Genomic DNA, 121,434 nt, shown 5'->3' on the forward strand with positions numbered 1-121,434 from the left:
ACGTCGCCATCGCTTCAAACAATCCAAACAAATAACAGATCTTGGCTAAAACTTGCGTGTCCAATCTGGTATAAAAGCTGATCTGAAATGACTGGTTCTTGACCTGCAGCTGTACGCCGGCCAAACACAGTAATTGCATCATGAAATTGTTCCTTGTTCTGACTTACAGCAGTTGTCAGTATTGACAAAGCGAGTCGATTTCTCCTAACACTCAAAGTTTGTGTAGAAGTGGTGAAGAAGTAAGATAACCAAGATTTGATCCTTCTTTCCCATAATAAAACCGCTTCAGGACAAATTTCCTGAGTGGTCTCTACGGCAATTCCAAAGAGTCCAACCTTTGTAGCCACATAGAAAGTATAAAGGTCCAACTTGCTGAGAATCGTATAAAACACTCTGCTGAGCAAAAATCAAGACTCTGGATGCATCTTTTACCTTTGTATGTCATTAGCTGATGGGGCGAAAAGGGTCAGTTCCGGGAGTCAACAGTTCAACGTCCTCTGACGACATTCCGCCAATTATCGAAATTCTTAGGAATCCACGTTCAGACGTCGACTTGGTCAATATGTTCTACAACTCCTTTGGCAAGTTCTCGCTCTTTCATTGGTCGCAGAAAGAGTTTCCGATAATGGTCATACTGTCTCCTGCTGACAAACAAGTTACACGCCAGGATCTGTTCTTGGTCTTGGATAACAATGTGGGGAACAAAACAACATCCATGTTGCATGTACTATGTGCGAACTCGACATTGGTTCCTCGCCGTCAGTGTTTCTCATGAGACACGCACCTTCGTATTTTCCGTATACAAAGTTTTTGGTCAGCGTGGAGAAGGCAAAGTTTTAAGTCAGTGTTTCTTTTCCTTCCCGAAATGCGACTTCAGGCATCACTAAGGCATTCTGCTCACCATAGTTTTTAATGAACAGTACAGCCTTTTTTCTGCTTTGTTCTAATGTGAGACATGTTGATTGACTGGTTTTATCTGCCCTACCAGTGTTTCTTGGCATTTATTCCAGAAACTAACATATGCCCTCGACGTTTTAAGACGCTTAATACTCGACCAAAAACAAACATGAAAAATTCTCGACAAACTGTGACACCTCTGAACATGTACAAGTTGTTCTGGTCTCCTTCTGGCTGAGGGGCTTGAGCCTTTCTTCACGGTATGAGGCTGGTTCTGTACAAAGGTATTCAATGTCTGAGCATTAAAGATATGATGATGATTAACGTGGGATTATCAGCTAATAAAAATCAAATTCAAGACAATCCAGTCTTGACTCCTGAATCATATCAAGTGGAAACTTCTTTGTGCACCTATGCACAACACCCACTTTCAATAAAGGATTGCACCTCCAGTTCACAATCAAGAATGGGATATGGGTATGCTAGATAGAGTTGGAAGAGTGACTTCAACAACATCTCCGAGTCAGCATCTAATTAGGACATTATTAATCCCTCTCCGTATTCTGGTGGTGTACAGAGGCTGTGGAAACCAAGCATGTTTCACAGCAAAGTCTTCCAATACATAATTTATTGCTTGCATTATTATCCATCAGTACAAACATAACAGTACAGAAATAACATCCAGTGCTCCTGGTACATCGGCAATGCCTTTGGCTAAAATCTAACAACTGTTCCTCAGCCATATTTGATCAGTTACTTATACACCAACCACAATTTTGAAATCCATCAGGAATTGATGTCATGGACGGTTGCCACTATCTGACAGATTGCCAACACAGAATAAAATGGAACTGTCTGTGGCATGATGCGCAGTATAGCCAGAGTGTTCCATCTGCGGCCAGTAAAACAGTGTTATCACTACAAACTAGTTCTGTTTCAAGCCTTTGAGGGTCAATAGCTGATAGCTGACACTCGTAGCAGACCCACCTTCTGCCTCGACAGAACTGTCACTTGCTGGACTGTTTGGGGAGCAGACATTCTGAAAAGCAAGATATACCTTCCAGTCAGAATAACAGTTACAAGTGTTCAGTATTTTAACAGTTCATTTTGGAATATTGTATAATCGAAAAGTAAAACAATCAACTGAAAACATTATAAAAATCCACAAAACTCCTGATTCTATAACATTCTGGTTAACCGCTTATGGCCCTTCTATTTATACATTTAACATACCTCTTATTGATGATTTCAATCTCAGCCTGACCAGAACTACTGCTTGCTAGATTCTTCAACAAATCTAGTCTTATTTGAATAGGTTGGACAAACTGTTCAATTGATGACGGGATAGGGATATTGATTGCTCTATCCTCTACACTTTGATAATCGGAGGTGTCACTTTTTCCCATTATTCCATATGCTGATAAGGATGATTATCAAATGATTCGCCAAGTATTCCTTGGCAAAATTGTGGGATGATAATTCTTTTCTGGAATAATATTAATCATTGGTATGGTGAATGAACGAAACTGTGGATCGACAAAGTTATAAAGGGAAAAAGACCGAGATATATGCCTCAAAAAACGGGGAATGGCGGAGTAAATATGGCCCTGTGTAACAACGGTGGCCTCAAGTCTGGTCTCCTGACTGCATACGCCTCTAATGTATAAGGAGGTAGTGAGGAGTTGTGCAAAGGCTCAGTGCACAAATCAAAATGATCCAGTGGAGACCATATTGGTAGGTTTTCCATCCATCTCTTGTACCTCCATTTCTTGGTACAAAAGTTATTTAAGAATCCATGCAATTAATTGAATTCTGAGCCATTTTGTGCTTTCAAGCCAATAAAAATATTGGCTCTTTACGGGTTTTGTATAGTCTCGTCCATAGTGAATGTTACGTACTACCGTCAGGATCTTTGAAACCTGGAAAGGAAAAATTAATCTACTAAATTTCACTTACAACCTTTTTCTAATATTTCATTCAGTTCATAATAGTTGTTTTACTGAAGAGGATCTGTTCTAGGAGATTAAATTCAATCCCTTTCATTGCAATAATGATTCAAAAATAACCAAAAATATCTTTATAAATAAGGGACCAGTTGGTCGTAATAAGCACGTTGATTTTAGCCACAAACAATATGTCTACGGAAAAAATATAATTAAGACAATTTTTGACAATAATTGAGAAGATCACACCTTCTTTTTATAATTACCAATGTAAAATACAACTCTGGTAAACCATGTAGCTATGAATCATATTGTATTATCAATGTTCAAATGCGGATCGTGTGTAAACTTACCTCCACCGGAAACAGGGTCAGGTCAAATGCCAGTCAAATTAGTTGCGATCAAGAACTCGGTTACGCTGTGAGGTTTTAATGAAAGGTGTCCAAAGAAGCGCATGTAAAATATTGCCTATGAAGCCTCTTCAGTCTCCTGTTTGAAGTTTCTTTATACTGCTTAGCCAGTTGCGCTGACCATGTGGTACCTTTATGGAACCTCTTAATATTTTTAAGTTTTGAGGCTTTTATTGTAAACAATCTGTAATTCCAACAGTCAACACGTAATAAATAGGGGTTTTAAACCATTAAAACACAAAACAAAGATCGTGAAATTTAGGAGTTCTATTCATCGGTTCTACGTTTCTGTCAGTATCTCTGAATCTGTGATCGACCCATGTGGTCCCTTTACCGGTAGCCTCCCCATATAGCTTTCGGTAACCTTTACTGGCTTGCTACGCGCCTGTGCATGTGTATATACCTTGAGTCAAAAGAAACTTCACAAAATGAAAAATATTTGAAAATATTGAATAATGCTTCTCTGATGATATATCTATGTATCCGAAATGGGATCCTATCTTCTTCGACTCGAGAAAAACGCTAGCAAAACCAGGAACTCAAACCAACTCAATCTCACGCAAATGACGTTAGTGCTTAAATCAGGTTTTGTACGTGCAGTCGACTCACGTGATCTTCGCATCGAAGTTTTCTTCATATGCAAGTGTTTGTAATTACTGGCCTCAAGAATTGAAAAAACACTTTTTAAAACATAGTCTCTAACGGTAATTTTGAAATGCCACGATTGTCAAAATGTAACGGAACGTGCCGCTGGTGGCATGTTGCAAGCGGGAAGATCAGTTATTGACGTCGCAAGAGCAATGGGATGCAGCCGTCGTACTTGTGTATAACTTGCGAGGTCTCGTCTACAACAAACTGGCACCTTCTTCTGGATCGCCCATGGTCGGTCGTCCACGTGTGACGTCACCAGCAGAAGACCGTCAAATCGTCCTACGTCACCTACGTGACAGATTTCTGCCGGCTACATGAACCAGGGCTGAGATGTTTAGAGGTCGACTGTCCCTACAGACCATTCGGAAATCGGTTGCGGGCTGCTAATCTCCATTCTCGACGTCCATATCACGAGATTGACGCCGTTTCATCAACGTCAACGTCTGCTGTGGGCCCAACGTCACCTCCAATGGACCCAGAGAGACTGGAATCGAGTCGTCTTTAGCGATGAATCCAGGCTTCACCCTCAGATTCGCGGACTGCAGGCATAGAGTCTGGAGATGACGTTGTGAAACGTATGCCCAATGTTGTGTACAAGAGGAAGTCGACAGATTCTGTAAAGCAGTTGCATGGTGTGGTGTTTTGGGAAACAACCGTTCCTGACTTCTGGTCATCTGTAGTGTATCGAGTACATCACACAGATCTCAGCAATGAAATAATACCAATTTAACCATCTTACCATCTCTTGTTCTTTTATAGTGCCCTGAAGAAAGAATGTGAAGTTTCTTTTTTGACTCAGTATACCTGCTCCCTGCCCCTTAGCATTCACTCACCTGATAGGTATATACTCCCAAACGTTTTGTTACTCATAACAAAGAAGCTTTGACATCTACAATTCTCTTTCATTGTACAAATATTCAGCTTTTGATATTACTATTCGTAACAGCGCATGGATGTCTTCGCCGCGTTGAAATACAATTTGTATGTACAAACAGATGTTTGAAGCATGTTCGTGTGATGGAGAAAGGGTCACATGACACAATAAACATTGTATGAAACTGAACGTTATCGATTATTTGAGAACAAGTCCTGAGCCGTGACTGAAAGTTTTTTATCGACGCAGTCATAAACAGGTCAGCAATGTGTGAGTGGGTGAGTATATCTTTACGCCGCTTTTAGCAATATTCCAGAAACATCATGGCAGAGACACTCAGAAATGGGCTTCGCTCATTGTACGCATGGGAAATCGGAACCGGGTCTTCGTCGTGACCAGCGAACGCTTTAACCACTTGGATACCCTACCGCCCCAGCAATGTGTGGAAGTAATACATATTCAACACACACTAGGACACAAGGCTGCATCCAGCAATATTCCATCCAGTGGTTTTTTCAGGGGGTACGAATCCTCTGAAACACCCCACCACCCCTGTTCAAAATTCCTGGATCCGCCCATGTAGTAGCATGCTTAACTGTATTTGTCCCAGAGAGGAATTTTAGGTAAATATTGTACATTTGGACTTATGTCAGTGTGTCATCTTTAGAACTTCTACTGTAAAAATAGCCACGCCCTCCACGATAGCCGCTGAAACATTATACAATTATAGACTCTTGTAGAGCTCGATATCGGTTTTTTATTGACCTGAGAAAAGCTCGCAAGCTCGGTCGATATTGTTTTATTTCGCAAGCTCGGTCGATATTGTTTTACTCAGGTCAGTAAACACCGATATCGACCTCTACAAGAGTCTATAATTGTTTTATTATATAATGAAAGAGAAACGGGTTTTAACATAAACTTTTAATACACATACTGTGCCATCTATCCGAGTGGATCTGATTGGCTGAAAAGCGTGGGGAAGCCCCTTCGTACGGGATTCCTTGTCTATTTTTGTGGTAAACCTGCTAAAATCAAAATTTATCAGAAAACTCAAGTCAATATCGTGTTTCGTAGTCAATCATGTGACGGTCTTTTGACCAATCGTGGTACAGGAAAAAATACTACCTATATAATAATATACAATTATAGACTCTTGTAGAGGTCGATATCGGTTTTATTGACCTGAGTAAAACAATATCGACCGAGCTTGACTTGAGTCGACAGAGCTTGCGAGGTCGATGTTGTTTTTTCTCAGGTCAATAAAACCGATATCGACCTCTACAAGAGTCTATAATTGTTTTATTATATAATGAAAGAGAAACGGGTTTTAACATAAACTTTTAATGCACACACTGTGCCATCTATCCGAGTGATCTGATTGTATCATGTATGTTTCTGAGATAACATGTTAACACCACAACAATAGAACTAATCCTGTGCTTATGTCTCTCCAATGTACTGACGTATTCGTAAAGCAAATTGCACCTTGAATAATTTAAAGTCTGTGCGTTTTTATAGAAACTGCAATGACATAGACATAATGTCTTGTTTGAAATGCAATAGTATTACTACATTAGGACACCCAGGAGACAAGAACAGAACAATTCTGTACTTACTCTGACATTCATATATGCATCTGAAACAACACCAGCTACTACGGTTCGGTTGTGTCACTAGTCTTGGGTTTGCTTTTCCACGTCAGCAGTGTCAATCAGCTTCAGCTTGAACTGTAAACTCACTCTTCAGAAAGTATGGTGGCTCATTCGGCCATCGCTTTATCGCCCTGAAGAAATCAAGGCGATATCGCGACAAAGCGATAGTACGACACGATATTGCGATATGGCGACACGATACAGCGATATTGCGATACAGCCAAAACGAAACAGCGAAATCACGACACGACATGGCGATAACAAGACACAATATGGCGATAACACGACACGAAATGGCAATAAAAAGCTAGATCACAATGTTATAGATAAAGGTTCTCTTCAAGCCATTTGTTTATTGTGAGTGAGTTGGGTTTTACGCCTCACTCAGCAATATTCAAGATATATGGCGGCGGTCACTCGAGTCTTGACCAGACAATCCAGTGATCAACATGAGCATCGTCCTACGCAATTTGGATACGATTACATTTGGCAACCAAGTCAGTGAGCCTGACCACCCGATCCCGTTAGTCGCCGCTTACAACAAGCATGGGTTAATGTAGATCAATTCTAACCCGGATCGGGTGAAATAATAAAGACATGGGCATTACGTCACCACATTTACACAACCGCGGTCAGTCCACGCACACGCAAACTGTAGCACAAGTAGGGTTGCGCAACAAAGAGAAAATGAGCACTCTTCCTATATGCGTGTGAAGCGAGCAAAGGTTGGCAACGTACTTCACTCGTTTCGCTTCGAAAAATATTTCATTGACTGGTTTTTTGCCGATGCACACTTTGTGTGAGTTTATAGATGTTGGGTTTTGTAAATACATGCTCATTTTTGGTGTTTAACATTTTGCCATCAACAGACACCATAACATGTCATGTGTACAAGTATCACACCTGCCTGTCTGTGTAATTGCATAATGTGACAGAGACAGAACTCGGGTGCACGAGCCATGAATCAATGCGTTTTGTTTATGGTGTATAGCCTGATAGGTGTTAAAGAACAAATAACCTTTTGTTTTTTTTAACTCTTTTAACCATAACATATGAGTGAGTGAGTGAGTATGGTTTTACGCCGCTTTTAGCAAAATTCCAGCAACATCACGGCGGGGAACACAAGAAATGGACTTCACACATTGTACCCATGTGGGGAATCGAACCCGGGCCTTCAGCGTGACGAGCGAACGCTTTAACCACTGGGCCACCCCATCGCCCCACCATTACATATGAAAGACGTGTGGTTAGTCTCAGGCTGAACACCAAATTAGTACTTAAAAAACTTGTGGTTAAGTAATACCGAGCGATTAAAAGTTGCCAAAAAGTCGCCTGCTTCACTCTCGCCTGTCAATGATACCGAAGAGCACACTCCGGCACAGCGATGACTTAACATAACATCACTGCCACAGGCTAATTTGCATATCACGTGATCGGTCTTTTCTCCTGTTTGTAAACAAACGCGCATATTCATAATAAGAAACTGGACACACGAAAGCTTTTCGGCGCTCTCTTCATAATGTTTTACATTGTTACATATATATTCTTCCACAACTGCGACAGTAAGGTCTATGACAGTACGTAATTAGATATCAAACTGGCTGCATCGTTTGCTCTCCATCACCTTCGATGACAGCACTTGGAGCCGTATAACCTATGTAAACAACGGATCGCTACGCAAATCAAAATAGTGTTACATGTTTTTGGATATTTTCTCAGTGAAACTAAACCATTCTATTAAAGATGTTTAGTTTAGATGTAGACTCGTCAAAAATAAAAGAGTAAAAAAGAAATCTGTACATTATATTGAATGGACATTGCAAGATGTGACGAATCGTCACATTTTTGTGGCCTGTGGCAGAGGTACTATGCTGGCTTGCCGCATGGAACTCTGGGTAGGAGAGTGACCAAAGAGAGGTTACGTAACTCTGTCGCCAGAGCACTGCAGCGAACCGGAAGTAACGTTATGTGAGGAAGGATATTCAGTTAGTTGTATATAAAGTGTGTAACAAGCTCTTCATTTTGTTTGATTTCTTGACGTCAACGAAGACATGCCGAATCGTTGCGTTGCCGCCAATTGCTCCTAGGAGTCGGGATTTTGTGTATTACATATTGTCATTAGCAGACAGACAAATGTTCACTGCACATGCGCCATAAGCGCAGTGCAGCGCAGCACAGCAAAGGGTTTGCCTTTGAGATCTTAACAAAACAGAAAAAGCAATGTAAAGGTGAAGGGGCACATAGATGCGAAAAGAACGGAGGTCAAACCGTTTGAACGCTCACGCTATAGGGAAGGGTTTTGATATATTATTCTGTTGGTGACGGTTTTTCAGTATTTCTACAGCATTCCTTCCAGTCTGCTTCGTAAAGAGTGGGCATGATTTACAAGAGAGAACTGAGGTTAATCGTCAAATTGATAGTGAAGGAAGAAGATGTTTATCAAATAATGTAAATTGATAGCTGTTTGGTTTACAGGTCATAGCAATCGTAATTTTGAATGGTTAATGGAGTTACTCATTCCATTCGCTTGTACAAAAGTTCATCAAAAAAGGAGAATGAAGTATTTATCGGCAGCCATGCCATATACAACCAACACAGTGCTCGTAAACACTGTTTGTCTTCGCCTAGTCCACACAAGTTGTTTGTCTCGGTGAACATCACATGGTACATGAGACAGTCCCTTTAATGAAAACCAACAATAAGGACTGCCATTGTGTAATCATTAAAAGGACTGAAAGGACACAAATAAGAGAAAGAATAAACGAACACTACCTTAATGACCCCAACGGATAATGTTGAAAGGATACATTTAAAAGGGTTATTTAAATTGTTTTAAAATGTTTATATTGTTCCCAGGGTCACCTCATTAAAACACCAATTCACGTTTTTTAGAGTTTGCTATAGAGTCTATTTTCATTGTTAAGTTGGGAATATAGATCTCATTTTTGTGTCATGACTTTGGAGGTTATTATTTTTAATTGCAATGAACTTTTCCACATTGAAAATTTCTCTCAAAACAAACAGGAACTTTTGAGTTTTGTAGTGGGTTGGTTAATCCCACATAAATGGATATATATTTTTTTGGCAGTTGGGATAATATGGTGCAATAATCAATCTGTGTATAATGTTCCAAACCAAACAAGATATTTTGTTATTTTAGTTGTGTTCTCAATATGATTATTCATCCAAACTTCAAGTTCATTCCAGAATGTTTGTGTTTCTCTACATTCCCAATAAACATGACAAATATTCTCATTCAGCTCATTACAACAACAGCAAACAGTATTGTCAACAAGTTTCATGTTAAATAGTTCATTTTAGTATAGATAACACGTTGTACAAGTTTGTATTGGAAATCAAGTAGTTTGACATCTTTTAAACCATTTCTATAAGTCGTAAAAATCTGATTCCAATCAAAAGTAACATTAGCAAAAGATTCTTGCCATTTAAGACACATTTTAGGTACATCTTCATCGGAAATCATGGCGTCATAAAAAAATTCTAGAGCCTTTGCATCATTTCAATAAAGTCAAATGACACTCAGTTATGAGTAAATCAACAACTGGCATGTTTCGAGAGTGTCTAATAGTATATTTCCAAGAATCAGGTAGTATATTCAAAACATGCAAAAAGTCCAGGTATGTGCCTTTCATGCCATACATTTCCTTTTACTTGTCAAAGGATAAAAAAACAGTTTTGTCACACAGGTCCTTAATTGTAAGAATGCCTTTACTTTCCTAGTTTTTTTTGTAATGTGTTGGGATTTTGTAATTATGGTTAAACCATAGTGGTTAGGCTAGGATTTCATAAATATTACCAGAATTCACATGACTTTTTTTGCAATATTTGTTCCAAGCTTTCAAAACATCCTTCCAATAAGGGTTATCGATGTAAGTTACTTGATCAACATTTGCACCAGACCTTAAAATGACATCAACAGGAATATTTCAGGGATTTTCAACTGTTGTTTTTCTAAAATAAGATCTCAGGTTAGCTAGTTTCAAAGCTTCACAAAATGTTACTGTGTCAACCATCCTTAAACCACCATTTTTGTATAATCTTTTCAAATTGTTCCTTTTGATTTCATCTGGTTTGTCATTCCATATGAGTTTGAAAAAGCTATTCTCCAATGAAGTAACGAAGTCTTTAGGAGGATTAGGCAGAGTATTGAATATATGAACAAGTTTTGACAAAGCCAAAGTTTTTATGAGAGTTATTTTACCAATCAGTGTCAAGTGTCTTTTCCTCCATTGTGAAAAGGGGCGGTGGGGTAGCCTAGTGGTTAAAGCGTTGGCTCGTCACGCCGAAGACCCGGGTTCGATTCCCAACATGGGCACAATGTGTTAAGCCCATTTCTGGTGTCCCCCGCCGTGATATTGCTGGAATATTGCTAAAAGCGGCGTAAAACTAAACTCAGTCAGTCCATTGTGAAAACAATCTGTTTATCTCATCTAGTCTTTTTCTTGTATTGAATACCCATAAGCTGTTAAGATCTATGTGGAATTTAATTCTGCACCAGATTTTAAAATGACATCAAAAAGAAATATTACAGGGATTTTCAACTGCTGTTCTTCTACAATCAGATCTCAGGTTAGCTAGTTTCAAAGCTTCACAAAATGTTACTGTGTCAACCAATGAAGTAATGAAGTCTTTAGGAGGATTAGGCAGAATATTGAATATATGAACAAGTTTTGACAAAGCCAAAGTTTTTATAACAGTTTTTTCTACCAATCAGTGTCAAGTGTCTTTTCCTCCATTGTGAAAACAATCTGTTTATCTCATCAAGTCTTTTTCTTGTATTGATTACCCATAAGCTGATCTGTGTGAAATGTAATTCCCAAGACTTCAAACACACCCTTTTGCCATTCTATCTGCCATACTATTTCTCTTTGAGCCAATCCACCATATTGCCTTTGTCTTATCAATATTTATATTAAGTCCTGACATTTTATTAAATGTATTAATTTCATTAATAGCTGCCTTGAAGCTTTGTTCATTTCCATCAAGAAATAGTTCCGTATCATCTGCATATTGGTTTAGTTTAAACTCATTATTGTCAATAACAATACCTTTTATGTTCTCATTACTTCTAATCATACAACCAAGTATTTCAGCGACAAATATAAAGAGGTACGGTGACAGAGGGTCCCCTTGCCTGCATCCGCGTTTATTTACGAAAAAATCAGAGAGTTTACTATGTTGGATGGTACATGATGTTCTTTCATATGTGAGTGATTTCAGGCCCAAAACCAAATTTAGCTAAAACAATATTCAAGAACTCTTTTGTACACTGTATCGAAAGCCTTCTCAAAATCTATTAGGAGAATTAGTCCTGGCATATTTCCTTTATTAGTTTCAAACATTATATCATATAGTAATCTTGTGTTTTCACTAAGAGTTCCACCTGGAATAAAGCCTGTTTGGTTAGCATGTACTAGGGAATCTAGGGTTTTCTTTAAACGGTTAGTGATACAAGTGCTTATAATTTTATAGAGTGCATTCAATAAAGTAATAGGTCTCCAATTTTTCAAAAGTGTTTTATCTCTGTTAGCTTTAGGTATGCAAGTTATTACTCCTCTTTTCAAAGTTATAGACATTTGATTTTTTTTCTGAAATAGTTTTGACAAATCTTAACATCCATATTTTGAGTTCCTTCCAAATGAATTTTAAAAAATCAATTGGGAATCCATCAATTCCCGGGCTTTTGTTGTTTTTCATATTCTTAACTGCATAGGAAATTTCATTCATATCAATCTCTTTTTCCAAATTGTTTCTTAATTCATCATTGAGGGTTGGGGTTACAATGTGATCTAGGGTGGTCAAGTATTTTTCGTCTTGTTTATCAGCAGAATAAAACAATTTAAAGAAGGGCTTTTCTTCATTCAGTATAGAATCACTATCTGTTAACTCCTCATTGTTGCTTGACTGAAGTTTATTAATAGAATTATTAACATAGATTCTATTTTCCAAGTGACAAAAATATTTTGTTGGTCTTTCACCTTCCTCATACCAGAGCAGAATATTTCTCATTGATATTCCTCTCATTTCTTCTTCTCTTATTAGTTCAAGTTATGTTTTTTATGTTTTTTCACTCATTACTTACGTATTAAATGTGAATATTAGCAGAACATAACTCCAGATTCAAAGACAGGTGAACAGTTAGTATTTTGTCAAGTCAACATGGGCAGCAATGCAGGCTTCAATGCGGCGGGGCATACTACTGATCAAAGAAGTTAGAAAGTCGTGGTCCATGCTGTCCCAATATCGGACCAACTGTTCTTTCATTTCAGCAATATTTGTCAGATTTTTCTTCTTGACACTTTCCTTCATAAGTCCCCTAACATTTTCTATTGGACTTAGGTCAGGGCTCTAACTTGGCCATTCTAATAATGTCATATTTTGGGTCCAAAACCAGGCCTGTGAATGCTTTGAACGATGTTTTGGGTCGTTGTCCTGCTGGAAAATCCAACAATTTCCATAGAACACGTGAGCAGATGGAAGTAAATGTCCCTCGAGAATATCTGTGTGCCGCTCACTGTTCATATTCCCTTCAAATACACAAAGGGGCGTTGCCCCTAACACACATATGCCCCCACACACGTTAAATTTCGGACTGATACAAAGGTTTTCAGTTTGTTTTGTCCAGAGTTTCAGTGTTTGGGGAAACAGCCACACAGAACTTTCATCTGAGAAAATCACATTATGACAGTTAACATTTCTATGCTGTAAGCACCAGTTCAACCTTCGCTCCTTTTGTTCAGGTTTCATGATCAGTGATGGAATTCCTCGACTTTTCTGCCAACCCATTGCATGCAGCTCAGTTCTAATTGTCTCCTTACAGACAGCCACAGTTCCTCTATCAATCATATCAAGCCTTAAGTTTTCCAAGCCGCCTCCTGTCACCGACAGTCAATTTTCTGGGCCTACCTGCACCTCCCTGGTGCTCAATGCCATTTACAATATTTTTCAAAACACGATAAACAGTGGACAAAGAGGATGCCTGTTCCACTCGAAATCACTTTAGCTGATCTGACGTCCTTGTTATGATACTCTAAAATCAACTTCCTCTTCTCTAAATCATCGATACTTAGGATCACTGAAATTGTCGTCTGCTAGCAAGTAAACAAAGGGGGATAACTCTTCACAAACTAATGAAAAGGATTAACGGAGTTGCCTCTCTTGACTGAAACCAAGCACTTGATAGCTGGTCAAGGTTGTTTATACTAAAAATCCAATTAAACATATTCCTAAAATTCTCAATAATTTCTGGTTATACTCTACTGGGCGGCAGTCGTTCCTTTTCACTGATGCGCGGTGTCAGGTCCATACTTAGCGTTCTGTAAGGGTATGGCATTGCGTCGTTATACATTGACACGAAAGGATCCGAGTTTGGGAGACAAATGTGCCTGGCAAACTTCACCTGTTGTGTTTGATGGGAATATAGCGGTGGTTGTTAGGGAGGTTAAGGGTATGTGTACTGTTACAATATTGTTTCTTGACTTAATCATGAGTGTATGTGAACCGTGACGCTGGTGAACCAATCATCACGATTACCTTTACACTTGACAAACTTGTTCAGTTACTGATATCATTCTTTAGGAGTACATCAAAGGGATCAGGATATGTACTTGACACACGGTTTAACACGTGAACCTACAACAAGGCTTCAACATGTCCTTCAAAGAGGTAAATTGGTTTCTTATTGATCGCTAGCCGCAAATACAGCTATCGTCAATTACGCATGAATGTTTAACTGGTTTAGAGCTTCAATCTGGATCATCGCGCAAGTGAAACAACTACAAGGGAGTGTCAACGCTGTAAACTATATAAGATATTTTTTTAAGTAAGCGGAGCAGCACTACGAAAGTACTCGAATATCATGAAACGAATTATACACAGTTTGTATGCACTGTTTTTTTCTAACTCTTGTAAGAAGTATTGACTTCCGTTTTCAAGAATTTACCGATAATTCCGCTTGTGGAGGCAAGATTCTTCAGAGCAAGTACAGGTACGGCATGGCTAACGGAGTCAGCCAAGTAAAGTGTGCCCTCCTGTGTGCTGAAAGTGATTTGTGCAAGTCTTTTCAACATCACAAACTCAATCGGAGTTGTCAGCTTAATGATGACCTCGATATTGGCGATTGCTCTAAGATGACTGATGCTGTCGATTTCAGCTATTATGAAAAGGTGAGTTAATGTTTTACAAATGCTAATTCAGGAAATGCATTCATAATGCCGTTTAGAATTAAGGAAATGAATTCACGATGGCTTTTAGAATTCAGGAAATGAATTCACGATGGCTTTTAGAATTCAGGAAATGCATTGATAATGCTTTGTAGAATTCAGGGCAAGAATTCACAATGCCGATTAGAATTCAGGAAATGAATTCATAATGCCGTTTAGAATTCAGGAAATGCATTTATAATGCTTTTTAGAATCAGGCCAAGAATTCACAATGCCGATTAGAATTCAGGGCAAGAATTTACAATGCCGATTAGAATTCAGGAAATGCATTCACAATGCCATTTAGAATTCAGGGCACGAATCCACGATGCCTTTTAGAGTTCAGAAAATGCATTTACAATGCTTTTTAGAATTCAGGCCAAGAATTCACAATGCCGATTAGAATTCAGGGCAAGAATTTACAATGCCGATTAGAATTCAGGAAATGCATTCACAATGCCATTTAGAATTCAGGGCACGAATCCACGATGCCTTTTAGAGTTCAGAAAATGCATTTACAATGCTTTTTAGAATTCAGGGCAAGAATTCACAATGACGATTAGAATTCAGGAAATGCATTCACAATGCCGTTTAGAATTCAGGAAATGAATTCAAGATGACTTTAAGAAGTCAGGAAATGAATTAACAATGCCTTTTAGAAGTCAGGAAATGAATTCACGATGGCTTTTAGAATTCAGGGAACGTGTTATGGCATGTCAACATGAACCAAATTTTTCTGCTGTTTCTCCTACAAATAGATGTTTTGTCCAGTGGTCAATGGCGCTCAAATTCCGTCCATATAAATGCGTCCTTTAGCGGCGTCAGGATGATACAAGCGAAATACTGTTCGAAAACATTCACTGACAAATATATATCTCATGAAAAGTATGATGACATGTTATAGTTAGAAACCGTGTTTAAACATATTACACTTAACCCAGGGTATGTGTAGGTATGCATAGCGATACAGCTAATCTGACTCAAATAGTGAGTGAGTATGGTTTTACGCGCTTTTAGCAATATTCCAGCAACATTACGGCGGGGGACACCAGAAATGGGCTTCACACATTGTACCCATGTTGGGAATCGAACCCGGGCCTTCGGCGTGACGAACGAACGCTTTTACCACTGGGCTATCCCACCGCCCCTGACTCAAATAGAGAGTACCAGGTCACAGCCCGAATATGGCAAGTTCACTCCTTCCCCTTTACGATATGCCTCGTGTCTGAGTGCGTACATGTTGTTCAAGACTGTATTCAGCAAATTCAGCGCCTGTATTCACACAATTGTTCCCAAGACCAACACATTTTAGGTAAAAAGTTACATGACCTATCCCACCGGGTATCCATTCACTGCTGGGCGAACAGAGGCAATTTATGAACAAACTCACTTGCCTAGGGTGAGACCACATGTATCACATGTGCTTCGTTGTGGGACAGGAGTGAAGTCCTAGAAACTCTCTGGGGTCAAGCTGCCAGATACGGTCACACATCCAAAGACTCTCCGCGACCAAGGTTGCCTAACTTCTACTGATTTGTGTCCTCTCCGTCAACACAAATATACCCATGCAAACAAATAATTTTATGCGTGGTTATATAGCAAGGAAAATGGCTGAATTCAGTATTCAGACTCGGTTAATGCATTTGAAAAAAATTGGGGTAATGTGTGAAGTGGTTAAATGTAGTGTAAACAAAAAAGGTCGCGTTGATAAAATGTCTCCACGTGCTGTTCCTTTCAGTATATTTCAAGCTCCTTTATTGCTCTGTATCATTAAGCCTCTAAAAGTATCAGGTTTGGTTAACATGACCTTTGCGGAACACCTCCATCTATATTTCATTGTAGATGTATCATCGGGTGGCTCTGTTACGACGTAAATTCGTAAATTGTAATAAAAACGCAAATTGTAATACTTGAATCAAATTGTAATAAACTTGACGTAAATTGTAATAAAAACGTAAATTGTAATAAAAATTGACGTAAATTGTAATACGCAAATTGTAATAAAAATTGACGTAAATTGTAATAACTTTAGTTGCGGTAAAATGTAATAAATATTTACGTAAATTGTAATAACAGTTTTAATCACTCGTAAATACGCGGGTGTTTGTTTTGCGTTGCATTTCATACATCAAATAAGCTTGTTAGGGCGATAACTCAAGAAAGAAATCATGGATTTTGTTCAAATTTGGTACCAAGGTATATTGGCAAGATTCACCGACACCACTTGAATTAAGTGACCTTGAGGTCATTTTAAAGGTCACAGCGAAGGTGTAACAGTTTTGCACATGCCAAGCTTGGTAGCCGCGAACTTAGGAAAGAATTAATAGATTTTGATCCAATTTTATATCAAGTTGTATTGGCGGGAATCCCCCTACACCAATTGAAACAAAATATGCAAAAAACATGTTGTATGTTGGTAAAAGTCAAACATAGATATTAAACTGCACAAAAAAGCAATTTTAAACTATAATCGCTTGTTCAAGTGACTCCCCCTTCATGTTACTGAAAGGGCTTGTTTTGGAGACAGTACCCACCCCCTTTCAGTTGACGTCATCATAAGGATATAACTCATCCTAAAGTTTTCACTTATTCATACATGGTGTCAAGGGTTCAAACTAAATACTGAATGGTCACACAAGTGTCAACTCTCAATATGTTGTATATCTGGACACAATGTTTTTGAAAATTTAAAATGAGGGTGTCCTAAAAACAACAGTCCCCGTCTAAATGTAAATCAAGCAATCCAAATCTTTGAATGTTGATGATGACGGGAAGTCATCCAATACTATGCTGAACATGTTTTATATGATACTATCTGAGGGTATACCATTATCCAAGAGATAGCGCAATAGTGCAGTTGTAAGGCGTCTGCCTATCATGCTGAAGGCCCTGTTTCGAGGAGGCACCGAGGTTCGGTTCCCGAGATCGGCACATTTGCGTAGTATCCTTGGACATGATACTTAGATCTACACTGTCTCAGTTCACCCAGCTGTAAAATGGGTAACCGTGGGTATGTGCTGGCAATGTGAGTGTTTAGTTCATTGCGCCTAACATGCAGCATGGCTGTACAGTCCCCAGGGAGTTGAAAAAGTATCGGAAACTACGATAGTGTCCTATAATCGGGGACAGTAATGTACGTAGCGCCGTGAGCAGGCAATGTGCCTGGATGTGAGCGCCATATAAGCGGACTATTACTATTACTAGATACCAAATGGGAGATCGTTTTCCATTTTCTGAAAATTTGCAAGAAACATAATACCCCAATGTTGTGATGACTAATATCTCGTTAACCACATTACCCACATGAAATTTTGGATATGACTTTGCTAATGATTCCTTCAAAATAAAATGGAAGCTTCTTTTCAAACATTGGGCAACGAGAATATAGTTAGTTTGACTACTTTTTCAACGCCCCTCGTAACATACTTAAAAGAAATGAGAACGTCTAAGGAAAAAAGCATTTCGATCTCTGAATACTTCTGAGCTATTTAAATACAAAAAGCAAAGGAAGAAAGTAAATTATCTGAAAAGAATAGCCAAGGGAAACTTTTATTCTAATTTTGATAACTATTTATCACCTCAGTCTACTCAATCAGGTGGTTAGTACTTCATCGGGGCCCACTCCCCTTCTTGTCACTGATGATTCTGGGATACCTTCAGTTTTTACAGATTTGGATAAAGCTCAACATTAAATGAATATTTTGTATCTGTTTCAAATGTTACTGATGGCGGCAAGACTTTGCCACCTCTTAGCCATGCTGTGTTAACAGTATAACAAATGTCATTAACACGTCACAATTTAATTCTGGACTCTCCGCACTGTGGGTACTTTTTGACAAGTGATTTGACCAAATTAAACGTGCAGTTGTTATGAATATATATGCCAAGGATGAAAAAATGAAAACATTTTTTTGCGAAAACTTTAGATTTAAACTCGCTCGCCCATGAGTTTGCTCAGAATTCATGTTTTGGAGATTGTAAATGAATGAGTGTATGTTTATAAGCATCATGACACAAATTTAAGCTCATTTTGACTTAATTCGACTAAGTTAGAACGATATTAAAACCTCTCGCCCATCAAATTATATATTCTGTGAGACATGAAATGAAAAATAGTGAAAAAAAAGATTTTTCGTAATGTTGCATTGCTGTACCTTTACCCGTCGGAGAAGTCCTTCTCAAAAGATATATATTCCGTTGTTTGGAGCAGGCCTATATGACTGTTACGCCCCAGTGCTGCTAAACAACTCGTAGACCTTTAGTCTGACATAGACGCAGACCTTGCATGTTCAAGTTCACATCTGATAGGGGCCGAAACAATTGAATCCGACATGAATGCAATATCTCATTGGGTTATTGTTTTCCTAAGTAAGTGGAGTGTCTTCTACAACATTGGAGACAAGTGTATCGCTGTCCTTCTGATATTCCCCCGAACGGAAGCTCTACCCATTTTAGGTACAATGTGCATGTTACAGAATAGTAGGGAATAGTCTTAAGACGTTTCAACTTTGACCAGGATTCTCCGAACTTGTAACAGTCGTTTGAGAGATCAAAAGAGAAAGGGGTAGTGCGCGATGTATCTGACGCACGTATGTGGAGAACGTTTGAAGAATGTTACTGTATAATAATACATAATTGAAATACCAGTTATGTTTAAAAAGTACCCTCAATCTGATAGCCAGAGAGATTATTGTGAAAGATCGCAGTATTTATCTTCATAAACGGGCCGGGGCGGTGGGGTAGCCTATTGGTTAAAGCGTTGGCTCGTCACGCCGAAGACCCGGGTTCGATTCCCCACATGGGCACAATATGTTAAGCCCATTTCTGGTGTCCCCCGCCGTGATATTGCTGGAATATTGCTAAAAGCGGCGTAAAACCAAACTCAGTCAGTCAGTCAGTCATAAACGGGCCAAGATAAAAGTACATGCCATTCTTCCCCATATTATAGCCCTTCTATAGACATGGGACATCGTTGTTACAGGTAGGGCAAACACTTTCTTCTATAGGTATCTGCCGGTTTCACGCTACATACATGTATTCAGATTATTGGGAAAACTAGCGACGCAAGATCTCCTCCATCACACATATAATTGTATACATACCCAGTGATTAGTGATAGCGTTGAAGCAACTTATTAAAATTGACGACAGACACTATCAGCTGCAGTAGTACTGCCATACCTAGCATCGTATGTATTCCTCTCTTACATAAGGTAAAATATCACAGGGTTGTCATGGTAACAATAATTTGGCATACTATTTATTGTCTTACTCTTTAATCAGCGATTAGAATTTAAATCAGTTTTGAGGTCAGCATGTTAAGAGAAAAGAAGATGTAAAACGAAAAGTATTGTGATCGAATCTATTGGCCTTTGTAAAAGCAAGTTTCAAGCCACTTACATAAAAACCTGTTTTCATGATAAATATCTGCTAATCCTTGGCATGATTCCGACCATATCATGAGCATGTGTTTGTGAATCATAATCAAATAGTGATGTTACAAGGCGTCCATGCCGCGTCAACAACACATGCAAACGCACGAGAATTGCAATACGAGCCCCTACACAAATGATTCTCAGTGACCTGGAGACACTTGTGATTGAGCGTATGTATATTTTCCAGTTTCAACCAAATGTACATTCGAGGATATCGAAATCTAGGTTAAGCTATTTGAATCATATTTACAATTAAAATACCCAAACAATGGTCTGTTGTCCAAATTGTTGGTTTTCCATACCTTGTCCCAGTCTGTATCACAGTCACAGACCGATATTATTTGCCCTTCTGTCCAGCCCTTACTGTAATATGCATACTGCAATACTGTACATGTTGCACATATACTACACAACGTATTATGCATGTAGTCAATGCTATGCTCAGCAACGTCCACTCGTATTCAAGATTATACCTGGTTAGTGATGCAAACAAATGTGTATTCGTATGTGCATTTTAATGAAATGAGGAACCAAGCAAGCAAAATCATAGTATGCATAAACATCAAGTTGGTACAATGGGACTCGTTATCATCGGAGGAAGCTCACAGTTTACTTGTATGGACGATCTATTATAAGTACGTGTTGTCTGTCTGTAGTAGACAGAACCGTTACATAGCATGTAGAGCACGGATACACTGCTCGTGCATCCCACACACTCACGTGCACATGCTTCACAACATTCGCAGCGCGTACATCGTTAACATCTGGCGGTGCGTGTCACTGACTGAAGACGTGAAGGGAGGCATTGACAACTTCATGAGCACATATTATCATATTTATCTAAATCATATAAATTGTTCATTTACATCACATGTGAATCTCTGCAAAAGCGCAATGTTACTGTAAACAACACAGTTTTATGCTCAGTTATACTGATGTTAACATATGTAAAGCATGGAGTCATGATGACTATCGACAGTAACTGTTCATGAGATCGTTCAAGGGCATTATGGGTATTTCAAACAAGTTATCTCGTGACTGTAATAGTATTCATTTGTCTTGACTCAGACTAATCACAACCTTGAGTTTAGTAGACTTGCACACTTCATCGAAGTGCTGTTGGCCACCCGTCCCCCATCTTAATGAGGATGCATGACCCCGCTGGTCACCCATGACGCCTCAACTCTCTTATACAAGACCAGTTGGCGGGCCCTTCGACCTTGCGCTGCTCGGGTCCGGTAAGATCTTCATTGATGATAAATCGTGTCAACTGACACGTTATGCGTTCTCCTAAGGTCCCCATATAGCTTCCCGTCTCGATTACGATTTGTGAATCTTAAATCTGAATCTTATATGTGTTATTCAGAATGGTTGCATTGCATTCTCTCTTCATAAACAGTTTTAAAAAGGAAGTAATAAAACTATGCTTTTCAATGGCTATGCTAGAAAATAAAATGTTATATATACACATACTTCACTTTCCGAATGAAAGCATATATGAAATTATCTGCTGTGTCCATATATGAAAACAACCATAGGAATGTGCTTGATGTTTAACAAATTATGTTCTGGTCACGTGTCCTCGTTGATCATGGAGGGTCGGTTTGCTTGGCTAGTGGTTAAAGCGTTCGCTCGTGGATCCAGGTTCAATTTCCCATATTTGCATAATGTACCATGTGTGAGGCCACCCCCGAGATATTGCTGGAATATTACAAAAAGCGGGGCAAACCACACTCACTTGCTCACTCGTTCATTACAGAGTAACAGCATGCTACGAGATTCCTTCTTAAAGTTTATTTGCATATCTCCTTAAAGGCATTGTAACTCTTTAATCTTGCATGAAAACGCATTTAGATGATATTAGCTTTTACTGACATTATTGTAACATGCAATTTGTATGTGTCTCTGTATGGTTCATACACGGACATGGGCGACGACAAAATAGTCGGGGCTGCATGAAATACATGGACAGTGTGGGTTATAATGAAGTGAGTGGGTGAGTTTAGTTTAACCCGCTTTTAGCAATATTCCGGCAATATCACGGCGGGGGACACCTAAAATGGGCTTCACACATAGTAACCATTTGGGGAATCGAACCCGGGTCTTCGGCGTGACGAGTGAACGCTTTAGCCACTTGGCTACCCCACAGCCGAAATAATGGCTGAACGTTTGTCAAGTTATATTTATCAATAATACCATTTGCAAGGCATTACATGTACTTCACTTCATACTCATAGGCATATATGGAGAGATTATTCATGTTGGTCAACCCATTTCGATCGTTATTAAAAAGACATTACTGCAAAATTTACACTAGTCTTTCATGTTAAATACCTGTCTTTGAAACACAGCTTCTATTCCGAGCTGATTTGCTTTTCAGTCACTTCACGCCCAGTGATGACATTGGCATTATGTGATTTACACCAGCCATTAATGTTAAATAGCTGTCTTTGAAACACAGAAAGTATTCCGAGCTGATTTGCTTTTCAGTCACTTCCCGTCCCCCGCCCAGCGATGACATTGGCATTATGTGATCTGACAATGAAAAACAAATGGAAGTTCTTGTGCTTATGTACTCTTTGAAGTGAAGCGTTTCTACAACTTAACACATAATAAATTATACATAATAGTGGATAAAAAGAAACCTTTCTTTTTTAATTTGGTTTGTAAATTACTGACTGTTTTTTGCCATTGAACACTCACTGAGTCCCTGTTGTGACAACAACCATCTGTCGTCGTATATCTCATGAAGCGAGAGCGTGTAGCGAACGCCTTTGTTTGTTCGTGCTGGTCTTTCCTTTGGGAACATGAATCTAATCAATGCCCTGTATGGTGTTTATGCATAAATCCATGTTGAGTCACTCACTCAACAACGCTGGGAGTTTTAAAAACTCTTGTTACCTTTGATCGCGCAGTGAATATCGAAGATATTCAGTCGCAGATGATATTGTGAAGCTAATTCATAACGCCATTCGTGTTGAACATGTAACGGATATTATTTCATACGTTTACACGCGCACCACCTCCTGTACAAACTTGACAGAGAACGGTTCTCTATGAACGGTTCTATGTTCATGATAACTGTTTCTTACAGTAATATGTAGAGTTTCAAGTTAGGGTTTAGTACTACGGAAGCGTAGTAGGGCCACGGTGAAAAAATGTTTGGTCTCACTATCTCCTACGTAAGGCATATTTTCTCCTACGTAGGACAAATTATCCCCTACGTAGTACTTAATATATCGTATTTACGTAGGAGATGAGCGATATATTAATAGACATTAATCTGATATGGTCGACTTAGATCCGCAGACATATATATATATATATATATATATATATATACATACACAAAATGTCCAAAGTAGTACAGGTGTTCAGTCATAAATATTGCATAGATAAATAAAAACAGAATGCCTTTTTCTCCAACATGTTTCGTTCTTTACTCTTCAGGGAGATTGTAGCGGTTACAGTATGACGTCATTACATATATATTGTGACGTCATAATAGGGACAACATTCTAGAGCGACAAGGTCACAGCTTGCAATGGTTTAACATTGGTTTGTTCTTGTCTATGAAGTAGTGTTCTTTTAAAATTCGTTTTACTTTGTCCGAATTTTGAACTTGATAAAAGGAAATATTGTAAATTTAACATCGTTTCCTTTCGCACAGACATCTAGATGTTCACTCAGTGGGATACATCGGGTTTCAGGACACTTTATTTGTTGTTTGTGGACACGAACCCGGGCTCTTAAATTTTCTGATTGACCAATATACTGTTCATTACAGCCTGTGCATGTTATGACATATATTATGTTTTTGCAAGAGCAGTCAAAATTCTGTTTTACATAGAATTCTCCGTGTCTCGTGAAAGTTACAGAGTGTCCTTCAACAATATGTCGACACGTTCCACAGTTACCTCTGTTGCATCTAGACACAGTAGGATTTGATAAATTCTGTTTCTTTGAAATAAATTTGGCTTTTGTTAGTATCTTTTTAAGATTCTGATTTTGTCTTTTGCTATTTATTATTTTTCTAGATTTCAGCATAGATTTCAGTTTTTCATCTTGTTCTAAGATGCACATATTTGTATTTATGTTCTGGAACACATTTGGGTTCAATGATACCATAATATATGTATATAAATAACTATGCACAGGCTGTAAATGAACAGTATATTGGTCAATCAAAAGAAAATTTAAGAGCCGGGTTCGTGTCCACAAACAACAAATAAAGTGTCCTGAAACCCGATGTATCCCACTGAGTGAACATCTAGATGTCTGTGCGAAAGGAAACGATGTTAAATTTACAATATTTCCTTTTTATCAAGTTCAAAATTCGGACAAAGTAAAACGAATTTTAAAAGAACACTACTTCATAGACAAGTACAAACCAATGTTAAACCATTGCAAGCTGTGACCTTGTCGCTCTAGAATGTTGTCCCTATTATGACGTCACAATATATATGTAATGACGTCATACTGTAACCGCTACAATCTCCCTGAAGAGTAAAGAACGAAACATGTTGGAGAAAAAGGCATTCTGTTTTTATTTATCTATGCAATATATATACATATATACACATATATACATATATATATAGTTATATGATTTATATATATATTTAGTTATATAGTTATAGGATTTTTCTCCTGGAGTATATCATCCGAGTATTCAATGTGCTGCACGTCCACGTGAACTCATTATTCTTACCACCAAAAGAAAGCAGTATTACGCAAGCTAACACGCCTTATTAAGATGCACTGGCTCTTGCTACCAGTATCAGTTACGTCTTGTCTGCGGTGTTGGCAGTTCTTGTGAGGTGCTTCTTTCGAGGGATTAAAAGGTTCAGTGGTGAACAAAGGGCGATGAGGTGCCTCTTTGTCCTCTCAAGTGTCCCTAGCTGTCCCAATAGAATAGCACTTTATCTCTCTTACATCCTCGATAATCTCCAGGGTATACGTCACTCTCCACTATACCCTGGATGCATCCACGGCTTAGGGCGATGATTTTATTACCTCAATTGGCTGGCTTTTTACCCAATCAGGTGCCTACGCTGGGAAGTTGAGCGTACCAATCACAACTCACTTTCGCTTCTTAAATTATCTTACCGTTAAAACTTGGCAACTCAATTGATGCAGAGGTACTCTGAAAGAAGTAGAAGGAGTTCTGTCACATATTTTTTAAAGTTTCAGATCTGTCAATTTGTCTTTAGTATTTCCCAAAAAATCTGAGTTGCACTGCGAACAAACCTTCGCGACTGCGACCGCTATCCTTGTTGACACTGGCAAGCTCGGTTGTAACGGCGGCTTAGCTGATTGGCTACTGTGAGAATGCGGAGCCAGCCAAGGGAGGTAATAAAATCATCGCCCTAAGCCGTGAATGCATCCAGGGTATAGTGGAGAGTTATCGTAACGTATACCCTGGCGATTATCGAGGATGTCTCTCTTAGAGCACAGCCAAATATGCCACAGGTACCAACTCGTAAGTCTATTCAGCTCACTACTGTAAAATATTTTTTGGCAGTGAGTGAGTGGAATATTATTGCGCTGCATGTGACCTTTCTTAATAGTCTCACACTGCCGGAACCATATGTTATTTCTCCTTCCGCTCAGCCTTTGCTGTAATAACGCCATACATCAGCTTTACGTGGTCCACATTTGTTTCAATTACGCAAAAGTATGCGACAACAAAAAAGGAGGTTTCTGATAAGACCTTACAAGCAAACAAATCTAGTGGACCTGATGGCATTAACATGAGAGGGGTAAAACGAATTCGTACATCTATAGCTGAACCTCTTTGTTTGTTGTATAATATATCACTGCGTGACTGTATTTCCTACATTGTGGAAAACGGGTAATGTTACTCCTATTATGAAAGAAGGAAATGCATCCCTCCCAACTAATAACAGACCTATTAGTTTAATACCTATCCTTTGGAAAATCCTTGAAAGAATAATGGTAAAGCATGTGCACGACCATTTCCATGAACGTAACATTTTAAGTAAATTCCAGTTAGGTTTTACTGCTAGTCATTCTACTACATCTCAACATAGACATTTATCATAATATATGCTCAGTCCTAGATAATCACCGCCTTTACTGTATGCTGTTTAGTGATATTTCAAAAGCTTTTTACAGGGCAGGGCATAAAGGTTAATTGCACAAATTAGAAAATGATGGTGTTCGTGGAAACGTACTTAGTTGGTTAACTAACTAGACGACAGTGTGTCTCTGTTAATGGAACATTATGAAAAACTAAATGTTACTGCAGGGGTTCCTCAAGGATCTGCCCTTTGTGTTCCTTGTATATATCAATGATTTACCTGGAAATTTACAAAATATCACAATAATGTTGGCCGATGACACATCAATCGGTGTTGCGGGAAAATATGTAAAATCGATAGAAGCAACTCTCAACTATGATTTAGCCCAATTGAATAAATGGGCAGAAAAGTGGTGTGGTGTGTTCTAACGGTTATTTCTAGCATACTTTAAGACATAGAGGGGGGGTGGGGGTGGTTCTAACGGTTATATCTCAAATACATGTAGAGGCGGGAGGCCTAAAGGGTATGAACAACAATAAAAACTTTCATTTATAACCCACATTTTCGAACCTTTTATCAGTCTCTAAAAGGGAACTGGCAATAGATTTTAATGAGCTTCGTCCTTCAAGCCTGAACACCTTTTAATATGGTTAATTAATCCTTTGTAATTTATCAAAAAAAAAGTAGTGAGGTTGTGCTTTATTGTTATAGATTTCTAAAATATATGGACACTACTGGGACGTTGGTAACTGTCTTGGTATTTTCGGAACGAGAGAAGGGATATGCCGATATTTAGGTCGTTAGCCTAGCATATTATGGTCACGAATATAATTTTCTATTTATTACCGAAGTCTTTAATTGCAGAAATTACGCGATAATCTACTTTCCAACAAAGGCAGGCTCCCCGTCATCGTTGTATTTAGAAGGCGGCTTCTGAGAAGCAACGTGACGTCATAACATTGTTCATGATTTCATGTCACCATGACAAAGTGATATTTCACCCGGTGCATATCGCATGAAAACAAATTATCCCCGATATGTTTGCCCTCGTATGTTATAAGCATTGTTATGATCATTCTTTGAGGTTAATGCCACCCGTTGAATTCTTTGTTGTATTTTGAGCGGTGAAACTAAATAAATGATGGTCTACCCATAACAATTAAGGTGTCAACTTCCACTGTATACCTTACAGAAAGAAGTTTTGACTTTACTTTGATAACGAGCACATCTGATCGATTCCTTGGAGCAAATGATGCAATTCAATATCATTTCTACATTTTATTTTATATGCATCAATCAAATACAACAAATGAGTAGACAGATTGACTGCTATGTGGCAAGGAATAACCAGGCGCCAGCGATTTATGATATCCCTAGCAAATGTAACTTAAAATTCCCTCTCATAAAAATACAATAATATGTAGTAATATGATGAAGAAAATAATACGAACCAGGTTAAACTATGACAACGCAATATATGAATGTATGATCGAAACATAAATCATAATAAATCTCATATGATTAAAACATTAAATTAACTTCAAATATGTCATTGCGTCAACATTGAAAATAATTCGAAAATGAAGAACAAGAAACGTACATTTCAAAGCGTAAACAAACAATATCCTGTTATTTTGGGATATGCTATGAAGAACTTCAAAATGTAATAGAAATAACATTAAATTATTGAAAGCTATTGCTCGTAAAATATGTCCTTGCGTCAACATCGAAAATAACTCCATACTGAAAAACAATTAATTTTAAACATACACAAATAATCTCTGGCTTTCTTAAGACGTGTCACGAATAATTTCACAGCTGGTAGAATTAATATGAAATTATAGAAACCATATGCTAACAAAAATTTGAAAATTAGTAATGACAAAGCGTTTGTCACAAACATAGCTATTACCCCGCCATATGTCGATATCTGAATGTCGCAATTATCCCCTGTCTGACCCTGCAAATTATGTAAACGTTACCGAACTGTCATCTGATGCCTTGATACAAAATGCGAACAAATTCCACCCATTAGGTTTGGAGATATCGCAAGAATACTCGCTGTGACTTTGAAAATAATCCGAAGGTCACTGAATTGGACTGGCGTTAGACGATACTCCCAACGCATCTTGGTACTACCTTTAAGCAAAACATATTAATTATGTCTTGTATTTTCGCACTAAAAAGTTAGACATGTGCAAACACTTTTCACTGTGAACTTAAAATGAGCACAAGTTTCCCAATCAATACACCTTGATATAAAATTGGATCAAAATCTGTTAATACTTTTCTGAGTTCGCGGCTACCAAGCTTGGCATGTGCAAAACTGTTACACCTTCGCTGTGATCTTTAAAATGACCTCAAGGTCACTAAATTCAAGTGTTGTCGATAAATCTCCAATCTCCAGTCAATAAACCTTGGTACCAAATTTAAACAAAATCCATCATTTCTTTCTCGAGTTCTTTCAGTAAACAGAATGGGGAGTCATTTGACCAAGCGATTGTAGTTTTGAAATTGCGTTTTTGTGAAGTTTAATATCTATGTTTGATTCTAGCCGACTTCTACCAATCTCAAACATAGCATATTTTGTTTCCTGAAGTTTGTGATGCATTTTATTGCAGATTTTACGTTTTTTGGAAGTACCAAGCCAAGATACCAGGCTGACAGATAATATGTAGAAACATAAAACATAAAAACAGCTGCATTTGTATCATATTCTAGGTGAGGCTGACTACTATTTGAACGTCCCTCGTAGTTATACCCGAAGACCCACCCACCTCTCCGACTCTACATGCATGCAAGTGTGTTAGATATACCCGTTAGAAACCCACCCCTACCCTACTTCATATGTATACATATCAAAACCTCAAAAGATATTTGCGAAAAGACATGATACAGAGGACAGTTTATATCGATTATATATCAGGACGAATATCATTTTCGTCATTTAGCTAAGATTTGTCAATTTTTTCCTGGGTTATCGCGCTAACAATCTTTATATTGGCAAAACCCTCAGATTTTTGCTGTGACCTTGACAATTATCTCAAGGTCACTCCATTTCACTTGTGTCGGTGAATCTCGCCAATATACCTTGGTACCAAATTTGAACAAAATCCATGATCTTTCTTAAGTTATCGCCCTAACCAGCTTATTTGATGTATGAAATGCAACGAAAAGCAAACACCCGCGTATTTACGAGTGATTAAAACTGTTATTACAATTTACGTAAACATTTATTACATTTTACCGCAACGAAAGTTATTACAATTTACGTCAATTTTTATTACACTTTGCGTATTACAATTTACATCATTTTTTTATTACAATTTACGTTTTTTATTACAATTTACGTCAAGTTTATTACAATTTGCTGCAAGTATTACAATTTGCGTTTTTATTACAATTTACGTCGTAACAGGCTCTAATGAAACACACAATACGATTAGCACAATATACACAAAATAATCACAGGCGAATCGGCATGTAAATTTTTAGCAGTCTTTTCGACATTATCATTGTTAGTTGGATTCAACAAAGAAAATACATGTTTGACTTGTCCGAAGGCCACGGTATGAAGTGTCTGTAGAGGGGAGCTGCGTCCATCATGCACTCCAAGTCTACATCCAGAGGTGAGCGAGAATCTGAACAGCGCTGCACATTGACCAGGTTACGATCACTGGCAGGGAACTTGGTTACTGTGAGAGTGGAGTCTTTGTGATTTTTGCGACAGAAACTTTATGATTTGTGACAGAGCATTTGTGATTTTAGCAACTGCAAGGCGAGGGTAAGGTGCAATAAATGGCCTGTAGACATCCGAAATCAACTTAAGAAGGAATTAATTTCACGTTTACCTCAATGCTAAGTTCCTTCAGGAACGAATGTAGTTATATTACTCTGAAAACCCTTGATAATCATGTAAAGTCATAAATTGTTTTTTTTTAATTAATGAATTGATGTAATTTATAAATTGTTTGAATAAATTATTGTAGCATAAAAAGTCAGCATTCTGATTGGGTTTATCTCCCACTATAAAGAAGCTTGTGCTGTTTTATCAGCGAAAAGAAGACACATATTTAAAACACTGAATTGGTATAATTTATGATTATGAAGTTGATGTTACGGAAAATTCATTCATGGTCACAAATAATTCACAATCACAAAAATGGAATTGACAGGACACAATTTGCAAAATCTTGTCCATGAATGGGAATAGGACGCTTCTATTAATATATCTATGGTGTCGAAAGATCGTCTGAATGTTTGAAGCTATAATTCGATGTGATTTAAACTGAACATAACATTGTCGTCTCTCGACTGTTCCATGTCAGGACAATGTTGACTACAACATCATAAGTGGTCAAGTATAATGTGGTGATATTTGTCCATGCTTTTAATTCCATCATGAAGGGTATGAATTTTGCTTGAATTTCTTATAATAGAATTGTGCAGAATCGGTTCACTTTTGTTGAAAATCTCCTGGCATAAATATTGCTGTAAGGGGTACCTGTCATATCTTCCTGTTTCGCATAGTTTTCTCTATCCTTAGATTTACTTCAATATTCTTGAAATATATAGTTCAGTAAAAACAAACCTAATGAATCCACTTATGGGATTAAAGGAGCCATGAATCATTAGTGGTGGTCCGATTAATTGAAATAATCGAAGATTGGTTGCAGTGACTAAACGACCAAGCAGCTGATCATGTTTCCTCATAATCGAACACAAACAATTTTGGAACACTTGCTTGCAGTAACAATATTTTTCACAAGGTTGGTTTTGTCTGTCATTAAGTCTACATTTCATAAGCACGACAAGTTTGGTCCAGGTCATGATTGAATTTATCTTGAAAACTCCAGAAAATAAATGTTCCTAACATACTAGTCATCCTTTAAAAATGGGGCGGTGGGGTAGCCAAGTGGTTAAAGTGTTCGCTAGTCAAGCTTAAGAATGTGCGAAGCCCATTTCTGGTGTCCTCCGCAGTGATATTGCTGGAATATTGCTAAAGCGACATATGCTCGAAAACGGTATAAGAATCTATACCGAAACGTCGCTATTGTTAAAATAAAGAAGCTGATCATCCATAAAGTTGTGTCATCTCTATTCACCTAGTGTGTTACATGAGACAACAATTTACGTTTTGAAGTCTATTTATGATTGACAGATACTCATCATTATCTACAACAATGTGTAGATCACAATCATCATCTCCAACCTTACCTGAACAAAGACATTCCTTCCCAAACTCGGAGATGGTACGGTGTTCTCCATGTTTTTCATGCAACTCATGCTGCACGTGTTGTTCACAAGGACCAGCCCTATAAAATCCACTCACAAACCTGGCTGAAACATTCACATTACAACGTCAGCAAGATGCCGCGACTCATGACAGCTCAGGGGAACCAGGCGCTAGGAAGACTTGAAGCTGGCCACACTGCACAAGCCGTTGCCAGTCACTTGCATGTCAACGTTTGGACCATCTACCGGCTGCAGCAACGTTTCCGGGCCACCAACACCACAAATGATTGCCCCAATACTGACAGACCAAGAGTGACCACAAGACGACAAGACCAACATGACTTCTTAACAGCGAGAACCTTCATTGCCGTAGACCTTACCGTGGACCTATCCTCTCCCCTCGTCATCGGCGTGAACGTTTACAGTTCGCCCTACAGCACCAAAACTGGCGATACAGGCAATGGAGAACTGTTCTGTTCACAGATGAGAGTCGGTACTGCGTATCAACTGCAGACATCATACCACATTTCGCACGTCACCGGAACAACATTTCCCAGCATGATAACGCCCGGGCCCATACTGCCAAAGCTACACGGGACTTGCTACAGCAGAACGGTGTTAACATTATGCAGTGGCCTGCCCATAGTCCTGATTTAAACCCTACTGAACATCTTTGGAATGAAATTCAGAGGAGACTGAATAATGTCATACCAAGGCCAAATACAGCCGATTTATTGCGCCAAGCCATTCTCAGAGTGAGCTTCCAGGTGCCAATGGCCTTCATTAATCGATTGGTGCACTCCATGCAAAGAAGCTGTGCTGCAGTTATTGCCGCTCATGGTGGTCACATTAGGTACTGAAGTCAACAGTCTGAATGGACTGCAAACATTCACGTAATGTCTTGAAATTGTGCTGAGTTATTCATTGATGTGTCAAAATATTGTAAACATATAATGGTTTTCATCCGCTTATTATGTCCATTTCTGTAATGATGTGATTACAGTGTCTGTCTTATTTTGAATTCGTACTGACGTTTGTTTTGCTGCTGAGTATATATTGAACAAACAATGAGCAAGCTACAATGAATCACAACACAGATTTCTAGTACAATGCAACTGAGTCACAATATATAAAATATTAACTCACCAGAGTCTTGACATTTACAGTGTGAGCAGATATACTAATTGAAGGTTGTTTACAATGACATATGTTGAATATAGACGAGCAGGGTCAGTCTAGAAATGTACGACGTCAGACGATGACGATGGCAGACAGATGTACTCAAATCCAGTAATAATCCATGTAATAAAGTCCATGTGATTCCCCGCCGCACAACGCAACAACCAGCCTTTGTATAGCTCTTACACAGTTCTCGAGCATTCTAGTAAAGTTCGCGAGCATCACTATCCACTCAGAACATTAGGCGATTTTCTTGAACATACGACCGGGAGTCAAAACAAAATAAGCCAATGAGGCAACTCTGGAGCGCTATCAAAAAGGCGCACCGCTAGAAATAATATTGCCATTGAACATATATGATGCAAAATGTGAGCCACAACCCACACTCAAAACTTTAAACATTGTGACCCAAAATAACTATCTCTTAATCAATGATTTTACAAATTACAAAAAATATACTCTCATAACAATTATCAAAATAACTTTCATTGCAAATTATGATAAAATGATACCTATACTATTGTTAGATTTATTAAAGTAAATTATAAAGTTGCAAGATGATATCATGTGCTGATAAGGAAAATTATAGTCTATAGTATACCACAAACGAAAACTATAATTATCATTTTATCTTATTTTAACAGTATCATTGCAAAGACTCTGTCACAAATCAAAATCAAAGTTTCTGTCGCAAAAATTCACTCTCATTGAAACCAAGTTCCCTACCAGTGGTTATTTTCATTGCAGATTAGATCATCAGTAAGAAAGGTAGGGTCACCATACTAAGGTCCATATGAACTTACGGTACCTTTATTAATGGTTTGTCATCAGGATTTACACCTTTCCTTAGTTACCGGAAATCATTGCAAATTTAGCTTGAGATTACAAGTAAACACATAGTATGCGGTTCAAACACAGCTACATATAAATATGCTTTGAATGAGTTGAATGTACCCTTTTTGAGGAAATTTATATACATCACTTTGTACATCGAAATTCATTATTGAGATCCATTTCTTTTAAAAATTATAATGTTATCAAAGAATGAACTTTACTAAAAATTCTTTTATTGCTTGACTTTGAAATATTTATCAATTTGAGAACAGTGTACGCCTTATTTTTAATCCTATTATGTTAAAACTTATAAGCTATATAAGTCAGCGATATTATTTATATTCACGTGAACATAAGCTCAAAACAGTTTTGTTACGATTATTATAGAGAAGGGCTTTTTAATCCATTGAGTAAATTTCGACTATATATGGATCTGGGGGTTTTCTTTGTCATTACCATAACCGTTCATCAATATCTATTGACACAATAAGGTTAAAAGAAAACAAAATTAGACGCTAAGATAAGTAGTCCAAAATATACACAAAATACACGTCTGAAACTGAATGGTGAAAATACGAACAATGAAACAAGACAATTTGTATTATTAAATTGATTTCTTCATCAATTTGTATTTCTGGAATATTTTGTTTTGCTATAAGCCATGACATACGTTTGATGCGCATGGATTTATTGATCGTTATCATTGTTGTTTCAGGCATGTCTCAATGGCGGTTTCCTGAAGCCAGATGGTAGATGCGCGTGTGTGGATGGTCACGTTGGTCCTCGGTGTGAGCGACCAATGACAGGTGGGTGTTTAGTTGGTATTGAATTCTTGAGTGTAAGAATATGTGTATCCCATCAATGTTTCTGTAAATGTTATGGCAACAACACAGAGAGTGTGTATCTATTTGAGGAATTGCAGATGCAAATTTCAGTTTAAGAAGGTGTCGCTTATAAAGATTACCTACACAGTGGTCAGTGATCACTTAGTGGAACAAGGCACTTAATACTAGAATGATAGAAACATCTATAATAAGTACCTAAGTTCATTTAAACATCGGATTTAAATTTATTCTCACCAGAGTGTTTGAAATTCTTTGACATGCTTCTTGAGGTTAACCCTAAGCTGGGCCCCCGTCTCCTCCATCGCGATATCGAACCAATAGGGCAACTTGACGCGCGCAAAGGGAGCCGTGAACCTGCTTAGGGTTAACCCTCAACAGTGATTTCCTGGTGACATTACTGGTGAATACTTGCATGAAATTACAACGCTTCAGAACTCATTTCAGTCGTGCTGATATAAAAAAAAAATGGATCGGCGTGGTAGCAAAGTACTGAGGTTAAAGTTTGGACTTGTGGCGCCTAGAGGCCGGAGTTCGATTCTCTAAAATGGGTACAAATGTGCTAAACGAATTTTCGTTGATGACCCGTCACGGTTTGGCGTCACTAATGCTGTTCCCAAGCAAGACCTAGACCTTGGAATTAAGTAATGATCATGACTTCATCATGCTTTTGTGAAGCTCTTTTTTCTTCTGTGTTACAATATCATGATGCATTTACATATCACCGATCGTTAAAAGACGAGGTTCTAAAAATATAATGGACACTTATTCAACAAGAAGAAAATATTCCCTTCACGACCTGAAAAAGGACCCAAAACAGATTTTATAGCAGACTGGCGATACCACTAACAATTTACAATTCCCACAGTTTTTAAACAAAGGCATATTGGCAAAAGTTTCTTGATAATCGGAATTATATTGTCTCGATATACATTCTGATTGGCTGACTCAGGATGGTAATGCGTGAGTATGGTTTTACGCCGCGTTTAGCAATATTGAGGAAATATCATGGCGGGGGCACCAGAAATGGGCTTCACACCTTATCTGGGGAATCGAACCAGGGACTTCAGCGTGACGAGAAGACGCTTTAACCATTAAGTTAACCATTAGGCTACCTCACCCCTATGTCGAACAGGACGATCCTTGTGGTAGGAAGTTATGGAAAGATAGGAATGATAACAAATACATGTCGCGCTGACACCGTTGTGTAAAGGTGACCATATATGCAATGTATGACAATTCTCTTGCAACAGATTGTTCTGAGGGTTTCAACTCCGTCCATGGCTACACCGACGGTGTGTACAATATTAAACCATTAGCCTCGCAAACGTCATTTCCGGTCCACTGCACCATGAAATTCGGCGGGAGAACAAGAATTGCATATCGGTCTCTGTCTTCAGTGGATTTCTACCAAAACTGGGACGGCTACAAAAACGGTTTTGGTGATGTGACAGGTGACCATTGGCTTGGACTTGAGAAGATTCATCTCATAACAAAACCTGGTTCATATGAATTGCGAGCGGGGGCTGTGCTGAAGAATAAAAGTCGCTATCATCAATATTATGAAGATACGCGAGTGGCTGATGAAACGAACGGCTATATGATTACATTTTCGGCCGTGAGGACGCCGAATATACAACCTCTTGGTGATTGTCTAAGCCCTCTGAATGGGTCCTCATTCAGTACATTTGACCGCGACAACGACAACTTGCCATCCGGAAGCTGCGCAGTCGATTATCAGAGTGGATGGTGGTTTAACGCATGTGCAGACTGCAATCCTACAGGCCGTCTGTTGATGACTGCTGATGGTTTACGGACAAACGTCCAGCATGAGGTTTACTGGACAAATAATTTAGGTAATGCTGTTCCCTACATATTGAAATTGTGGCTTGTAAAGATGTAATATGTACATTCCAGAAATTGGCTCCGGAAACACATTTGAACGATGCAGATGTAACGTTGAGTGAATTCACTTGGTGTATAATAGGCCGTAGGGCCGGATGGTCTACATTTTTTTTATTTTGAATTTTATGTGATTTTAATATGTCAATTGTATACCACGTGACACGTTAATAAACTATTTTCTTCTTCTTCTTCTTCATAATACTAATTGGAGTCTCCCCTAGTACCCGATCAGAGAACATTACAATGGCATAAAATAAGGGATTTAATTAAACATGTAATGGTAAGAATATGCAATTACTACGTTAATTACCTTATGGCCAGAAACTTCAACTTAGTAAGGTACATGTATATATATGTAAACATTGAATATTTCTAAGTAACCTCTGCACATGAGATAAAGCTTTTGGAAACAGATCTATTTGGAAGATAACATACCTCATAAAAGGAGAACTTTACCCAAGACTGGTCATTCACAAACTGAACATTCTCCAGCTGATCTCACTTATACTGCAATAGAGAGTATAGGGATCCACACGAAGCACACCACTTTAGTGATAACAGCTTCTTGTTTATTGCAATGAGTGACGTTTCGACGTTCATCATTAAGGATAAACAAGCTGATTGGCTGGTGATTGAATAGTTGATTGAGTTTATCACTTGGACGATGGAGTGGATTTCGACTTAGTGAAGTTGATTTACAGATATAATCTATCAATCAGCTGTTTAATTAGCATCAAATCAGACTGTTTACAATTTTAAAAAAACTTTCTTTATATTGGTTTCAAGATATGTGCTATTTGTTGATCTTACGTCTTTCCTCATCAAACAGTATGCAACTTACTCTCAATTACCTGTTGTTACATGCCATGCATATATACTTCTCATGACCTGGTTGTAATAATCTTTATCTTGATAATGATGTAAGAATAAACATGGGAACGCCCCTCTGTGCATCAATAAGAAATTGGTATCTGTAAAGTCGTACTTCAAGAATGCCGATCAAACAAGCACTGGGTTACCATTGCCATCATGTTCCAAATGCTTGTTTTAACAATTTCTAACCATATATAATTTACTTTATCTCGGGTGTGACTACAGTGACAGACGTATTTTATATTGATACATAGCAAGATGAATGTGCCGACGTCGTTTCAAGCCTTATAATGTCCCCAGATTTAAACATTCTTCTCAGACTATTGTGATATAAGTGGTAATAAGTCCTGGGCATTAGAGACTTGCTTGTAAGGAATTTAATACTTTTCCTAGAAATCTTTCAAATTTATTTACTTTTCTCTGGAATCATCGGTGATGTGAGCTTGTGTGTCGGTTTCTCAAGAAACGATTTAACGTGATCTAAAATGAATGAAGTATTTACATATGATGTCACCTAATTCTTGTTAATGATCAAATGAATGTAGTTACACTATGATGTATTAAATAGAGAATTCATTCATGTATTTGCCCGTGTTTGACAACATATCCAATGATCTATTAACAAGTTCGTGAGATACACAAGTTGCATAACACCGTCCATGAGCACAAACTCAAATGGCCTGTCCCTTGTGACAGGTGTTAATTAGAGAATTAATTAATTATTCTACCATTAATTAATTATTACGCCGTGGCAAGGGTTCACTTTTATGACAGGTAATAAATCTTCTTCTTCTGTTATCAATTTTTGGTCAGTAAGTGCAACGGTCTGAAATATTTCATTCCACTGTTCCGCCTTATGGGTGTATACCAATTCTGCCTACATTTCCAAACCTACAGGTTAAAACAACACGATACGGTCCAGTGATCAGAAAATTTAGTTAATGGGAATACACTGATCTGACCTGTTCTACCCCTGCTAAAATGAACTTGACCAGTTAGTTGGTTAATGAACTGACCTGTTCTATGGTGTCTTCCCCCACTCTGCCTACAAAATTTTCAAAAATGACAAGAGTTGGTTGGTCAGACATCTTTATTCATTCTCAGAATTCTCAGTCTTTACATGGAGACATGGATATATCATGAAAAATTGATAAGTTTTACAGTCTTTTACTGGTTTTACAGTCTTTTACTGGTTTCACAATTACACACAACTGACAAGGATGTCCATTTCGTTGCCATGGACTCCGATATGTGGCGGGACCCAGATAAAATGTATGTTATTATTTTTATCTTGGTGGTATAGCATTCTTCTGTATTTATTACATCTGGTCTTTTTGTTGTAGAGTAAATTTTGAGAGCCGGTATTGAGCTAAAGGAATCCGTAAAAATGCAGATGGTAGTGTTTGTTTAGTCAGATGTTGTTTGCAAGGCCTGAACTATGGCTGCGATTTCTGCTGTGAAGATACTGGAGTTTGCCGGGAGATTATAGGATTGTTTAAGGCTTTTTGGGGGTATAGATACCAAAACCAGTAGCTCTCTTCTGATTTCAAGCACATTCTAACAAATCCCAAATTAATTAATGCACTCACTAAATATCTCATTCATACAAAATTATGCCAAACAACTAGCAGTAAAAACAATAATACCACATTTTACCATTTTAAAATTTGTTATAAATATGTATATATACTGAGTCAAAAAAGAAACTTCACAAAATGTAATTTGAAAAATAATGAATAATTTTTCTCTGATGATACATCTATGTATATAAAATGGGATCTCTATCTTTCGACTCTTAAAAAACGTTAGCAAAACCCACTCAAACCCATCCATTCGTCGTGCAAATGACGTTAGTGCCAAATCAGGTTTTGCACGTGCAGTCGATGACGTGATCTTCGCATCGAAGTTTTCTTCGTATGCACGTGTTTGCATTGGCCTCAGGAATTGAAAAAAACACTTTTAAACCACAGTTCTAACAGTACTTGAAATGCCACGATTGTCAAATGTGCAACGTGAACGTGCCGTTGGCATGTTGCAAGCGGGAAGATCAGTTATTGACGTCGCAAGAGCAATGGGATGCAGCCGTCGTATTGTGTATGACTTGCGAGGTCGTCAACAACAAACTGGCACCACTTCTGATCGCCCAAGGTCGGGTCGTCCACGTGTGACGTCAAGAGCAGAAGACCGTCAAATCTTCCTACGTCACCTACGTGACAGATTTCTACAGGCTACACGAACCAGGGCTGAGATGTTTAGAGGTCGACTGTCCTCACAGACCATTCGAAATCGGTTGCGGGCTGCCAGTCTCCATTCTCGACGTCCATATCTTGGGCCAATATTGCACCGTTTCATCAAAGTCCCTACGTCACTTCCGATGGACCACGAGAGACTGGAATCGAGTCGTCTTTAGCGATGAATCCAGGTTTACCCTCAGTTTCGCGGACTGCAGGCATAGAGTCTGGAGACGACGTCATGTACGGTATGCCAAATGTTGTGTACAGGAAGTCGACAGATTCGGGGGCGGAAGTTGCATGGTGTGGGGTGCTTACTGTGGGAACAACCGTTCCCGACGTCTGGTCATCCGTGGAAACCTCACAGCTGCTGCTTACCGCGACCAGGTGCTCACCCCTGAACTCATTCCTTTCATGGCGGCTCATGGTACTACACAACACTTTTGGACATGTTCAAAATGTTAACTAATATTCTGCCCAAACCAAATAGCCTTGCAGACCCATGCACAGAAGGTGGTGGCTCATGGGCCAATCTGGTGATGCTGACCTCCGATTTCTGTACGTCTCCAATTATTTGTCATGGACGGAACTATCCTGACCTTTAATCTGGTAGACAGCTACAGCATTTCATGTCAAATTCGCTGGAGTATAACACCCCCTTATCCTCGGTCTTTGCAGCTTGGAGATCCGCTGCAGTATAAGATCGTCCTTGTTGACACTCCATGGTGGGTGGGGAGATGGGATGCCGAACCACATTCCTTACAACATGGCATCCAAACACCCTGGTTCAAAACGAAGACATATGGATCCTGACAATTCCTCGTCTGACGAGAGTACGCCCCTTCGACCTGATTACTGGCCACGTTTCTTAATCATTGAAGCTTATGACAAGCAACCACTGCCCATTTGCAGTCTCCAAGGATATCGCTGGTATCTGCAGAGAGGTTGCCAATGTAACAAAGCTTCGGTCCGGTTCTCTCCTTGTAGAATGTGCTCGGAGACAGCAATCCTTGAATCTACTGAAATTACAAGAGTTTTGTCAATGTAAAGGTTGCTGTCTCAGCGCACAAAACACTGAACACGTGTAGAGGCATTGTTCAGGACAGAGCTCGATGCCTGTATGACATGACTGAGGAACAAATTGTCCAGGAACTTTCCCAGCAGTCTGTCACAGCTGTGAAGAAATTCACCATCAAGAAGGACGGTGTTGTTCAACCAACAAACACCTATCTGTTTACGTTCGCCCGATCGAAGATTCCTGAATCGATTAGAGCTGGTTATTGTAGCATTGGTGTGGAGGTCTATGTCCCCAATCCACTCTGGTACTACAACTGCCAAAGTTTGGACATGGATCCAAATCTGTCATTCCTCTACTGTTTGTTACCGCTGTGGTGACAACCATGAGGGCAATGACTGTACTATGGAAGTGAAGTGTGCAAACTGCGGTGGCAACCATATGGCCTCTTCCAAATCTTGTCCCATGTGGCAACGCGAATCAGAGATCATAAAGATCAAGCCCAAACAAAATGTCTCATTTCATGAAGCTAAGAAGAGGGTTGCAAGTTTAACTGTATCCCTTCCACCAAAACTTACTCTTCTGCCGTCTCTCGCCCTTCTACCACTACTGCAACAATCAAACTGATGTGACATGGGTCAAATCTTCTCAACATCTCCAAAATCAAAAGTCAAAACTTCTGAATCACAAACACCAGAACCAATGCCAAAGCCAGAAACGTAAACTGTGCGCCAAAAAAGAAAAGAAAAGAAACTACGGAGACTAAAGCAGCTTGAGCAACTGCCAAACCAAAATCCAAAGGCCACGTCTCCTACAGAGGTCCCCATCGAGGTCCATAACTCCTTTGGTCCTCTGGATATGGAGGTCCAACCTGACACCAATAGAAGTACTTCAAACGCTTCTTCACGTTCACGTGACATGTCACCAGTCGAAGCACAATGAATCCACAAAACATGATTCAATGGAATTGCAGAGGACTTAAGAATAATTTTAATGAACTACAGTTATTGACTCAAGACCCCCGCGTTTTGTCTCCGCGTTTTGTCTCCAAGAAACCTACCAAAAAAGAACTGATAAATTTGAAATCCGTCGGTACAGTTCCTAACACTCCTTTTCTCCTCCCGGTGTTAAAAGCTAAAGGAGGCACTTCTATCCTGGTGAGACAGGGCATCCTCCATAGCCCTCTTCCACTTAACACCACCCTACAAACTGTCCACATGACTCTGAACATAGGGTTTACACTATGTTCACTCTATCTTCCTCTCTCCTCAACTGTCTGCCTATCAGATCTTCAATTGTATGATCAACTCCCAAAGCCCTGCATAACCATGGGCGACTTGAACGGCCATAAACCTCTATGGGGGAGTACTGATACAAGTAATAAGGGAAAGGTCCTTGAAGATTTTCTCTCAAATGATGATCTATGCATCTTCAATGATGGATCAAACACTTATCTCCATCCTGCCACTGGAACATACTCTGCACTTGATCTATCACTTACGGATTCTAATCTCTTAAACGAGTTTGAATGGTCGGTCCACGATGACTGTTCTTACTCCTATCAATCCCGCGGATGAACCACCTTCAACAAGGTGGAATTTTACCAAGGCCAATTGGCCATTATTCCAAACTCTCTGCTCTGAAAAACTTATACCTGACAACTTCGGGAATGTTCCTGATCCCATGGAACTACTTTCTGATATCTTAAATACTATTGGAGACGAAACCATTCCTAAGTCCTGTACATAACCTGATTGCAGTTCAAATGACACATGCTAGGGAAAGACGTACCTACACAAACTGCACGTCGGTCATGGAGGAAATATGCGTCCAAAATCAACTCCCGCACACCCATGTCCAAGGTGTGGAATATTATTCAAAAGATTAAGGGCAAAGGATCAAAATCTGGTGTTCGCTATCTCAAAGATGGTGACTCTCTTTTAACAAATAAATTTGAAATTGCAAATAGACTTGGCAAAACTTTGGCAAACCATTCCTCCTCGTCAACTTATAACCCTCAGTTCCAGAAATACAAAACCCAACAAGAAAAGAAATCAATCAATTTTAACTCTAATAATGGAGAGGATTACAATGAAACTTTTTCTCTCCATGAACTACGTACTGCCCTGGGGCAGGCTCACGACACTGCTGCAGGAGCTGATGATATTCATTATCGGCTTCTGAAACACTTCCCTGATTCAAGTTTGGAAACACTACTCAATACATTTGATGATATTTGGACAACCGAAAACTTTCCTCCTTCGTGGCACAATGCCATTATCATCCCTATACCAAAGCCTGGCCGGGATCATACTGATCCCTCCAATTACCGTCCTATATCACTAACTAGCTTTGTTTGTAAAACCATGGAGCGCATGGTCAACAATCGATTAATCTGGTACTTGGAGACCAATAACCTCCTTAGTGACCTCCAATGTGGTTTCCGAAAGAACCAAAGTACCATTGACCATTTGGTGCGTCTGGAATTATGGTATCCTAAAAGATCTACATGAATTTGGATTGAGGGGTAGATTACCTCATTTTTTAAGCAACACACAATTTCAAGTACGGGTGGGTTTCACATTGTCTGATTATTTCCACCAAGATCAGGGCGTCCATCAAGGCAGCATTCTATCTGTCACCCTTTTTAGCATCAAAACCAATAGTCTCACTAACGTCTTTAACAGTTGTGTTGATGGGTCCCTTTTCGTGGATAATTTCAATATGTCATGCCGTTGTAAGAACATGCACGCAATAGAAAGGCAGCTACAGCTCTGCCTAAACAAAATCCAAAAGTGGGCCAATGAAAATGGCTTTTAGTTTTCAAAATCCAAAACAAATTGTATTCCCTTTTGTCCTTATTACAAACCACACAAGGATCCAGACCTATCTTTAGATAGTATTCTCATTAAGGTACTAGAAGAGGCCAAATTCCTTGGACTCTTATTCGACCGTCACTTAACATTCTTACCACACATAAAACCAAATGCTTGAAGGATCTGGACTTACTAAAAGTCGTTTCAAACACAGAGTGGGGAGGGGATCAGACAACACTCCTTCACTTGTACAGATCTTTGGTTCGCTCTAAACTAGACTACGGCTCCATTGTTTATGGTGGAGCCTGCAAAAGCAATTTAGAAAAATTGGATTCTATCCACCACCAAGGCCTGAGGCTCTGCCTGGGAGCTTTTAGGACCTCTCAAGTAGACAGTCTGTATGTAGAGGCTAACGAACCATCCCTTGCACAACGCTGCATTAAACTTTCACTGCAGTATATGACTAAATTACGTTCAAATGAGCCCAATCCAGCATACAATTGTGTTTTCAACCTGCTCTACGAAAATCTGTTTCCTAATTTGCCAAGCCTTGTTCCACCACTCGGAATCAGAATTCAACCACACATATCTGCAGCTAAAATTGATCTCGACATCATAGCACCTTACAGACTTCTGTCTTCGCCACCCTAGCAGATGGTGAAACCACAGGTCGACCTTACCCTCACCAAACTTAAAAAGTCTGAAACAAATCCTTTGGTGTTCCAACAGGAATACAACCAGTTACGTTCCAAATATAACACCCATAGATCCATTTTCACAGACGGATCCAAGGATGACGGCCAAGTTGCCAGTGCTACAGTCATTGGATCCAAGACTGTCTCCTCCAGAATTCCCGACAATAGTTCCATTTTCACTGCTGAGGCCAAAGCTATCTTCACAGCTTTGACCTATATTGAACAACAGAACCATTCCAAAAACTTCATCGTTTTTACAGACTCATTATCTTGCCTACAAGCACTTCAAAATGTTACTTCAAGTCACCCTATCATCCTAGACATTTTAGAACTTTACAACGATCTTCCTACTGGCCAATGTGACATCATCCTCTGCTGGTTGCCGGGTCACGTCGGCATAGGAGGTAACACAAAAGCCGATGCTAAATCAGCTCTTGACAAGCCCTTATCTCCACTGCTAATCCGGTACAGTGATTTCAAACCCACAATCAAAAGTTATACTCGGGACCTTATGCAAAAAAGGTGGGACACCCAAGTAGGAAGAAATAAACTTCATGAATTGAAGCCAACAATTGGTTATACCTACGTGGGTTGTCAGTCAAGACGAGATGAGGTAATTTTACGACGATGTCGTATTGGCCACAGTCGGTTTACTCATGACTATCTGCTGAAAATGGATTGGGATGGAGCTCCTATGTGTGTCTCTTGCGATGAAGTGTTCACCATCAAGCATATTCTGCTTGACTGTGTGGACTTTTCGACTGCAAGGGATGCACATTATGATGCGAGAAATCTGAAAGATCTGTTTTCCCGCGTGAGCGTGCATCTGATTGTAAACTACCTTAGGGAAGTTGACCTGTATCATAAATTGTAATTTTGTAAAGAGAATAACGAATTGCTTGCTATTGAATTTGGTGCTATGACATTCTGTTTTGAAATAGAAATGTAATGAATATATATGTTTTTAAGATATAACTCTTTTGGACCTGGACTTAAAATGGTAATGAATGGAAACTTGATCTCGTCACTATATGGCTGGAAAAATGCCGATGTGACGTAAATCCCAACTCAACTCAACTCAACTCAACTCAACTCAACTCAACAATGTTATCAAACAAACACATTGCAAAAGTTAGTTGTCTGGCAAGACAGTGTACCCGGACTCGGCATCCATACTTCCATGAACTGCAGATCCGGTTCCGAAACATACGATAAGATAAATATATAAACACTGGTTGTTCACACCTCTCTCATCTAGATGTAAAACACACTCTCATCTGTATAATATAATATTATAAACTTAAATCATGTGTTTGTTTTGTTTGTTAGTTGTTTAACGCCTCACTCAGCAACAGTCCAGCTATGTCTGTAAATACTCGACCAGACAATCCAGTGATCAAGATAATGAGCATCGATCTACGCAATTGATATACGATGACAAATGAGTGAGCCTGACCACCAGATCCCGTTAGTCGCCTCTTACGTCAAACGTAGGTTGCTAAAGACCAAATAATTAACACCATTGAAGAACCATAAAAACAAAGTTTTACCCAACTTCCTTTTACGCATTTAAATCAAAACATGTTAATATCTGAACAAACTAAAATCATGTTCAAGTAATTTCAAAATGGGTCGTTTTCTATATTTGTATGGTCCTTCATAGTGACATAGAGGTGGTTGTTAGATTATAGGGAGGTTAAGGGTATGTATACTGTTAGAATATAGTTTCGTGACTTAATCATGAGTGTATGCGAACCTCGCTGCTGGTGATCCAATCATCATGATTACCTTTATAGTTGACTATCATTTACCCTTACTAATATCATTCTTTAGGGGTACATCATAGGTATCAGGATATGCACGTGACACACGCGTAAAACACGTGAACTTACAACGTTGTCTACTGTCCTTATTGTCTGCCAAAGATTAAATTGATTTTCTAAACAACGGCAAGCCGCAAATCCAGCAATCGTTACTACCCGTGAATGATTTGGCTCAGAGCTTCAGTCTGGTTCCACTGCACAAAACAAACGCTCGAAAGGAAACAACTACAAGGCAGTGACAGTTCAGTTGAAAGTGTCATCGCTGTAAACGATGCAAGATATTTTGGTGAGGTAAGCGGAGCATCACTACGAACGTACTCGAATATCATGAAACGAAATATACACATTTTGTATGCACTGTTTTTCCTAACTCTTGCAAGAAGCCTTGACTTTCGTTTTCAAGAATTTACCGATAATTCCGCTTGTGGAGGCAAGATTCTTCAGAGCCAGTACAGGTACGGCATGGCTAACGGAGTCAGTCAAGTCAAGTGTGCCCTCCTGTGTGCTGAAAGTGATTTGTGCAAGTCTTTTCAACATCACAAACTCAATCGGAGTTGTCAGCTTAATGATGACCTCGATATTGGCGATTGCTCTAAGATGACTGATGCTGTCGATTTCAGTTATCATGAAAAGGTGAGTTCATATTTTACACATTCTAATTCCGGGATTCACAATGCCTTTTAGAATTCAGGGAATGGATTCATAATGCCGTTTAGATTTCAGGGAATGAATTCACAATGCCTTTTAGAATTCAGGGAATGGATTCATAATGCCTTTTAGAATGAAGGGAATGAATTCACAATGCTGTTTAAAATTCAGGAAATGAATTCACGATGCCTTTTAGAATTCAGGGAAAGAATTCACAATGCTGTTTAAAATTCAGGAAATGAATTCACGATGCCTATTAGAATTCAGGGAAAGAATTCACAATGCTGTTTAAAATTCAGGGAATGAATTCACGATGCCTTTTAGAATTCAGGGAAAAAATTCACAATGCTGTTTAAAATTCAGGGACTGAATTCACGATGCCTTTTAGAATTCAGGGGAAAAAATCACAATGCTGTTTAAAATTCAGGGAATGAACTCACGATGCCTTTCAGAATTCAGGGAAAGAATTCACAATGCTGTTTAAAATTCAGGGAATGAATTCACGATGCCTTTTAGAATTCAGGGAAAAAATTCACAATGCTGTTTAAAATTCAGAGACTGAATTCACAATGCCTTTTAGAATTCAGGGAAAAAAATCACAATGCTGTTTAAAATTCAGGGAATGAATTCACGATGCCTTTCAGAATTCAGGGAAAGAATTCACAATGCTGTTTAAAATTCAGGGAATGAATTCACGATGCCTTTCAGAATTCACAATGCTGTTTAAAATTCAGGGAATGAATTCACGATACCTTTTAGAATTCAGGGAAAGAATTCACAATTCTGTTTCAAATTCAGGGAATGAATTCACAGGAGCCTCTGCACTTTCTGTTTTAATGTTGATATTTTGACAAATAAATAATGTTATTTAAAAATGCTCTTGGTTTGCCTTTGAAAAAAGGTGGTTTATTTAACACAGAATGCCTACTACTACAATGTACTTCATAAGCGGAACAGGTTCCATGGAATACAGAGACATTGTTTGTAGACTCTGCAAGGAATATTTATAATTTTTCACAGTCAGTGTGATTGTGAGGTATGTAAGCTGAAATTCATTGTAGACACCTCCAAAAATAGTTATGGTTCAATTATATCAGTATTAAGGGCATTTTCTCTTAGAATCTGCACTTGGAACACTTTGGTTTTAACAAAAGACCACTTTCATCGCCATACAAAAAATGCCAAATAGTCAATTATGCCTATGCAATCTGGTCAAATTAAGGTTAAGAATGCTTACGATCACTGTTTTCCTCCTTTTGTGTAAATTTGATTGGACAATATTAAATAAATAATGAGAATATGCGATTTGAATGTTTGGAGCCCATTATTTCCAAATTAGGTTTAAGTGACTCAGAACACTCTGGTTTACAAGCGACGCAATGCAATCTAAATTTGGTATCATTACTTGAAACGCTGTGCAACTTTCGTCTTTTCCCCTTGTGCAAAGCTGTCAACAACTTCATCAAACTCAATATCAAAATTAGCATTGTTGACCTCAGACAGGTTTTCACACGTTATATGGCGGCGGTCTGTAACTAATCGAGTCTGGACCAGACAATCCAATGATCAACAGCATGAACATCGATCTGCGCAATTGGGAACCGATGACATGTGTCAACCAAGTCAGCGAGCCTGACCGTCCGATCCCCTTAGTCGCCTTTTACGACAAGCATGGGTTCCTGGAGCCAGTAATTAGCATTATGTTAACTTTTAATGTTTCTCAAAGTACTGGAACTTGTCTGATGCAGTGACGTTCATGTATGTGCGTAATCGAACGGTGTCCACATTAATGATGGCTATTATATAGCGCCTGTTTCCACACACTTGTGCATCTCCAAGGCGCTAACACGTTATTAGGTTAACAGTCACATGACTTATCCCACCGGGTACCCATTCACTGATTGGTGAACAGAGGCACTTTATGAACAAACCCACTTGCCTAGGGTTAGACCACATGTGTCATGTTTGCTTCGTTGAAACTCTCAGGAGTCAAGCTGCTAGACACGGTCACCCATCCAAAGAATTTCGTTGCTAACCTTCAACTGATTCGTGACCTGGGCTACCTAGCTAACATTTCCTCTCCGTCAACACACATATATTCATGGAAACAAATAAAAGTGTGTATGGTTTTATAGCAAGGAAAATGCCAATGGCTGAATTCAATATTCAGACTCTTTTAATGCATGTGAACAAAATGAGGTAACGTGTGAAGTGTTAACATGCAGTGAAACAGAAAAAGTCGTGTTGATAACATGCCTCCACGTGTTGTTCCTTTATTTAGTGTAGTCAGTGTATTTCAAGCTCCCTACTGCTCTGTATCATTAAGCCGACACCCCTAAAAGTATCAGTTTTGATTAAAATGATTATTGCGGAACACCTCCTTCTATATTTTATTGTAGATGTCTCCTCTGGTGGCTTTAATGAACTTCTCAAGATGATCAGTATATACGCCAAATAATAACAGGCGAATCGGTCAGTAAGATTTAAACGGACTTTTCAACATTATCATCGTTAAGCAGTTGGATTCGACAAACTGGTTGATAGCATGAGCACCTGTCACTGACCGAAGGCCACCGTATGAAGTGTCTGTAGGGGGGCCTGCGTCCATCATGAACGCCAAGTCTACATCCAGAGGTGAACGAGAATCTGACCACCTGTTGCATGTTGACCAGGCTGGGGTAGACCTACATTATCGGGGACAAATGTACATATTTTCCGTGGCCTTTGACATATTTCCTGTTTCATATACGTATTTATAGTCAAACAACTGAGAATATTTGTCAAAGGTGAGGACATCGCAACCTTTCGCGAAACCTGGTATCATCATTATTTGATGGTGATTTATCAATAGTAGCGACAAAACCCTTTCCATGACGACAATATGATGAGCGAGTGTTTGCGAAGAGGTCAGAGCATCCTGTCTCGTAAACACCCGTCATACACACATGCAGAGGCTAGTCAAATATTTACCTGAAATAATTCCGAAAATATGGTTGAAGTTAAACTGAGGAATTGCATGGGACAAATTTGGAAAGTCCTCCATATATCTGCAATATAACATTTTACCTACTGAGGCCTTGAATGTTGTAATACTGATCTATCAACGTTCTGAGCAAGAGCCGCTTGACGCTCTTTGAAATCTTGGTTGGAAAGAGCATGCTCCAAATTTGAAATGTAAACATCAAAGGTTGGGGCTGATGGAATTTTGTTCGACATAAAGGGCAGTTGACTATTGGAAAGTTGAAATAACGCACACTTGTATGGTTTTGTCTCTTCTTATTTGTAAAACCTAGAAAGATTTCTTTTAGTACTTTCTGGAACAAAGAATTTCGATTGAAAAAGGACCTCAAGATTTCCAATTGTTAGTATGTAAGCTAGATAAATACTTCCCCGGAATAACACCCCCAGGGGAGAACCTATGGAGAATTCTACGTACCTTTCTTCAACACTCTCTGAAGAACAACAGAATATCAATTCATATCGATTATGAAAACTAACATCGATTGCACTTGGTGACAAAAGTCATGTTTAGCAAGAGAGAACGACTGCACCTTCACACACCAGTAGGGGCGGCGGGGTAGCCTAATGGTTAAAGCGTTGGCTCGTCACGCCGAAGACCCGGGTTCGAATCCCCACATGGGTACAATGTGTGAAGCCCATTTCTGGTGTCCCCCGCCGTGATTTTGCTGGAATATTGCTAAAAGCGGCGTAAACCCAAACTCAGTCAGTCAGTCACACACCAGTAAACCATTATGATCAATAGGGTAACGGTGATTTATCACCTGTAATTTATATCTATGGAGGATAAACCTATATTCGAGGACCGAGAATCTACAAACAGTGCTGAGTACGTCCGAAGGTTGTAAACACTGTTATTTTCATCGCAGATTGTAGCGTTCGTCTTTTCTGGTGTCAAGCGCGACCCGGGCTGCCCTGACTGGCTGTATAACTCACGATTCAGTCGATCTCGAATGGTCATTACTAACTCGTGCCCGAAAATACTGATTGACTGAGGCTAGTTTTACACCGCACTCAGCAATATTACAGCTATTATGGCGGCGGTCTGTAAATAATCGAGTCAAGTCAAAACTCAAAGATTTTTATTGTATAAAAGGCCTCCGGCCCATATACATAGGAGTTATACATATACATTATACATATGGTGCAATAAGTAGTAATTAGTGATCCAAACAGCAAATCATAATACAGGCAGTAAAGTACGTACAAGTAGTGAAATACGATGGGTCTACAAAACTATATTTCAGATTGTTACGTTTAATAAGAGCATAATTGATATAGTCCGACAGCTTTATTATTACATGCTGGTCAGGTGATGAAAAAAGTAGTTTAAAAGCTAATGTGGGTGGCTTACATAGATAATATTCAGCTATATCTTCGTACGTAAATCATTTGTTCAAAGGACATACAAGTAAAAACTGGATTTCATTTTCCACATCTAAATTACACAGAGGGCACATTCTCTTGCATCTTTCATTATAATAACGTCTTCCTTCGTTTACCATTATGTTGATCAAGCCTAACCTAAAACGTATAAATGGATATCTTAATTTCTTTGATGTTAAAAACGACAACTATTTCTCCGGCTGGAGTAGTGATTTTTATGTTCTTTACACATCTAAATTACACAGAGGGCACATTCTCTTGCATCGTTCTATATAAAAACGTCTTTCCGTGTTTACCATTATGTTGATCAAGCCTAACCTAAAACGTATGAATGGATATTGTTACGAGAGTGTGTGTTTTTTGTAATTTGTAAAATCACAAATGTTCAACGTTTTGAGTGTGGGTTGTGGGTCAGATTTGGTATCATATATGTTCAATGGCAATAGTATTTTAGCGGCACGCCTTTTGAGATAGCGCTCCAGAGTTGCCTCCCTTGGCCTTATTTCTGTTTTGACCGGCAGCCTGGTTCCCTGGGTCTGTTGCGCCTGCGCTACGCTCCGACACTGTTTTGACCGGTCGTACGTTCCACAGATTTCCATAAAGTTCTCAGTGGATAAAGAATGTTCTGGACTGTGTCAGTATATTTATAAAGACTAGTTGTTGTGTTGTCACACACGGGGACTAACACACAGAAATTACACAGGACTTTTTATCACTGGAGTCGTGTGTATATCTTTCTGCGGTCACCTGCCTACCATCGTCGATTGTCTGCCATCATCTGACCTACATTCAAGATTGACAGTGCGAGCCTGAATGCTCTCATTGTAAACTACCTTCAATTAGAGTATCTGCTCTTATTGTAAATGGCAATTAAGGGAGCACCTTTAGAATACGGCACCAGAACTTCTCGAGTGGACGATCGCTGCCGTAGGTCACGTGTCATTAAGACAAGCAGCCAGTTTATGAGAACCCGTCGGACGCGAACCCGCGACCTTCGGATTGTTAGCTCGACAGCTAACCGACTGAGCTACGTCCACACTGTTGCACAATGTGCAAATTTATCGAGTCATTCCTGTGACGTCATGGAAATGAACGGAAAGAGTCGAATAGGTCACGGACAGTTACGAAGGTTACGGGTAGACTTCGTGATTTTTATTTAGGGACAATTGCCGAATGGATCCGATGCCATTTGGCACACTCGTCCCATTCCGTAATCTGCAAGATAACGTGTGTCGTGGAATGAGCCGATATGCCTCAAACTGAAAAGGGTTGTTGACGTCAGGCGTCAAACGTAGATTTCACGGTGCATGCATTTCACGGTGCATGCATGCATTTTATATAAATGCAAAAAGGAAAAACAACAAATGGTACTCACTTATTACACCGGACCAGCTATATTGGATTAGGCCCCTAACCCTAACCCTAAACCCTAAACCCAACCCTAAACCCTAAACCTAACCCCTTGAAATAATCCTAATAAATAGAATGCATTGACCGAACCGGCAGTATTAAAAATGCAAAAGGAAAAACAACAAATGGTACTCACGTATTACACCGGACATGTCATGTATCTACTATATTGGATTAGGTCCCTAACCCTAAACCCTAAACCCTAAACCCTAAGCCCTAACCCTAACCCTAACCTCTTGAAATAATCCCAATAAATAGAATGCACTGACCGAATCGGACCAAACATGACTGACGTTTCCAGTGTAATGCATTTTTACCACTTCGAAAAATAAAATACTAATAAAAAACGTTGCTATGTAATGGTGCAAATTACTGAATGAAAAAAAAGATATATGTATGTCAGTTCACATTGGTAAATCATTTAGACTTAATAGTTACTTATAAACCGAAATATAAAATATATTTACATAATTTAAATAATTACATTGACCAAAATTGCGAATAATCGAATGTAGCTTGCTGTTGCTCAATATATCACTGAATATTTTAGACTTGTCTGTGTTATATTTTGCTGGTTCAAATGGGATTCTTAAACCTTTTGTCACGGCAATTATTTAACCGTAACAATATCTTAATTTCTTTGATGTTAAAAACGACGATAGATATTTCTGGAGTAGTGTACATTCTATAAGAGTCATTCCGTGAACTATTATCTATCACTGAATGCCATTCTCGATTAAACATATTAAGACTTCTTTCTCGAAACTGAGTTAAAAACAAACTTGCATCACCAACTGACTGACTTAACCATACAAAACCATAACCATGTGAAAACTAAAGTTTTCTTACATAAGATACCCACGTCACTTTACCAATGTTGTCCTAATGAACAAGCATGTTATATTACTTTTTAGGTGATCTATTTTCTTGCATACACAGTATCTTAAACCAGAATTTTATCGAATATGAGCATTTATATACAGGGGATACCTCCCACATTTACCGTACACCATACAATTCGGTGTAGATGGCCCAATATTCAAACATTTCTTACAGGCCATCAGATGTAATGTTTTATGCATTCATATCGCTGGAATCCCCAGATCTCGGATCCATACAAAACAATAGGTTGAATTTGACAATCAAATAGTTTAAAGTAAACAATGGGCGTCAACACACCAATTTTATACAAGGCAGATAAAAGGCTTATCAATGCTTTCTTAGCTTTCAATGATAGGTTAGTTATTAAAAGGATCATCGTTCTTTAGCAGATATCCGGCCACCTTTTTCTAAATATAACAATTTTAGTCTTATCTAGATTAATTGATAAATCCCATGTCTTAGAAAACCGTTCCAAAATCTCCAACTACATATTCTGATAAAGGAATTACGTAATCAGCAAATAACAGAATAAAAGGTTCTAAGAGATCTGGAAACATGTGGATCCCATGCTTACCATTTGTGTAGTACAATTCGTTGATAAACAGGGAAAATAGATTTGGACTCATACCACATCCTTGTCTTAAGCGAACGGGGCAGTCGAAAAAATCAGTCTTATCATCACCACAACGTACACAAGCTTTGACATTAGTATACATTACTTTAAAATCGAATACATTCTACCTCTCAGGCCAGTATTACTTAAAGAGTACCACAATTTAGAACGATTAACAGAATCAAATGCTTTAAAAATCCTCAAAAGCTACATATAGTTTACGCTAACGACGGGATAGACATTTCTGGGCTACTGCAAATAGTGTAAAGATATGATCAGAAGTTGAATATTTCTTTCTAAAAGCTGCTTGTGATTCCGGAATTTTATCTGTCATACTTGTACATTTAGTGAGTCTGTTATTTAGAACAGATGTAAAGACTTTACCTAAAATACTCATAAGGGAGATTACTCTATAATTATCTGGATTGGTGACATCACCTTTCTAATGTAATGGAACAATAATTGATCGCGCCCAACAACGGGCGGTAGATACCATTTTCAAACAATTTATAAAACAATGCAGTGAGCAACAGCATGAGCATCGATCTACGCAACTGAGATACGATGACATGTGTCAGCCAAGTCAGTGAGCCTGACTACCTGATCCCGTTAGTCGCCTCTTTCGACAAGCATGGGTTACTGAAGATCAATGTTAACCCGAATCTTCACGGATGTGCCCGTAAATACGTCACCTTCTTGCTGTTAAAGTACAGGAAAAAAAGCGATCTTAAAAATAAGATGATCATAACATAACGTCGATGTCAGAGGCGGATGGCGCTTGGTTGTTACCTTGATGACATTGAGTTGTTTTTCTACAATATGAATGAGATTTTACTTAACACTGTGATATTGACACATAAACATACGGAGGCTTGTTCATTGTATATGAGTAACTGTATATCATATATTGTATAAATAACTCGTCATGTGTGTGGCATAACCATGTGAGTAAGTGAGTTCAAATAACGGCAACATTTCACCCATATTGTGGCTGAACCACGTTGTACTGTTACTATTTAAAACCTTAAAAACTGTCACCAATGGACAGTATGATAACTATCACTATATCGCAAATTGTTTTAAAAATCGAAAACTTAAAACCTAACAGTTAGTCCACGATACAAAAACTCAAAATGAGATTATAGAAAGTAAGTAAAGGTGGGATCACCGTACTCGGGGCCATTTGGACTTGCCGTACCTTTCTTCATGGTTTGTCCTCGACGTGCATTTAAGAAGAATAAGCGTCAATCTTGGGAAATTGTTTCCAAGATACATTCCCGCACACCGATGTCAAAGGTTTGGAACATGATTCAAAGAATAACGGGCAAAGGTTCAAAGTCTACTGTCCACCATCTGAAGGATGGTGACAATGTATTGACAGGTAAGGTTGACATTGCCAACAAGCTTAGTGAAACCCTTGCCAAGCATTCTTCAGATTGAAATAAGTGTATTGAAATAAGTATTTCAATGTCAAAACATTGAAGAGTCTTTTTTGTTTGAATTGTCATTTAATCATTGCATTTTTAAAAGAAATAGAGTTATCAGATTAAAGTTGTGTAAATCGATAAATCTTTTATGCTTGGTAGTTTAGATAAACAACTGATATTGTTAGACGCTGTATCCTCGAAGGGGTTAAAGCACCGTAAAAGTGTTGTCCTCCTGAGGGGGTACGTAAGTCCCAAAACAATTAAGTAAATTTTAAACATACTACGATTTCCAACTGTAGTATATATGGTATTTTAATTTTATAGCTAGATTGTCAAAAATTGCTGACAAGGGATGGTGTAAATCCAGCTAGGGTCCATGCAGGTAGCAAAAGTAATGTCAGTCCCCATGGTCCCTATAATGGTGATCTACCTTCAGTTGTTGGCAATCTATAACCCGTGTTATATAATTTTATTGTCTTCTTTAAGTATAATGTTTTAGTTTTGCATGCTAGTTTTATGTTGATATCTGTGATACTCTAGCATTTTACTGTCCATCGTCGTCAGATTTTACTCTTCAAATTATTTTCATCTGTATTGTTTAAATTGTTTTCGTCACGATATGGCTGAGATATTGCCGATGTGACGTTAAATATTAACTAACTCATTTAATGGTTTGCTATCAGGATATATACCTTTCACTTAGTTACCGGTAATAATTTGGGGAAACAAAGCGCTTTGAGCATGACTGAAGATGGGATGGGCTATAGCGTGAAAGATTTAGTAATCATTAACTGTCGTTCAGCTTGAGATAGTTAAGAGCCATCCATGCTCTCATATTGGCAATACAAGCTTCCAGTTGTAGGACACCATGGTGGGCGCTTACTGGTTCGATCGACGCGTATAGTTAGTTGTCATCCGCGTACAAGTGGGATTGGAGGCCATGACTTCTTATGATGTCACCGATCGGCAGAATGTAGACACTGAAAAGGAGCGGACCCAGAACAGATCCTTGAGGTACTCCAACAGATAGAGAAGTTATATCTGAGGCTGCAGAACCAACAGTCACATACTGTGTTCGATCTTGAAGATAATTCTTGATCCATGAGAGTGCTGATCCAGTGATGCCGAGTCTGGTCTCAAGTCTTGTGAATAGTATGGCATGATCTATTGTGTCGAATAGGGAGCACAAGCTTTGACTTTGTCATGGGATGACGTTGCGTTCTACATGCGACGACCGCGGATCAAAGTCAAAGATTTTTATTGTACAAAAGTTATACATATACGTTATACATATAGTGCAATAAGTAGTAATTAAAGTACTGTCGGAAATAGAATAAAACTGTTTTTAGGTTTTTACTCTGTATCCCAAAAATTTACACAGTTGCAAATTGCATATGTCGAAATAACCCACTTCGGCCTAACTGGGCGTTCAGTGGGATGCGTAATACGATATCCAGAAAAGCATGTTTACTCGTAAAATCGGGCAAAACTTAGAAAAACTACGAATAGCTGCTGAAAACAATCGATCAGACTATAGATGACAATTAAGTCGCTCAGCCAGGTATGACGACGGACCGTCGACTCATCTGGCATGAAATGCACGTGCTGCCTGCAGGCACAAGGGGTCATCTCAAAGATATTTTGTGTTTTTTCATGTGTGTTGACTATGTCTCATCTAGTGATTAACATCTTTCGTGTCTTTCTTTCATAAAGTTTATGTTGAGATATGTAAAAGAATATGATACCCGAAAAGCATAAAAACGCATCGTAGTATATAGGTGGCATGACCACCCGAAGATCGACAGGACTAAATATTATTTGTAAATTGTTATGACGTGCCGTGTATCTCCCCAGTATAATTGTCCTAAAGGATTATCTTATCTTAGCTGATATCTCTATGCCCCAGCCCGATCCCAGGTTTTGCTTTTGAGGCGACCACTCCTATCTGTTTCTTTTTATAGTGACAGTGAGACTCCATGGTAGCTACATCCTTGGTAGTTTCAGTATAAAAGTTATTATGTTTACGTCAGCTATCGTTTATAATGAATCTACGTCTAGTTTCAAATTGGGCATTTATAAAGTGTCCTTTGTAATACAATATCGTCGCACACTAATTTGCAAAAAGCCATGGTCTGTTCCAATTAAGTCCATTCGGACTTAGAAAAAACCGCATTGCTCAATTTTGCACTAATTTCCCCTCAGGAAAGTCATTTTTCTCCGTTTCTTATCTCTCTGCCACTGAGACTGTGGTTAGGCGGGCAGATATTTCACACTTTCACATATCAACTACATAAATTGTAGAGATAAATGAGAAAATACAGGGTTTTTTTCTATTTCTGACAGTACTTTAGTGATCCAAACAGCAAATCATGTCACAGGCACTAAATTACGTACAAGTAGTGAAATACGATGGTCTACAAAACTTTACATCAGATTGTTTAATAAGATGGCCAGTTTAATAAGAGCATAATTTATATAGTAGGACAGCTTTATTATTACATGCTGGTCAGTTGATGAAAAAAGTAGTTTAAAAGCTAATGTGGGTGGCTTACATAGATAATATTCAGCTATATATTTCATAGGCAAATATTTATAAAAAGTACATACAAGTACAAACTGGATTTCATTTTCCACATCTAAATTACACAGAGGGCACATTCTCTTGCATCGTTCTATATAAAAATGTCTTCCTTCTTTTACCATTATGTTGATCAAGCCTAACCTAAAACGTATGAATGGATATCTTAATTTCTTTGATGTTAAAAACGATGATAGGTATTTCTTGAGTAGTGATTTGTATATTCTATAAGAGTCATACCATATCTATGACTAAATGTCATTTTTGATTAAACATATTAAAGGTCACATGCAACGTAAAACACAACTTTGCAGATTCTGATACCTTTCGGTATGGACTTACCGAAACAAAGCATCAAAAAATGCAAATTCAACTTATAAAGTTGAAAAATAACGCGATGAAAAAAAACGCGCGAAATCGGAGTTCAAACGTTTCACTAATTTTCCCCAGACTTTTCTGGGGAATACGGGTTTCAACAGCTGGGCTGCGCTCATAGCACGTGCGCAGTGAAATAGGTTCGCGCAACTTGGAAGCGGGCTGTCTGGTGAATACTCGGTGAAGGCTCTGGTGTGAGCTATTTTCATAATGTTTTGTTGATATCTCACAGTCGCGAGCTTTTTTATATTTTATGACAGTAAATAAACTGTTTATATAATTTCATTTGTCTATTTCACCACACGTTCTTACCGAGTCACTTTCTCAGTTCGATACTTAAAAGCAATGTCATTATTTAGCGTTGACACAATTTCTAACAGTGATATAGATATGTCGCTGTCACAGACAAAACTCAATGTCTTGTTTTATTGACACCTGTGTGTCTGCCTGCCTGTCTGCTAATGACAATATTCAATACACAACTGCGATCACTGACCACATGCAATTTGAACTTAACACCAATCAGGCTATACACTATAAACAAAATGCATTGATTTATGGCCCGAGTTCGGTCTCTGTCACATTATGTAATTACACAGACAGGCAGGTGTGATACTTGAACACATGACATGTTATGATGTCTGTTGATTGCAAAATGTTATACACAAAAAATGAGCATGTATTTACAAAACCCAACATCTCTCTATATATACACACAGTGAGCCGTGAAGGCGGCATCTGCTAATGAACCAGCCGTTACACTTGAGTGCACACCCACCCGCTCTGACTGGGTTCGGTATCCCGGCTGGTTCGTTTCGAGGGAAGTAAACCCAAGTACAAAATATTGCACTTTTGATTTGCGATTATACGCTTATAATTTTGTTTATATGTTTTTTCATAATCAGCAATGCATATTATATGTCATGAATAAGTGATAATTGTGTTTTAATTATGTTTGATTTTTTGGTTGCATGTGACCTTTAAGACTTCTTTCTCGAAACTGAGTTAAAAACAAATTGCATCACCAACTGACTGACCTAACCATTCAAAACCATAACCATGTGAAAACAAACGTTTTCTTACATACGATGTCCACGTCACTTTACCAATGTTGTCCAAATGAATAAGCATGTTATAAGACTTTTTAGTTAATCTCTTTCCTTGCATACTCAATATCTTAATCCAGAATTTTATACATCGAATATGAGCATTTATACACAGGGGATAATTCGGCGTAGATGATCCAACATTCAAAAATGTCTTACAAGCCATCAGATGTATTTTTGTTAAGCATTCATATCGCTGGAATCCCCAGATCTCGGATCCATACAAAAGAATAGGTTGAATTTTTCAATGAAATAGTTTAAGGTAAATACTGGGCGTCAACACACCAATTTTATACAAGGCAGATAAAAGACTTAACAATGCTTTCTTAGCTTTCAATGATAATTCAGTAACAGATGTTATCCAATTCATAGCGGATGTAAACTTAATACCAAGATAAGTATAATGATCAGAGACAATTACAGGTTAGTTATTAAAGGACCGTCTTTCTTTAGAATACATCCAGCCACCTTTAGTCTTATCTAGATTAACTGATAAATCCCGCGTTGTAGAATACCGTTCCAAAATATTCAACTAGGTTATCTAGATTAACTGATAAATCCCGTGTTGTAGTATACCGTTCCAAAATATTCAACTAGGTTATCTAGATTAACTTATAAATCCCGTGTTGTAGTATACCGTTCCAAAATATTCAACTGGGTTATCTAGATTAACTTATAAATCCCGCGTTGTAGAATACCGTTCCAAAATATTCAACTGGGTTATCTAGATTAACTGATAAATCCCGTGTTGTAGTATACCGTTCCAAAATATTCAACTGGGTTATCTAGATTAACTTATAAATCCCGTGTTGTAGTATACCGTTCCAAAATATTCAACTAGGTTATCTAGATTAACTTATAAATCCCGTGTTGTAGTATACCGTTCCAAAATATTCAACTGGGTTATCTAGATTAACTGATAAATCCCGTGTTGTAGTATACCGTTCCAAAATATTCAACTGGGTTATCTAGATTAACTTATAAATCCCGCGTTGTAGAATACCGTTCCAAAATATTCAACTAGGTTATCTAGATTAACTGATAAATCCCGTGTTGTAGTATACCGTTCCAAAATATTCAACTGGGTTATCTAGATTAACTTATAAATGCCGCGTTGTAGAATACCGTTCCAAAATATTCAACTGGGTTATCTAGATTAACTTGTTTGAGTGGCATTTTAGAAGTTGAGACGTACAGTATATAACAAGTTTTATGGATAACAACTTCTTTATTTTCGTGAGTGCGACGTTTCGATACAGATTCTTGTACCGTTGTCAAGCAAGAGTGCTTGCTTGACAACGGTACAAGAATCTGTATCGAAACGTCGCACTCACGAAAATAAAGAAGTTGTTATCCATAAAACTTGTTATATACTATCTAGATTAACTGATAAATCCCGTGTTGTAGTATACCGTTCCAAAATATTCAACTAGGTTATCTAGATTAACTTATAAATCCCGTGTTGTAGTATACCGTTCCAAAATATTCAACTAGGTTATCTAGATTAACTTATAAATCCCGTGTTGTAGTATACCGTTCCAAAATATTCAACTGGGTTATCTAGATTAACTTATAAATCCCGCGTTGTAGAATACCGTTCCAAAATATTCAACTAGGTTATCTAGATTAACTTATAAATCCCGTGTTGTAGTATACCGTTCCAAAATATTCAACTGGGTTATCTAGATTAACTTATAAATCCCGCGTTGTAGAATACCGTTCCAAAATATTCAACTAGGTTATCTAGATTAACTGATAAATCCCGTGTTGTAGTATACCGTTCCAAAATATTCAACTAGGTTATCTAGATTAACTGATAAATCCCGTGTTGTAGTATACCGTTCCAAAATATTCAACTAGGTTATCTAGATTAACTTATAAATCCCGTGTTGTAGTATACCGTTCCAAAATATTCAACTAGGTTATCTAGATTAACTTATAAATCCCGTGTTGTAGTATACCGTTCCAAAATATTCAACTGGGTTATCTAGATTAACTTATAAATCCCGCGTTGTAGAATACCGTTCCAAAATATTCAACTAGGTTATCTAGATTAACTTATAAATCCCGTGTTGTAGTATACCGTTCCAAAATATTCAACTGGGTTATCTAGATTAACTTATAAATCCCGCGTTGTAGAATACCGTTCCAAAATATTCAACTAGGTTATCTAGATTAACTGATAAATCCCGTGTTGTAGTATACCGTTCCAAAATATTCAACTAGGTTATCTAGATTAACTTATAAATCCCGTGTTTTAGTATACCGTTCCAAAATATTCAACTAGGTTATCTAGATTAACTGATAAATCCCGTGTTTTAGTATACAGTTCCAAAATATTCAACTAGGTTTGAAGTCCAACTACAGATTCGTGTTCTGATAAAAGAATTATGTCATCAGCAAATTGAAGAATAAAAAGTGCTAAGAGATGTGGAAACATTTGGATGCCATGCCGTTACTCAAAGAGTACCACAATTTAGAACGATTAACAGAATCAAATGCTTTACGGAAATCCCCAAAAGCTACATATAGTTTACGCTAACGACGGGATAGACATTTCTGGGCTACTGCAAATAGTGTAAAGATATGATCAGAAGTTGAATATTTCTTTCTACAACCTGCTTGTGATTCCGGAATTGTATCTGTCATACTTGTACATTTAGTGAGTCTGTTATTTAGAACAGATGTAAAGACTTTACCTAAAATACTCATAAGGGAGATTCCTCTGTAATTATCTGGATTGGTGACATCACCTTTCTAATGTAATGGAACAATAATTGTTCGCGCTCAAAAACGGGGGAAGATACCATTTTCAAACAATTTGTTAAAACACTTATTCAAAAAGGGCATGACAACTAACTGTGAACTTTTCTGTGAAGCTTTTCCACTAACACGAGGTCAAGAACAGCTGGGGCGGTGGGGTAGCCTAGTGGTTAAAGCGTTGGCTCGTCATGCCGAAGACCCGGGTTCGATTCCCCACATGGGCACAATGTGTTAAGCCCATTTCTGGTGTCCCCCGCCGTGATATTGCTGGAATATTGCTAAAAGCGGCGTAAAACCAAACTCAGTCAGTCAGTCAGTCAAGACCAGCTGATTTTTTATTTTTCAAATGCAATAACGCTTCTAAGATGTCATTATTGATGAATCTAATACAAGTTATTCGACGTCTGACATATCTGCAGATAAAATACCCGGTGTTGCATCATCTTGCAGAGGACAAGCATCAAAAGAATTATTATAAACAGAATTATTAGGAAATACCTTTTTTTATAATGATTTAACCATTCCGCTTTCGGAATTAGGGCAGCCAGCCTGTGTTAAAAGTAGGTTTAGGTTTGGGTTTATTTTCCTCAATTTGACGACTTGGGTAATAAATAGAATATTATATTCGTGTCTATGTCATACTCTGTTTACGACACGAGTGCCTTAATATCGGTATCAATACCAACATTTAAACACTCTTGTCGTAAACATAGTATGACATGGGTACTCATATAATATCCTCTATACTATATTAGCCAAAACCGTGTTCCATTGGCGATATTGCTTGTGTGAGATCATATCTCTTTTTGACAGATTTTTTACCATGTCCTGACAATGCTATGACGTCATTAACGTGATGGCGTCACACTGTTATGATGTCGCTGCACTGCAAGTCTAATGGCGGCGGCTTCCTGTTCAGAGATGTACAGTTTTCATTGAAAACCAATGAAGAGTGATTTTTTGTGATAAATAGAATCTGACCCTCGTGTCTTCTGTTATCAAATATATCAACACTCATTGATAAAAGGGAAAATATCCTGGGCAAGCCTCGGATATTTGTAACTTTCTCAACTCGTGTTGATGTATTTGATATCAGTAGACACTTGGGTGAGATTCTCGATATACTTTGAATGGGTTTGTTTCATGTACCCTTTTAGAGGAACAATCACTTTACGCTACTTCAATCCCCGTCGAGGGCACAACCAGACAACCTCAGTTGATAATCACACAATAAATATACATCACTTTGTACTTCGAAATTCATTATGGAGATCTATTTCTGCTAAAAATTACAATATTATCAAAGAAAGAACTTTACTAAGAATTCCTTTACTGTCTTGACATTGAAATATTTATTATTTGACAAAACTGAAATTTGAAAGATATGCTTGACCGTTATTCTCTTATCACTATGGATACCAAATGGATGATCCTTATCTTTAAATAAATATTCAAGGGACTATCAGCTGCGGCTAGTACAAAAGAGGAGAAAATAGACATTTGTTCAGAGAAGAGAAGACTATGGTCAATCAGAGATGTACCTACCTGAGACAGATACGTGAGTACAGAGAACTGGGGTTTGACATTGTGTATACTGATGAAACGTAGGTGAACAAAAAAATATTCGACAGATAGAATGTGGCTGCCATGTGACATGTACTCTGCGCCTCAGATACCGTCAGGTAAAGGGAAAAGACTCATCATATTACACGCGGGTAGGAGAGACTGTGGACTGATTCCAGGATGGGGTCTTGTTTTCGAGGCAAACAGCAGTGAGGGTGACTATCACAAGGAAATGAATTCTCAAGTGTTCATGGAATGGATGGAACATCAACTGTTTCCAGAGTTACACAACCCAAGCGTTAATGTTTTAGATAACGCTTCTTACCATAATGTGAAGTAGGAATCAACAGTTGCCCCAACCATGGCCAGCAAAAAGTGTGTGATGCAAATCCTGGTTGAAAGATCATGATCTTTCTCTTGATACCAAAGACACAAAACCAAAACTTCTTGAAAAAATGAAAGTACACAAACTAAACCACAGTACGAAACTGATGCACTAGCTGGATGTCAGGGACATGTTGTTCTGATAACTCCGGTGAGACACTATGAACTTAACCCCATTGAATTTATATGGGCCACACAGGCGGATCCAGAGGGGGTGCGCACCCCCCACACTTTCTTTTTTTGCCCTGAAAATTTATTAAAAGACCATTGAAACCCGGGTGAAAATGAAATGTGCACCCCTCCTTTTCTCAATAGTGTGCGCGCGAACGCACGCACGCACACATGCACGCGCACACACACACACACACTTTCTTAAAAAGCTGTATCCGCCCTAGACTAACAACTAGTCTCTGAAATAAAAAAGAACAGCACTTTCAAACTTTTATAGTTTGGTACAGCATGCGAGGACGCTTGCGTCCGAGTGCCATAACGTTATAATAGTTCAGGGCGAAAGTGTGTTTTATTACAACTATTGACATGGTGGTAGGGACGAACTTAAGCTGTATTTCTTTTTTTGTTTGATGCCAAATTTAATACTTTCTAAAGATAATTACGATTAATTTAAGGCAGAAAACAAACGACGGTGTCGGTGACCTAAATTAAGAATCCTCGCACAGGGCTAACTGGCGCGCTGTTCTATTGATGTGTCTGCCCCTATTGATGTGTCTACGTTAAGACGAACGTTACCAGAAAAAACAAATGATAACAGTTTGATGACGGTTTACGTTCGGATTAAATATCTTCTCTGAATTATTTTAATTACATCTGTCATTAACGTAAACCATATGGGGCAATATGAACGTTGCATTTCTACTACCAGCGTAAGTTTAGATCAGTACATCCAGAGGAAGTTGAGTAGTCAAGCGACATTCCACAATTGCATTGTGGGAATGTAAACATTACGAACGTTACCGTGTCGCTGAAAACTTGTGAGTCGAAATGACACATTTTAACCGTCGTAAAACATAAACGTAATGTTTCCACCAGTGATGTTAGCTGCGTGAAGCAACAGCAAACCAAGAAACTGGATGCAACGGTGTAGTTTACTGTAGGAGGCCGTACGAGGCGATGACAACTGACATGCATCGTGACGTCGCTTACATTGTGACGTAATGTAAAATGGTTCGATTACGAGGGGGCACACTAGAATGGCGCAGTGACGGGAAAACGTCATTCAATTGTTACGTCATCAAAAAACTATACCTTTATTGTCTGATAATGTATTTTTTTTTTCGATTGTTCTAACCGCTAGGCATCTTAGAAAGCCTGTTTCATACTATTTACTGCATCAGGTATTTTGCTTCAATGTAACACATAAATTTATTTATTGGATAAAGTCATAATTTTATGTGACACAGTTTTAGAGTCCAGTTCAGAAAGTGATTGAATTATTGTTTAAGTTCATATTTCATGAAATCAACTACGAGGATGATAATGTTATTAATTCATTAAAGATGATCATCCATGTAATATTTTGATTAGTACTTTTTACTGCTATGTACGTCAGCGATGTAGGCCTTAACGTAGTCATGGTAACAGCAGTGAAGGCAGTTTACGAATGCTGATTATTGTGAAGTTTTTTTAACCAGTCTGGGTTGTTTTGTTTCTTTTGTTGCTTTTTTCTGTCATGAGCATAGCGTTTCATCAATATCTATTGACACCATAAGTTTGTAAGACAACAAACTTACACGCTAAGATAATTTGTCCAAAACATAAAACAGAATACACGTCTGAAATTTATTGGTTAAAAGATGAACAATATTGCCTAAAACAATCACACAAGGCAATTTGTATTATTAAATCGATTTTCTCATCAATGTGTATTTCTGGAATATTTTGTTTTGCTATAAGCCATGACATACGTTTGACGAGCATGGATTTATTGATCGTTATCATTGTTATTTCAGGCATGTCTCAATGGCGGTTTCCTGAAGCCAGATGGTAGATGCGCATGTGTTGATGGTCACGTGGGTACACGGTGTGAGCGACCAATGACCGGTGGGTATTTATTGGTATTGAGTGTAAGAATTTGTGTATCGCCTCAACTCTACTGTGGATGCTATGGCAACAGCATACATATTTATTCGAGCAGATGCATTCGTAAAATTCTCTTGCATGTGGTTCAAATCATTCTTATACCGATGGTTAAGAGCTAATTCCTGTCTTGTGATATATACATGTACATGCATTAAATCAGGCTTCAAAAGACCTCAGCTGACACTAAAACCTCCTTGCCTCGGTACCTTACACGAGCAAGTCCACTTGTAGCGTGTAACCAATATTCAGGCACCTTGATCGTTAGGTATAATTCATCGTGACAATATCCAAAATAGATCCCGGTAAGGTAACATATATCCCACAAATGTCACAGCAAGCTGCTATGAGAACCTTCGTCGTAGCGATACCTCACCGAGTAGCAATTCTGTGTTCGTTCCAATTGTTCCTTTTACCAAAAACCTAGTCTTATAGTATTATACTACAGGGACAATTGTTTTAGTGGTAGTTTGCACTGGCATAACCATAATCTGTATCTCTAGGGCATGCTTTTCGGTGACTTTAGGGATTTATTCCCGTGATGCTATAAAGTTATGCCCTTGATTTCCATTAATATTTCACTGATCCAATCAAACGCTGGGATAGGTTAAAGTGAAGTGTAATGCATAATACACATAAGAAACTGGCATGCACAATTTCAGTTTAAGTAGATATCGCTTATAAAGATTACTAACACATTGGTCAGTGATCACATAGTGGAACGCAGCGCTTAATACGTCGATTACGGTAATACTAGAATGATAGAAACATCTATAATAAGTATCTCAATTCGTTAAAATATCATTCTCACCAGAGTGTCTGAAATTCTTTGACATGCTTGCTGAATGTACCTCTCGTCTGCTTACGCGTATTAATATCTCGACTTGGGTTAACCCTAAGCTGGGCCCCGTCTCCTCCATTGGCATAGCCAAGCTTTAGCGCAAATTGACGCGCGCAAAGGGAGCCGGGAACCAGCTTCACTGCTGGTGAATACTTGCATGAAATGTACAACGCTTCAGAACTCACTTCAGTCGGGCTGATATAAACAATCTGGAGCGACGTGGTAGCAAAGTACTGCGGTTAAAGTTTGGACTTGTGGCGCCAAGAGCCCTGAGTTCGATTCTCTAGAATAGGTACTATTCTGTTACCTCGTCACTATTTGGCGTCCCTGATGCTGTTTCCAAGCAAGATATGGACCTTGGAATTAACGAATGGTCATGACTTGCTGCTTTATCATGGTTGGTGTTTTTGAAACACTCGGGGGTTATTTTCACATTTGGTGGCTTTTGAGACTGAGTTAAGCGAAAATCCAAAATGTGAAGCTCTTTGTTTTCTGTATTGCTATATCATTTTACTTATCACCGGTCGCTAAAAGACAACGTTCTAGAAATAAAATGGCCACTTTTTCAACTAGAAGGAAATATTCCCTTCACGACCTGCAAAAGGAACCTAAAATGATTTTAAAGCAGACTGACGATACCCTAACAATCTACATTTTCCACTGTTTTTAAACAAAGGCATATTGGCAAACTTTTTTTTATAATCGGTATTATATTGTCAAGATATAAATTCTGATGGTTTTACGCCGCGTTCAGCAATATTGCAGCAATATCACGGCGGGGGACACCAGAAATGGGCTTCACACCTTATCTGGGGAATCGAACCAGGGACTTCAGCGTGACGAGAAGACGCTTTAACCATTAAGTTAACCATTAGGCTACCTCACCCCTGTGTCGAACAGGACGATCCTTCGGGTAGGATGTTATCGAAAGATAGGAATGATAACAAATACATGTCGCGCTGACACCGTTGTGTAAAGGTGACCATATATACAATGTATGACAATTCTCTTCCAACAGATTGTTCTGAGGGTTTCAACTCCGTCCACGGCTACACCAACGGTGTGTACAATATTAAACCAATGGCCTCCACAACGTCATTTCCGGTCCACTGCACCATGAAATTCGGCGGGAGAACAAGAATTGCATATCGGTCTCTGTCTTCAGTGGATTTCTACCAAAACTGGGACGGCTACAAAAACGGTTTTGGTGATATGTCAGGTGACCATTGGCTTGGACTTGAGAAGATTCATCTCATATCAAAACCTGGTTCATATGAATTGAAAGTGGAGGCTGTACTGAAGAATAAAAGTCGCCATCAGCAATATTATGAAGATACGCGAGTGGCCGATGAAACGAACGGCTACAGGATTACATTTTCGGCCGTGAGGACGCCGTACAACAAACCTCTTGGTGATTGTCTGAGCCCTCTGAATGGGTCCTCTTTCAGTACATTTGACCGCGACAACGACAACCAGTCATCCGGAAGCTGCGCAGTCGATTATCAGAGTGGATGGTGGTTTAACGCATGCGCAGACTGCAATCCTACAGGCCGTCTGCTGATGACTGTTGATGGTTTACGGACAAACGTCCAGCATGAGGTTTACTGGACAAATAATTTAGGTAATGCTGTTCCTTCCGTGTTGAAATTGTGGCTTGTAAAGATGTAATATGTACATTCCAGAAATTGGCTCCGGAAACACTTTTGGAAGATGCAGATGTGCATAATACTAATAGGAGAGTACCCAGCTCATTCCCCACATCCAAAACTGCTAGATTTCATAGCAGAGAAGCATCAAGTGTATCACTTGGCGCTGCACAAAAGTCTACGTTTAAACTAGCTTGTAAACGTCTTTAAAGATAAGGTTTTAAGACATTTACAAATTTGTAAACATGTGAATTACAAAGATTTACAATTTTGTAAATATTCACAAAGGGAGATACCTATTGTGTAATGGTAAATATTTTTTTCTGTATGGACTAAATGCAGTTTGTACGTCCTGCTATAGTGGCATTAGTGTTTCATACAGATCCTGAAACAAATATACCCAATACACCGAATGTGGCAAGTCTATCACAGTTTCCGGAAATGAAGAGAGTCTTTGTGTTCTTTTAACTTATTTATTGTATGTGATGTAGGAGCCATTTTTTCGGTAATATATGTTCAGAGACTAGATGCTGCGTGTTACATTACTTAAATGTGCCCGAGCTATAATTAGTACTGTGCTCCTTGTACAGTGGATAAGCAGACAGGTTGAAATTGTTCCTGCTGATCTGTAGGCTGGTTAGACATGTCGCCATGTGATTATCGCTATAATGCACCGAAGAGATTCGTCAACGGGGTGGATTGCCCGTGTAGATGGTGAAGGTTGTATTGTGCTGAATTTGGTTGATGATGTGTGAATAAAGAACTTAGCACAATGGGGGGTTTCTCACCATCAGCATTGATTTTCATGGCACGATAATTTTCTTTGATAACAGCGACACGTGCTTTTCCATATTCAAAAGATTTTTCATCTGAAGGCAGAGTCCATTGTACGACCCGACTGTATTCTGAGCACGTGTGTATGAATTACGATCAAACATTGACGTTACCAGATGTTTGCGAAAAGGTGAGCGTACTCTTCCCCATAGGCGGCAATCGTCGCCTACTGTTTGCAAAATCAAAGTAGATGATACTTTCATCTCTATGTTATAAAACTTTCATCTACAAAGAAGATACTTAAGGATTTTTTTGATGTTTGTTTTAATTATAATGCTGATGTTTTGACAATTTGATATAATTTCTTTAAGTTGCGTAAATACTGAAAATAAACGACCAACATCCGAATAAACATTTAAACTAGGTCATACCTATTTGTATAAACTATATACAACAAGTGTGCGATTACAACGCTATAGCCTGCCTCACAAAACTGCCACCGCGTCACCGTGATAATGCCACTGTCTGAATAACGCTTATCAAAACATATGCTTTGATATAAGTATCATATACGTACATAAAAAGTCTCAGATCCCGCAGTGACTCTCTCTTGACCCAAAATCACTAAACGGACTTTTCGAAAGCGCCTTCTCTTTCGTCAACCCACAACTCTGGCATTCACTTCCCCAAAACCTCAGAAATACAACCACTAAAGACACCTTTAAATCACAGCTTAAGACTCACCTATTTCTATCTGTGTACCAGTAGATAATCATTCTCTGTTCTCTGTTTTATGTATATATGTTCAGTTCTATCACTGCATTAGCGCCACTGAGCATCCGTAAGGAAGATATTAGGAGCTTTACTAATGTATTAGTATTATTATGAAAAGTTGGGTTTTTTAAGTATTCACGTAGGTTCATCTGTGTTCTCTTAATGTGTAAGATGTAGTTAATGAGCTGTAGTTAAATAAAAAAATAGTCAGAAACCACAATGTTTACAATTTTAACAGACAGCTGTGGCTAAATAATCGAAACTGGACAGACAATCCAGTGATCAACAGCATGAGCATCGATCTACGCATTGGGAATACAATGACATGTGTCAACCAAGTCAGCGAGCCTGACCACCCGATTCCGTTAGTCGCCTCTTGCAATAAACATGGGTTGCTAAAGTCCAATTCTAACGCTAATCTTCACGGGTCTCGATTGCGGTTACATTTTATTGGAACGAAGTTGCTTGTTTGTATTAAGACTATATATTTTCAGAGTGAGCATTGTTCTGGAACACTGTTACTTCTATAAATGTGACTTAATATCACAGTGTCACGTCATCAGAGTGATACTACGCTTGTTTGTGAGGTTGTTAGTTTAACGTCACATGCACCAATAGCCCAGCTGTATGACGACGGTATGTTAATACTCGAGTCTGGACCAGACAATCCAGTGTTTGTCATTATGAGCGAGTCTGATCACCCAATACCGTTAGTCGCCTCTTACGTCAAGCAAGGGACGCTACTGACCAATACTACCTCTGATCTTCACGGATGTGATTCCAAACGGTAGATTTTAAAAAGGGTGCATTTTTGACAGAATAGATTGTGTTGCTTTTCTGTGTGACTGGTTTTGTTACTGCGACAGTGCACAATTTATGAATAAATTCTTTATATTTGTATTTTTTCTGTTTGTATATATTTGCTTGTATTTGCCACAAATTTCACTTTCATCCTAAACAGTTACTAATATACTCATGCCAATAATGGTCCCCTCCCCACCCAACCCCATACACACTCACCCCCAACCCCCTCACCAATTAAAAAAATTGAAGGGGGTGATAACCATTATTGGCATTAGTATATTTCAAAATACCTGATCTATGTCACTCAACCAAAACCGTAAGACATTTTAATGTTTGGGCCAATACAGTATTGATCAGTGATGTTTCGACTATAAAAAGGGGTCAACACACTTGACCTCACGATAAATATTGAAACCTTCTCCTTGACCGATCATTGACGGAATTCTCAATTCAATTTTAAGGTAAGTTCTTTGTACAACTCTCTTATGTCAGATAAAGTCATGACTCTATTATGTCAGATAAAGAAATGTATTATTAATGAACAGAAAGTGGCCATATCATGTATTGTATAACATTGTCATGCATAATTTCTTAGCCGTTATTGAATATGTAAGTGATTTAGATGTGTTGTCATGGATTAGTTGTGCCTATATTGCACTCATGTATGGACACATTAGATGTAGTTTACATTAATATTATGTTAGTGAACTAATATGAATAATTGGTTCAATGGCAAATATATGATTTATATGACCAAAGCTGAGGTATAATTGAGACGTGTTAAAAATGATTTGTATGAATGGTTTCCGAATGATTATTATATGATGTTAGGTCCAAAGAAGAAATATTATAACTGTTATACATGCAAGCTCTACCGTTTGAGATGCTAATTCCCCATCAAAATGTGTATATTAGATTATTGTTTGAATATCTTTATGCGTATGTTTTTATGGATAACGCACTTGACCTCACAATAAACATTGAAACATCTCCTTGAGTGATCATTGACTTAGAAATTCTGCATTCTATTTTAAGGATTATACATATATCTCATCACAAACCGGGTCACATTATCGTTCCCTCATCAGAAGTTGAGTAAATATACAACCGACTCCGTGGTGTAGTGGTTAGAGCGTCCGCCCGGAGAGCAGAAGGTCGTGGGTTCGATCCCCGGCCGCGTCACGCCAAAAGACGTTAAAAATTATACTTGTTGGTCCCTGCCTGGCGCTCGGCTCGGCTCGGAGTCAGTGTAATGTGCCTGAGTGGGGTATTCATGCTTCACTGCGGCATGGTATCTCAGTGGGCTAGCACTATAAAACCAGCTTTAGTCTGGGCTAGCACAAGCAGCCACACATATGCATGCATGTACGTCGTCATATGAGTGAAATATCCTTAAGTGCGCCGTTAAACCCCATTTCACCTCACCACCTCAGTAAATATACTAGGACTGGTATAGCAGTTGAGGCCCTGGCGTCACTACAACCACACATGTGCATGTTTTAACCTCTAAGACCGGATCTCAGTGAGGCTGGTAATCTGTTCTGCTCTCTACTACTTTTTCCATTTAATGCATATCATCTAATGCATATCACACTGCGATAAAATACGACACGACAGCGGCAAAGAATAACAAGGCAACGCAAAATATCAGGAAAGGGTCCTGCCCTACCGGTGGTACCCGCTACTTATACAATGTACATGGAATAATGTAGCGTAGCCCCGACCTCAATCCTATCGAACACATCTGGGACAAACTGGGTCGACGTAGTCGTCAGCAAGTCAATAAACCACAGACGTTGCAAGATCTTCAACGTGTCCTTGTTGAGCAATGGCTGCCTCGGCGTGTGTTTTACGTTCTAAGATCCACGAGGAGACGTTCTGTGGCTGTAAGAGGCGGTAGAGGAGGTCACAACCCTTACTGAAGACCTCAATAGACTTGTTCTCCACGCTATGAACTTCATTTTGGAGGGTACCTTGACATCATGAACGTTATCCTTGTTAAAGAGTTTCGGCCAGACTTTTTTGGTTTTCCTTTGATGTCAAGATGTTCAGTGCACAGCATACAACTAAACTTATTGTCTAAAACCTACTATTAAAATTTAGTCCAAAAAATCCCGAGTGTTAAGTTTTCAGTTTTTCTCAGTATATTTCAGGGTGACACTTGAGATATAGATATACCTCTAAGAGAGTCAGTCATGCTTCAAATTTACGCCGAGAAGTGTATTTAAGCGGTCGGTATATTCCAGAATCGCGTTACAGGTGCACGTGATAATAACACTGCAACTTTTGACAAACATTTAGGTCAGTGTATTCAGTTTCAAAAGTTCAATCTGTGCATAAATACTTAGGTCAATGACTGTTTTAATGACCCAAAGAAAAATACAATACTGACAGGGGACAAAGCATTGGCCTCTTGTATAGCTTATAATTGTATAGTGTCAAGTCTAATATCAGTCACTTTGTTCATATTCCGTCAGCTGTATGGATTCACTGTTCGAAAATCAGAATCTCGTGATACCCAGAGTGACTGTGCTTGGGTCGAAGAGTTCCGACAGATGCACATGTTAATCTAACCATTATGCGCGTTATAAAGGCCAGCCAGATGTACATGTGTTGAGACTAATAAAGGCCTATTCATTGGACGTATTCACAAGCCACGGAGTAATACTATCTGTACGATCCTGATTTGTCCCTATACCCCCGTGGGACCACGAATACAGGGAGACAAACCTGGGAACACAATCGGGGCCAACCGGGATTCGAGCCCACGACGATGGCTGTCTGGGATGACCAAAGGAGGCAACTCTAGAGGTAATCGTGCCCCCGAGTGAGTGAGCGAGTTTAGTTTTACGCCGCACTTAGCAAAATTCCAGCTATATGGCGGCGATCTGTAAAGAATCGATTCTGGACCAGACAATCCAGTGATCAACAGCATGAGCATCGGTGACATGTGTCAACCAAGTCAGCGAGCCAGACCATCCGATCCCGTTAGTTGCCTTTTACGACAAGCATGGGTTACTGAAGATCAATATTCTAACCCGGACCTTCACGGGTACCCTCGATACGAAATAAAATCACGTGCTCATAAGTCGTCACCTGAGAGACGCTGTCATAGCGCTGTGAATTATTCCAGTGAAAATCGTTATCGGCAACTAAAAGTTGGATGTAACAATGACGGGGCTGGGGCGTGGTGGGGTTGTGAACACACCCCTAAAAATACGTACAAAGTCATTGATGACAAAATTGATGACCACTCCCACTGATTTTTACAAATACGTCTTGAAAGTATCGACTTCTGGGTTAAACTCATACGACTTGCTTTTGTTTCAGCAAGATTACAATAGGCTGAGTAATTCTTTTTAAAAGCTATATGTTGGACAATGTTACAAAACTGACGCGCCAGTGACACAAATGATGTCCAATGCCGTTACCCTGTTTGACTTGCGATGTTTCCGAATGTCAGGCCAACGACTGACTTGCCTGTGCATGTGTTTGTGACGGATGCCTCTTGTGTGGCAGGATACGCTCACCATTCTGTGAACACCAGGTAACACCGGGTATCATTACCATTTGAGCAGATGATCATGATTTTTAGCTTTTTACGTTTTAGTTTGGAAATCACCCCCAGTCGTGGGATTATTTACATATTTCCTTAGAGAGGTGTAGTTATATTCAACACAACCAAAAACTTCCTTACTGATGCTAAGGAAGTGCAACTGTCATGAACAAGATGTTACGTGTCGTTCTTCCATATTGAAACAATGTTAACCCAGAAAAATGCTCGCAGCAGAATTCAGTGTGAATTATATATCCGATATATCCTTCTATATAAGCATAAGATGGTTCTACCAAAAGCAAAATTGATTGTACAGTTCCTACTATATCATGAGCATGTCTTTATGAATCACTACCAAAATTGTGAATGATCCCCAGGTCTTCAAGAAAAGGCGACCGCACCCTGCCCCACCGGTGATAAACATATGCAAAGGCTGGTCAATTTCTCACCTGGGCCTATGTTTCAAGTCAAAACAGAGAACTGCATTGATGCATTATATTTTGTAGTTGAAGCATTATATTTTGAAATTTCCTCCATATCTCAACAATGCCCTTGACGCTCTTTGAAATTCTGAGCGAGATTGTTGTCAAAAGTTGTGAAATAAAAGCACCAAAGGCTGGAGCTGTTGGAATATGCTTGCCATGAACGGAAACCTTGGCCAAATTACCTTGTTTTGGATTTTGCCAACCAGAGCAGACATTTTGATTCACATGCTTAAAGAAACACAAGGAGGGGAGCGCACCTGGTGCCCTGGTGCCCGAAACCTATAGAGGTCAGACAAGCAGGTGATTCCGGGGGTCTCCTCTGTCGGGCACTTAAACAGGTCAGACAAGCAGGTGATTATGGGGGTCTCTTCTGTCGGGAACCTAAACAGTTCAGACAAGCATGTGATTCCGCGGGTCTCCTCTGTCGGGAACCTAAACAGGTCAGACAAGCATGTGATTCCGGGGGTCTCCTCTGTCGGGAACCTAAACAGGTCAGACAAGCATGTGATTCCGGGGGTCTCTTCTGTCGGGAACCTAAACAGTTCAGACAAGCAGGTGATTATGGGGGTCTCTTCTGTCGGGAACCTAAACAGTTCACACAAGCAGGTGATTATGGGGGTCTCATCTGTCGGGAACCTAAACAGGTCAGACAAGCAGGTGATTCCGGGGGTCTCCTCTGTCGGGAACCCTAAACAGGTCAGACAAGCAAGGGCACCTAACTAGGTCAGACAAGCAGGTGATTATGGGGGTCTCTTCTGAACCTAAACAGGTCCAGACAAGCAGGTGATTCTCTCCTCTGTCGGGCACCTAAACAGTGATTCTAGGTCAGACAAGCAGGTGATTATGGGGGTCTCTTCTGTCGGGAACCTAAACAGTTCAGACAAGCAGGTGATTCCGGGGTCTCTCTGTCTCAGACAAGCAGGTGATTATGGGGTCTCCTCTGTCGGGAACCTAAACCAGGTCAGACAAGCAGGTGATTATGGGGGTCTCTTCTGTCGGGAACCTAAACAGTTCAGACAAGCAGGTGATTCCGGGGGTCTCCTCTGTTGGGCACCTAAACAGGTCAGACAAGCGGGTGATTATTGGGGTCTCCTCTGTTGGGAACCTAAACAGGTCAGGCAAGCATGTGATTCCGGGGGTCTCCTCTGTCGGGCACCTAAAGAGGTCAGACAAGCAGGTGATTATGGGGGTCTTTTCTGTCGGGAACCTAAACAGTTCAGACAAGCAGGTGATTCCGGAGGTCTCCTCTGTCGGAACCTAAACAGGTCAGACAAGCAGGTTATTCCGGGGATCTCCTCTGTCGGGAACCTAAACAGTTCAGACAAGCAGGTTATTCAGGGGGTCTCCTCTGTTGGGCACCTAAACAGGTCAGACAAGCAGATGATTATGGGGGTCTCATCTGTTGGGCACCTAAACAGGTCAGACAAGCAGGTGATTATGGGGGTCTCCTCTGTCGGGAACCTAAACAGGTCAGACAAGCAGGTGATTATGGGGGTCTCCTCTGTTGGGAACCTAAACAGGTCAGACAAGCAGGTGATTATGGGGGTCTCCTCTGTCGGGAACCTAAACAGGTCAGACAAGCAATGTGATTCCGGGGGTCTCCTCTGTCGGGAACGTAAACAGTTCAGACAAGCATATGATTCTGGGGGACCCTTACACAACCGGGATATGTGCGTGAATATTGTTTTGGTCACACGGGGTCTCTCATAGTTGTTTGGGGTGAATTGTAGCTCTAACTAGTCAATATCACGACAGGTGCCAAACAAGGAGTCCCCACATTCTACCGATATGGAGCACGGCAGTTCTATCTTTCCAAAACTACAATCTACATGTTTGAACATTATTCAGGGACTGTGACATAGGGAACCCCAGCAGACAAAGAGAGTCAATTACCCCATATAACTGATATTTACTGGTACTGGACAATGTACTGTAACCATAGAAACCAGACATGGCAGTTAAGAAGAGCATCACTTGACGTTTTTCCAGTTACTGTATGTTGCTACTGTACAAGCGATGACACTCGATAACGAAGCGAGGTTCATTGCACTCGATGGTTTGTGTAGAGGGGGTGAGGAGGACTAGTCGCTTATCGATCTGTTACTCAACAGCTACTCTCGATCACACAATACTGTTTCAACAATATGTCAAATGAGAAGTACTTCAAAGGTAGAACACTTACAGGACATGGGGTGATGTCAGTTCACAGGATAAGTAATTACTTCATAAAGAGCAACCCATTTGCTACACATCGTCGTTAACGTGCTTCTATTGATCATGGTAGGCTATCCAGAATTGTGCTCAGTGCAGTACACTATTACAAATGGAACCAGCAAATTATTCATACGGAGACAGGCAGAAGTGGGTTCTGTCATAACTTATACGGTTTCTAAACGTAAGGCTTCCAAAGCAACGCTTAACGACTATGAAGTCGAAAAATTGACAGGTAACCTGGAAAACGGAATACATCTAGGGTACTAAGCCATTGTCTTGACAGATCGCTTGGCGTCTAGCTCTTAGAGACATTGTGAGCTGTCAAAGTGATTTAAGCAACGACTTTCGACAATTCTAAAACACCAAAAGCAGCGTCTGAATCGATTATTCCCGCGTGTACGTGTAGATTGCCAAGCCCAAGGGAATTTTACGACTTCACGGCAGTATTAACAATAGATCAGAACAAACGTGACCTTGATCTTTATGTCAGAAGTACACAACGTTCGATATTTGTAGTTAAGGCTGAATCGGGACTAATATTTCCGTCCACCATTTTGGTGAATAGCGTTTGCTGTATGATATATTATTAAAATATATACATTTAGCACTCAAACCAGTCGTACTCTGGAGAGTAATACTTTCTGCTTGACTTCCGGTAATATGCAATAAAACCGTGGTAAATGCATTCCAAATTTCCCAAGGTACTGAAGTGTGTCAATTGGCTTAATGGATCGGAAATGTATGCAAGACGTGGTCTGAATCGATTTTTTTCACTTTTAGGTAAATCACGTACCAAATGAATGCACTGAACAGGTTTACATATTTCCAGTGACGGCTGCCTTAGTCAAAGATGGGTTCACAGCATGAACCTAATTTTGGAATCACACCAAGGCCCTGTCTGCTACAGTCGAACACACCAACCTCTGGGCTACCGTGTGTGTGTTAGAGAGACACTTTATCACCATGTTATTGGGTATCAAGATTGACTCGTGCGGTGTTTCGTCTTTGCGTGGATGTGTAACACCATCTGTTATGAGAACATGTTCTCACTTTCTTCAGTACATCCAACGCATATTCATCGGATCAGTGCATTACAGACTATTTGAAATCCAGGCAGTTACCCAAAAGACTAATATAACTCACCACATTACTTTAATGCAGGATACGATTTCTACATATCAAGAACAATCACAATACTCTATATTCATCCTGTACGTCAAGGGAGACTACTTCAATAAGATACAGAGTTTCTTATGTAAATACTTCATAATCAGCGGAGAGATATCTAAATTTATCCGTATCCATGGGGAGGCCGAGTTAGACTTAATCACCAGCAACCTGTTTCTCAAACCCATTCGACTGCCTGTCATCGTACTCCGGCAGTATATCCTTTGTTGTTCATAATATCAATCACCGGTTTGACTGGTCCAAACTCGACTGTTTACAGGCTGCTATCGTGTAACAGCATTGCCTTGTAAAGTATTCAGCAACCCAGTATACTCGTTAGTGGCAACAACATACGTTTTAACCCTAACAAATGGAGAGGTGTTTTGTTTGTTTTTTAACGGCGCACTCAGCAGTATTCTAGCTAAGTGGCGGCAGTCTGTAGATAATCGAGTCTGGCGCAAACTATCTAGTGCTCTCAGCATGAGTATCGATCTAAGTAGCTGGGATAGGATGACATGTGTCAACCAAGTCAGCGAGCCTGACCACCTGATCCCGTTAGTCGCCTCTTACGACAAGCATGGGTTGTTGAAGATCTATATTCTAACCCGGACCTTCACGGGTACCCTCGATACGAAATAAAATCACGTGCTCATAAGTCGTCACCTGAGAGACGCTGCCATAGCGCTGTGAATTACTCCAGTGAGAATCGTTATCTTACGACAAGCATGGGTTGCTGAAGATATAACCCGAATCTTCACAGGTATAATTAACATTAAGTGTGCTGTAAATGATCTCCCGATCTTGTTCTCTCCTGTTGGGATATTTGTATTCCATCCAGGTTTCAGGAACGTTCAAAATAGGTTAAATTGATTGAAAAATTCAATTCTGATTTAGAAAACAATGAACTGGGCGTTAAGTACAGAGAATGACTCGCAGGTGTCACTCACGACAACATTTGTAATACTGGGGTCTGACTTTGGTGAGTAAAAGTATAAGTTCCAGAACCTGTATTTCCTTGTTTATCTGGATGCGAGACATAGATGGTTGTGCTACATAGAATGTTGGGTCAAGAATCAGACTCCCTCGAGTCCAGGAGATTCCCGAGGCCAATTGGACGTCTCACGAAGTGAGCTGAATGTCGCCACCAGCCCCACGCACGAGAAAACGCGAGAATCGATGAATATATGCTGGAGGGTGTCTGGCCGGGCCCTAACGCAAATATAACACCACTCTCCTAAAATGTCAAGCATACACCAATAGGAACCACACGCAATAGCGACGGTACTGGCACACCGGAGGACAAAGGACATGAAATAAGATCACTGAAAACGCAGCTGCTTCGTTCCTCTACTTTCTGTCGCAGTATATATACTCATGATAAAAAATAAATGAGCCAAATGGTGTACGTGTATCGTTTGATGAAACTCCGAGATATGTGCATAGTTACTGTGAGTCACATCGGCAGTATTCAAGCCGTATCGTATCTATATCTGCAATATGTATAGACACCGTGCTTACACAACATTGATCTCACTCTGGCAAGATGGGATTCGAACTGGCACTTCCTGGTAGGCAAGGGATGTAACTCTGCACGGCGAGTTGTGGCACTTCCGGCCACTGTTGGCGGAGACAATGGGGGTTGAACCCCCTGACACCCACCCACCCCTTTCAAAATTCCTGGATCCGGCCATGACATTACATAACACCATCAATATAACGTTGTGTTTTTTGGTTTTGTTTTTCTTTAATATTAAGGGCAACATTCTAATTATGGAAAAAAACATCCATGACCTTCTTGTTGACATATGTTATTTCCAACCTGACGTAATTCTTCCCAGACAAAGGTTATCGTACACCCAGATCACAAAGCCGGTCCTTTTACCCCAAGTGACATGACGCAAAGTTGTCTGTATTATAATACTGGGGTTGTATTTACAAAATGTAAATACTTCATTGTGTCTCTTTTATGACTACATAAATTTCCCTTTTCAGTTACATGTATACTGAACTGCAAAAGAAACGCAAGTAACTATTTTCAAAACATACGTTCCAAATGCATTCCTTTTAGGACAACAAAGTATACCATTATAGAACCAAGCATTCGAAGATGGTTTTGCCGTTGTTGCCGCTTATTCTTGACCATATCGCCCAAACGCAATCATTTTCATGTTTTTCGTGTTTTTTGCATGAAGTTTTTGTGTTTCACACAAAAATGCGTGCATTTCACTCCAATTTGAAGCTTTATAAGGCAGGTCATTCAAAAAACACCACAGAACACAAAATTGACTGTGACAACGCGGAGAAAACATGCCACGTCTAACTGAACAGCAACGAGGAATCGCCGTTGGAATGTTGCAGACCGGATCCACACCAACTGCAGTGGCCAGGCACTTCAGATGTCACGTGACAACAATCACAAGACTATCCACAAGGTATCGTCAAACCGGTAATGTTCGAGACCGACCACGTTCAGGACGTCCCAGGATAACAACGCCAGCGCAAGATCGTCACATCCGGGTTACTCATCTGCGTAACCGACAGCAACGAGCAACACAGACGGCTGCAACCATTCAAGGGCCACAACGTCACATCTCTGCAGACACTGTTCGTCGTCGTCTGAGGGCAGCAGGGATCAGATGTCGCGTCCTTACGTCGGACCGATTCTGACGCAACGTCACTGCCAAAATCGTTTAAGTGGGCGCGACAACACTAGCGTTGGCGACGTCAACAATGGCAACAAGTGTTGTTTTCTGATGAGTCCAGATTCAACTTGTCCCACGCCGATGGCCGATTACGTGTATGGAGACGACGTAATGAACGTTACGCCAACTGTTGTGTTGTGGAAGCTGACCGCTGGGGAGGTGGGAGTCTCATGGTATGGGGTGGCTTCAGCTACCACCACAGAACACGTTTACACGTGTTTCGTCAACGTGTGACTGCTGTAGTCTACAGAGACCAAGTCCTTCAACACCACGTTGTACCGCTATTCAAGGCCCAACCTCAGCTCCAGACGTTCCAGCAGGACAATGTTCGTCCTCACACTGCACGGGTCTCTGTGGACTTCCTTAGAGGGAACAACATTGCTGTACTGCCCTGGCTCTCTCTGTCCCCGGATATGGCACCAATCGAGCATGTGTTGGATGAAATTGGTAGACGGATACAGACAGCTGCTCAACCTCAAAACAATAGAGATTTGGAAGCCAGATTGGTCAGGGAATGGAATCAAATTCCCCAAGCCTTCTTTCAGACACTTGTTGACTCGATGAGACGTCGTTGTGCTGCCTGCATTGCAGCCAATGGTGGTCACACGCGCTACTGATTGACACACTGTTTCGTGACATTTTTGGTGTGTGAGGGTGGAGTGATAACATATGCTTTTACTGTAAACTTGAGTGTTGTTTTCACCAGAGACCATGACTCATTTCTTCAACAATCACTTGTCTGGGTTTTTTTCGTAGTGTTAAGATTGTTTGTTCCATAGATTCAGAAATATTGACATTTTTACATCAACTTGAGTTTCTTTTGCGGTTCAGTATATATACTACCTTGAATATGGTTAGCTTAATCCATTTACCGTGTCTTAACTAAAGCAATAACTGAAAATACCATGCAAATCAAAAATACATTGACAGTGACATTATTTGATTGTTAATTACATTAATTACATTGACAATGAAATATGTCTCAGTATTTGATTTGCTGGTGAGTGAATTGCGATGTAAAATATCTTAACTCACCAACTCACTAAAAATCAAGACAAATTTCATTGTCAATGTAATTTTTAATGTAATTAACAATTAATTAATGTAACTATCAATGTCTTTAAAGTATATTTACAGTTCATAACGTCAACGATATGTAGAATCCCTTTTGTCTTTTTTCTCAGTCTTTAAATATACCCATTCATGACCATAACGACTTGTGTGCTAAAGCGCACTGAAGTGGCCTATAACGTACCGTTCCTTGAAATGAATCTGTGTAGCATCTATTTTCGGTCGTTTATGAGATAGCACTTGGTTTGAAATTATAATTGATTAGTCAATTAACAACGCTCGTATGTAAAGCCCGACGTGAAATTCATTAGGTTGCCAACATCTTACAGATTAGGGTGAGTGGATGCCAGCACAAACTTGAACGTTGCAGTGTGAGAAAACTAGTCATTGATTATATAGGCTTCACACAGCGATACTGTTGTACCACGCCGTGACCTAGAGCTCGTGGTTCACTATTATTAGCAGTGAACCAACATCCGGGTTGGGAACGGTAAACACGGAGGCTCTCCGCCAATCACTACAACAAGGAAATACAATTGGTATGTTGAACCTTACACCTCCTGAATGTACAATGTTTTTATTGTAAGCACTCTGTATTTAAAACACTAGTTAAAACATCGATGTTTTGACACTTCCTTCGCTGGCGTGTATCACTCCCAAGTCTCACAAGATGCCTTGTAACTTAGCCATTATGAAAGTAGGCTGTAGACTTCACTTTGGCGGTGCCATTTGTTTATGATTATGCATGACGATTCGTTATCTAATTTGCATGCTTAGAATATGTAATCTGCATTACCATGTGAATTATTATATATATTCATCATATCCCAGGATTGAATATTCTTTTGGACAAGACTTCGTATTATTCTGTCATAGATGTCTATTTCTCTGAAATCATCACAAGGTTCAGATACGCAAGTTATTGAATGACAGTTGTTTCAGCAATATTCCATGTATGTGGTCTTTAGATGCCCATCAGGTGGCTGATAGCAAGAGCGACTGTTTGATTACCATTACCCAGCCATTGAGTGTAAAATCTTCAGATAAATTAGATGATTACTGTTTCTTGATAATAAATCTTCAATGTTAATTCTATGTGCGGATATTAACCCCAAAAAACAATAATACAGGGATGTTTTTCTGTGCTAGGAATCAGAAAGAGAAACTACAAATGATATCAGACTAGGTGAACAAATGACTGACTGACTGACTGAGTTTAGTTTTACGCCGCTTTTAGCAATATTCCAGCAATATCACAGCGGGGGACACCAGAAATGGGCTTAACACATTGTGCCCATGTGGGGAATCGAACCCGGGTCTTCGGCGTGACGAGCCAACGCTTTAACCACTAGGATACCCCACCACCCCCGGTGAACAAATAAAGAATATAGTACATCATTTATGTGGCTTACTTCTGAATGACTCAAAATTCACACCAGGCAGTGTGTAATTGGAGTACATGTTCTGATTTAAATGAATTGATTTAAATACATTTGTTGGAAAAGTGCCCACTAAATGCTTTTTTACGCTGGCAAGATAACAATGGCCGTTACTCTTCTATACACACTGAATGTTCAAATTAAAAACAACAACGAAAACAATGGGAATTTTACAGAATAAAACTGGTCAGGGCCGCGTTTCACAAAGCTGTCATAAGCATAAGATCTCGTAACTTTTCTTATAGCATTCGTACCTGTTATACTGTAACATAGGGAGTACAAATGCTACGAGAAAAGTTACGAGATCTAAGGCTTACGACAGCTTTGCGAAACGGGGCCCTGGAAGATAAAAGAAAATGGAGTTTCTTTAGCCTATGCACAGCCACCCCCATATTTATATTAGATACAAATTTGACAAAAATGAAAGTGAAAACATGCTTAGGAGATAATCCTATTGTGTTTACATTTTGGAAGTGATTATAGTTTGTTGAACACTGCTAAATGTTTCATTTAAAACCAAACGCATTATGCACTCATTACCCTTGCGTAGTGTTTTGACACTACGCTCAGTGAACCAGCTCTCAGAAGTGGTTATTGAAAAATTTTCACTTCTAATAGTAACAGCCAATCAAAAACGAACATACTTAAATGTCATGGTAGAATGTTCTAATAACACCTGTAGAACACACATCAAACAAAGCACAACAGATGAGTTCATGGCAATAAGGGATCCGACCATCACCAATGAATCATCTGATCAGAAGTATATTTGGGGGTCACAGGATCAATGTCGACAACATCACTTGACACCTAGCTGCGTGGATTAGAGTTCAATTTGGCTTCTACCTCAGTCGAGACAGTTTGGAACCACTGAAACAGGCTGATTTCCTGAAGCTATTCTAACACCATATGTGACAGATTTTCTTTCTTGATCCAAGGATCCTCCAAAGTAATTTGCATGAGGAGGGTTGTGTTTTAACTGGATTTCTGGGTATGTGGCCGGTTGGCTTGGACTGGGTGCGTGGTTTGAAAGGATTCACTTAGTTCACCATCCTCTCCCTTGATGTTAGTGCCACAGTTTGACAGAATTTCATATGGTTGGCCTTGTCTGGAAATAAAAGCCAGCTAAAAGGCATCAGTGTCCATACTTTCTAGAAGATCTAGATGTACTGCATGGGTCATTAGTCACTTGAAGATGATACCAAATCTCTTTTCCCTTCTCCTTCCTATTTTGACATGCATCGGACAGAAACAGTCCTCTCAGAGTAGGATGGTTTGAACAAACTGAGCCTGGCAACAGGAAGATCAGCCATTCGGGGAATATCTGGATTGGCAAACAACCCCATACATTCTTTACAATGCCTCAGATGATGCAGGATAGCTTCAAAATCTAATAAAATCCAAAACATTGTTTGATAGATTCTTATCTCCAAGAGATGTGGATGGGTGTCATAATCCTTGATGATCAGCTTGGTGATGGGATGCTGGGGATCAAGTACTATAGGATGATTCACTTATGAGGTACTGCTTCAGCCTGATGTAATTTCCTACCAGCTCTGATGAAAGCACTGCGAACATCCGAGTCTAAGGTATTAAAGTTCCGCCTTCTCTGTAAGGTTTGATGGACCAAGTAAAGGGCCTATGGCCACCCCATGACGGATCTGTTTGTTGGTTTAATGAATCAAGTAAAGGGCCTATGGCCAACCCACGACAGATCTGTTTGTTGGTTTAATGAATCAAGTAAAGGGCCTATGGCCACCCCACGATGGATCTGTTTGGCGGTTCGATGAATCAAGTAAAGGGCCTATGGCCACCCCACGACGGATCTGTTTGGCGGTTCGATGAATCAAGTAAAGGGCCTATGGCCACCCCACGACACATCTGTTTGGCGGTTTGATGAATCAAGTAAAGGGCCTATGGCCACCCCACGATGGATCTGTTTGGCTGTTTGAAGAATCAAGTAAAGGGCCTATAGCCAGCCCACGATGGATCTGTTTGGCTGTTTGATGAATCAAGTAAAGGGCCTATGGCCACCCCACGACAGATCTGTTTGGCGGTTTGATGAATCAAGTAAAGGGCCTATGGCCACCCCACGATGGATCTGTTTGGCTGTTTGAAGAATCAAGTAAAGGGCCTATAGCCAGCCCACGATGGATCTGTTTGTTGGTTTAATGAATCAAGTAAAGGGCCTATGGCCACCCCACGACACATCTGTTTGGCGGTTTGATGAATCAAGTAAAGGGCCTATGGCCACCCCACGATGGATCTGTTTGGCTGTTTGAAGAATCAAGTAAAGGGCCTATAGCCAGCCCACGATGGATCTGTTTGGCTGTTTGATGAATCAAGTAAAGGGCCTATGGCCACCCCACGACAGATCTGTTTGGCTGTTTGATGAATCAAGTAAAGGGCCTATGGACACCCCACAACGGATCTGTTTGGCGGTTTGATGAATCAAGTAAAGGGCCTATGGCCACCCCACGATGGATCTGTTTGCCTGTTTGATGAATCAAGTAAAGGGCCTATGGCCACCCCACGACAGATCTGTTTGGCTGTTTGATGAATCAAGTAAAGGGCCTATGGCCACCCCACGACAGATCTGTTTGGCGGTTTGATGAATCAAGTAAAGGGCCTATGGCCACCCCACGACACATCTGTTTGGCGGTTTGATGAATCAAGTAAAGGGCCTATGGCCACCCCACGACGGATCTGTTTGGCGGTTTGATGAATCAAGTAAAGGGCCTATGGCCACCCCACGACACATCTGTTTGGCTGTTTGATGAATCAAGTAAAGGGCCTATGGCCACCCCACGATGGATCTGTTTGGCTGTTTGATGAATCAAGTAAAGGGCCTATGGCCACCCCACGATGGATCTGTTTGGCTGTTTGATGAATCAAGTAAAGGGCCTATGGCCACCCTACGACACCCGACAGATCTGTTTGGCGGTTTGATGAATCAAGTAAAGGGCCTATGGCCACCCCACGACAGATCTGTTTGGCTGTTTGATGAATCAAGTAAAGGGCCTATGGCCACCCCACGACGGATCTGTTTGGCGGTTTGATGAATCAAGTAAAGGGCCTATGGCCACCCCACGACAGATCTGTTTGGCGGTTTGATGAATCAAGTAAAGGGTCTATGGCCACCCCACAACGGATCTGTTTGGCTGTTTGATGAATCAAGTAAAGGGCCTATGGCCACCCCACGACAGATCTGTTTGGCTGTTTGATTAATCAAGTAAAGGGCCTATGGCCACCCCACGACTGATCTGTTTGGCAGTTTGATGAATCAAGTAAAGGGCCTATGGCCACCCCACGATGGATCTGTTTGGCGGTTTGATGAATCAAGTAAAGGGCCTATGGCCACCCCACGACAGATCTGTTTGGCTGTTTGATGAATCAAGTAAAGGGCCTATGGCCACCCCACGACACATCTGTTTGGCGGTTTGATGAATCAAGTAAAGGGCCTATAGCCACCCCGGGAACAGATCTGTTTGGCTGTTTGATGAATCAAGTAAAGGGCCTATAGCCACCCCACGACACATCTGTTTGGCTGTTTGATGAATCAAGTAAAGGGCCTATGGCCACCCCACGACAGATCTGTTTGGCTGTTTGATGAATCAAGTAAAGGGCCTATGGCCACCCCACGATGATCTGTTTGGCGGTTTGATGAATCAAGTAAAGGGCCTATGGCCACCCCACGACAGATCTGTTTGGCTGTTTGATGAATCAAGTAAAGGGCCTATGGCCACCCCACGACAGGATCTGTTTGGCGGTTTGATGAATCAAGTAAAGGGCCTATGGCCACCCACGACAGATCTGTTTGGCGGTTTGATGAATCAAGTAAAGGGCCTATGGCCACCCCACAACAGATCTGTTTGGCTGTTTGATGAATCAAGTAAAGGGCCTATGGCCACCCCACGACAGATCTGTTTGGCTGTTTGATGAATCAAGTAAAGGGCCTATGGCCACCCCACGACAGATCTGTTTGGCTGTTTGATGAATCAAGTAAAGGGCCTATGGCCACCCTACCACGATGGATCTGTTTGGCTGTTTGATGAATCAAGTAAAGGGAGCCTAAAGGGCCCCACGACCTATGGCCTATAGCCCACGATGGATCTGTTTGGCTGTTTGATGAATCAAGTAAAGGGCCTATGGCCACCCCACGACAGATCTGTTTGGCTGTTTGATGAATCAAGTAAAGGGCCTATGGCCACCCGACGACAGATCTGTTTGGTTTGATTTCAAGATGAATCAATGAATAAAAAGGGCCTATGGCCATGGCCACCCCACCCACAAGTAGCGGATCTGTTTGGCTGTTTGATGAATCAAGTAAAGGGCCTATAGCCACCCCACGACACATCTGTTTGGCTGTTTGATGAATCAAGTAAAGGGCCTATGGCCACCCACGACAGATCTGTTTGGCTGTTTGATGAATCAAGTAAAGGGCCTATGGCCACCCCACGATGGATCTGTTTGGCGGTTTGATGAATCAAGTAAAGGGCCTATGGCCACCCAAGTAAAAGGGCCTACGACATGATCTGTTTGGCTGTTTGATGAATCAAGTAAAGGGCCTATGGCCACCCCACGACTGACATCTGTTTGGCTGTTTGATGAATCAAGTAAAGGGCCTATGGCCACCCCATGCTGGCCATTGATGGATCTGTTTGGCGGTTTGATGAATCATCAAGTAAAGGGCCTATGGATCTGTTTGGCTGTTTGATGAATCAAGTAAAGGGCCTATGGCCACCCACGACAGATCTGTTTGGCTGTTTGATTAATCAAGTAAAGGGCCTATGGCCACCCCACGATGGATCTGTTTGGCTGTTTGATGAATCAAGTAAAGGGCCTATGGCCATCCCGACGATGATCTGTTTTTGGCTGTTTGATGAATCAAGTAAAGGGCCTATGGCCACCCCTTCAGATCTGTTTGGCGGTTTGATGAATCAAGTACGACAGATCTGTTTGGCTGTTTGATGAATCAAGTAAAGGGCCTATGGCCACCCCACGACAGATCTGTTTGGCTGTTTGATGAATCAAGTAAAGGGCCTATGGCCACCCCAACCATGGATCTGTTTGGCGGTTTGATGAATCAAGTAAAGGGCCTATGGCCACCCGACGACAGATCTGTTTGGCTGTTTGATGAATCAAGTAAAGGGCCTATGGCCACCCACGATGGATCTGTTTGGCTGTTTGATGAATCAAGTAAAGGGCCTATGGCCCGCCCCCCACGACAGATCTGTTTGGCTGTTTGATGAATCAAGTAAAGGGCCTATGGCCACCCCACGACAGATCTGTTTGGCGGTTTGATGAATCAAGTAAAGGGCCTATGGCCACCCCACGACAGATCTGTTTGGCGGTTTGATGAATCAAGTAAAGGGCCTATGGCCACCCTGTTTGGCGGTTTGACGACAGATCTGTTTGGCGGTTTGATGAATCAAGTAAAGGGCCTATGGCCACCCGACAGATCTGTTTGGCGGTTTGATGAATCAAGTAAAGGGCCTATGGCCACCCACCCCCGACACATCTGTTTGGCTGTTTGATGAATCAAGTAAAGGGCCTATGGCCACCCTGTTTGGCTGTTTGACAAGTACCTATGGCCATCTGTTTGGCTGTTTGATGAATCAAGTAAAGGGCCTATGGCCACCCCGATGACACATCTGTTTGGTGGTTTGATGAATCAAGTAAAGGGCCTATAGCCACCCGAATCAAGGATCTGTTTTTGGCTGTTTGATGAATCAAGTAAAGGGCCTATGGCCACCCCACCGGACAGATCTGTTTGGCTGTTTGATGAATCAAGTAAAGGGCCTATGGCCACCCCACGACAGATCTGTTTGGCTGTTTGATGAATCAAGTAAAGGGCCTATGGCCACCCCACGACAGATCTGTTTGGCTGTTTGATGAATCAAGTAAAGGGCCTATGGCCACCCACGATGGATCTGTTTGGCGGTTTGATGAATCAAGTAAAGGGCCTATGGCCACCTGTTTGGCCATGACAGATCTGTTTGGCGGTTTGATGAATCAAGTAAAGGCTGTTTGGCTGAATCAAGTAAAGGGCCTATGGCCACCCCACGACAGATCTGTTTGGCTGTTTGATGAATCAAGTAAAGGGCCTATGGCCACCCCACGATGGATCTGTTTGGCTGTTTGATGAATCAAGTAAAGGGCCTATGGCCACCCCACGACAGATCTGTTTGGCTGTTTGATGAATCAAGTAAAGGGCCTATGGCCACCCCACGATGGATCTGTTTGGCTGTTTGATGAATCAAGTAAAGGGCCTATGGCCACCCCGACAGATCTGTTTGGCGGTTTGATGAATCAAGTAAAGGGCCTATAGCCACCCCACGATGGATCTGTTTGGCTGTTTGATGAATCAAGTAAAGGGCCTATGGCCACCCCACGACAGATCTGTTTGGCTGTTTGATGAATCAAGTAAAGGGCCTATGGCCACCCCACGACACATCTGTTTGGCGGTTTGATGAATCAAGTAAAGGGCCTATAGCCCACCCTGTTTGATGAAAAGTAAAGGGCCTATGGATCTGTTTGGCTGTTTGATGAATCAAGTAAAGGGCCTATGGCCACCCCGGATCTGTTTGGCAGATCTGTTTGGCTGTTTGATGAATCAAGTAAAGGGCCTATGGCCACCCCACGACACATCTGTTTGGCGGTTTGATGAATCAAGTAAAGGGCCTATAGCCACCCCGGGAAAACATCTGTTTGTCTGTTTGATGAATCAAGTAAAGGGCCTATGGCCACCCCACGACAGATCTGTTTGGCTGTTTGATTAATCAAGTAAAGGGCCTATGGCCACCCCACGATGTATCTGTTTGGCGGTTTGATGAATCAAGTAAAGGGCCTATGGCCACCCCACGACTGATCTGTTTGGCGGTTTGATGAATCAAGTAAAGGGCCTATGGCCACCCTGTTTTTGGCTGTTTGATGAATCAAGTAAAGGGCCTACAGATCTGTTTGGCGGTTTGATGAATCAAGTAAAGGGCCTATGGCCACCCCAAGTAAAGGACCTATGGATCTGTTTGGCTGTTTGATGAATCAAGTAAAGGGCCTATGGCCACCCCACGACAGATCTGTTTGGCGGTTTGATGAATCAAGTAAAAGTAAAGGGCCTATGGCCACCCGACGACAGATCTGTTTGGCGGTTTGATGAATCAAGTAAAGGGCCTATGGCCACCCCACGACAGATCTGTTTGGCGGTTTGATGAATCAAGTAAAGGGCCTATGGCCACCCCACGACAGATCTGTTTGGCGGTTTGATGAATCAAGTAAAGGGCCTATGGCCACCCCACGATGGATCTGTTTGGCTGTTTGATGAATCAAGTAAAGGGCCTATGGCCACCCGACACAGATCTGTTTGGCTGTTTGATGAATCAAGTAAAGGGCCTATGGCCACCCCACGATGGATCTGTTTGGCTGTTTGATGATGAATCAAGTAAAGGGCCTATGGCCATGGCCACCCCACGATGGATCTGTTTGGCTGTTTGATGAATCAAGTAAAGGGCCTATAGCCACCCACGACAGATCTGTTTGGCTGTTTGATGAATCAAGTAAAGGGCCTATGGCTATCTGGCCCTACCCCCACATTGGATCTGTTTGGCTGTTTGATGAATCAAGTAAAGGGCCTATATGGCCACCCACACCTAGCGGATCTGTTTGGCGGTTTGATGAATCAAGTAAAGGGCCTATGGCCACCCCACCCTACAGGATCTGTTTGGCGGTTTGATGAATCAAGTAAAGGGCCTATGGCCACCCTACACGATGGGATCTGTTTGGCGGTTTGATGAATCAAGTAAAGGGCCTATAGCCACCCCGACGGATCTGTTTGGCTGTTTGATGAATCAAGTAAAGGGCCTATGGCCACCCCACGACAGATCTGTTTGGCTGTTTGATGAATCAAGTAAAGGGGCCTATGGCCACCCCGACGATGGATCTGTTTGGCTGTTTGATGAATCAAGTAAAGGGCCTATGGCCACCCCACAGATCTGTTTGGCTGTTTGATGAATCAAGTAAAGGGCCTATGGCCACCCCACGACAGATCTGTTTGGCTGTTTGATGAATCAAGTAAAGGGCCTATGGCCACCCCACGATGGATCTGTTTGGCGGTTTGATGAATCAAGTAAAGGGCCTATGGCCACCCCACGACACATCTGTTTGGCTGTTTGATGAATCAAGTAAAGGGCCTATGGCCACCCCACGACAGATCTGTTTGGCGGTTTGATGAATCAAGTAAAGGGCCTATGGCCACCCCACGACACATCTGTTTGGCGGTTTGATGAATCAAGTAAAGGGCCTATGGCCACCCCACGACAGATCTGTTTGGTTGTTTGATGAATCAAGTAAAGGGCCTATAGCCACCCCACGACACATCTGTTTGGCTGTTTGATTAATCAAGTAAAGGGCCTATGGCCACCCCACGACAGATCTGTTTGGCTGTTTGATTAATCAAGTAAAGGGCCTATGGCCACCCCACGATGTATCTGTTTGGCTGTTTGATGAATCAAGTAAAGGGCCTATGGCCACCCCACGACAGATCTGTTTGGTGGTTTGATGAATCAAGTAAAGGGCCTATGGCCACCCCACGACAGATCTGTTTGGCTGTTTGATGAATCAAGTAAAGGGCCTATGGCCACCCCACGATGGATCTGTTTGGCGGTTTGATGAATCAAGTAAAGGGCCTATGGCCACCCCACGACAGATCTGTTTGGCTGTTTGATTAATCAAGTAAAGGACCTATGGCCACCCCACGATGGATCTGTTTGGCTGTTTGATGAATCAAGTAAAGGGCCTATGGCCATCCCACGATGGATCTGTTTGGCGGTTTGATGAATCAAGTAAAGGGCCTATGGCCACCCCTCGACGGATCTGTTTGGCTGTTTGATGAATCAAGTAAAGGGCCTATGGCCACCCCACAACGGATCTGTTTGGCTGTTTGATGAATCAAGTAAAGGGCCTATGGCCACCCCACGACGGATCTGTTTGGCTGTTTGATGAATCAAGTAAAGGGCCTATGGCCACCCCACGACAGATCTGTTTGGCTGTTTGATGAATCAAGTAAAGGGCCTATGGCCACCCGACACACATCTGTTTGACTGTTTGATGAATCAAGTAAAGGGGCCTATGGCCACCCGGACAGATCTGTTTGGCGGTTTGATGAATCAAGTAAAGGGCCTATGGCCACCCCACGACAGATCTGTTTGGCGGTTTGATGAATCAAGTAAAGGGCCTATGGCCACCCCTACGACAGATCTGTTTGGTGGTTTGATGAATCAAGTAAAGGGCCTATGGCCACCCCACGACACATCTGTTTGGCTGTTTGATGAATCAAGTAAAGGGCCTATGGCCACCCGACAGATCTGTTTGGTGGTTTGATGAATCAAGTAAAGGGCCTATGGCCACCCCACGACAGATCTGTTTGGCGGTTTGATGAATCAAGTAAAGGGCCTATGGCCACCCCACGACAGATCTGTTTGGCGGTTTGATGAATCAAGTAAAGGGCCTATGGCCACCCCACGACACATCTGTTTGGCGGTTTGATGAATCAAGTAAAGGGCCTATGGCCACCCCACGACACATCTGTTCGGTGGTTTGATGAATCAAGTAAAGGGCCTATGGCCACCTCACGACACATCTGTTTGGTGGTTTGATGAATCAAGTAAAGGGCCTATGGCCACCCCACGACACATCTGTTTGGTGGTTTGATGAATCAAGTAAAGGGCCTATGGCCACCCCCGACACATCTGTTTGGTGGTTTGATGAATCAAGTAAAGGGCCTATGGCCACCCCACAACACATCTGTTTGGCGGTTTGATGAATCAAGTAAAGGGCCTATGGCCACCCCACAACGGATCTGTTTGGTGGTTTGATGAATCAAGTAAAGGGCCTATGGCCACCCCACGATGGATCTGTTTGGCTGTTTGATGAATCAAGTAAAGGGCCTATGGCCACCCCACGACAGATCTGTTTGGCGGTTTGATGAATCAAGTAAAGGGCCTATGGCCACCCCACGACAGATCTGTTTGGCGGTTTGATGAATCAAGTAAAGGGCCTATGGCCACCCCACAACGGATCTGTTTGGCTGTTTGATGAATCAAGTAAAGGGCCTCTGGCCACCCCACGACGGATCTGTTTGGCTGTTTGATGAATCAAGTAAAGGGCCTCTGGCCACCCCACGACAGATCTGTTTGGCTGTTTGATGAATCAAGTAAAGGGCCTATGGCCACCCCACGACACATCTGTTTGACTGTTTGATGAATCAAGTAAAGGGCCTATGGCCACCCCACGACAGATCTGTTTGGTGGTTTGATGAATCAAGTAAAGGGCCTATGGCCACCCCACGACAGATCTGTTTGGCGGTTTGATGAATCAAGTAAAGGGCCTATGGCCACCCCACGACAGATCTGTTTGGTGGTTTGATGAATCAAGTAAAGGGCCTATGGCCACCCCACGACACATCTGTTTGGCTGTTTGATGAATCAAGTAAAGGGCCTATGGCCACCCCACGACAGATCTGTTTGGTGGTTTGATGAATCAAGTAAAGGGCCTATGGCCACCCCACGACAGATCTGTTTGGCGGTTTGATGAATCAAGTAAAGGGCCTATGGCCACCCCACGACAGATCTGTTTGGCGGTTTGATGAATCAAGTAAAGGGCCTATGGCCACCCCACGACACATCTGTTTGGCGGTTTGATGAATCAAGTAAAGGGCCTATGGCCACCCCACGACACATCTGTTCGGTGGTTTGATGAATCAAGTAAAGGGCCTATGGCCACCCCACGACACATCTGTTTGGTGGTTTGATGAATCAAGTAAAGGGCCTATGGCCACCCCACGACACATCTGTTTGGTGGTTTGATGAATCAAGTAAAGGGCCTATGGCCACCCCACGACACATCTGTTTGGTGGTTTGATGAATCAAGTAAAGGGCCTATGGCCACCCCACAACACATCTGTTTGGCGGTTTGATGAATCAAGTAAAGGGCCTATGGCCACCCCACAACGGATCTGTTTTGTGGTTTGATGAATCAAGTAAAGGGCCTATGGCCACCCCACATTGGATCTGTTTGGCTGTTTGATGAATCAAGTAAAGGGCCTATGGCCACCCCACGACAGATCTGTTTGGCGGTTTGATGAATCAAGTAAAGGGCCTATGGCCACCCCACGACAGATCTGTTTGGCGGTTTGATGAATCAAGTAAAGGGCCTATGGCCACCCCACAACGGATCTGTTTGGCTGTTTGATGAATCAAGAAAAGGGCCTATGGCCACCCCACGACAGATCTGTTTGGTTGCTTCGACAATGTATTAGTAACTATCTCATGGGATGGATCTGGGATAAGGATTGCAGACACATTGCAACAGAATGTCGTCTTCCATTCAGATTTAACTTCATTATTCATACTAGGCCAATGACAGTCAATGGAGGACAAAGTTCTCAACACTGAATAGACAAACATTTCTTTGGAGCTACACGATTGTGTGCTGCTACAAATGTAACACAAGATTGTCCATCACTAAGGCATTGAACTTTTTTCTCAGAGGCATCACGTATGTTATTGTCATACTGCGCTAGAAGGATCAGAATGGCAGGTGTAACACTATGGCAATGAAACCTCACTAATGAGTGTCAATTCACTTTCCCACATTGTCCAGTCCTCACGAAGGGGACAAGACTCAATAGAGTATTCCCACAAGCATTTGGAGTGCACTAGGACTTTGGTTCAAGAGAGAAGGGAATCAGATAACCGATATGATCGTACTGGCTGGCCAATATACAGTACACTACCTTCATGGTGAGATTAGGCCAAATAAAAAAATGTTGTGTTTCCGATTACACCTCTTAGGGTAGGTAGGTAGGAAGGAATATTTTCTTTACATATTTTACAAAAGTAAAGTATCGATGTGTAATTGTTTATTCAATCAAGCTTGTGGCCATCATGTTGACTTTCAGACATCAGAATGACCGATGTCCGTTGGTAGGAGGAAAAAACAATGGTATCTGAAAGCTTATTTTATCCATACCTTGTTAAAAAAACTAGGGTCGGCACCAGAATTCAAGGGTCAGTTGGGTAATAGGAACCACAACATTTTTTTTTAGGCCTTACTGTACTAGATCTGTGCCCTTAAGTTTTGACAACATAGATTCCTTTCCGCTTGAAGTGGAATCACAGAAGGCCAGCAGTTATGTCAACGCTAAATAATGACATTGCTTTTAAGTATCAAACTGAGAAAGTGACTCAGTAAGAAGAACGTGTGGTGAAATAGACAAATGAAATTATATAAACATTGAAATCGGTAATCTACTGTCATAACATATAAAAAGCTTGCGCCTGTGAAATATCAACAACACATTAGAAAAATAGCTCACACCAAAGCCTTCACCGAGTATTCACCGGACAACCCACTTCTAAGCTGCGCGAACCCATTTCACTGCGCATGTGCTATGAGCACAGCCTAGTGCAGCGCAGCTGTTGAAACCACGTTTCCCCCAAGCGCTGGGGGAAAATTAGTGAAACGTTTGAACTCCGATTTCAAAGGATTTTTTGCATCGCGTTATTTTTCCACTTTATAAGTTGAATTTGCATTTTTGATGATTTGTTTCGGTAAGTCCATACCGAAAGGTATCAGAATCTGCAAAGTTGTGTTTTATGTTGCATGTGACCTATAATTGTATCACATTTCTTTGTTTCACCTTTGTTCTTTTACAGACTGATTTTCAGTTAACTCTTGTTTTAACTTCAGAATCAACACATAACATTATCCCTAAGTTTTTTTATTAAAGCTTATATGCAATTCAAAACACAACTTTGCAGATTCTGATACCTTTTGTTATGGACTTACAGTAACAAATCATCAAATATGCAAATTCAACTTTAAAGTTGAAAAATAACGCGATGAAAAAAATCCTTTGAAATCGGAGTTTAAACTATTCACTACAAAAACCCAGCTGGGGTGATCAGTGGTTTCAACAGCTGTGCTGCGCTGCGCTCATAGCGCATGCACAGTTGTTACGGATAAATAATTGCCGTGACAAAAGGTTAAGAATCCCCTTTGAACCAGCAAAATATAACACAGACAAGTCTAAAATATTCAATAATATATTGAGCAAACAATGAGCAAGCTACAATGAATCACAATACAGATTTCTAATACAATGCAATGGAGTCACAAATCTAAAGTAATGGGTCACATATATGAAATATTAACTCACCAGAGTCTTGGTAACCACAGTGAGATCAGATATTATAAATGGAGCTTGTTTACAAATGAAAGCAGTCAGGCACGAAGTGTCAGGGGCAGACGATGTTGACGAAGGCAAACAACGATGGTGCCGAAGGACGACAGTAACTCCAGTGATATCGAAAGTCCCGTGTAGTTCCGTGTGTCAGTCCTTGTGTGTCCCACCACACAACAGCCAGCCTTTATATATACTGACACAGATTCTCGAACTTTCCAGCAAAGCATGGCTGTATCATTAACCACTTTGATCTTTCCCGAAACATGTTGAACACATGACCAGGAGTCAAAGCATAAACATCCGGTCAAGGGAGGCAACTCTGGAGCACTTTCTCAAAGGCGCACCTCTAAAATACTGTTGCCATTGAACATATATGACGCGAAATGTGACCCACAACCAACACTCAAAACTTTAAACATTGTGACTCACAATTATTATCACCTAACCAATGTTATTACAAATGACAAAAAACACACACAGTAACACAGTAACACAGTGAATAGGTTCGCTCGTCTTGAACCGGGATTCCTATACACACACAAAGAGCCCTGAGCATATCGGCAAATGAACCAGCCAATGAAAGACTTTATTACACTTAAGTGCACACTCACCCGCTCTGACTGGGTTCAGTATCCCGGGTCCAAGAAGTACATTGAGGAAGGGAAATTAATCTTTGATGTATTTAGTGATGAAATACTACATTTATCTGGAAACATAATACCAATAATTTACTCAAGTCAAATAATGTGTTATGTTACTTTCATGTGAGTGAAAGAACATGTTGTGACAGAACTGCTGTCGGCCTTTGTAAGACAGGTGAAATTAGTTAAAAACAGAATCAATACAACTTATAGCTTTTTCTGTCAAAATATTCTCATCTGATGATATTGTCACTGGAAGCTTTTCCTCACATGAAAGTCTCATGACTTTAAAACCTGAACATGGTAACACAAGTGAGTGAGTGAGAGCGGTTTTATGTCACTTTTAGCAATATTCCAGCTGTATCTTAGTGGAGGACGCCAGAAATGAGTTTCACATATTGTACCAATCTAAACTCTGGCCATCACTGTGACCAGGAAACAATGTAACCACTGTGCTACCCCATGGCTGGGGGGGTCCTAAGAAAAAGACAAATATCCTCATTGGCTTTTTTGTGAAAGAGAAAACAAGGTTCACTTCAGGAAAATGGTTTAGGAATTGTGTAGTATTTTCATCAAAGGCCTTATGGTTTTGATGAATGTGCCAGGATACATGAGCAAGATGTGTAACCAAATGGTATAAAGCGGTATCAGTAGAACCGTGGTATTTTGGCTTTGGTTCGGTATACAGTAATGCAAAAAATTCAGTATTTTTGGTTTTCACGCCATCATTTCTATCTAGTCATAAATGCCAGTTTTGTTCATTCAAAATAACAAAGATTATGACTATTTTTCCCCCAAATATACAATGTGTGTCAGTGTTGGAAATAGAGCCAATGCTTGGTTAGAGACTGGTATCATTAAAACAAAACTTGTTTTACTTTTTGAAAATTAACAATTTACTCAGATAGGAATTGCAATTCCAAGCCAGTCCAAGTAAACTTAGGCTCAGTATTATTTGTTAAACTGCTATACAGTATAGCAGTGTAACGAATAATACTGAGCCTAAGTTTACTTAGATTGAATTCCAAGCTGACAACATCTTGAGCTCTTGATACGTTTATTATCAGTATCAACACAGCATGTATGGTTTACTTGAAACATTTTAAATTAAATTATTGGTTTATAATGTTTAGGAACAGTTTCCTGTTTGTGCTTCAGCAGACTCTATAATAACGAAGTACTTCTCTGATACTACATCACAGAAATGGAAGGCGAGAAAAAGGTAAGATTGTGTTGATTGAAACTGTTTATCTTAGTGAACAGATAATCAAATAGAGATGGGAGAGGGCCAGTCATCATCAGCGATGTGTTTGTGTAAATCGGACTCGCTGAGATGAAGCTCTCATTGATGTCAGTCGGACTGACCCTTGGCTAACTGCCTCCCAGAAACTGCCCATCGGGAAAATTAATCACTCTCGTTATCAGTGTTAGTTCTCGCTGCAAGTGATTTCTACCAATACGTCATTTCATGGGCTAACTGGAACAAACAGTTGCGATCGCTGATATCATTATTCCAATCAGTGAAATTATTATCTGAATACAAAATTTAGATTGTTTCCGAAGTACTATTCACCCTGCTACATGTTAGAATATTGATTGGAGGTTGCAAGACTCCAGATATTGTTTTGAGCAGTAGAGTATGTACTCAAACGTTATCATTCACATTAGGCATTAGGCATTCAATGTGTTTTTACTCTCCTGGGTCAATTCCAGTGGGTATTAGCGATATAGATCTACATGTCATTTGACAATAAATAAAACATAGCATAGTTCAGGTATGTGTGACGCTCCCCTTGATCTGTAACTAAACATCTGTAGAGAAACTCTGATAGATGGAAAGGATAATGGTTTAATTACTCAGAGTGTTTTTAAAAAAATTATGCATATTTGTACCTCTGCAGCACAAAATTCATTGGGTTATTGTAACTTGCAAATACACAACCTATCTGTAGCTAGGGACCATTCATAATTTATGGCTAGGGGAGGTGATGATGATTTTGATGATGATTATGTGTCGAAAATAATATGAGAAGAGAGATTGAGGGGTAATTGATTTTGTACATGACATGCAGGGGGGTCACTTACTTTGTATCATCACCCCCCTTGGACATAAATTTTGAACGTCCCCTATGGGACGACAGTTTATAGGACTTTGCTCATCGTCTGTCAGTCTGTCAGTATGCACTGAAACTACAAGTACTTTATAACTAATTCATACAACACATCACTATCTATTTTCATGCTCCATTTCCTTAATGACCCATGCTGCAATAAAGCAAATATTTCACTCGGGAAAAACAAATTATTTCAGTTTTAATTGAATGGTTTCCTGCCATGTGTGTATATGCTGCTGTGACTGAGTATTGATTTGATATTTGAAATACAAATGTATCATACAATATTGTGTAATGAATTATATAACAAATCTGTGTATCACTTATTTCACAGTATACATTTTATCATGCAAGTTTGAATATCTATTTGTTTGTGAATATCAAATGAACCGAGTCAGTTTTCACAATGAAAACAGATCTGTTTGTTCCTTTATAAATGATTATCTTCTGTTGTTTGTTCACGCGAAGTGATACGATGTCATTTTCTTACCCACTGAAAAATTGTTTAACGAAAGTGTAACCCATGGATAAGCTTACCACCTCCTGCAGTTTTTGTCCTCAAAATTCGGCTTATATACGGTAACTTATTGTGGCAGTGTCTATGGTAACAGACAAAAGTTGTCCTATCCAGACCGCTTTACAATCCGGACAAATGAGTCGGTCCCTGGCCAGTCCGTAATGGACAGATTCCAGTGTATCTTGATTACTAATGGTTGTCATCATGCTACCTCTGAGAATCAACGCAGGTCCAATGGAAATGGCAAATTTGTCTTTGGACAACTACCGGTAAGAAATCCTGCCATTTTCCAATAGGCAAACTGTCATAGGGTTAACAGGCTTGTGCCAGTTAGCACAACTCAAAGATTTCATCCAGTAGGTTTGGATCAAAAACAAAACCAATTTGTACCAAAACAATGGGGCAAAGTTTGTACCAAACCTGACACAAAATTTGTACCTAAAACAGGGCAAAGTAGTAAGCAAAATGATGATGTTACAAGATACCTGTATCTTTCATTCATTGTCTTCATTTCAGGATGACGGTAAATCACCAAAGAAGCCAGGTAAGATGGGTGAAGAACTACACCAACATGTTTCATATCCTGGAGTTGGGAAGGGCTGGGACTTTTGTAGAAAGAGCACATTTTTGTGTTCACAGCTTCAAAACATACAGATTGTTTCTGAAGGGAAGAGGCTGACCAATTATATTTTTAATCACAAAACTTTCATGTCTGTGGTTCCAGTACATTCCAGCATGTCCAACAGACTTTTCTTTAGGAATAAAGCCAGAAGTCAAATTACATTTTGTATTAGTTTCTTGAACAAGTTGTTTTCAAATCATATCACATGGTTGGACCCTAATATTGCATCCTGTTTCTGAGCTCAATCCGATGCAGGGAATGAAAGGTGTATACCCTTCTCTCCCACCTTCTTTTTCACCGCCAAATAGCTGGAATAGTGCTGAGTGAGACAAACCAAAACGAAACATTTTTCACACAGTTTACTCTTTAATCGAATATGGCATGTTGATTTCTAAGCATGGCTATAACACATGTGTCATATCTAAGTAAATAATCAGAGCTAAGTCTGTTGAATATCTTCACCATTTTGCAGATGATGATAGCTTTTGGATAATAATGTCATCGTGTCTCTTTTTTCTCAGAAGGCAAGGAAGAGGGAGCTCAGGGGACACAGGTAAGTGTCTGCTAAGACCTTCATTTGTTTCATTATTTGTCATACAGATTTATTTCTCTCAACTGTGATTCATTTGTCTACATAAAAATATATATCAATAATTCTATGTGAAGAAATTAGTGTAGGGTAGTTAGAATGACTCAAGTCCAGAAGAATTTGCAGTTGCAGATTCTAACCCAAAACGAGGTCACATGTACGTAATGGTGGTCATATCAAAACATGAACAGAGAATAAATGAGAAATGGGAATACAGCCCTTGAAACACTGCTAGTGAAAAAAGGAATTGTATCTGGAAATTCTTAGTGAAATGTGGCAGAAATGTTAACACTTTTATTGAGATTCCATTTGAACATAGTCACGTTCTGCTTGGAGTAATGTTCCATCTGTGAATCCTATTTATTGGCTGCTTCTCATGATGCAAGCCGGGGGACAGGCAGGGAGAGAAACTCTGTTATTATGTTTGGTCCATGTATCTATGCAGTAATTATGAAAAATAGAATTTAAGCTGGGTTGTTTTGCACATTCCCGATATTTTTAGTGTGAGTGAGGATCTGTCTAGGAAATAAGAAACCACCAAAGCTCAATACTGTTACTGTTATCATCCTGGGTCCCGATCCACAAGGCACCTGTAGGGCTACAACAATCGTAAGCCTATGATAAACTATAGAGTTACGAATGGTTGTAACGTTACGACCACTTTGTGAATTGGGGCCTAGGTATTGTAGAGGAAGAAGTCTATACGCTATGCTTGTCGATTCCTTGCCTGTCGGGGTTAGGTGGGTTCAGCATGCCACCTGGCTGTTTGTGTTGTCAGGCACCGATGACATGGGTTGTGGCAAAAATATTGCTGAGAACATTCACATATCTGCTCACTGATTTGGGGTTGGGCACCACAATTCTCTGTAGAGTTATCTCTCTTAGGAATGCCAGGATGCTGTGATAATGGGATTGGAGTCCCAGACTCTTAGCATTGGTTTGTCAGCACCATTTCACCAAGATGGATAAGAAGAACCGAACCCAAAACAGAACCTTACTCACTCACTCACTCTTGCACAAAATGTAAAGGTGCCACCAGCCCATTATACAGGTACAGTGTATGATAAGTACAATTGTAACATGAGCGCGGTATAGAATACACGTACATTGAGAACATTAGTGTAACTAGATATCATTTCACAGATATCCCTTTGAAAAAGGAATCACATTTCTTAGCAGCAAGAAATATATATTTTGCCAGATTCTTGCATATGTTATGATTAGTGGAGCAAAAAAGCAACTCATACCCATGAGTTGTAAATGCATAGTCCTGACCAACATTTCTTAGCTAACACATGGATGTGGACCTAAGGGTATGTCAAAAGGCAACATGTTTACTGAAGATGTGCTGACTTATTTGTGAAAAACTCTTTATTCATTAGATTTTAGTAATTATTAAATATCCATTGATGTGTACATAAAAATATATCTATCTGTTTCAGGCTGGAGGAGCAATAGATGCACGTAAGTTGACTTTGCCATTGAAATCTGACTGACTCAGATAAACCACTAGATTTGTGTATTCGTGTCTATATAATAAATATGGTCTACATAAGTTGACTTAGGTTAAAGTGGAGTTGTCATGGGTCATGATGCATGTATTATTTGCTGTGTTGTGAAGTTTACCCGAACTTTACAATACCTTCACTTGTATATGTTATATTCATAGTTTGATTTTGTATCATGATAAAGTTATTTTAGTTTTACAAGAGACGTTTTCCATTGACCCATTAGCTAGACTGTTTAGACTGTTTTCAATGGATTCTTGCAGTTTTTATCTAAAGTAAACTACTGGTTTAAATGATCGTCAGGTGCTGTTTTCATTTTCTACATTTACAATCCGGCACTGATGCTTGGAACAGGCAGAGGATTTGTTCTTGGAATCAACGATCACAATTCTTTTCACTGAGAACCACAATTCTAATTGTGCTTGTTCCATGAATCAAGAACCACAATTCTAATTGTGCTTGTTCCATGAATCAAGAATCACAATTCTAATTGTGCTTGTTCTGTGAATCAAGAATCACAAATCTAATTGTGCTTGTTCCATGAATCAAGAATCACAATTCTAATTGTGCTTGTTCCATGAATCAAGAATCACAATTCTAATTGTGCTTGTTCTGTGAATCAAGAATCACAATTCTAATTGTGTGGTACTCCTATTGTTACAGTTTTAGCAAATGACTTGTGATGTAAGACAACATATAATTCGGAATATTATCGCAAATTGGAAGTCATGATTCAAGATACCTTTACCTATTCTTCATCTTTATTTATGAAGACAAGGCGTTTTGATCCTTCAGTTGCAGCAGGCTTGAGCAAATACTTCACCAGCGCTGTCAAGTTAGATGATGTGGAGAAAGTTTTGAGTGAGGTGACCTTCGAGGGAGTGGCCAAGTATCTGAAGAGTGACAAGTGCACCAATGTCATCACAATGGCAGGTGCTGGGATATCGACATGTAAGTGTTTTCATGGAGACACAAGGTTATATGTAAGTGTTGTCATGGAAACACAGGGGTATATGTAAGGGTTGTCATGGGAACATCCAGTTAACCCATAAAGGTCCAGGTATAATTTGGTTTTCAACAACCCATTCTTGTTGCAAGAGGTGATCAGGTGGGCAGTGCTCAACAACAAACAAACAAGATGTCCAGTTTTAGTGATGGGTCTTTTTATTAGGTCAAGCAAGAACCTAAGAACCTATACCAAACCATTGCATCATAATATAATAAAATAGTTGTCAGCCATAAAGCATCTTACTTTTCTTATTATTCATCAACTTCTAAAATGCCTTTCAAACAGATTGTGTCTTTTTAGGTTTAAAAATGTAAGACTGTAATGTAGTTAATGCATATTTATCCAAATTATTGCAGATAGATAAACTGGATAATTGAGAATTTAATGTCCTATATAGACCTTAGGTACAGTGATTAAATGCCTGGAACCACCAAGAAAGTAGTCGGGAGTCTCAAAAAGACCTTTAAAATATACAGTCCCACCCTAATTGTCCCCTGCCGCAACGCGGAACGGGGACTATTTATTCAGCGGTGTCCGTCCGTCCGTACGTAAGTACGTACCAATTCTTGTTAACGCAATATCTCATGAACTGTTGTACCCAGTGTCTTCAAATTTGGTGACAGCCTACATTGGGGGATTACCCAAACACCAGTCGATTTTGGGTGACCTTGGCCTTATTTTCAAGGTCACCACGACACTTTGACCACATTTCAAACTCTTGTTAACGCGAAATCTCATGAACTTTTGTACCCAGTGTCTTCAAATTTGGTGACAGCCTACATTGGGGGATTACCCAAACAACAGTCGATTTTGGGTGACCTTGACCTTATTTTCAAGGTCACCACGACACTTTGACCACATTTCAAACTCGTTTTAACACGAAATCTCATGAACTTTTGTACTCAATGTCTTCAAATTTGGTGACAGCCTACATTGGGAGATTACCCAAACACCAGTCGATTTGGGTGACCTTGACCTTATTTTCAAGGTAACCATGACACTTTGACCACTTTTCAAACTCGTGTTAACGCAATATCTCATAAACTGTTGTACCCAATGTCTTCAAATTTGGTGACAGCCTACATTGGCCATATCTCATAAAACATTATGTCATTATGTCAACAGCCTACATTGGGTGATTATGCAGACACAGATTATTTCAGGCATCTTGTATGTGACCAAGAAATAAAAAGTAGTAAATATGTTATAGATATTCCATTATATAGTGGCGGGGGACATTGACACATCAGTGGCAAACACTAGACTCTTTTAGCTCTGTTAACAGCTGATCTGTTTTCTGTTAACAGCGGCAGGTATTCCAGACTTCCGAAGCCCAGGAAGTGGCTTGTACGACAACCTCCAGAAGTACAACCTGCCAGACCCTATGGCCATTTTCAGCATACAGTATTTTATAGTAAGAGGATGAATTGAACTTTTTGATATATTTTAATTTTATAATTTAAAAATGTATTAGAGTTTATGTAGTTAGGTTTTACATGGTTTCTTGTTTTCCTGTGAGTGAGTGAGTGAGTGAGTTGGGTTTTGCGCCGCTTTTAGCAATGTTACAGCAATATCACGGCGGGGGACGCCAGAAATGGGTGTCACACATTGTACCCATGTGGGGAATCGAACCCAGGCCTTCGGCGTGACGAGCGAACGCTTTAACCACTAGGCTACCCCACCGCCCCTGTTTTCCTGTGACATGATGTAGCACTTCAATATTATTAAGAGAGGTGAAGTGTGCTAATATATTCATGGTTTACCTTATAATTTTTCTACCAATAACTATATCAAAATTATGGTTTTATCACTGTGACTATTGCTTATATCTTGTATGTGTATTCCGAAACCCTTATCTACCGGTAGTTCCGTCTTGTATGCTCAGTTAATGAACGATCAGCATGATAAACACTTAAATCAACTGGAAATATTGCCAAGAATCATGTTAGGGCTGATGGTATCTAGTGTTTTGGGCACAGGCTGCTATACATTTGGTGCTCTTAAACATTATTCCATTATGCAATGTTACTTTGTTTACAGGAACATCCGGAACCATTTTGTCACCTTGCAAAAGAACTTTGGCCAGGGCATTTCAAGGTCAGTGAGAAGATGCAGAGGCTGTGAAATACTTGTAGCCATGGAACATTCATGAAACGTTAACTGAACCAGTTGCCTGTTGACTTATTATTAAATATCCTTGGTCTGTGTGATTTGTGATTGTGGTAAATGAGTTTGTTTGAGATGCTTGTGTGAATGGGTGCTTATGGCAATCATAATGCTAAGACTTCTTGGAAAAGGGTTTTAATGCTTTGCAAATCAAGTCGGCAAGCCTTTAATCAAATTGCATTTAAAAAAAATGTTAGTCCTTCAAAAAGATTAAAAGTAGTAGAGAAATAACCAAATAAAACAAACTCCTTAATATTCTGAAAGTCTTTAAAGACACAATGGCACACATTTTCGACAATAGTGCTTATTTTCGATTGCTCAGTACATTGAAAACTGTCGAACGCTGTGTTGTCGGTGTTTGCCAAACTGGCCTCAATCACAAGTTGCATTATAGGATATTCGTAAAGAGCATTCCAAGGGACATAACTCTACGGGGTCAACTTGAAATAATGTTCGGACGGATAGAGGGCACCGGAGTCAATTTAATGCAACGTTGCATTAATTCATTCTAACTTTTTTATTTAATATTGTAATCTAAATACGTATTATTATTATTTTAAATAAATAATATGGTTGCTTCCCTGAGTGCTGATAGTTAGCATTATCGAGAGACATGCATTATTTACTTTTAGAGAAATGTGGTGTGACATTGTGCCTTTAAGATGTATGATGGATTTCACTATCGATAAGTAACGAGTGACTGGACATCAATGTTGAGGTATGTCAATGTGAATGATGATTCTCACTCGGACAATATGTTTGCAGTATTTGGCCATGAGTAACACATAAATGTTTCTATGTTTCTGTCAGTTCACTGAATATTATTTCTCAGGTTTTTTACAGTGTGTCGCTACAATACGTGTTTCAGCCCACACCCTGTCACTACTTTGTGAAGCAGCTCCACGAGAAGGGGAAGCTACTCCGTCATTACACACAGGTGAGTGGGAAATAAGATAGTTATGCACAGTAATTTTATTGATTAGATATCGCCTTGTGCCCCCAACATGTTAGTCAAACTATCAATCACTGGTTTGTCTGGTCAAGATTCAGTTGTTTACAGATCGCTGTGATACTGCTGTATCATCCACTCACTCACGAGTGTCAAGGGTTGTCAGAAGTGTTGATTGGCATTGTCGTTGTCTGTGTTAATCATAAATTGGAACAGATGGGTCATGGTGAAAGGCAAGTTGGTATTTTGTGAATGTATTTTCTACATGTTTCAGAACATTGACACACTGGAGCATTACACGGGCCTCCCCGCGGACAAGATAGTAGAGGCTCATGGGACTTTCCGTACTTCACACTGTCTCACATGTCAGAAGGAATTCTCACAGGACTGGATCAAAGGTACGTCATCAACACATCTATGTATCCACATACAACCCAGAAGGTGAACCCACCTCCCTTTTTGAAGTAAACTAGAAATACGAAAATAGCATAATTTGGGTGAGTGTGTTTGATAAGTGGAAACATATTATCCACCTCTGACTTGTTAGTCAATATACCATATTTGCTGTAATAAGTGTCCTGGGCTCTAAGAAAACGATTCACATGGAGCTAAATTTGTTGTCAGAGTTTTGGGTGTAGTGAACAAACATACACCCCAATCTCTGACAACAGATTCAAACATCAATCAAATGTTTGTAATGAAGGTCTTTGACAATGATTTTTGTCCAAAAATTTCATATGCTCCCCAAATATGGGTATTATGTATATGACCCACCTGCTCCTGTAATATGTACTGAGGGAAACAAATAGAGCAACACCACTTCATGGCAGTGTTCCTTATCTATTCGCAAATTTTCTCCCACAGTGCTATTCAAAGCTGGTGATGAAAACAGGAAAATATTAAAGGAAAACTTGTTTGCTCTCAGTGTATGTCTGGTATCTAAGTAAAGTAGATAATAATGCAAGAATGATTGATAACAGTGGTAGCAGTGTTTAAAATTAAACATGAATATTCAATTAATGTGGACTGTTCTGAAGTGTTTGTATTTGTCTCATACAGAGAAGATATTTGCTGAGGAGACTCCTACCTGTGATGCTGAAGACTGCGTGGGGCTGGTCAAGCCAGGTATGTGGTCAGTGAATCAATCGCCTGAACCATGTTATGATGTTTTTGACATCATAGTGTCACACGCCAGATCAAGAAAGTGACAGCAAGAATGTTTTTTCTAATCATGTAACCTCAAAAACTGATAAAAAGGTTAACTCAGGATATTCTGAACAGCAGCTACAGGCTTTAGGGCTGATTTCGTACAAATTGTCAAGGATATAAACATTCCAAACAAAGTACACTTTCCGAGCCCATAGGATGTACTGCCATACAAACTCTTCTATCTGGAAGAATTTCCTGAAATGTCTCTTCTTTGGTTTTCAAATTTTGAAAAAAAAGCTGTTGCCAGTTTGAAACCAGTGCTGAAAGATGATTTTAGCAAGCTAATGTTGACTTCCCTCAATGTTTGAAAAAGGTCGTTTTGATGCGAAGTGTTGTCTAATTTTTGTGTAAAGGTAGTGAGCACTGAAATCTTATTTTATGAGACTGTGTGTAGGGAAGGTATTTGCCACTCACTTCTGCCTGAAACAGTCTGTCTTTGAAGTAAGTTGGCAGTTCCAACTTCAGTTGAACCCACCTCAATGGTTTGTTCACACTCCATGATACAATATTGCATGGATATGTATTTCTTGATACCTTTTAACTAGTATCATTTCAAGTTTTTCCTTAGTCATTGTATATTATAAATAATACCATGGCAGTCTTATTGAATATCCAGTTTAGCCACACATCTACCCATGTCATCAGAGATAAACGAATGAGTATATGTTAAGAGCTTGAAAAGTAGCTGGATGATAGACATTGAAAAATATTCATAAGAGTAACACTAAATAATTAGAATGTTTTGCCAATTTTAAACAAAAAGTTCAGTCCTTTATCTGTTCAAGGCAATACATTATATAATGACTAAACATCTGTGGAATTTTGTGAAGCGTGAATGTTAGTTATACTGTGTGTAAAGTGTATTTGCATGTTCAGCAAAAAGAGAATGCAAAGTGATTTTCTTTATCTGTACAAGGGGACATTAACATAATGTGAGGCAGACTGCTTGATACTGAGATGGCCTGGAAGAATATCTAATGAATAACTAATGGTGCTGTTTTGTTGTAGATATTGTTTTCTTTGGTGAAAAGTTGCCTGACAGATACTTCAAGTGTGTTGAAGAGGTAAGAATAAATGGTTACAACATGCATCATCAATACTTCAAGGATTTGTATTTGTTAACTTGAATACATACCGCGTGTCATGACTAGTTTTGACCAGTGAATCAAACACTGGTCTTGTTCTAGCAAGAGGAGTATGTAATCATATAAGCTTCCACACTTCAGTTTTGCTGGAGTTCAATCACAAATGTGGTAACATGAAAAGAGCAAACAGTAGTATACCAACATTCTGTGTAAGTACTGATTGTAGCCATGTTAGATTGCAAACCTGTATGACTTTATAGATCTATATTTACTGATCAAATGTGAGCATCACACATACAGGAACTCTACGTGGTAAATAATGCAATAACATGTTGCGTCCCTCTTGTTGTATCCCTATTTTGAGATGATGTAATTCCTGACACATTTGTGGCATGACATGGGCAGACGTAAAAGTCAACAGCTCCTTTTTAACGGCATATGTTTATTACTGGTTTACTCATTGGTTTAAAAAAAACTATCCAATTGAATTGACTCAACAGATGACAAAATTTGTTGAATACTCAAAGAAAGCTATCATTCATTGCCCAAACTGAAAGATAATATTTGTATTAATACTCAGTGGCTGGCAAAATATTATCCGGAGCTGTGATCCACGCAACTTCACTGGAATATAGATGAGTAATGTGCATGTATCTATCTTTCTCCAGGACCTTAAGAAATGTGATTTGCTCATCATTCTTGGAACATCCCTGTCAGTGCAGCCGTTTGCAAGTCTCACTGGGCGGTAAGTGAATTAGTGATACAATATTGTCTAAAGTCAGTGTATGAAATTTGCCAAAACTCCAGCCAGACATCAGGGCTGGTAAATTCAAAATGTTACCATCCCAAAATGGATTTAACCAGACCAAATATGGTGAATTTACTCGGATGTATTGAACATCTACAAATTGTACCAGACCGTCGGGCTGGTTGGCTGTAAATTTAGACCGTCCGTCAGAAATCTAGACCGTCTCGGGCGGTCGGACGGGCCTTATTTCATACACTGCTATGGTACCGCAGTTTACTCTACAAAGTGCATCCTGTATGTTTTATGGAAACCTCTGATCGTGGGTAATTATCCCAGATGTTTTTCCTGATTATGGTTAGTTAATGGGTTTAACACAAAGTGATAAATGGTAAGATCTGCATCACTTCAGACTTCCTTTCAACAAGCTGAAAGGTTGTGTATACTGTTCAATATTTGGAAAGCGTTATGAAAAACGCATTGTTTATTATTATTATTATTATTATTATTATTATTATTATGTTTGTATTTCAGAGTGCCAACAAAAACACCCCGCTTATACATCAACTTGGACAAAGGAAACACGAACGTAAGATTCAAGCATTTCTCATTACGACTGAATATTGTTGTGGACAAGGCTGCATGGCAACTCTGAAAACAGCCTTCTGTTCCTGAAATTGTACATGACATTCTAAATAATAGATCTTATGACATGGTCTCTACTAATGCCTACATGCAATCTGTTGATGGGACTGAAAATTCATTAAATATAAATCTTTTAATCAATATTCATACTAGACATTTGAAAAATTATGTATGGTGTGTTTAGAGTTTTCAGAAGATTGCTGAATAGCCTGGGATACTTAATGCTGATAATCTTTACCTCAGTCTGCATACAAACCAATGCCTGGCGTAACAAACAATTCAAGTTAATTGTCAATTACCATGTCTGGTATGTTTTATCAAAACTGGACATTGCTAGACATGAAGATTTGTTATTGTAATTTCATTTCCTGTTGTGCAAGGAACTGTTTTGTGTGCAGACTCATTCATTCTGATATTGACCTTTTACTTCTTATTAAATATTGACCTAAATTCAATGTAGGTGGTATGGAAAAATCAAGAAAGTTTTCAAAGATTTTTATACATATTGATCACTATTTGTTATAAACAGAGGGGATGAAATTCATGGGTTTTTTACCATATTGAGGGAAATCCTTTTTGTAAAAGTCAATCTATATTTTCATTTATAAATTCAGGGCATTTTATCTTATTACCCAGCTAAAAACTGAGTTCTTTGAAGTGTATGAATGTATAATTGTATGATTAGGACATGAAGCTATTGTGGTTGAAATTTTTGGTCCAAGGTATGTGGTACAGGTGAAAAACTGTAATTGTATTATGGAAAAAAAATAGGAGAGCTACCAGTCATGACTGAGAAAATATTAACTTGTACAGTGATGGAGCAGTCTAATAGCCTGTTGCAATAAGTGACATTATGATATTAGATCTGAGTCAGATACAAGTGTACATAATAGAACGTCAACTGAGGGTGATGTGTGTTGCGTTAGTCTGTCACACAGACCCAGAAACAAATATACCCAATACAGCCCATGCAAGTCTATATTACCACAGTTTCAGAAAAATGAAGAAAGCATCTGCTCCTTTCTATTATATTTTATTACTGGTAAGAGTGAGTGAGTTTAGTTTTACACCACTTTTAGCAATATTACAGCAATATCACAGCGGGGGGACACCAGAAATGGGCTACACATTGTACCATGTGGGGATTCGAACCCAGGTCTTCAGTGTGACGAGCGAATGCTTTAACCACTAGGTTACCCCACCACCCCTTTTTTATTAAGAGGATTTAGGAACCGTTTTTTTCTGTAAATTTGTTAATTTGAGAGACAAGTTGTTTGTCTAGTGTCACGTGTACCTCTGACTTACATGTTTGCAGGTTGATCCCTTCATGATGCTGTTCATGGGCGGCGGAGCCACACTCAACTTCGATGACGAGAACAACTATCGCGATGTCTTCAAACAAGCAACGTGTGATGAAGGCTGCTACAGCCTCTCGGACCTGGTGGGCTGGGGGGTGAGTCAGGATGACCTCCTACCTTCCTCTGGGAGAATCCAAGTCACTTTCAGGGGTGGGGTCTAGGTGCTTGGTGGGGAGTGGTTGGTAAACGGTTCATGATGCCTTCATTGTTTTGTACGAGTCAGTGAGTTTAGTTTTACGTCGTGTTCAACAATATTCCATCAATATCACGATGGGGGGGACACATTGTATCCATCTGGGGAATTGAACCTGGGTCTTAGCATCTTAGCATCTTAGCACTAAAGAGGGCAGTGGGATAGCCTAGTGGTTGAAGCGTCTGCTCGTCACGCCAAAGACGTCTGATTCCCCACATGGGTACAATGTGTGAAGCCCATTTCTGGTTTCCCACGCTGTGATGTTCCTGGAATATTCCTAAAAGCAGCTTAAAACCACACTCACTCACTTAGCATTAAGGTGATTGTATCTCCCATACCCTGACATAGTCATAACACTAAAGTTGTTTTGTGAAATGGCACCCAGTCCCCAAAGTCCAATTGATTGAATCCCAGTGTCTGTCTGTGATAATTGTGTCACATTTCCAGCATTGTGTTACGGACATTGAGATTAGCAAGGCGTGTTATCAGTTACCTGTGAATACACTGACACGTGTCACTCAAGATGTTATGATACGTGAGGAGCAATGAGGATTATGAACATAAATTCTGCCATCTGATGAACATCGTATAACTGCTGTAAAACAGGAAGTCAAGTCTATTTATTGCTTGCCGAGGGAGCAGCCATTTTGTCGTTTTATTGTTTAGACCCATGTTTAAATGCAAGCATTGATGAAGGTTTCATAAAGGTTTAATGAAAACAGGAATTGGTTTTAAAGACAATGAATACTCCTGAAGAATATCAACACATGATCGAAACAAGCATGTTGATTGGCAGACAAGACTGTCAACAAAATGCCTGCTTCCCCACACATGTTCGCTTCAAGAAAACATTTTGTATTTGCGAAAGGCTCAGTTTTCGTCAAATTTATGAACAAGGATAGACATGGATAGATTTATTGATATTTGTTACATCTAGTCTTAGATCTATAGCCGTTCTGATTTCTGCATTGAAGTCGACACGTAGATCTACTGTTCTACTTTCTTAGTTTTCACACACACAAATATCTTGACGTACTTATCATTTAGCTGTAAAAGGTGTGATCTAAATTCGATAATCGATTATGGTTTTAGACGTTGTTTCTCAACACTAATTACACACACACAAACTTAACATGGATCATGATTGTCCTGTTTTTGACCATGAACGTGATCTGTACTCATAATTTGATAATCTGACATCTTCATTAATCCAACAATTTGCTGCGCAACGGACGATGTCAGATTAACGAGACTTGACTGTAGTAAGTGTGTTAGCTGGAAGTTAAGGATTAGCCAGTTCATGGCATGTAGGGTGTCCTGAAAATATGTGTCTATTCACATACACTTAGTATTATGGGATGGAAGTGTAATCTTTCTGAACAATCATTCTAATTCTTTGTAGAAGGAGCTACGGCAGACGGTGGAAAAGGAGCACAAGCGACTTGATGCTGAGATTGCCGAAGATAAACAAAAACCAAAAACAGCCAAGGGAGCCTCGAAGTAGTGACTCAGCGATATCTTGCCTGGTTTCTACTTCCTTCATCTGTCAGCATCCGACATGAAGAGTATTGCTCATCTAGGTCATGGTCATCTGTAGCGTAATCGACCTTGCAGTCTCGTTGTTTGTGATTTCTTTGAGTTTTCTAATTCCTACTTCACTTACTTTCTATTGGAGCTGGAAATTTGCAATACATTGTTGAACTGTATATGGTACACACTTTCCAAGTATTCCATGAAAGTGTTCAATGTTGAGTAATCAAAAGCTAAAAATCAAATATTTTAGACAAATATTTTGTCCGATATTTGTATTATTTGGAGAAAGAGATGAGACAAATACACAATTAAACAAAGTAATGCTGTCTATATGATAATGGTTTCATATCGTCCAGTTTCATTGGCCATGATATACAGAACTTCTATTGTCATATCATAGCATCATATCGTTGTATTGCATACAGTGGTGCAATAGTGAGTTGTTTCACACACAGACTGGCTAATGCTATTGGAAATAAATGACGTTTGTAGTTTCAAACATTGATGAAACATACGACATCAACTAAATATGGTGGATGGGTATCTGGTTTTCTGTTGATGTACTATGATATTTATTGATGATGATGATGATGATGATGATGCTGATAAAGTATTATGTTATATTAAATATGTATGTGATATTCTTTCACACTTCCAGTCAGCTTTTCCTACAACAAAGACGGACTATGAATTTTCAGATACAGGGCATGATTCAAGAACAGACTGTAGTTTTCTATCTTATGTTATGAAACAGTTACAATGATGTTCATAAGAAATCTTATTTACAAGTCAAATGAACCCTTACAAATATTCACATAAGAGTGCAGAGTTGTGGCCCTTGGATGTGCCATAATCTTGTGATCATAGGTTTCATTGACCCTTTATTGTTTTACACCAGGGGGCGGTGGGGTAGCCTAGTGGTTAAAACGTTGGCTCGTCATGCCGAAGGCCCGGGTTCGATTCCCCACATGGGCACAATGTGTTAAGCCCATTTCTGGTGTCCCCCGCCATGATATTGCTGGAAAATTGCTAAAAGCGGCGTAAAACTAAACTCAGTCAGTCAGTCAGTTTTACACCAGACAATTGTCTGCAGGTTTCACCAAACTGGTAGACATCTTAGACTTGCATTCTAAAGTATGATGACATGTTGTGCTTTAACTGAAATACTACTACTCAGGCAATGTTAAACTCAGCTCTCACCCTCGATATATGCCCAGGTACACTTTGAAACTGCCTGAATCTATCACCATTAGTTAGATAGTGCTTGGCGCGCTGTAAAATGTATTGTTCTCAATACGATAAATATTAAATGGAGTTATCACACAATAATCTAATGGTTGCAATGCATAAAAGCAGATTGTTGCACACTTATATTCAAATAACTGTGTTTCTACAAGTTTCATACTTTTATGATTCAAGATGATGGGCATGACTTTTTGTGACAGACGTGACAAATGTCACAACTATGAACTATATTCTACAGCTCTGTGAAAGGTGTGGCCCAACCTGATCATCGATCATCACCCAAAGTTTAGGTAAACGATGACATACATGTATACATAGTTGAATATAGTTGCACCTATACTCGTAATGTGTGTATATTCAAAACTCAGGTCTGTTACCTACAGTGCTACACATAGCCTGCGTAGTCTTATACAGACCCTGTAAACTATCCAAACCTGCTAGATCCTCATATCGTCAATGTTCTGAGGATGAAGAGTCTCTCAGGACATCTTTCTGTTGGATATTACATTTCCAAAGTTGACCTTCCTTCAGAGTAAGTTATGCTGTCTACGAAGTTTGCTAGAAAGATGATAAAATCAGAAGTGTCGGAAGTATTTTGTTGTGCTGTGATTGCTGTGATTAAAGAGGCCAAGGAAACTTGAAATCTTTTCACAAACTGGTCAGTTCTGTAGCGTCGTGAACCTTTCAAAGTTTCATTGTTGTTTGTCGTTTATTGAAGTTTTCAAGTTCTTTCTTAACTTACTTTCTACTGGAGATGGAACTTTTCTCAAACTGTTCAAGATGTTGTGAAACTTTGTGTGGCACATATTTTTTTTTTTGGTATTTAGTTAATATATTCAATTGTTTGAATTTACAGGGAAGACAACAAATTTATAGATATTTGAAGATAAAAAAATACAAATTTGAAAAAGAGAAATTGTCATTTGGCTCTGACCCAAGTATTATGGTAAAGAAGGTTTGACATTTGATTGGTTGGTCCTTCTAATCTTGACCAATCAGAAGTGTTTGCCTAGTTTCACATGGCCCTGTAGTGAACGACATTTCAAACCTGGGTTTTTTACATGAAATTACAGCAATTACTAATTCAATTGCAGTAACATTCATTATAGGCTATTTGTTTTTGAGTGAGTCACTATTTACACATTATTTAACTACATTAATGTATCTATAATATTAAAATCATTTTTCAATAGCAATGTTTTAATATTGCTGAAATATACATGTTTTGTTCAAGTTTGTGTTTGAAATAAGAGTGTTTTAATTGTTGTGAAATTTGTTTTACACATGTGTAATATTATTTATTTTATATTCATAGCAAATACAGTACTTATCTTTTTACAGTTTGTACTGCAAATAAGAAAAGTATGCTTCAGTAAAAACTCAAATTGAAAATAGCATTTTATCTTTGTAGTTGTTTCACCAAGAATTACTGAATGTATTTACATAACCCTACTGCCATTGTCAATACTTCACGTGTTTATCTGCACCACATTCCATATCACTCGTGAGTACATACCTGGTATCCCACAGGTTGAAAGTTTAAACCAATGAACTGAGACAATTTCTTAATCCAGTAAGAAGGAACCCAGCAAAGGCTCTGACCTATGAGCATTATATGAAATTGCACAAAAATATTTTTTGTTCATCTACACTGTACATTGCTTCAGTGTCAGAGGTGAGGTGAGGTGAGGTGAAATTGGGTTTTACGTCGTGCTTGAGAATATTTCGCTCATATGACGACGTGCATGCGTGTGTATGTGTATGTGCACCTGCTTGTACTAGTTTTATAGTGCTAGCTCACTGAGATACCATGCCGCAGTGAAGCATGAGTACCCCACTCAGACACATTATAATGACCCTGAGCCGACCAGTCCTTGTTGTACCCATTAATGCCGAGCGCCAGGCAGGGACCAACAAGTACCATATTTTAACGTCTTTTGGTATGACGCGGTCGGGGATCAAACCCCCGACCTTCCGCTCTCCGGGCGGACGCTCTAACCACTACACCACGGAGGCGGTCCTTCAGTATCAGACATGGTAGTGTTTGCATAGGATTCATGCATGAGGTAGGCCTCTGTTGACATAGCTTGTGGTTCGAGCGTTTGGCCGTCATGCTGAAAACATGGGTTCAATTCCCAACATGAGTTCAATGCGGGAAGCCCACTTCCTGTGATGATGTAGCTGGAATATTGCTAAAAACCATCCTCATCCAGTTGACATGCCATCAGTTATTTCACAGACATTGGTCAGTATCACACCCCATATCAGCTGGGGGCAGTGGGATAGCCTAGCGGTTAAAGCGTCTGCTCATCACAATGAAGACCCTGGTTCGATTACCCAAACGGGTACAATGTGTGAAGCCCATTTCTGGTGTCCCCTACCATGATATTGTTGGAATGTTACTAAAAGGGGCATAAAACCCAACTCCCTCACTCACCCATATCAGCTGTCTGTATTCACGCCAGGTGGAGGAACATGGTGCACACAAACCTGTTTAGTAATGGCGGGGTCTTGCTGCTGAGAGCATCCTTGACAAATGTCTTACTTTGGTGACTGTGATATGTGTCCATCCCTTGCCAAGTTTGTTTCTGTACTATGCAAACCCATTCAAGGCTCAATCTATGTTCACCATCTCTGTAACAGTGGGTTACAATGATCATTTTTATAAATTTGCAGGCACAAACTTTAAACTTCACAATCACTTTTATTTGGGGAAATTTAAAACATAAAATGCAATCTTAAGATTTTTATTTCAAAAGAATGTCAAATACATACCATTAGTAAAAATTACAAGGTGTGAGAAATGGTGAAATTTCGAAAATCTATTCATTAAATCAAAAATATTTAAACAGTTTAAAAGTAGTTATTCATTTAAGTCATTTTACTATAATTTTCATGAAATTTGAATTATTAAGATGATAACCCAACTGGTTGATTCCTGAATAATAAGAACAGATTCAACAACCAAATACATGTATATTGATATTTATTATATCACAAGAGATTTCAGAAAAAAATGAACAGGTATGACTTAATAATCATGTCTTCATTATTGAGACAGAATGATTTGGTTTGAATTTAATTTTCTCCATTTTTAAATTTCCATATGGTCATCTGATATAATGTAGGTAAGAGAACACTACTCATATATATATATATACATTTATCAACAAATGATCATGCACTCTAAATCTGTCATCAATATACAAGTCTTCTCTCTTATGAACAAAGGAAATCCAAGTGCCAAAATTGTTCATCGTTATTATATTTTGAGCAAATCCCAGTATTATATATTTGTGGTAGGAATAGAGGTAGAGTAAACAATGCACAATACTGATGGTGATGCTTGTGTTTTTATGTCATAATAAGGATAGAGAAAGTAGATGCACAAAGCATTATCACTACAACTCACCTCTCTTCTAGCCAATAGCCTATAGACCCATACCCAAGCTGTATTTACAATGCATCTGTTAACACAAGGTAAAAATAGAAATATGAAAGAAACACACATTCCTTAGCTTGTATTGAATAGCATAAATGTGTAAATACCCAGGTTATGTTTCCTAGAGTGACTTGCTGGAGATGCTGTTTCCTTGTTATTATGGGTAGGTAATGCTCCTGAATACTACATTATACTCTAAAGATGATAGACACAGGAAGGTACACTCTATTTGTTACCTTGATAAGTATGATAAGGACACAATTATTAACTGTTAGATTTTCTTCCACAATTTTCCAAAATGTGAAGCAAGGGCACTTTTTAAGAAAATTGTTTACATTTTTATAAATAAATTGTTCAAGGCTTATGTTTATGTTAAATCTTTATAGATGTGATTCCCATGAGGGATTATTATTTGCTGTTTCATGAAGTAAGTATGAAGACACAGCAAATCCTTTCATGTGTACTTTGTGGCTAGCAGGGGTGAAGTCTAATAATAATATAGTACGGTCTACTGACTAGACATTTTATTAATAAACATATTATGTAAACATAATTTTGATATAATGAATTGTCAAAAAATGTCATTTTTCTAGTCTTGAATGTTCTTTATTACCGGTGTTCATAAGAACATAAAGACATCAGGGGCGGTTGGGTAGCCTAATGGTTAAAGCGTTGGCTCGTCACGCCGAAGACCCGGGTTCAAATCCCCACATGAGCACAATGTGTGAAGCCCATTTCTGGTGTCCCCTGCCGTGATGTTGCTGGAATATTGCTAAAAGCGGCGTAAAAGTAAACTCAGTCAGTTAGTCATAAAGACATCAACAATGGCTAACGACTTCCACATTGTCTGTCACAATGTTTCAGGTGAGGTGAGGTGAAATTGGGTTTAACGTCGTGCTTGAGAATATTTCGCTGATATGACGATGTGCATGCGTGTGTATGTGCGGCTGCTTGTACTAGCCCAGACTTAAGCTGGTTTTATAGAGCTAGCCCACTGAGATACCATGCCGCACTGAAGCATGAATACCCCACTCAGACACATTATACTGACTCCGAGCCGACCAGTCCTTGTCGTACCCATTAATGTCGAGCACCAGGCAAGGACCCACAAGTACCATATTTTAACGTCTTTTGGTGTGACATGGCCGGGGATCGAACCCGCGACCTTCCGCTCTCCGGGCGGACTCTCTAACCACTACACCACGGAGGCGGTCCACAATGTTTCAGGGTTCCTTGCAATCAGGTAATACAGAGTTACAGTATTTAGTTCATACATAGATATGCTGATCTGATTACACAAAGGAAGGATTACTTATGTAATGTTATCTGTATGCAAAGATAACTTAATGAGGAAGCCTATTAAGTATTAAGTGAAAGTACAAGTTGATATCAATTAAGTTTCATGTTTTCAGATCTTGTTGCGGTGTTGTAAACATAATGCATGGACGAGATTCTTAACAAGGTCCTCTAGAGATGTATTATCAATATATCCTGACACTGAATAGAGTAACATGTTATATTTGGGATTATACTTTCTCAGTGAAGTACAGATTCTAGTACTTTTGTTGGGTTGAGTCCCATCTGGGATTCGAACCCACACCCTCAGAGTCAGTCGCCTAATTGCCAGCACACAAAGTCAGTCGTCTAACCTACTCAGCTATTGCGGCTTCCACTGGAAGGGTGTGGGTTCGAATCCTGGATGGGACTCAACCAACAAAAGTACTAGGATCTGTACTTAACTGCGAAAGTGAAATCCCAAATACCACATGCATTACATTTGACCACATTTGGTGTTGTTTATTCACTGAATAGATCACATTGTATTAGTTGCTGTTCAATTTCAAAATCTTGAAAATCCGAGGTTTTAAACCCTTGTGAACCAGCACAGTGATTAGCATGGTAGGTTGTGTGTTGGTTAGGTACAGCACACAGTGCTTCCATCATGTCATGACAGACAAACAGATGGTCTGACCTCTTCATACACCCTTCCAACATGTCGTGGTTTAGCCACTCCATACACCCTTCCATGCATGTCATGCAGCCTTGAGACATTGTCACGTGATCATGACCTCTACCTGCATCTGTAACGCATCACCCAAACCATGACTACTCATGGTCTCTGGTACTGGCACAGGAATAACATTATTTCTGCTGTATGGCAAAAAAAAATGAAATGTTAGACATATCAAACCATGTGTGTTTTCTCATGAAAATCAGTTTCAGGTTCAACCTGTCATTGAGAGTTAGGGAGAAAGTAACCCATGCGGGGTCGGGATGGTACTGGCTCAGACTCTTCTTTGAGAAGGAATATTTGTTCTTTCACAGAACATGCTTTAAAAACATTTTATCAGGACATCCATCATATCTTGCATGTCTTTTGGTGTAAATATGAAGAAATAACTTTTTTGCCCAGTGCATGCTCAAATTATCAACACAATTCAGCCCCGCCATATTTGTCAAACTGACCTTACCTCACACTGGAGCCAGATGTTGTAAACAATTTGAAGCAGAAATACCAACAATATATTTACCATGTCATACCCTAACCTTGACAATCGTGTCAGCTTTCATCATTAAATATGGCTAAGGTTTCATTTGGAGTGATTATTTCTGATTTCCTTTCAAGCTCCTGGTTGTTTGAAGCTTAGTATAATACTTGAGAAGTTCAAACAAAACCATTTTTTTTTTTTTTTCAGATTACATGGTTTATATGTCTTGATATGACATTAATAATAATCAAGAAAAATTCAGGTGTTCTTTCATTTGTTTTGCTATACATACCATTTGTCATCTCTCAAGATAAATGCATTCCAATATTTTTGATTGGGTGATTGGATTCTATTACTACCATTCATTCTACCATCTTCATTCAGTGTTTAGATTTAACTGCATTCAGCACACTTATGTTGTACATCCAGTAATTAAACATATCCTAGTAACCCAGTCATTGGCACTTGTTATTCAGTACTCTGTAGATCATTGTTACCATGGTGACAGATGTTTGTTACGTGAAGTAGTGAAATAAATATTATTACTTTGACACTTTGTCTTGTAGTTTGTACTAGTTTAATCAGAAGAAACTAATGTTATTAAAATTGGCAGTCAGCAATATTCCAGGTGTATCCTGTTACACAAGACAAAAGAAAGTTCTATCATATCCTTGACTTTATGAGCACCCATGATAGAACGGTTAACGGCAATCTAGGCTGATCACAAGAGTCTACACAATGGTTCCAGTTGTCAGACTGTGATTTGTTGGCCGACTTCATAGATTGGGTTGTCGGACTCTGTGATTAGTTGGCCGACTTAGGATCCAGTAGTCAGAC

General features: G+C 39.6%; 3 protein-coding genes and 1 long non-coding RNA gene across 5 annotated transcripts; 3 read left to right on the forward strand and 1 right to left on the reverse strand.

Annotated features, from left to right (window-relative positions):
• Positions 1-14,472: 14,472 nt before the first annotated feature.
• On the forward strand, positions 14,473-36,308 carry LOC124285410 (fibrinogen-like protein 1). Its single transcript, XM_046721633.1, has 3 exons — positions 14,473-14,613; positions 34,091-34,181; positions 35,471-36,308. Exons 1-3 carry the CDS (start codon positions 14,578-14,580, stop codon positions 36,118-36,120), a joined length of 777 nt encoding a protein of 258 aa, XP_046577589.1. The 5' UTR covers positions 14,473-14,577; the 3' UTR covers positions 36,121-36,308.
• Positions 36,309-45,778: 9,470 nt separating this feature from the next.
• Positions 45,779-70,176, forward strand: LOC124285401 (fibrinogen-like protein 1). The gene is made up of 3 exons (XM_046721625.1): positions 45,779-46,208; positions 65,696-65,786; positions 67,682-70,176. Exons 1-3 carry the CDS (start codon positions 45,903-45,905, stop codon positions 68,329-68,331), a joined length of 1,047 nt encoding a protein of 348 aa, XP_046577581.1. The 5' UTR covers positions 45,779-45,902; the 3' UTR covers positions 68,332-70,176.
• On the reverse strand, positions 56,433-57,272 carry LOC124285402. The gene is made up of 3 exons (XR_006900813.1): positions 57,117-57,272; positions 56,625-56,629; positions 56,433-56,458 (listed from the first exon to the last, which is right to left on the reverse strand). It is a non-coding gene; the product is annotated as an uncharacterized LOC124285402 (long non-coding RNA).
• A 12,149-nt stretch (positions 70,177-82,325) lies between the features above and the next one.
• Positions 82,326-113,658, forward strand: LOC124285373 (NAD-dependent protein deacetylase sirtuin-2-like). 2 transcript variants are annotated; one of them, XM_046721594.1, is made up of 16 exons: positions 82,326-82,395; positions 98,338-98,401; positions 100,327-100,354; positions 100,954-100,985; positions 102,464-102,485; positions 103,325-103,480; positions 104,846-104,952; positions 105,579-105,635; positions 106,573-106,641; positions 106,928-107,051; positions 107,713-107,778; positions 108,871-108,926; positions 109,616-109,692; positions 110,227-110,281; positions 111,653-111,790; positions 113,291-113,658. In XM_046721594.1, exons 2-16 carry the CDS (start codon positions 98,384-98,386, stop codon positions 113,390-113,392), a joined length of 1,107 nt encoding a protein of 368 aa, XP_046577550.1. In that variant the 5' UTR covers positions 82,326-82,395; positions 98,338-98,383; the 3' UTR covers positions 113,393-113,658. The 2 variants fall into 2 exon arrangements, with proteins under 2 accessions (XP_046577550.1, XP_046577551.1); XM_046721595.1 differs by having other exon boundaries at positions 98,341-98,401.
• The last annotated feature ends 7,776 nt before the right edge of the window (positions 113,659-121,434 follow it).

This window comes from Haliotis rubra, unplaced genomic scaffold (genome assembly GCF_003918875.1).
Source record: "Haliotis rubra isolate DU_JTF1 unplaced genomic scaffold, ASM391887v1 Scf36, whole genome shotgun sequence".
NCBI classification, from domain to species: Eukaryota; Metazoa; Mollusca; class Gastropoda; order Lepetellida; family Haliotidae; genus Haliotis; species Haliotis rubra.

Bases quoted from the DNA above. Each gene is read 5' to 3' on its own strand.
- LOC124285410 (XM_046721633.1), top strand. From the start codon at position 14,578: ATGACTGATGCTGTCGATTTCAGCTATTATGAAAAG. The intron at 14,614-34,090 runs GTGAGTTAATGT...TTGTTGTTTCAG, and splicing joins ATTTCAGCTATTATGAAAAG to GCATGTCTCAATGGCGGTTT. The intron at 34,182-35,470 runs GTGGGTGTTTAG...CTCTTGCAACAG, and splicing joins GTGTGAGCGACCAATGACAG to ATTGTTCTGAGGGTTTCAAC.
- LOC124285401 (XM_046721625.1), top strand. From the start codon at position 45,903: ATGAAACGAAATATACACATTTTGTATGCACTGTTTTTCCTAACTCTT. The intron at 46,209-65,695 runs GTGAGTTCATAT...TTGTTATTTCAG, and splicing joins ATTTCAGTTATCATGAAAAG to GCATGTCTCAATGGCGGTTT. The intron at 65,787-67,681 runs GTGGGTATTTAT...CTCTTCCAACAG, and splicing joins GTGTGAGCGACCAATGACCG to ATTGTTCTGAGGGTTTCAAC.
- LOC124285373 (XM_046721594.1), top strand. The intron at 100,355-100,953 runs GTAAGATGGGTG...CTTTTTTCTCAG, and splicing joins TAAATCACCAAAGAAGCCAG to AAGGCAAGGAAGAGGGAGCT. The intron at 109,693-110,226 runs GTAAGTGAATTA...TTTGTATTTCAG, and splicing joins TTTGCAAGTCTCACTGGGCG to AGTGCCAACAAAAACACCCC.